General features: G+C 54.6%; 5 protein-coding genes across 7 annotated transcripts; 3 read left to right on the forward strand and 2 right to left on the reverse strand.

Annotated features, from left to right (window-relative positions):
• The first annotated feature begins 13,467 nt into the window (after nucleotides 1-13,467).
• On the forward strand, nucleotides 13,468-37,300 carry LOC135894258 (GRAM domain-containing protein 2A-like). The gene is made up of 12 exons (XM_065422322.1): nucleotides 13,468-13,520; nucleotides 27,382-27,519; nucleotides 29,153-29,234; nucleotides 29,914-29,983; nucleotides 30,064-30,167; nucleotides 31,620-31,736; nucleotides 32,045-32,116; nucleotides 33,300-33,371; nucleotides 35,136-35,199; nucleotides 35,650-35,712; nucleotides 36,510-36,606; nucleotides 37,192-37,300. Exons 1-12 carry the CDS (start codon nucleotides 13,468-13,470, stop codon nucleotides 37,298-37,300), a joined length of 1,041 nt encoding a protein of 346 aa, XP_065278394.1.
• Nucleotides 37,301-42,257: 4,957 nt separating this feature from the next.
• Nucleotides 42,258-47,470, reverse strand: TEKTIP1 (tektin bundle interacting protein 1). Its single transcript, XM_065421927.1, has 4 exons — nucleotides 47,397-47,470; nucleotides 46,342-46,574; nucleotides 42,979-43,104; nucleotides 42,258-42,400 (listed from the first exon to the last, which is right to left on the reverse strand). Exons 1-4 carry the CDS (start codon nucleotides 47,468-47,470, stop codon nucleotides 42,258-42,260), a joined length of 576 nt encoding a protein of 191 aa, XP_065277999.1.
• Nucleotides 47,471-57,222: 9,752 nt separating this feature from the next.
• On the reverse strand, nucleotides 57,223-87,746 carry FZR1 (fizzy and cell division cycle 20 related 1). Of its 3 annotated transcripts, XM_065421988.1 has the most exons (15): nucleotides 86,184-86,400; nucleotides 85,675-85,815; nucleotides 73,498-73,640; nucleotides 69,196-69,321; nucleotides 68,796-68,859; nucleotides 68,393-68,520; nucleotides 67,733-67,815; nucleotides 64,096-64,279; nucleotides 63,805-63,870; nucleotides 62,047-62,149; nucleotides 61,150-61,334; nucleotides 59,954-60,187; nucleotides 59,747-59,851; nucleotides 58,435-58,527; nucleotides 57,223-57,289 (listed from the first exon to the last, which is right to left on the reverse strand). In XM_065421988.1, exons 3-15 carry the CDS (start codon nucleotides 73,564-73,566, stop codon nucleotides 57,248-57,250), a joined length of 1,482 nt encoding a protein of 493 aa, XP_065278060.1. In that variant the 5' UTR covers nucleotides 73,567-73,640; nucleotides 85,675-85,815; nucleotides 86,184-86,400; the 3' UTR covers nucleotides 57,223-57,247. The 3 variants fall into 3 exon arrangements, with proteins under 3 accessions (XP_065278060.1, XP_065278059.1, XP_065278058.1); XM_065421987.1 differs by lacking the exons at nucleotides 85,675-85,815; nucleotides 86,184-86,400 and adding an exon at nucleotides 87,655-87,746; XM_065421986.1 differs by lacking the exons at nucleotides 85,675-85,815; nucleotides 86,184-86,400 and adding an exon at nucleotides 87,655-87,746 and having other exon boundaries at nucleotides 73,498-73,643.
• A 5,525-nt stretch (nucleotides 87,747-93,271) lies between these two features.
• On the forward strand, nucleotides 93,272-96,313 carry LOC135894259 (uncharacterized). The gene is made up of 2 exons (XM_065422323.1): nucleotides 93,272-93,352; nucleotides 95,195-96,313. The coding sequence occupies exons 1-2, from the start codon at nucleotides 93,272-93,274 to the stop codon at nucleotides 96,311-96,313; spliced, it is 1,200 nt and encodes a 399-aa protein (XP_065278395.1).
• A 20,929-nt stretch (nucleotides 96,314-117,242) lies between these two features.
• Nucleotides 117,243-121,031, forward strand: DOHH (deoxyhypusine hydroxylase). Its single transcript, XM_065422314.1, has 4 exons — nucleotides 117,243-117,516; nucleotides 118,168-118,244; nucleotides 118,893-119,130; nucleotides 120,715-121,031. Exons 1-4 carry the CDS (start codon nucleotides 117,243-117,245, stop codon nucleotides 121,029-121,031), a joined length of 906 nt encoding a protein of 301 aa, XP_065278386.1.
• The last annotated feature ends 18,466 nt before the right edge of the window (nucleotides 121,032-139,497 follow it).

Below are 139,497 nucleotides of genomic sequence, written 5' to 3' on the forward strand. Positions count from 1 at the left end.
AGATAAACCAGCAGCTGGTTTCCCAGCAGCCCCTGCTCTGAGCAGGCCCAGCATGGCTCTGAAATAGCACGAGGAACTGAGCACGGCTGAGTAAACAGAGGGCGGAAAAAACCTCAGCCGAGCGTCTGCCTTGAACTCCCAACCCACAGCCCTAATTGCACGGCTGGGCTCTGCTTCCTCGGAGCTGGAGGGGGACGGGCCCTCGCCCTGCTGGCTCCTTGCAGGGCTGCTCCCAGGCCCCCTCCCCAGCCTGCAGCAAGGCTGGGGGCCTGCACACCTGTCGTCTGTGCTGAAAGCCCCCGTCCTAGGCCACCTCTGTCTGCCTCACTCAGCAGCCAGGGGGGCAAGGCCTGAATCTCTCCTCTCTGTGCCCATTGCTAGCTGGGCTGAGCGCGTGAGCTCGGACAGTTTGGGCTAGTGTCTGGCCAGGGGCTGGTGGGCACCCCGGCTGCCCCAGAGATCAGCACTACCCTCCAGGGCTCTGGCATAGGGGTGCCAGGCGTCTGGTTTTTGACCGGAACACCTGGTCAGAAAGGGGCCAGGCGGCTCCGGTCAGCACGGCTGACCCGGCTGTTAAAAGTCCGGTTGGCAGCACAGTGGGGCTAAGGCAGGCTCCCTGTCCGGCTCCCTGGGGCTCCCAGGAAGCAGCCGGCATGTTCCTGTGACTCCTAGACACACGGGGGCCAAGCACGCTTCCCTGGCCTGAGTGCCAGCTCTGCAGCTCCCATTGGTCAGGAACCACCCCTGAACCCCCTCCTGCATTCTGGCCCCAACCTCTTTACCCCCCGAGTAAATACCCTGAACCCCTTTAACCAGCCTGCTTCAACCTGAACCCCTTGTTTCTGGCCCCACCCCAGAGCCCGCATCCCCAGCCCAGAACCCATACTCCGACCTCCTCGGACCCAGCCTGGAGCCCCCTCCTGTACCCCAAGTCCCTCATCCCTACCCCTACCCCAGAGCCCGCACCCCCAGGCAGAGCCCTCACCCCCTCCCGCACCCCAACTCCCAGCCCGGTGGAAATGACCAAGTGAGGGTGGGAGAGCATGATGGAGGATGGAGTGGGGGCGTGGCCTCAGCGAAGGGGCGGGGCAAGGGTGTCCAGTTTTCTGCAAATAGACAGTTGGCAACTCTAGCTCTCCTCTTGAGTGGGGAGAGACAGCCCCCTCGCCTCCCCCTTGCCTGCCCAGCCCAGGCAGGGAGAATGACTGGCTGACTCCCCTGTGGCCCACCCCCCAGCAGACACCAGGTCCTGCCTGGGCTGGGCTTTTTCAGGGCTAGTGCTGGGAACCATTGGGGGGGGGGGGGGCTGGGACCCTGCGGCGGCACAGGGACGAGGCTGGACAGTGGGGCCGTGGCCCCCAGGAGAGACTGAGCCCCGCTCGCTGAGCTGGACAGGTGGGTGCTCCCCGCTCGCCCACTGCCCATTCCCGCTGCCCGCTGAGGCCCAGAACTCGGGGGGGTAAGGAGGCTCTCTGGATGCTCGGGGGGTTGAAGCAGGCTGGTTAAAGGCGATTGGGGCGCAGTTTAAGCCAAAACAAGCAAAGTCTGAGCTTCCACATGGGTTTGCGCCATTTTTAACCACCTTGCTTCAAATGTGTTTATGTTCCACTAGCACGACTTGCAGACAAGGCCTTGGTCTCCCCCAGGCCTCCCTCCCTCACGGGGGGCTGTAAGGTCCCCCCCGCCCCGCCCCTGGGCTGCCAAGGGCCCTGGACAGAATCTACAACCTGGGCCTGGGCCCCTCCCTGGGGCTCTGCATGGGTGTGGGGTGCGGGGGGGGGGGGGAGGAACAGCAGGATGCACCTGAGAGCCCTACAGCCTCTCAAGGACCCCCGGAGCCACGGGCTGATCTGATCCGGTCTTGCCCAGAACGTGGCAGGCAGGAACTGCATCATTAGCTCCATTTGTAACCGTAGATTGTGAACATTTCGGGCAGGGGCTGTCTCCTTGTGGGATGTTTGTACAGCGCCTGGTACAACCGGGTCTGGGCTCCCAGGCAGTAACACACAATAAACTAGGACAGAGGCGGCAAGGGAATTGCCTAGACAAATCTGGGGCAGCGTTGGAAACAGAACCCAGGCATCCTGGCTCGTGAGCATGAAACTCTTTCCTCCCTGACATCTTGGCCCAAACAGGGTCGTTCACGCAGTCCCAGGCGTTTCCAACAAGGGCTGGATTTGAATTGGCAACTGGGGGAGAGGTTTCCTCGGGAGTAACAATTGCCTCAGCCAGGCTGCCAGGCCGCAGATCCCTGTCCCTATAACATCACCAGTGTTGGTGCATCCAGGGCCGGTGCTACCATTAAGGCAAACTAGGCGGTTGCCTAGGGCGCCAAGATTTGGGGGCGCCAAAAAGCAGTTCCCCCCCCAATTTTTTTTTTTTTTTTTTTTTTACAGCGTTCCTGGGCTGGGCTGCCGGCGGCGCGCTGACACGTGCGGCTCAGACTCCCTCTCCCAGCACAGCGGCCACTCCATGCAATTATTGTCATTGCTGGCAGGGGCGGTGTGCTCGGGGAGGGGGCGTAGCAGAGGTGAGGTGGGGTGGGGAGCCCTGCGGAAGCTCCCCCCTCCCCCCGCCCTGAGGCACCCCCCCCCCCCCGCAGCAGCTCCCCAACCCCCCCCGGCCCGGGGAGCCGTGCGGCAGCTCCCCACCCCAGCTCATCTCTGCTACGTCCCCTCCCCAAGCGTGCGGTCGCCGCTCCACTTCTCCCGCCTCCCAGGCTTGCGGCGCCAAACAGCTGTTTGGCGCCGCAAGCCTGGGAGGGGAGGAGAATTAGAGCGGGGGCGGCGTGCTCGGGGAGGAGGCGGAACAGAGGTGAGCTGGAGTGGGGAGCTGCCGCACGGCTCCCGGGGGGGGGGAGCTGCTGCGGGGCGGGGGGGGCGCCTCAGGGCGGAGGGAGGGGTGGGGGGGCACAAGGTGGAAGTTTCGCCTAGGGCGCAAACTTCCTTGCACCGGCCCTGGGTGCATCCCAGCTAGAGGAGAGGGCGATGGGGAGCCACGGGCTGAGGCCAAAATCCTGCCAGGTTGTTAGTGAAAGGTACGGTGAGTGGAGAATGCCAGGGAACTGTTGTATACAGGACTCCAGGGGGGTGTGTGTGTGTGTTTGTGTGTGTGTCCGTCCCTGCCATCCCCGCTGGAGGGGACGAGCCCTGCTCTGTGTGCTAGGGTTGCCAACTTTGCAATATTTAAAAACTGCACCATCCTCTTTCCCCTGAGTCCACACCCCTTCCCCCAAGGCCCGCCCCCCTTCACTCCTCTTCCCTCTCCCTCCCCCCACCCTTGCTGCTTTTCCCCCTCCCCCCACCCTTGCCACGGTCTGGAGGGACTCACCTGTGGAGCCGGGGCTGGGAGCTATGCAGGTAGGAGGTGGCCCTGGCTGAGTAGGAGCTGGCGCAGGTCATGACCCGGCGCCTCCCCACATCCCTCGCCTGCAGAACTCGGACTTTGGGTGTCCAGTCAGTAGTATTGTCAGGTCCCCTTTTTGACCGGACTTTCCGGTCCAAAACTGGCCACACTAGAATCATAGAATATCAGGGTTGGAAGGGATGTCAGGAGGTCATCTAGTCCAACCCCCTGCTCAAAGCAGGACCAATCCCCAACTAAATCATCCCAGCCAGGGCTTTGTCAAGCCTGACCTTAAAAACCTCTAAGGAAGGAGATTCCACCACCTCCCTAGGTAACCCATTCCAGTGCTTCACCATCCTCCTAGTGAAAAAGTTTTTCCTAATATCCAACCTAAACCTCCCCCACTGCAACTTGAGACCATTACTCCTTGTTTTGTCATCTGCCACCACTGAGAACAGCCGAGCTCCATCCTCTTTGGAACCCCCCTTCAGGTAGTTGAAAGCAGCTATCAAATCTCCCCCCCCCCCATTCTTCTCTTCTGCAGACTAAACAATCCCAGTTCCCTCAGCCTCTCCTCATAAGTCATGTGCTCCAGCCCCTTAATCATTTTTGTTGCCCTCCGCTGGACTCTTTCCAATTTTTTCACATCCTTCTTGTAGTGTGGAGCTCAAAACTGGACACAGTACTCCAGATGAGGCCTCACCAATGTCGAATAGAGGAGAACGATCACGTCCCTCGATCTGCTGGCAATGCCCCTACTTATACAGCCCAAAATGCCGTTAGCCTTCTTGGCAACACGGGCACACTGTTGACTCATATCCAGCTTCTCGTGCACTATAACCCCTAGGTCCTTTTCTGCAGAACCGCTTCCTAGCCATTCGGTCCCTAGTCTGTAACAGTGAATGGGATTCTTCCGTCCTAAGTGCAGGACTCTGCACTTGTCTTTGTTGAACCTCATCAGGTTTCTTTTGGCCCAATCCTCTAATTTGTCTAGGTCCCTCTGTATCCTATCCCTACCCTCCAGCGTATCTACCACTCCTCCCAGTTTAGTGTCATCTGCAAACTTGCTGAGAGTGCAGTTCACGCCATCCTCCAGATCATTAATGAAGATATTGAACAAAACCTGCCAGGACCGACCCTTGGGGCACTCCGCTTGAAACTGGCTGCCAACTAGACATGGAGCCATTGATCACTACCCGTTGAGCCTGACGATCTAGCCAGCTTTCTATCCACCTTATAGTCCATTCATCCAGCCCATACTTCTTTAACTTGCTGGCAAGAATACTGTGGGAGACCGTATCAAAAGCTTTGCTAAAGTCAAGGAATAACACATCCACTGCTTTCCCCTCATCCACAGACCCAGTTATCTCATCATAGAAGGCAATTAGGTTAGTCAGGCACGACTTCCCCTTGGTGAATCCATGCTGACTGTTCCTGATCACTTTCCTCTCCTCTAAGTGCTTCAGAATTGATTCCTTGAGGACCTGCTCCATGATTTTTCCAGGAATTGAGGTGAGGCTGACTGGCCTGTAGTTCACCGGATCCTCCTCCTTCCCTTTTTTTAAAGATGGGCACTACATTAGCCTTTTTCCAGTCATCTGGGACCTCCCCCGATCGTCATGAGTTTTCAAAGATAATGACCAATGGCTCTGCAATCACATCCGCCAACTCCTTTAGCACCCTCGGACTTGTGCTCGTCCAGCTTTTCTAAATAGTCCCGAACCACTTCTTTCTCCACAGAGGGCTGGTCACCTCCTCCCCAAACTGTGCTGCCCCGTGCAGCAGTCTGGGAGCTGACCTTGTTTGTGAAGACAGAGGCAAAAAAAGCATTGAGTACATTAGCTTTTTCCACATCCTCGGTCACTAGGTTGCCTCCCTCATTCAGTAAGGGGCCCACACTTTCCTTGACTTTCTTCTTGTTGCTAACATACCTGAAGAAACCCTTCTTGTTACTCTTAACATCTCTTGCTAGCTGCAACTCCAAGTGTGATTTGGCCTTCCTGATTTTACTCCTGCATGCCTGAGCGATATTTTTATACTCCTCCCTGGTCATTTGTCCAATCTTCCACTTCTTGTAAGCTTCTTTTTTGTGTGTAAGGTCAGCAAGGATTTCACTGTTAAGCCAAGCTGGTCGCCTGCCATTTTTACTATTCTTTCTACACATCGGGATGTTTTTTTCCTGCAACCTCAACAAGGATTCTTTAAAATGCAGCCGGCTCTCCTGGACTCCTTTCCCCCTCATGTTATTCTCCCAGGGGATCCTGCCCATCTGTTCCCTGAGGGAGTCAAAGTCTGCTTTTCTGAAGTCCAGGGTCTGTATTCTGCTGCTCTCCTTTCTTCCTTGTGTCAGGATCCTGAACTCGACCATCTCATGGTCACTGCCTCCCAGGTTCCCATCCACTTTTGTTCTCCTACTAATTCTTCCCGGTTTGTGAGCAGCAGGTCTAGAAGAGCTCTGGCCCTAGTTGGTTCCTCCAGCACTTGCACCAGGAAATTGTCCCCTACACTTTCCAAAAACTTCCTGGATTGTCTGTGCACCGCTGTATTGCTCTCCCAGCAGATATCAGGGTGATTGAAGTCTCCCATGAGAACCAGGGCCTGCGATCTAGTAACTTCTGCTAGTTGCCGGAAGAAAGCCTAGTCCACCTCATCCCCCTGGTCTGGTGGTCTATAGCAGACTCCCACCACGACATCACCCTTGTTGCTCTTGCCTCTAAACTTAACCCAAAGACACTCAGGTTTTTCTGCAGTTTCATACCGGAGCTCTGAGCAGTCATACTGCTCTCTTCTTACATACAATGCAACTCCCCCACCTTTTCTGCCCTGCCTGTCCTTCCTGAACAGTTTATATCCATCCATGACAGTGCTCCAGTCATGTGAGTTATTCCACCAAGTCTCTGTTATTCCAATCGCATCATAGTTCCTTGACTGTGCCAGGACTTCCAATTCTTCCTGCTTGTTTCCCAGGCTTCTCGCATTTGGGTATAGGCACTTAAGATAACTTTTGTGTGTGGGGGGGGTCAAAGGCCACGCGTAGTCCCACTTTCCAAACCTGTCACAAGCATTCACCATTCAGCGACTGTGGGGCTGGGCCACGTGCTGCCAGCAGAATTGCTCCTTTGCAGCGGTGGGGGGGTCCCCAGGTCTGGTGCCTTTAGGGTGACCAGATAGTCAGTGTAAAAAATCAGGACGGGGGTGGGGGGTGATAGGTGCCTATATAAGAAAAAGCCCCCAAAATCAGGACTGTCCCTATAAAATCGGGACAACTGGTCACCCTAGGTTCCTTTAGCAATGGATGCTGCAGCTCAGTGTCTCTAACCTGCCTGGCTATGCCCAGTCTCCAGCCGGGACCATTGGCTCATCTCAGCTCCATGCCGGCATAGCCCAGGCCAGGTACCCTGCAGCGAGACCCATCACCAGCGTTCGGCTGAAGCAGCTTCCAGAAGGGCAGCCAGCCTGGCTCTAGAGACGGGGAATCTACCACGTCCCTCGGGACTTTGCTCCAGCAGTTCATGACTGTGAAAAGTTTGTGCCTAATTTCTAATTTGACTGTGTCTGGCTCCAGCTCCCAGCTGTTGGTTCTTGCTGTAAAGAGCCCTTTAGGCTGGTGTTTTCTCCCCGTGAGGTGTTAGACACTCTACTCAACTCACCTCTTGATCTGCTTTTTGACAAGCTGAACAGCCTGAGCTCCTTACGTCGCTCGGTGTTGGGCTTTCTCTCCAGCCCTTGGATCAGTTCTGTGGCTCTTACCCGCACCCAGCCCCGTTTTTCACCATCCTCTTTAAAATGTGGACCCAGAGCTGGACGCAGTGTCCAGGATTGGTCTCACCTAGGCTGGACACAGAGGTAAAATCACCTCCCTGCTCCGGCTCACCACGGCCCCGTTTATCCAGCCAAGGATTGTGTCAGCCTTTTTTGCCCCAGTGTTGCACTGGGAGCTTGGGGTGAGGTGCTTGTCCACTCTGACCCCTAACTCCTTTCCAGAGTCCCTGCTTTCCAGAGCCGGCCCCAGCCTGCAGCTGTGCCCAGCATTCCTGGCTCCTAGCTGGATGTCCTTGCCATATTAAAACACATGTTGTTTGCTCTGTATGACAGCCCTGTTCTCATCCTTCATCACCACTCCAGTCCTTGAGCCAGCTGCAAATGTTAGAAGCAGCAGCCGAATTCGATGGTGCACTTTGCAAACAATAACTGATCCATTTCCCCCTCCCACACACTCTTCTGTGTGCAGTCAGCATGCGGGATCATTAGCCCCATATAACGGGGGAAACTGAGGCACTTGGCGTTGCTGTGACTTGCCCGAAGTGGCACAGCGAGTCCCTAGCTGCCAGTCTTGTGCTCAGAGCAGATCACACATGAATCCCCATTTCACCCAGAGCTCTCGCTCTCCCTGACGCATTTACAGTGCAGACAGGCTGGGAAGAGGTTAATAGTGCTCCAGGGCCCAAGTGTTTGGGAAGCTCTGTTTATTGCAGCCTGGCCTTCACCCAGTAAACTGGGCTACACAACTACCGCTCATAAAAGCATTAATCACCGGCTCAGGTGAGAGCTGTAAACTGTACAGGTGGCTGGCTCAGGCTCCCAGGCTGTGCTCAGCATTACACAGCTGCGCAGGGAAGCGGCCCAGCGTCCTTGTACCCGCTCTGAGCCTGCCGCAGCAAGAGCGGTGTAGGGCAATAACTGGCAAACACCTGCTTCCCTTCTCAGGCCTGCCCCAACCTGCGCACTCACACTCAGAGAATCATAGACGATCAGGTGGGAAGAGACCTCAGGAGGTCATCTAGTCCCACCCCCTGCTCAAAGCAGGACCAACCCCAACTAAATCATCCCAGCCAGGGCTTTGTCAAGCCGGGCCTTAAAAACCTCCAAGGATGGAGATTCCACCACCTCCCTAGGTAAAGCATTCCAGTGCTTCACCACCCTCCTAGTGAAATAGTGTTTCCTAATATCCAACCTAGACCTCCCCCACTGCAACTTGAGACCATTGCTCCTTGTTCTGTCATCTGCCACCACTGAGACCAGCCGAGCTCCATCCTCTTTGGAACCCCCCTTCACGTAGTTGAAGGCAGCTAGTCTGTAGCAGTGCATTGGATTCTTCCGTCTTAAGTGCAGGACTGCACTTGTCCTTGTTGAACCTCATCCAATTTCTTTTGGCCCAATCCTCCAATTTGTCTAGGTCCCCCTGGACCCTATCCCTACCCTCCAGAGTATCTACCACTCCTCCCAGCTCAGTGTCACTCCTCTTCAGACACACGCACCCGCTAAAGACTGGCATGAACCCGCAGCGCCCCACCTGCTCTGCATTCACATTGCCACGCACACATGTATGTGCAGCAACATTTGCACACTCGTGTGCACCTATGCACACCACAGCGTGCAGCTAGCCCCTCAGTGTGCAGCTCAGAGCGCACACCAACCTGTGGACACGCTCGCACACGCACTGACATGCCGATGAGACGTGCGACTGCTCCGCTGTGTGATGAGCTTGAGACGTCAGCAGCGTTTGAACACAGGCCCAAGTGGACGGCGTGACTCCTTCAGCTAGGGTGACCAGATGTCCCGATTTTATAGGGACAGTCCTGATTTTTGGGTCTTTTTCTTATATAGGCTCCTATTACCCCCCACCCCCTGTCCTGATTTTTCACACTTGCTGTCTGGTCACCCTACCTTCAGCTGGCGGCAGTAGCTGACTGTTATCCTCTAGCTGGGGGGATATAACACACCCTTGCACTGCACACATCAGGGACAGACCCAGGGTCACGCACTGGTGTCTATTTGAATTTGTATGTTTTGCAGCTTAACACCTCAGCCAGCCACGTACGGGCGTGAGCTAACAGGACTCTGGTATTTCACTTCTTGGATGATGGAACCACTGGGAGGAACCTGGCTGGTGGGGTATTTAGGGGCACCTCCCCCACCCTTGAAACCTTAGGAAATTCCATTGGAAAGAAAATCACGAACACAACCGCAGACACATTCAGGGCTTTTCAGGCCCCTGCCCAGCAGCTGTGGAAAGCAGTGCTAGAACCCAGGATGAACAGCAGGAGTCCAGGGCTCTGCTGAGGGATCTCAGGTGAGTTTGCCTCTGTTTCCCCATCTATATAACGTGGATAATAACACTCACCCGCCTCTGTGATGGGCTTGACGATCTACGGCTTGGAAGCGCTGCGTAGGTGGCAAGCAATTCTTATAACACGCACTGACACGATCCCACACAGACAGCAGGCAGAGGTTCGGGCCGCGGCGCTGGGTTCGAACGCTGCTGCTAACTCATGGAGACGATCACCATGGATAGAGCATGTGTGTATATCTTCAATGTGGCAATGCGTATGCGAGTGTGTCTGTCTGTGCGCGTGGTCACTGAGCTGCACGCTCTGTGTGTGCACTTGTCTGGATCTAGGGGGGAATGTCCCCCCTGCGTGTACACGTGCGCGTGTGGCTGTGAATTTGTGCACCGAGCTGCACCAGAGAGCCACGCCTCCCACAGCTGATCAAAGGGCTGCCTGGCTTCCTGCCTGGTGCTGTGACCTCTCTTTACAGGTAAGCGCTGTAGCGTTCCCACAGTCCGGGCGTCATGCACTGGGAATGCCCAGCCAGGCCAGATGCTAAAGGGGCACAGAATGGGGACCCAACGCTAAAGTTTCTAAGGCAAAAGAAGTCCAGCTGAGCCTGTGACAGAAAATTGGTGATAAAAGTCAGCAAAAGTTACAGCCAGAGACTGGCTCAGTCCAAAACAAAGGTCTGTTAGCAGCCAGTGGCTGTGTCAGATCCCGACTACCAAGCAAGAGAATGGAGTTGGCCATGAATGAACCAAAATTAGTGCTGAAAATTAAGCCTAGTTGGTGGACAAAGTAACGAGGGGATGGGCTGTTCCACCAGCACCTCCTTCTGTGGTCTGTATAAAAGCCTTTGTGGGGGGCAGCTGCCCAGGAATCGGGGAGCCCGGGCTGGCCAGAAACCTGGCAGGCCAGATGGCAGACCTGGTCTCCATCCAAAGCTTTGAGGCATCAGCCCGTTGCTGTGGAACGCTTTGAGTCCATGGAATCCATGTCTCCATGAGGAACGCGGCAGCGGGACGGTTTTGGAGTGTGTGGGAGGCCGGGGATCTCCAGCAGAAAGGCTGCAGGAAGAGGCAGACATGGCTGGGCTTTCCTCTCCCTGTTTGCATGTGTTTGACTTGCTCTGTCTCCGAGGCAACGGGATCCGAGGGTCACAACAGCAGGAACCACCACACGGACAGTTATTGCCATTGTTAACAGACTGTCAAACAGGGCTCCCTGCAAACGCTCTCCAGCTACAGGGAAAGGGAAGAAGGGAGGACGTTCAAATGAAACAACGTACACTTCCCAGGCGTGGACTGTGTTCGTTGCTTTTCTGAACAGGTTGATGGATGATGGGGCTGTTGCCATGGGACTGAGCAGGCGGAGAGCTCTGTTCTTGGGCCACGTTTCACCATCCATTGTTTTGCAGCGGCAGGGCCTTGTGAAGATCTTGGCCTGTCTGGGCCCATTTATTCCAGCAGCTCATCCCGTGCAGGTGCCGGGCGGGAGGGACAGGCGCTCAGGGGGCTGTGTGCGTGGCCCCACCGCACAGACATGCTGGATTGCCAGGGCTGGGCCCGAGGGGACGCACAGGCAATGGGCCCTCGGCAGTGATGACGCGCCCGTTGTTCTGGCCCTTGGCCTGGCCGGGCTGACAGAACTGGGGGGGAGGAGGTTGTGCCAGTAGCAATAAGGAAGCGGGGCAGAGCTGGAGTAAACCAATTTGCTGGACTGTGGCCTGGTGAATCATTCCCAGCCTGCCCTTGAGGCATTAGGAAATCCAGGCTCTGCCTCTCCCACGGCCTTCGGCCTGGCTGGGGGGGGACAGGCTGCTTTCGGTGACATGCGAACCGTGGGGCAGGGTGCTCCGTACGGGCTGTAGCTCTGCAGGGCCCGGTCCCAGAGGGGTGAGCTCAGCCAGTGAGCTGGAGAAGGTCAGGAAGGGATCTTACCGCCCCACAACGTGGGCAGGGATCCACCCCTGGCCAGGGGCTCTGGAACCATCAACTACCTGGACGCTGCCAGACGCAAAGTGTCCAGTGAATACAATGGCAACAGGTTTTACTCCACAGCACCCCTGCTGGGACTGGGGGAGCTGGGGGGTCCCCCACAGCCAGCGCTCCACCCCAGCATCCCTGCTGGGACTGGCTCCCCCACAGCCAGCACTCCTGCCCCATACCTCACAGCACCCTGGCTGGGACTGGCGGAGCTGGGGGGTCCCCCACAGCCAGCGCTCCTGCCCTGTCCCCCCAGCATCCCTGCTGGGACTGGCTCCCCCACAGCCAGCACTCCTGCCCCATACCTCACAGCACCCCGGCTGGGACTGGGGGAGCTGGGGGGTCCCCCACAGCCAGCGCTCCTGCCCTGTCCCCCCAGCATCCCTGCTGGGACTGGCTCCCCCACAGCCAGCACTCCTGCCCCATACCTCACAGCACCCTGGCTGGGACTGGGGGAGCTGGGGGGTCCCCCACAGCCAGCGCTCCTGCCCTGTCCCCCCAGCATCCCTGCTGGGACTGGCTCCCCCACAGCCAGCACTCCTGCCCCATACCTCACAGCACCCTGGCTGGGAGAGGAGAGGCTGGGACTGGGGGTGACCCTCCTGCTGGGAGCAGCTAGGGCTGCAGTACATGAGCTTCCCCACGGCCAGCCCCATTCCCGGGAGAGGCGTCCAGGTGCCAGCGACTGGCTGATGGGGGCACTGGTGGCAGGAGGCCCGGGGGCTTGTTGGACACAGCGTCTCCTGGCAATGGCTGGCGTCTACTTGCCGCCCTCTGGAAAGTGTGGAGCAAGCAGCTGTTATGTCCCTGTGGCTGGGGAAGGAGGGAGGGTGCCCCAGGCAGGGGGGAGCAGCCTGCGCTGGCGGGCACTGGGTGAGGGGGAAGGGGACCTCGGGGGGCCAGGCAGGGGGGCAACAACTAGGCAGGGAAAGTAGAACGGGAGGGGCCCTGAACTCAGGGTGAGGGGCTCTGTGGGTGAGGGGCCCCGGTTCCGCTCCACCCCCCCCCCCGCCCTTCCCTTCAAGGACAGGAGGTTTCACAGCTCCCCAGCCGCTCACGTGGGCATCACAACACTAGCACTGGGGTAACCGCCCTCCCGGGGCTGGGTCTGACGCCCCCGCACACCCCTTCAGGGACATGGTAACGATGGGTAACCGTGGGTGCTGCTGCCATGGTTACAGCGTATGGAGGAGTCAAGAGGAAGCGGGGGAAGGGAGGACAACACAAGTAACCTGGCACCTCCCAGATGGGGATCTCAAAGCACTTCCCAGACATCCACTAAGCCTCACACCCTAGGGAGGGAGCAAAGTATCATCCCCATAGGAGAAACTGAGGCACAGAGCAGGGCAGTGACTCGGCTGAGGTCACCCAGCGAGGCACTAGCTGCATCCCCCATCCGCCCAATTCCTGCCCCCTCCTGCCCTGCTCCTTCCCATTCCCAAGACCCCTCTGCCACTGCTACTGCCCCCTGCTGGCTGGAATCTGAGTGACTCAGCTGTGTGTCATAGGCCCAACTCTGCTAGCAGCGATTCTCCTTTCAATCCCTGCTTTTGTACACAGGGACTCTGGGTTCTGGCCCCAGCATGGCTGTGGGGTTCTGGGTGTGCAGTGGCTGTGCCGAGGGCTGTCAGGAATGTCTGGCAGCGCCTGGGATGGCAGGGGCGTGTGACTAGCAGCCTGGCTGTGGCGTGGGCCAGGCGTGTCTGTGCACGGCTGTGGGCGAGGGGAGGCAGGGATATAAAGATGAGCTCAGAGCCGGCGGCGGTGCAGAGGAATCCTTGCCATGCTTGGATTTCCTTGAAGGAGGAAAACACCTGCTGGCCGGTCGCCGGGGAAACCGTCACGAGGGAGAGTCCGGAGTCGCTGCGGCTAGAAACGAGCAGGCCTTGGTGCATCCGCATCAGCGCAGGCTCCCTGGGGCACGTCTCCCGGGCCGGCTCATCCCAGCAGGCACCGGAGTCTGAGCTTTGAACTCGCCCTCTGCCTGCCCTGCTGCCAGCTGATAAAGCAGCGGCTGGGAGCGCGCAGCGGAGTTGCAGCCGGACAGACAGGAGCGCGGCCGGGGGACCAGGGAAGCGTGTCAGATGGAGCCCCAGCTCAGCGGAGCGGACAATGCCCTGGGCGAGGCGGGGGAGCCGTAAGTGGATTTCTCCTTCCAGGCATTGAGGAGCGGGCTCTCCCCGGGGCCCTAGGTCTCGGTGATATTTGGGGCATTTTCTTCTATAGGCGCCTATTACCCCCCACCCCCGTCCCGATTTTTCACACTTGCTGTCTGGTCACCCTACCTAGGGCTGGCCCCAGCCCTTCCGTCAGCCTGCCCCTGTGGGACACCCCCCGCCCCACCCCCGGGCCCTGAGGAGCACCTTCGGGACGGGGGCTGCAGTGTCTCTCTGTGCCCAGACACCCACATGCCGGCACTGCTAGCATACTGGCACACGGCAGCCGGGGCTCAGCCCTGCCCAGCCCAGAGGTGCCAGGCTCTGAACTGCCAGGCCCAGAGGTGCCGGGGCTCAGCCCTACCCAGCCCAGAGGTGCCGGGCTCTGAACTGCCAGGCCCAGAGGTGCCGGGCTCTGAACTGCCAGGCCCAGAGGTGCCGGGCTCTGAACTGCCAACCAGAGGTGCCGGGCTCTGAACTGCCAGGCCCAGAGGTGCCGGGCTCTGAACTGCCAACCAGAGGTGCCGGGCTCTGAACTGCCAACCAGAGGTGCAAGGCTCTGAACTGCCAACCAGAGGTGCCGGGCTCTGAACTGCCAACCAGAGGTGCCGGGCTCTGAACTGCCAACCAGAGGTGCCGGGCTCAGCCCTTGCACGAATTAAGCACTGCACGGCAGGGGCGCTGGGACAGCGTTTGCAGTGAGGGAGCTGAATGCCACTGAACAAACCTGTGTCTGATGAAAAGCAGGCGTTCGGATGCTGTCACCTGTAGTTCCAGCGCCCCTGAACGCGCATGTGTGGAGAGACATCTTGGTCCAGTCTGTCCTCTCCAGGCTAAACTAATCCAGACTCCTGCCCTGGGGGTGTGTCCGGGAGTGTGTTGGGTGTGATTCCTCTGTGTTCATGTCCTGGGTTCAATTCCTGTCTTGGCTACAGCCTCCCTAGGTAACCTTGGGCAAATCTCTGACATGCTCCATGCCTGAGTTTCCTCCTGTGGGGGTGCTCGCAAGGCCAGTCCCCTGCCTGGGAAGGCTGTGCCATGCCATCTGCTAACGGCTGGAAAGCTCTTTGGAGCCCCTGGGGCGGCAGGGCAGGGGTGTGTGGCCTGGAGAATTTGTCTTGCTCTCAGGGCCTGGGGCCGGTGTCAGCTTCCACGGCTGTGGCTGCCTGGCTCTGCAGCAGGTGGGGGTGTCGGGAGAAAGGGGGGTGCATGGTTTGGGGGGGCAGGGTACAAGTGGGGCTGTGGTTTGTGGGAGCGGCGGTGGGAGGGGGTGTCTGAGAAGTGGAGTGTGGAGTGTCCTGGGGAGGGTGGGGAGTGTGCACTGGGTGTGTCCCCGGGCTATGCACGTCCTCCACATGTGCCTGGGCACTGCCCCCCTCTGTGTGCTGGGGCCGTGCGATGCAGAGGCATTTCGGGCCCAGGCTGCTAAGCTGTAACAGACACAGCACAGCTCTCTCCTCCCCAGACATTCAGCAGTGTCTGCCTGCCCCACCTGCCTCGCCACTGGCATCACCCCATTGTGCTGGGGGTATCTAGCCAGCTGCTGCACAGAGCCAGGAGGGGAGGGCACCAGACACGGCCAGCCAGTCCCTTCTGGCAGCATCAAAGGGCCTGGCCTGGCACATGGAGATCAGCGAGCCGGTCGGAGTAGGGACCCTGGTGGCCTGGAGACGTCGCCTGTGCCTGGATCACGCCTGCTCGGTCCTGGGCGTCGCTGTGGGTGAGGCCTGGGACCTGGGCCTGTTCTCAGCCCTGCCACATGCTCCCGGGATGACCCTGGGCAAGTGATGCCCCCACCCCGTGCCTCAGTTTCCCCATCTGTAAAGGAGGGAGAACGATATCTCCACCCCTGGGCACACTGTTGGGCTGCAGCCATTGACTCGTATCAGGGACCCGCTGCTGGAAGGGATGGTGTGTGTGCAAAGGAAAATCACTGCACTTACACAGCCCTGTCCCCTGTGTGATTTGCAATGGGGCAGGAGAATCATCTCCCTGTATCCTAGTTGGGGAGACTGAGGCATGGAAGAGGGCGTGACTTGCCCAAGGTCACCCACGGAGTCCTGGCCCCACTCCCTTGCTCTAGGCACTACACTGTAGAGTTTGGGGTCACACAAGGAAAAGTGCTGTCTAAGGACTCCCTTGCTGGGCCTTCCCGCTTTCGACCGCGTCCCCCCGGCCAAGGAAGCAGCCGCCAGGTAACCCTCGGAAAGGCCAGGCGGATTCAGGATTCAGGCCTTGGGCAGCGGCCAGCGTCCCCCAGGACAAGCAAAGCTCCCCATCCCCAGGAAAGGAACTGGCCAACACTGCCATGGCAGAGGGCAGATAATTCGTCAGCATCGGGGTCTGTGCGTCCCCTTGGTGCTCAGCAAAACTCCCAGCGGAAGCTTGGCAACTAAACGACCCTGGGATCAGACCCGCTCTTCCTCCCTCCGCTGGGGGGGGAGGGTTTCTCATCTGCTCCCCCCAGTCCACAGGTGCGGTTACCCAGGCAGGGTATCCAGGCCCCCAGAACACACTGATGGGCCCTGTGCTGAGCACACTCCCAGCAGGAAACTGCTTTTGCTGGAGCCTTGCCAGATAATCGCCTGCCCCTGCTGGGCAAATCCTTATCTCGGAGGGGCCGGAGAGTTAGGGAGCAAGGTGCAAACCACCATAAAAGCTCAAGGCTGAGCTGGGGAAAGAGAAACAACCTTGCGGCAAACGTGGGTGACCCCATGAAGGCCGGCTTGTTTTTCTTTTCCCTCGAACGCTGGGAGAAGTCGGACGTTTTGTCGGGCGTGAGACTGGCAGATGGATTCTGAATCACGGCTCAGCCCCAGCCCTGCGCTGTCCTTTCACCTCCCAGCCCCGCTGTCCTGGCCCGTTCTTACCCTACCTACATCCATAGACATGATCCCCGCCCCACACAGCAGGGGAGATGGGCCCCCCTCCCCGCCCCACACAAGCTGAAGAACTAGCTGCTATGCGTAGCAGGGCCCAGCCACTCGAAAGCAGCATCAGGCAGCCACAAAGCACGAGAAGGGGGCTCTGTCAGGGTGTCGTAGGCTCAAAGACACTGTGGTCCAGTGGGCTAGAGAACCCCTGGCCGGCCTAGGTGCTCCCTGGGCTCTAGTCTCGGCTCTGCCACTGGCCTGCAGGGTGCCTTTAAGCAAGCCATTTGGCCTCTTTGTGCCTCAGTTTCCCCGCTTGTACAATGGGGATAATGATCCTGACCCCCTTTGTGAAGCGTGTACAGATCGACTGGGGTCAGTAATATTCATCCATCCGGAATTCACAGCTGTGGGCTGCGTCAGTGAATTGTTCAGTGGAAGCCAACCAAACCCCTGCGCCAAAGACTATTCACCAAACCCCAGTTAAGAAGAGATTCTCTCTCGGTGTCTCTCTCGCCCTGCAGTGTCGCGGCATTGCGCCCTAGTATTCTTCATTATTTAACATGAATGTTGCAGCAACATCTAAAAGCCACAGCCAGGCGGAGCCCCGTTGTGCTGGGTGCTGTACGAATATAACAAAGGACAGTCGTGTTTCATGGGCCATGGGCTGGGTAATACCAGGAAAAGACTCCATGCCTGTAAAACGAAAGGGGCTCTTTCTAAGGAGGACCATGTATAGAGGAGTTGGAGCTGCAGCAGACATTCCAGCCCTGTGCACCCAGACTGAATCCGGGTGCCTCCCCCAAACTGCTTCCTCCAGCCTGTGCTCCTCCCTCCAAGTTCCATGCTGGTTGCTAGAAGCCCCTACCCCAAAGAACTCACGCCAGAAAACGAGAGGCCAGAGGTGGGTGAGAGAGGTGGGGTGAGACGCAGAAGCTGGGGTGATAAATAATGAAAGGGGATCATTCCTAGCCGGTCAGTAGAGAGATCCCAGCTCTCCCCGCGTAGCTATTCTCACGCTGAACTTCCCCCTCCATGTTACCAAGGAGGGAAGTTTTGAGGAGCGCCGTGCAGGACAAGGTGGTGGCTTTGTGGAGCTGTTCCCGCGTCCACTCGCAGGGGAAGCATGAGGGTGGGTTGGCAATAGGTGGATCTATAGGGCAGGGGTACGCTGGGGAGGGCTTTGAGCCTGTGACACACCAGCTGCTTTAAGGCTCTTCGCCATCCCTGAGCTCACGGCCCTGAGTGGTGCAGCCGTGGATCCGGCCTGCGCTCTCCTGGGGACAGCAGCCTTGCCTGCCCAAGTCTCCCACAGGGTCTCCCTGCCCGCCCCCATCCATGCATGGCAAAGCCCCCGCAGCAAAACACATAGAGCGGCCGATATCCCTTCTGAGCGCCTTCCAGCACTGCCAGTAACGCCCTCCTGCCAGGGGCACGCTGGGGCTTCTGCTTTGCTGCTTAACGCTGTCTGCCTGCTGGTGACCTCACCCTCCCGTGGCCTGTCTGAGTGTAGATTGCAAGCCCCCTGGGGCTGGGACCTCAAAGCTACTTAGGCACCTAATTCCCACTGATTCCAATAGGAATTAGGCATCTTAATACCTCTGAGGACCTGGGCTTGTCTGCTTTGTTACGTCTGTACAGCAACCAGCGCAGTGGGGCCTGGTCCTTGGCTGGGGCCAACAATAAATAACAATGGCACAGGCTGGCCAGCATGGGCCCAAACGGCTATTTCTAGCCCTTCCTGATCCCATTCGAGCTCTGCTGGAAGCCAGGAGATGAGCACGAGGCCCGGAGCAGTACAGGTTGTTCTCCTCTCTTCTCAGCAAGTTAAGATTTAAAAACCCAAAGCCCAGATCCGCCGTGCGTCCCACTCATACCACCAGAAATAGAAACTCCCCAGGGAAGGCAGGAGTCCAAATAGACCGCTGATGTCAGGAAAGGGACGTGACGCACAGAGAATGGGCCTGAATTCAGCTCCTACCCAGCAGATGCTACAAAAGCAAAAGTCATTCTGAGTGCAAATGAGCTGTCATTTCTGACTTGACGTGTGTAAAATACAAGGGGTATATTTAGCTGCTTGCCAGACATTGTTCCTGCTGTGACATCTAGCTGTGGTGACTATAGAAACAGCTCTGAATAAGCTCTATATGGCCACAGCTTTGCTACCATATATAGGGCTCTCCTCACACTGAAATGTGGCCGTCTCTGGGGTGGAACAGAGCAGTGCAGCTGGAATTCCAGCCACGGCTGCTTCCCCTGCATGAAGGATTTAACGTCACTGCCCTGGTGCCTTCGCCACCAGCCCCATGCTACAGTCTGTCGGACAGTGGCACTGATTTCCACAAATCAGGATAGCCCCCCCTTCCTGTGGGTGCTGGGCTGTATACCTCGGGCACTGAAAGCGCTAATCATCCTTGGCACAGTTGGCCAGCCTCATCTCTGTCCAGTGCATGAGGTGCACACAAGTAACTGGCATAGACCAGTGTCTTTTCCCAGCCCCTTCTGCCTGCCACCAGGGGTAGATGCAGCTTCTACTTGTGCATGAGAAATTGGAAAAGACTCCTAACCCTCCCCCCCCCCCACCTTCTAGTGTACACCAACCACACTCAGCAGACTGAAGAGCTTGGTGTATGTGTCTCCTTCTTTCACTCCATTGGCTCTTCTGCCTGTGCCGGGTGTCCCAGTAACCAGCACCACCAAATGGCTCACTCCCAGAGTCTGGCCGATGGAGGCAGAATCTTCAGCGCCCTGCTCAGATGAAGTGCTGTCCTCAGATAAGCATCTCTGAGGCTGCCTTCTCCCAGGGAGCCCATACAGTGGGTGGCATCTAATCAGTTACACCAGTGTGAATCCAGAGTCACTTCACTTGACTTCAGTGGAGTGACTCCGAATTTATGCCTGTGTCAATGAGAGACAAATCTGGCCTACTGGTTTGGTTCGGGGGTGTGGACACAATAATACCAGAATAAAGGTTTCTGTTACTGGTGTAGCTGATTTCCCTTCTCTTGTATTGGTGTAACTGGCCCCACATTAGGGTGTTGTATCACTTGAACTATACCAGTACAGCCCCAGAGAGCCGCGTTCGTGTGTAAACAAGGCTAAGGCCGGTTATGATGAGGCTGTCTCCCAACCTAGTGGGCCAGAGTCGGTGTCAGGCTAGCAGGCTGGCTGGACGGCTGGTGTGATCCTGTAGGGAAGGCCCGGTGCTCCCCTGTCCCCACAGGAACTGTCCAGCTCCCCGTAGGGTTGCCAACCCTCCAGGATGTCCGGGAGTCTCCAGGAATGAAAGATGAATCTTTAATTACAGGTGATGTCATGTGATGACACCTCCAGGAATACGTCCAACAAAACCGGCAACCCTAGCTCCCCGGGAGAGCGACACCCGCTCTGCTGGAGACACCCCGGGAAATGCCGCCCCCTCGGCCCCGGAGCCCCTCCCACAAGCGCTATGGGGCCTGGAGTTGGGAAACAGCGAGGCCTTTCTTTGCTGTGTCGGGGCCAGTCCAAACGTTCCCATCACAACCGCGGTTCGACCGGCGCTTGGGGGTTCGACTCAGGGCTTCTCTGCGTGACGGGAGTTCCCTTTCCCCGGGAAAGCGCCATTTTCACAGGCAAACCCCCAAATGCCTCCATGGTGCCTCGGTCGCTATTATCCTCTATGGGCTGGGCTCCCCAACTGGACTTCATCTCCCAGGATGCACTGGAGCCAGGGACTCCCAGGATGCCCTGCCTCCCTGCCCCAGAGAAAATGACATTTATTTTCAGGTTTCAGAGTGGTAGCCGTGTTAGTCTGTATCCGCAAAAAGAACAGGAGTCCTTGTGGCACCTTAGAGACTAACCAATTTATTTGAGCATAAGCTTTCGTAGAATGGAACATACATAGGGCTACCATACGTCCGGCTTTCCCCGGACATGTCCGGCTTTTCGCTCTTTAAATAGCCGTCTGGGGGGGGATTTCTAAAAATCTAAAAATGTCCGGGATTTCCCCCCGGTCGGCTATTTATCGACCGAAAAGCGGCTGACAGGGCGGCCGAGCGCCGCTCGCATTGGGGCCTCGGCAGCCAAAGCCCCTTCCCGGCTCCCCCCATCCCCTGCAGCCTTAGCACGCCGCCCGGCAGCGCTGGGGGTGGGGCTGTGTGCCTGTGAGGGAACGCGGCGGCAGGGCTGGCAGCGGCGGCCAGAGCCCCTTCCCCGTTTCCCCCCTCCTCCATAGCCTCAGCACGCCGCTCGGCAGCACTCGGGCGGGGCGGGGCGCTCCTTGGGGCGCGGAGCCAGACACCTGCTCTAAGCCGAGCGGCACGGTAAGGGGGCCGGGGAGTTGGAGAAGGGGGGCAGTCAGGGGACAGGGAGCAGGGGGGGTTGGATGGGTCGGGAGTTTGGGGGGGGCTGTCAGGGGGGCAGGGGTGTGGAGAGGGGTTGGGACAGTCAGGGACAGGGAGCGGGGGGGTTAGATGTGTCGGGGGTTCTGGGGGGCTGTCAGGGGGCGGGAAGTGGGAGGGAGTGGCTAGGGGGCGGGGCTACCCCCCAATGGAGTGTCCTCTTTTTTGAAAGTTCAGATATGGTAACCCTAACATACAGTAAGAAGATATTTATACATACAGAGAACATGAAAAGGTGGAAGTACCCGTACCAACTGTAAGAGGCTAATTAATTAAGGGAAGCTATTATCACCCGGGGAGAAAAACTTTTAAGTGATAATCAAAAGATGGCCCATTTCGGACAGTTGACACGAAAGTGTGAGAATACTTTAACATGGGGAAATAGATTCAATTAGTGTAATGACCGAGCCATTCCCAGTCTCTGTTCAAACCTAAGTTAATGGTATCTAGTTTGCATATTAATTCAAGTTCAGCAATTTCTCATTGGAGTCTGTTTTTGAAGCTTTTCTGTTGCAAAATTGCCACCTTAACTTCTGTCACTGAGTGATTAGAGAGGTTGAAGTGTTCTCCAACTGGTTTTTGAATGTTATGATTCCTGATGTCAGATTTGTGTCCATTTATTCTTTTGCGTAGAGACTGTCCGGTTTGGCCAATGTACATGGCAGAGGGGCATTGCTGGCACATGATGGCATAGATCACATTGGTAGATGTGCAGGTGAATGAGCCCCTGATGGTGTGGCTGATGTGGTTAGGTCCTATGATGGTGTCACCTGAATAGATAAGTGGACAGAGTTGGCAGCGGGGTTTGTTGCAAGGATAGGTTCCTGGGTTCGTGTTTTTGTTGTATGGTGTGTGGCAACATTTTCGGAGGGAAATCCCCCCGTTTCCCAGCAGCGCGGCTGTACCCAGCCCCGTTACACCCCAGGGGTGCTCCCTGTGGAGCACGGCCGTCACGTTCTCTCGGAGTCACTGCAGCACCGGAGAGGAGACGCGTATGCTCTGCTTGTGGCTCTTGCTTGTGATTTTTCCCTTGGTGGAGGGATAAAGCCACCGCAGACAGAGGCTGCACGTTTTGCTGGGAAAACACAGTACTCCCATAGAATCAATAATGCTTCACTGTCCTTTGCCATCTGTAAGGCTCTCGAACTGCTCTTTGGAGACGGGAATGAGTTAAGTATCAGGGAGGGAATCCCCATCAGGAAGAAAACCGAGGGGCACAAAAGGGACGTGAAATTAGGTAATGCAGTGAGGCAGTGAAAAAGAACCCAGGAGTCCTGCCTCCCAAGCCCCTCTCCCCCGTGTCCAGAGCTGTCAATCCAGCATGACTGAGCTGTCCCTGCGACCGAAGAACGCTGGTCAATCGGAGCAGGTTCAGAGAAGAGCCATGGGAATGATGAAAGGATTCGAATATCTTCCACTGTTGTAGGCAGCGTTGTCGTAGCCGTGTCAGTCCCAGGATATTGGAGGTAATAGCTTTTATTGGACCAGTATATGGCTTATTACCATAACCCACCCTCCTTTTTGTCCTATGGCTACAGGGGTGTTTACGGGCCACTTCACCTTGAGCGGGCCCTTGAAATATGTGTTAACTCCTTATGCTAAACAGTCTGTAGTTAGCTGGGCCAGTACATTTCCCAGCCCTGAAGAAGAGCTCTGGGTAACATTGAAAGCTTGTCTCTCTCACCAACAAAAGATATTACCTCACCCACCTTGTCTCTCTACAGGACTGGAAAACCTGCTCTATAGTGACAGACTCAAGGAGCGCAAGAAAGAGAAGGTTAAGGGGTGACTTGTTTGAAGTCTGGGGAACAAATATTTAATAATGGAGGCTTCAGTCTAGCAGGGAAAGGGCTATCACAGTCCAATGGCTGGAAGTTGAAGCTCGACAAATTCAGACTGGAAAGAAGACACATTTTTGACGATGAGGTTAATTAACCACTGGCACAATTGACCGAAGGTTGTGGTGGATTCTCCATCCCTGACCATTTTTAAATCCAGCTCAGATGTTTTTCTAAGCGATGTGTCTAGGAAATACGTTGAGGAAGTTCTCTGGCCCATGTCATGGGGGAGGTCAGGCTAGAGGATCACAGTGGTGCCTTTTGGCCTTGGAATCTCTGGATCTGTCAATAATCTGCCCAGGAGCTGGAGCTGAGACCTCACAGGATGAAGCTTTATCATGTGGAGGGTTTCGGGGTGCAGGGCCGGCTCCAGGCACCAGCTTACCAAGCAGGTGCTTGGGGTGGCCACTCCGGACAGGGGCGGCACGTCCAGCTATTCGGCGGCAATTCGGCGGACGGTCCCTCACTCCCGCTCGGAGCGAAGGACCTTCCGCCGAATTGCCGCCGCAGATCGCGATCGCGGCTTTTTTTTTTTTTTTGCACCACTTGGGGCGGCAAAAACCCTGGAGCCGGCCCTGTCGGGGTGTGTGTGTGTGTGTGTGTGTGAACAACCCAGGAATCGCTAGGTAAAGGGCTTGGTCCACATTTTTTCAACTAAATAATTTTTCATTGAAAAATGCCCTTTTGGGGACCATTTCCCCCAAAATAGGTGTTTTTCAAAATAGCACCACAGAATAAATATTTCCTAATTCTTTTTGATCGACAACGTTACCGATGGTTCCATTTTTTGAAATGAGACATTTTAAAATGTTGTTTTTTAAGTTTCAAAATAAAATTTGTGTTTCTGGGAGAAACAAAAACAACAACAACAACAAAACAAAAAAACATCCTGCCCTAAAATAACACCAAAACTCTTCCAAAAAAAAATCTTATTTTGAAACTAGATCAGTGATGAAAAATGTTGATTAAAACTGTCTGCTCATTCTGGAAAAACAACAATATTCTTTGGAAATATTGTGCAGGTAAATCAGAGCCACCAAGTCCAGATGTTCAAAAATCATGAGACTGGCTTAAAAATTGACTTTTAAAGAAATAGGTTTTTGACTTGCTTTCGAGCCATTGGGGCAGGGCCGGCTTCAGGCACCAGGGTTCCAAGCAGGTGCTTGGGGCGGCAATCTGCAAGGGGCGGCAGTCCGTGTGGTTTCCCCCCCCCCAAGCAGCGCGCCGAATTGCCGCGGATGGCGGGGGCAGTCCGTGTGCCGTTAGGGCGGCACGCGTGTTTCCGCGGCGGCAGCTTCTGTCTTCAGCTGCCTGCGGCAGCCGCCTCCAGCTTAAGACAGAAGCTGCCGCCGAATTGCCGCCACCGCGGAAACACACGTGCCGCCCTAACGGCACACGGACTGCCCCCGCCGTCTGCGGCGGCAATTCGGCGCGCTGCTTGGGGCGGCAAAAACAGTAGAGCCGGCCCTGATTAGGGGTTACCTTTCCAGTGTTTCTCTGCAACCACAAGGGCTAGAAATGACTGTTCTTTTTTTATTACAAGCTGTGATTCTCTCCTATTCACATGACTCCAGGAGCTGGGGCTTTAACCAAAACAACAGTTATGGCCAGTCTTGCAGGGCTGGCAACACTGCACCCCATGCTGTAGCCCTGGGCTGGGGAGTGTTTGATTCAGTGGTTGCTCACTAAAGGCACACCTGGTCTCTGCTTTCAGAGCAGGATCTGCTTGGGCAGAGACTGGGATGCGAGATCAACACTCAAGCAAGAGGAATGTGCTGGTGGCAAATGGGCCATGTGCTTGCAGTAAGTGTGTTCGTTCTCTGGGCCCGGCCCTTTAAGGAAATGGTATTTGGGAGCAACGCCTCTCTACAAACTCGACTGGGCTGGTCCCAGCAAGCTGGGCCAGCTGTATACAAGACATCCCTTCCCAGCCAGCTGGGAGGAGGCTGCAGGCTGAGGGGCAGGGACTGGAGGAGCATCGGCGCCAGGCAGAGGAGCGTGTGAGGCAGACAGGCTGGAGCGCAGCAGGGATCCGGAGCCCAGCAGAGCGAGTGGGAACCCAGGGGAGCCGGGGTGGGACGCAACCCCTGCTGTCTCAGTGATGAGGTACAGGGCACGTGTTGGCTCCGATGGGCTCTGATCTCAGCCGGGGTGGGGGTGCTTTGGCCCACGTGCAGGATCCGTACAGGGGGTGGGAAGGGGGTACTGGGGGCCCTAAGGCACAGCTCTGAGCCCCCCACACTGCAGCTCAGGCTCGTCTCCTGTTCTCCCCCCCCCCATGCTCCCAACTCCCACTCAGCAACAGAGACTCAAAATCCCTTTGCTCTTAGTAGAGCAGGGGTCGGCAACCTTTCAGAAGTGGTGTGCCGAGTTGTCATTTATTCACTCTGATTTAAGGTTTCGCGGGCCAGTCATACATTTTAACGTTTTCAGAGGGTCTCTTTCTATAAGTCTATAATATATAACTAAACTATTGTTGTATGTAAACTAAATAAGGTTTTTAAAATGTTTAAGAAGCTTCATTTAAAATGAAATTAAAATGCAGAGCCCCCCCAGACCGGCGGCCAGGACCCGGGCAGTGTGAGTGCCCCTGAAAATCAGCTCGTGTGCCTCCTTCGGCACACGTGCCATACGTTGCCTACCCCTGTAGTAGAGCATCTCGCGTGCCGTGGGATCGCACAGAGTGCTTGTTAGCGATGGGGGAAGCTGAGCCGTAGGCAGCCTGGCTATATGGCAAACCAGTGTCGCGGCTGGGAGTCCTCTCCCCCATGCCTCCCCGTTCGCTCTAACCACTAGGTAACCTGTCCTCCCAGAGCTGGCAATCTCCATCTCCCAAGTCTGCTCTCTAATTAACAGGCCGCCCTGCCAGAGCTGGGAACAGAACCCAGGAGTCCTGGCACGCCGTCCTCTGTTCTTCCCCACAAAATCCCACGCTGTCCAAAGAGGCCTGCGCTAACACACAGCTATAAATACTCCGCCGGCAGGGCCTTTGATTAGGAGAGTTCTGACTGGGACGGGAAACGGGCAGTTCTTTTCCTTTGCATGTTTGACGACACCGGGATGTTTCCATCAGGCCCCAACTGCTTTAGAGGAAGTTGCAAGAATCCCTGCAGTGATGGGATAACCTTCCCCCAGGGGATGTTCCCTCCTGACCCCCATGATTCAAGGTCAGGTCATGCCATGCCCTGAAGCATGAGGGTTTATCCCCCTTCTTTTGCCTTAGGAAGTGAAAATCAAAGGCTCCATAATCTAGCCCGTACTGAGCACCCTCCAGTTCCATTGCTCTGGGTCAGGGCTTTAGAATCTGCCTGGATGCTGTTACCATCTGCCATGCAGGATATTACACAAACTGAAACTGATCTTGCGCTGTAGCAACACAGTATTATCAACTTCCAGCTAATTACAGCCAAACCTCGTTAATTCCCCTAATGGGAGGGACGCTTGTTGTGAGTGATTAAATGTTGTGAGTTAGCAAGTAAATGAATAAACTCCTTTAAAAAAAATAATGAAAAGGCAGAAAAATGGACTTTGTGCTTTTGTTCTGCCAGTCGGCGGTGTGATCACCGCTGACACTAATTGGTGCTGTGCTGGGGGGGATGGATTCTGCTGATGCAGTGTGGTTGGGCTGATAGGGAAGTGGAGTCGGTGTCAGGACACCTGGGTTCTACTCCCAGCTCTGCCATTGGCCTGCTGGGTCACCACCTCTCCCTGTGCCTCAGTTTCCCCATCTGTAAAATGGGGATAATGATACTGCTCTCCTATGTAAAGCGCGTTGGGGTCTGCTGATGGGATGTGCTCTGTGAGATCTCACAACAGCCTCCCTCTGCGGAGAAGCAGGAGACGGGGGAGCCCGTACGGCTCTTGCGCAGACTGGCCAGGCGAGGCTCGGCTGGGCCGGGCCCAGCTATGCAGCAGCAGCACTGGGATTGGGGCCATTTGACGCTGCCCTCTCTTGGCTGTGGGATTTTCACACAGCTTGTCGGCCCTTTTGCTCTGTTCCCCTCACCCCTCTGCTGTGTCTGTGAATCCGGCTTTTCAGCAGGGGTGCGCCTCACCCCGCCTGTCCCCGGGGCCGTCTGATCGGCCTGTCTGGGAACAAGGGGTGGGTGGGGGAACATCAGAAACGGGACCAGGCCGCGTACTGCACCTGGCCGTGGATAGGCCTTGCCACAGTCCATGGCAGGACAGGTAAGACTCCTAGAGGAGGTGCAGCTGGGTACTGAAGAGCAGGTACCCACCCCCCTAGTGCAGCCCCCCAGGAGAGCCCTGCCCCCTCCCCATTAAGATCAGCCACAGAAACTCTTCCCCAGGATCTGAACTCTAAAGACCCCCCAGCCAGGCCCAGGGGGTGGTGGGCAGAGAGGGCAGGGAGCCCGCGGGCATCACTCAGCTGCGATGGGCGCCTGCGCGCCGATGCCCCACATGTTTCTCCATGGCCTGGGGTAGCTCCACCACTGCCCGTGGGGTAAAACAGCCTGTACATCCGAGCGGGGCTGGCTGAGGCGGGCGGGGACGGCCATTGCATGCGTGTGACAGCAGGGACCCCAGGAGTGATGGCAGGGGGTGGGCAGTCTGCACTGACGCCCCTTGCACAGGGCGCTCTGCGCTCACCTGGTAGCTGCCAGCCGGGGCACTAGGTGAGCAGGAAAATGAAATCCCCCCCCCCACCCCTCCACCTTGGGGAGATGGGGGGGCAGAGAGGAGGCTCCTTGCTGGGGGCGCCTGTCACCTCACCCTGCTCTCTGCCCTCCCCAGCTGCCTGGCTGACCCTGCCACCAGCTCCGGGAAACTCAAGAAGAGCAAGAAGAAGATGCTGGAGCCGAAGAAGTGGCAGAGCCTGGAGGAGACGGGGAGCGATGCCTCCCAGCCAAGGAGACGCCCCAGCCTCTCCAGGTGAGGCCCTGTCCCTCCCCCAGGGACCTTCCCCAGGAACAAGCCCCTCCCCCCCCCATTCCCTTCTCAGGCTCCTCACACCTGGGCCCAGGCGAGCTACACTGCCCTGGAAAGCCACACAGACACAATGCACCCCCCTCTCCCACCCAGACCCTCCTCAGCACCTCCCCGCGCTGCTAGGGCTCCCAACTTTCTAATGGCTCAAAACCAAACACCCTAGCCCCGCCCCTTCCCCGAGGCCCCGCCCCTGCCCTGCCCCACACACACTACATTCCCCCTCCCTCGGTGGCTCACTCTCCCCCACCCTCACTCACTTTCACTAGGCTGGGGCAGGGGCTTGGGGTGCGGGCTCTGGGCTGGGGGTGGGGATGAAGGGTTTGGGGTGCAGGACAGAGCCCCAGGCTGGGGATGAGGGATTCAGAGTGCGGGAGGGGGCTACGGGTTGAGGCAGGGGGTTGGGATGCGGGGTGGGGGGGGTGAGGGCTCTGGGCTGGGAGTGCTGGCTCTGGGGTAGGGCTGGGGATGAGGGGTTTGGGGTGCAGGAGGGGGCTGCGGGTTGAGGCAGGAGGTTGGGATGCAGGAGGGGGTGAGGGCTCTGGGGTGGGTCCAGGGATGATGGGTTCAGGATGAAGGAGGAGGCTCTGGGCTTGGGGTGCGGACTCTGGGCTGGGGGTGGGGCTGAGGGGTTTGGGGTGCAGGACGGGGCCCTAGGCTGGGGATGAGGGATTCGGAGTGTGGGAGGGGGCTGCGGGTTGAGGCAGGGGGTTGGGGTTCAGGGGGATGAGGGCTCTGGGCTGGGGTGCTGGCTCTGGGGTAGGGCTGGGGATGAGGGGTTTGGGGTGCAGGAGGGGGATCAGGGCTGGGGCAGGGGGTTGGGGTTCGGGGGGATGAGGGCTCTGGGCTGGGGCTGGGGATGAGGGGCTTGGGGTGCAGGAGGGGGATCAGGGCTGGGGCAGGGGGTTGGGGTTTGGGGGGATGAGGGCTCTGGGCTGGGGGTGCTGGCTCTGGGGTGGGGCTGGGGATGAGGGGCTTGGGGTGCAGGAGGGGGCTCTGGGTTTGGGGGGGCTGGGGATTAGAGCGCAGGCTAACCCCACGCGGATCCCGTTCAGCGGCAGTGCTGCAGGGCTAAGGCAGGCTAGTCCCTACCTGTCCTGGCCCCGCGCTGCACTCGCGCCGGAAGCGGCCAGTAGGTCCGGCACTAGTAGGTGGGAGAGGGGGGCAGGAGGCGCCACGCATGAGGCTCTCGCCCACAGGCACTGTCCCCCCAGCTCCCATTGGCTGGTTCCCAGCCAATGGGAGTGTGGAGCCGGTGCACGCAGAGCCCTGTGGTCCCCCTGCCTAGGAGCCGGACCTGCTGGCTGCTTCCGGGGCGTAGCATGGAGCCAGGGCAGGTAGGGACAAGCCTGCCTTAGCCCTGCAGCACCACCGACCGGACTTTTAATGGCCCAGTCGGCGGTGCTGATCAGAGCCGCCAGGGTCCCTTTTCGACCGGGCGTTCTGGTCCAAAACCGGACACCTGGTCACCCTACGTGCTGCCTGCCTGCCTGCCCCCCGAGGCCAGCCCTGCCCTGTGGGGACGCCGCCCCCACCTGCGGCTCTGCCTCTCTCACCTTTGGCCTCTGGTGCATTTCAGATCAAAGACCTATGACCCATCCTTCTCCAAAGAGACCGAACAGGAGCTGACGCTGGGCAGGCAGAGGGCCACCTCGTCCGCTGTAAGTCCCCCCCCAAACTGGGATGGGGAATGGGGGGTGGGGATGTACACTGGGGGTTGGGGGTTGGGATGAGCACCAGGGTTTAGGATGGATGCTGGAGGGGGTATCGGGGGGGTTGGGATGGGTACTGGGGGTGGGTTTGGGATACCTCGGGGAGTTGGGAGGGGGCGCTGGGGCAGGGGGTGGGGGTGCGTGCTGGGGGTGGGATACCTGCGGGGGGGGGGGTTGGGATGCCCGCAAGGGGGGTATTAGGATGGAGCGCTGGGTGGGGGGTTGGCACCATCCATTTGCCAGGGTACCTGGCATTAGCACTGGGCTGTGCCAGCTGCTGGAGGGACGGCTCTCCTGGAGCCGGGTTGGCAGCGCCAGGCAGGTCCCGGTGGATCCATACCCCCAGCCAGCCAGGGGGAGATCTGGGACAGCTCCCCGTGTGCCCACAGCCTCCATCAGGTCCCGCGGGTGCCTCCTCCCCTGCCCCCCCGCCGCCCCCATGGAATCCGGGGGGCCCGTCCTAGTGTCAAGGCACATCTCAAGCTTGGCTGATAGCCCTTGGGATGGGGCCCAGTGGGGGGGCTCTGAGCTGGCCCCAGGCTGATGGCAGCCCCAGCAGAGACCCCAGGGCCCGTCGGGGGGAGGGGCTCGTTCTCCAGGGCTGACCCTGCCCCTGCTCTCTCCCCAGTTAGCCAAGCGCCTGGCGAGCTACCACAAGGCCTTCAAGGAGATGCCCGAGGAGGAGTCCCTACTGGACAGTGAGTGCCGCTCCCCCCAGCCTCCCGCCTGCCCCCCCACGCCTTGCCCACTCACCCGCCCCTCTGCCCCTTGCCTGCAGGTGTCTCCTGTGCCTGGCAAAGGGAAGTCCCCTATCACGGGCGCCTCTACATCTCCCAGAACTACATCTGCTTCCACTGCAGCATGCTGCTCCGGGACGTCAAGGTAGGGCCCCTGCGCTGGGGCACACGCCGCGCCCCACGGCTGCTCACGTGGGCTGGTAGCATGCGTGTGGGGGGTGGGTGGGTTGTGCAGTGGGAAGGAGGTGGGGGGGACAGGTGTGGGTTGTGTGGGGGGAAGGGGATGGGGGGGTGTCACAATGCAATTCTGGCAGGACCCAACTGAGAGTGCCAATTCAGGATCAATTGCTTAAAACAGGACAGTTACAGCCCTAGGCTGGGGTTTTTCCACCTCTAAGGCAAACCAAACCAGCCAGACTAAGAGGACTTTGGTCTCACCCCACTGGCTAACCACAAGTCACAAGCAATTCCCTTAGACACTCCAGTTTCCCAGTATCACCACCAGGGCCACTCGTTATGGGGATAAATGGTTATGAAAACCAATACCCCAGTAAAAGAAAAAAGGTTCTCCTGATCCCAAAGGACCAAGCCCCAGATCCAGGTCAATATACAAATCAGATCTTACCCACGAATCACGCTGTTGCCAATCCTTTAGAATCTAAAATCTAAAGGTTTATTCGTAAAAGGATAAAGATAGAGATGAGAGCTAGAATTGGTTAAATGGAATCAATTACATACAGGAATGGCAAAGTTCTTGGTTCAGGCTTGCAGCAGTGATGGAATAAACTGCAGGTTCAAATCAAGTCTCTGGAGTCCATCCACAGCTGGGATGGGTCATCAGTCCTTTGTGTAGAGCTTCAGTTTGTAGCAAAGTCCCTCCAGAGGTAAGAAGCAGGATTGAAGACCAGATGGAGATGAGGCATCTGCCTTTTATAGTCTTTTCCAGGTGTAAGAACACCTCTTTGTCTTACTGTGGAAAATTACAGCAAAATGGAGTCTGGAGTCACATGGGCAGGTCCCTGCATACTTTGCTGAGTTGCAAGGCGTATTTGCCTTCTCTCCATGGGTCAATTGTATACCTGATGGTCCTGATGGGCCATCAAGTAGGCTAGGCAGAGCTGACACCAACCTGTCTGGGATGTCACCCAGAAGCATAGCATAAGTTTGAAATACAGACAGTATAGAGCCAATATTCATAACTTCAACTACAAAACTGATACACACATATAGACAGCATAATCATAACCAGCAAACCATAACCTTGTCTTAGACACCTCATTTGACCCGCTTTATACAAGATTTGGTGCCACTACAGGACTTTGGTTGCATCCGTGTTCTATATGGTCCCAGATTATGTCAATAACGTCACAGGGGGACAGGTGTGGGATGTGTGGGTTGTGTGGGGGAGGGGAGGTGGGCTGGGGGAGGGGTGGACGGGATGTGTGGTTGGTGTGGGGGGCACCCCCGCCCGCCCTCGGTCCTGGGGACCAAAGCGATCGGGGGGTGTCCCTGGCCTCGGGGTCCTCGCCCCTCCCCGAGCAGGAGTGATGCCGTGAGCGATGGGTCCATCACCCGCTGCACCCCTCTCGCCCCACAGGTGGTGATCCCCGTCTCCTCTGTCGCCATCCTCAAGAAGGCGAACACGGCGCTGCTGGTGCCCAACGCCCTCAGCATTCGGACCGCCGAGGGCGAGAAGGTGCGAGCAGAGGGCAAGGCACGTGGTGCGTCCACCCACCCGCAGAACCGGGAGCAGAGCGAGCCCGGGGCAGCCCAGGCGGTGCCCCCCCTTTGGCACCGGGAGCAGAGGGAGACCCACACTGGGGGCTGGGGGAGTGCAATGAAAGGCATCGGTAGTGGTGAGGGGCTGGAGGGATGAACTGATGGGCAGTGGATAGACGAGTGAGCCCCTCTGACCAGCGTGGGATGGAGGTGGGGTGGGCACGGGAGTGGTGGAGGGTGGAGGCTGCGGCTGGGGGTTCCCCGGGAATCAGGCCAATCCCTTCTCCCTCTCTCCTCCCGCAGTTTCTCTTTGTCTCCATGCGGACCCGGGAGGCCATGTACCAGCTGCTGCGATCGGTCTGCAAACACCTGCAGGTGGGGACTGTGCCAGGCGGGCTCGTGTGCCCGTTCTCCTGTGTCTCTGGCCGCATGGGCTGGGATGCTTCTGGGCAGGAGGGGCTGAAATACTAAGGCACATCTGCTAATGCACCCCCCTCCCGATCCCTGGCTAGTCCAGCCCTGGGCTCCCCTTACGCTCACAGCTCTGCCGATGCCCCTCAGTCCCCACGGCCATGCCAGCCCTGCCCCCCCTACACAGGCACTGGGCCGATGCCCCTCAGTCCCCACGGCCATGCCAGCCCTGCCCACCCTTTACACAGGCACTGGGCCGATGCCCCTCAGTCCCCACGGCCATGCCAGCCCTGGCCCCCCTACACAGCCACTGGGCCAATGCCCCTGAGTCCCCAGGGCCATGACAGTCCTGACCACCCCTTACACAGGCACTGGGCCGATGCCCCTCAGTCCCCAGGGCCATGCCAGCCCTGCCCCCCCACACACAGGCACTGGACCGATGCCCCTTAGTCCCCAGGGCCATGCCAGCCCTGGCCCCCCTACACAGCCACTGGGCCGATGCCCCTGAGTCCCCAGGGCCATGCCAGCCCTGCCCCCCCCACACAGGCACTGGGCCGATGCCCCTCAGTCCCCACGGCCATGCCAGCCCTGCCCACCCTTTACACAGGCACTGGGCCGATGCCCCTCAGTCCCCACGGCCATGCCAGCCCTGCCCCCCCCCACACAGGCACTGGGCCGATGCCCCTCAGTCCCCAGGGCCATGCCAGCACTGCCCCCCCCCACACAGGCACTGGGCCGATGCCCCTCAGTCCCCACGGCCATGACAGCCCTGGCCCCCCTTACACAGGCACTGGGCTGACGCCCCTCAGTCCCTACGGCCATGCCAGCCCTGCCCCCCCACACACAGGCACTGGGCCGACGCCCCTCAGTCCCTACGGCCATGCCAGCCCTGCCCCCCCTACACAGGCACTGGGCCGATGACCCTCGTTCCTGTCCTCGGCCCCGGTGTTCCAGACCAGAGGGAGTGGGTCAAGCTAACGTACTCGGTGAGAAAGAAGGTCCCAGAGGTGACCCATCCTGGGAGCCGTCCCCCAGGTCAGGGAAAGCCCCACCTCCTGTGCACTGCGCACCACAGGGCTGGGCTGGCCAGCGGCTCGAGGGCTCTGCCGCCGGTCCTGGGCTCACTCTCCTCGCTCTTGTTGTTCAGGACGGGAGCACGAGCAGCAGCCCCCCGGCCTCGCCCGCCAACACCAGCTCTGAGCTCCGCGAGAAGGCTCTGGTAAGGTCCCCGACCCCCTAGCTGGCGGCACAGGCTGTGGGCAGCAGGGCAGAGGGGCTGGCGCCACTGTTAGCAAACCATGGAGATTCCTGAGAGCTGGGCCAGCTGCTCCCTGGCAGGGCCAGCTCTAGGCACCAGCTAAGGAAGCAGGGGCCTGGGGCGGCAAATCTGAAGGGGCGGCAGTCCGTCTGCTCTTGGGGCGGCACGCCGACTTTTTTTTTCTTCCCCTTCTTCGGCGGCAGTTCGGCGGCAGTGTTTTCATTTTTTCCCCTTTGCTTCGTCGCTTGGGGAGGCAAAAAAGGGAGAGCCGGCCCTGCTCCCTGGCACCGACAGCGCCCGGCGCTCTGTGCGTTCCGAGGCTGGGCCTGTGCTGCCAGGCGGCTCAGTGCCCACTCGGCGCCCGGCTGCCAGGTCACGGGGCGGGGGGGGTGACTCTCTAAGCCCCGTGTGCGCAGGAACACACCTGTCTGGGCACCCTGGCGGCTTGGACGTGCCCTTGGTTGCCCGGCTGCTGCCCGGCTCCGGGGGCTTGGGCTTTCCCAGAACTGGTGTTGTCCGGTCCGGGTGGAGGTGGCTTGCCGGCCAGCAATCCTGGCTGTCTGGGGCTTCTCCGTGCCCCCTTCTGCCCCTCTCGGCTGGGCTGCCCCTGTCAGAGAGACCCTGTGGGGCAGCTGGAGCAGCCCGGCCTGTGAGCCCAGGGCAGAGCCCAACCCCCGTTCCAAACTCCCAGGAGTGGGAGGGGCTCCGAACCCAAGCCCCAGGCCGAGGCAGACCCCCGAGCTGGCCCCCTGCTCCTCGGTGGCCCCTCCCTCCTTTGCCACTTAAACCCGTTGGCACTGCCCGTGTCTTTGCAAAGCGCTTGGGGAGCCAGGCCCCCCTGGCCAGCACGCTGCACGGGGCATTGTTTTCAGCAGCCCCCTGCCCAGTGTAACCCAGGGCTTTGGCACCCCTGCCCTTCGCCACAAAGCCCTTGGCCATCCCAGCCCGATCGGATGGCACGAGGGAGCTTTGATTGCCCCGGAGCGGCCGAGCTGGCCTCATGCTTGTTATCGGACTAGCGCCCCCTGCCTGAGGGTACGGCAGGGCCCGGCTCAGACACGGGCGCCTGGAGCGGAGAGAGTGGCGCAGAAGCCACCCTGGGCTGGGAGGGAGCAGCTGGTAGAGCCCAGGACCCACGTCAGCCTGTCCCCTAGCTCAGTGGGTCGAGCGCCCTGCCGAGAGGTGGGAGACCCCTCCTCACATCCTGTGTCTGCCCCTCGGCCAGCTGAACCTGGGCTCCCCCGCATCCCAGCAGGGTGCTCTGAGCCCCGGGCTAACGGTTAAGGTGGGTGGCAGCAGCTCTGAGTGGGGCCTGGTCCGGTCAGTGGCTCCCCGAACATGCCACCGGCTGGGCCCTGCCAAGCGCCCGTCCCCCCGTGTTTGGGACTCGCTCTGGGGCGCAGGCAGGAGGGGGGTATCCAGGGGCCCACAGGGAGGCAGCAGTGCCCAGGCCCAGGAATTTAGGTGCAGAGGGAATTTTGTCCTGAAAGTTGAGGCGCTGAGGGAGGTTAGGCACCTGCAGGGAGAGGCAGGAGTTTTGTGCATCTCCGAGGGGCCAGAATTAGGACTGGATGTCGAGCTGCTCTGAGCAGCCGGCCCTGAGCGGTGCTGCGCCGCGGGAGGGGGAGGGAGAGCAGGGCGAGATGGCAGGAGGAGGCAGAGACCAGCGAGCGGTGGGGAGGGACACGGGGCCCCTTTTGTGACCTGCAGCTTTTCCCCTTCCAGACCTCGAGCCAGTCGGACCTGGAGCTGAACCCCCCCGAGTCTGACGGCCTCCTGGACCAGCAAGGTGAGCCAGGGCCCTCAGCCGCACCCCCTACCCAGAGCCTGCCCCCCCCCAGCCCTCGCACACTCAGCAGCCCACGTGCAAATGAGCGTGCAAGTGCAGCGAGGAGCTCCCTAGGGGCCTCCCTTCTCTTCCGTTCCGGGCCCTCGGCCTGTGTCTGAGCGTCGCAGCGTCCGGCCAGGAACCTGGCTCCACCGACAGTCACTCGCATTAGGTGGAATGAGTTTGACCAGCCTCCACTCAGCCCCTTCCAGCGCCATGGCAGGGTGGAGCTGGTGATGGCTGGATCTCCTGCCCTGCCTGGGACAGCAGGACCCCCAAAGGCAGGCAGAACACGCCATGCCCGGCCCACGAGCCACGGCCCCCTAACCTCCCTGGGGGCGGCACATGGGAGCCTGGCACCTGGCTGGGCACAGGCAGCGCCAGTGACTGGGTATCCCGTTGTGTGTGCAGACGGGCTGGGCCCGAAGCAGAGCAGAGAGGACGAGGGCGAGGAGACGGCAGCGCCGAGCACAGGTGAGTGGATCCCTCAGGCCCAGGCTCGCTGGCTTGGCTCAGGGTGGGGGTGCCCAGGCAGGACCCCCTGCGCCTGCTCTCCTGTGGGCACTGGCACAGGACACTGGGCACCCGCCTGCAGCAACTCGGGGCATTGTGACAGCTCCGGGCAGCTGGGCAGGGAGGTAGCTGGCATCCCCTGCTGCTGAGCCCCAGATGTGCCACCCAGCTACACGTCTGCCCATGGGGCAAAGAGCTGCTGTTGTGGTGTTTGCTGCCAGGCGTTGGCACATCACCCCCTCGCCAGCCCTCTGCAGGGTCAGGGCCAGTCTGAGCAGGCTGTGGGAGCCTGGCTGGCCTCAGTGCCGTCACCTCAGACTGACACTGGGGGCAGGCGCTTGGCATGGACCTTGGCTGCCACCTGGTACACACCCTGGGCACCAGGCAGGGGAGCCAGTCCCTGGAGGGGTCTCGCCGTGGCATCCCTATGGGACTCGGGTGATGTACGCCCTCTGGGCTCGGCAGCCCCCGCAGGGAGTCTTTCATCCTCGGAGCTGCCGAGGGTGGCTGCTATGCAGGCTCATGAGGGGCCTGGGCAGTGGGGGTTCTGGGGGGAGTGGGGCAGTGGGGGCTCTGGGGGGCAGGGTAGTGGGGGTTCTGGGGGGCAGTTGGGGCTCGGGGGGCAGGGCAGTGGGGGTTTAGGGGGGACTGTGCAGTCCTGGGGGGCTGGGCAGTGGCAGGTCCCCCCAATCCCTCCCAGGGTAGCTAAGGGCCACAGCCCTGCCTTCCCCCCATCAGTGACGTCCTTTTCCCAGCAGGGGTCACATGGCCAGGCAGGCAGATGAAGAAGAAGCCCAGGGGCTGGTGGGCGCAACTGAGCACCCTCAACGTCGTCATCCTCATCTACCTGCTGCTGTGAGTCCCGGGGCAGTTGGGCCAGCGAGCACCAACGGGGCTATTCGAGTGTGGCACCGGGCAGCGCTAATAGCAGGGCACCATGTGCCAGTGCCACCCCCCTTAGCTCCAGTGCCCGCGGACTCAGCCTGGTGCTCCTGGCACAGGGGCAGAACGTGCTGGTCTCCGGTCTGTGTGCCGAAGCCCCAGCCGGCTGGCGTCCTGGCTGCCGGCTCTTCCCCTGTGCTGGCTCCTGCCCGCGGTCCCTCCCCTGCTGTGCCTTGCGCCGTGCATAGACAGTCCCTCTCGCTGTGTGGGTGGCATCTGGGGGCAGCAGGCTGCTGCGTTCCCTAGCTCCCCGCCGGGCGGTGCCACTCCCAGAGGGAGCTCGGCGGCTCCCAACGCTGTGGGGCTAACCGCCGTCACACGAGAGCTTGGAGTTTGCGGTTCTGCTCCGGCTAAGCCCAGCTCCCGTGGGCACCCTGCCCTGGGCTCCGGGCACTAAGCAGCTATTCGTCAGCCCGGCTCCGCCGGGGTGAATGCCCCTGTCCGGCGTGCCAGGCCAGGCCAGGCCGGCTCTCTCTGCTCACACTGCCCTCCCCCCAGGGTGGTGGTGTTGCTGCTGTCCTCGGGGTACATCGGCCTGCGGATCGTGGCACTGGAGCAGCAGCTGATGTCAATGGGGGCCTGGCCGGAGCTCGACCTACACCAGTGAGTAGCAGGGCCCCGCGGGGGGAGCAGGGAACCAGTGAGCGGGAAGGGCCCCAGCCCCCGCTCCCAGCCATGGTCCGGGGTCAGGGCAGCAGCGGGACCCCAAACCCTGGGTCCCTTGGGCAGGTCACCTCCCCTCCTCGGGCTGCTGTCTCGTGTGTCTGTGCTGGGCCTGGCACAAGGGGAGATCGAGCAGCCAGCCAGCCCCTGCTGGCCGGGCGTGTTGGGGGACCCCCAGCCCCCCGATGGAAAATACAGGGCCCTTAACTCAATGACTCCCACCGAGAGCCACGGCAGCTGGACCCCAGCTTGGGGGCTTGGCCCTCCGGGGCGGCACCGCTCCGTTTGCAGGGTCTTTGCTGGGGGCCGGAGAAGGCAATGCCCAGCTCCTAGGGGCCGAAGGGCTCTTCGGTGAAAGCCCCCAGCAGGGCTGGGTGTCTGCCGGGGAGTGGCGTGCAGACGGAGCAGGCGAGGAACTGCCCGGCTCTCGCTGCAGTTTATTTTATCTGTTTGACATCGGGCCACGGGCCGGGAACGTCCGTCAGCCAAATCTCAATTCCCCGACAAGCCAAGTAAGCGGGACACAAAGGGGGGCACCAGCTAAAGGGGGGCACATGACCTCCCCATGTGACTTCTCCCTGCCCTGCCCCCAGCCTGGAGCCCCAGTGCTCTCCCCGTCCCCTCCTCAACCCATGTTACCGGCCGCCCCACGTTCTGCTCCTCTCACCGCTGCGGTTCCCTGCTGAATGTGCCCCCCACACTCACCTGGGGACTTGGATCTTCGGGCCCAGGGGAGGGGAGCAGCTGCCAGGGACAGGAGCCCCTTGCTGGAGTGGGGTGAGCTGGGGAAGACCCAGGGGAGCAGGGGGTGATTCCTCCCCCCGGCCCAGCCCGTCTCTGCCTCTCCTGCCTGTGCCTGGCTCCTGCTCCCAGCTGGGAGCTCAGCCCTGGCCCGGTCCCAGCTGCAGCGGCCCTGTGCTGACCCATCTCCGAGCGTGGCTTCCCCGCCCAGGCCAGCACCTGCCAGCCTAGAGACGCCCTGCAGCCAGCAAGGAAAAGGGGCCACCTGACAGGGGAGCACAGGGGCTGGAGCTGCCTCAGGATAAACCTCCAGAGCCTGCCAGACGTCCCACTCCGGGTGCCTCCAGCCCAGTCCCTGGCCCTGGCAGGGAACAGTGGTCACCCTGCGTGTCGGTCACCCTTCCTCCCCAGCACCCGCAGCCCCGAGCCCCGCCCAGGCACCACAAGGGAGGGGGGAATGAGGAAACTGAGGCCCAGAGGCGCTGGCTCCTTGCCAGCAGGCAGGATTTCCCTGGGCGCTAACCGCTGCCCTTGGCGGAGGCTCAGCAAAGGCAAACGGGCAGGGAGCTGCCCCCGGTCTCCGACCGCCCCTGGGCGCCGGGTACGAAGCGGGCAGGCCTCACTGGAGCCTGCAGCTGTTGGCCCTACGGAGGGCAGGCGCCGGGTGCACATCCAGGCATGGAACCCAGGAGTCCAGGCTCCCAGCCCCATGGCCCAGGGGCAGCAGGCAGCCACGCTCCTGCTCAGCGATCCCTCCTGCCAGGGCTGTGCAGGGCGGGTTATTCCTTTAACAGGCGGCAATGAGTGTAAATCCCCTGGCTCTGGGCCCATGGCTGCGAAGCCGCTTGGCCTTTTCCTGCTCTTCCCGTTACGCTCATTTCACATGGGGCGCGTGGGGGGCAGAGGAGGCCCCAGCCGCAGAGCAATTGGCTTTCTGCCTCCCCGTCCCCTCCTAGAGAGCCGCGGTCATTAAACCCCATTAGTCAAGTGCTTGCGCGCTTGTGAGCAGCACTAGCCCCAGGCTGGCAGGCTCGGCTGCGCCGGGAGCCCTGGCCCACGTGGGCTGCAGGCTGCTTCGTCTGCAGCCGGCCCTCGGGTTACTCCCCACGCCACAGCCCCAGGACCCGCCACACACCAGCCGGGGGCTTTGTTAGCTGGACGAAAGGCGGCGTTACCACCCCCTGCAGGGGGGAGTCAGCTGCGGCTTCACATCTTGGCCCCCCAGGAACTGGGGGGGGGGATTCCATTTACAGGGGAGGGGCTGAACCCATGCCAGGTGCCCAGCCCTGGACCCCTGAGCCAGCCTGTCTTCTCACGCTGCTGCTGCCCCCCGCAGCTGCAGTAATTTGCCCCACTCATTTGCTTAACCAGTTTTCTCTTGTTTATGTAAAGATACAAGACGACCTGAAACCAGGGAGGAGTCAGGCTGCACTCAGCACCGGAGCCTCGTGCCCGAAGGACCAGGCTTGTGGCTGGCAGATGCCACCCCTGCCAAATGGGCTGGAATCCCACGGCTCTCCCCCTCATCCTGAGCTGGGTCTTGCCCTCAGCAGAGCTGGGGCTGATTTTTAAGGAGACCAGGGGAGGGAAATGAACCGACAAGGCCTGGACCAGGAACAACTCCTCGCGGATGAAATGCAGACACAGCAGTGCTGGTGCTGATGCAGAGGACAAGTTGAACGTCTCCTTCTGAGCGGTCGGGCACTTAAACCGTGTGCCTTAAAGCCCCCCTGTGCTGGGTTCAATAGCGCACCAGCTTCCCCTTGGGAACCTGCACAAGCCCTGGTGCAACTGATTCCTGCCCAACTGCAGGGTTTGCAACCTCAGCTGTAACGGACGCAGGGCCTGACTGCCCGGAGCAAGCAACTTTCATGCAACCTTCAGCTGAGGCAGCAAAACCTCGATGGACTCGGTCCTTGTGCCAAAAAGGAAATGGGCGTTTTCGGCTTCCGCCGGGGGCCCTTGGCCACTGGAGAGCGTGAGAATATCCAGCCGCGGCAGCGCTGTGAAGCGCGAGTGTAGTCGTGCCACCAGCGCTGCGAGAGCTCTCTGGCAGCGCTGTATGTACTCCACCTCTCCAAGGGGAGTAGCTTGCAGCGCTGCGAGCGAGCGTGCAGCGCTGCAGGCGCTGATCACACTGGCACTTTACAGCGCTGCACTCGCTGCGCTCGGGGGCGGGGGGGGGCGTTTTCACACCCCTGAGCGCAGCAAGTTGCTGCGCTGTACAGCGCCAGTGTAGCCAAGGCCTGAGACACCCTGGGCTCGCGCGTGCTCAGGGCCCCTCCTGGGGAGACAGGGCTCCCTCCGGGCACGGGCTGCTGTGGGAGGCAGCTGCTGTCAGCCTCCAGGGGCCCCAGCCAGACCTGGAATTCACCTCTGTCCCACCTGCGGGAGATGGGGCTGCTAGGTCCCCTAGGGGGTTGCGGGTCCCCTGCAGCTGTTGGGAGGACCGTGGTAGAGCTTGGGCCGCGGGTTCTGGTCAGTTACAGGCAGGGGGCTGGGGGTCCGTGTCATAGCACTGAACCACTGGGTACGGCCCCCGCCCCATTCGTTCAGGAACCAAGCCCAGCGCCCCGGTGCCCAGCCGGCGCCTAGAGCAGAACAAGGGCCCGAACCAACCCACTGGCGCCAACCGCCCCAGGCTAGGGTGAGAATCCAGCTCGGCCTCGCGCCCTGTGCCCATGGGCCGGACCAGCCGGCCCCTCCCCTGCTCTCCATTCGGCTTGGCACAGGCCCTTCCTCCAGTGCCTGGTGCTGCAGGCCAGCGCTCAGGTGGTGCCAGGGGAGGGGCTGGGGTAAAGGGCTGGGTTCTGTTATTAATAAAGACAAGCCAGCCCCGCACTCCAGCTCCAGCTCATGTGTCTGCGGCAAAGCTCTAGTCCTGCAGGGGGCGCTGGGAGCCCGGGACAGAGGGGTCCCACTGGGTGGGGGTGGAGGGGGCCACTTGAGTCCCTACTATCCCCCGCCCTGCAGCAGGACCCTCCAGCCTGGACCCATCAGAGCCAGGTACTGGGGAGCTTGGACACTGGGAGAGGGATAGCTCAGGGGTTTGAGCATTGGCCTACTGAACCCAGGGTTGTGAGCTCAATCCTTGAGGGGGCCACTTAGGGATCTGGGGCAAAAATCTGTCTGGGGATTGGTCCTGCTTTGAGCGAGGGGTGGGACTAGATGACCTCCTGAGGTCCCCTCCAATCCTGATATTCTATGAGTCTCTGGGGTGCTGGTGAGCGAGTGGGTCCTGGAGAGATGGGGGGTGGGGATAGGGCCAGGTAAGCCCAGTTGCCCAGGCAGGAGAGTCCTAGGGCCTGGGAGATGGTCTCAGGAAGCTGCTGGCGCAGAACGGCTGCCAGCCCCTGGGGCTGCCGGCAGCGGGAACAAAGCAGTGGCGAGATGCTGGGTGGGCCCTGCCCCGGGCACGGCCAGCTCAGGGCAGCAGTGGTGCCGCCGAGGCAGAACAGAGCAGCGAACCCTGGGGGGCCAGTGTGGGGAGGAGCCCAGAGCAGGTTCTGCTGCCAGGGGAAGGGCGGACTCGGGGCGGTGGGTGAGCCCTAGAGGACCCCCAGTAAGTGCATGTCAAGGGGCACCGGGGCCCAGCCAGGCAGCTCCAGGCCAGGCCAGCGCAGGAGAGACGGGAGTCTGGGCAGGGAGCATCACACCAAGGAGCGAGCTGAGGGGCATGGAGCCGAGGGGCTGCTGGGTGCACAGCCTGCCAGGAGCCCCCTGCCCATGCGCAGCGCCAGTGCCTGCCCGGGCAGAAATGAACGGCTGGGGGGGCTGTTAACTCCTCTGGCTGCTGCCCACTCCGGCCCCAGGGCTCGACCGAGGGGCAGGGGTTGGGCAGAGCTGGGAAGGCAGCCGGGCAAGGCTGTGTGTTCCCCGGGGGGGAGCCCGCTGGGGGCGGCACAGCGGCTGAGGCAGGCGCATGGGTGGGAAGGGCCTGCTCAGCCTACACAGGCCTGCCGCGGGTACCCAGGGCCGCTGGCCACAACTCCAGCCAGCCACGGGCCCAGAGCCAGGCTCCTTGCAGCAGGACATCCAGGAGCCCCTGGCAGCCCAGCAACTCGGGCCACTGGGGGCGACCCAGCCCCGCTCACCTCCCCCCAACCCCGCTCGCCTCCCTCCCCCCAGCCCGACGGAGGCAGCCTGCGGCACAGCAGCGTTTACTGGTTGGTGGACGGCTGGTGGCTGAAGAGCGTCCAGGTGCGGAAGTCCCTGGTGGTGAAGGCGGGCGTGTGGGCGGCCAGGCAGGGGACGTAGCCAGCGTGGCCCTTCAGCTCACTGCTGGCGCGGTTACGGTTGACAACTGGAGGGGAGGAGAGAGCAGGTGAGTGGGGGACAGGGGAGAGACTCTGAGAACCACGTTGAGAGCAGCCAGGAGACCCAGGGGCCTGCCCAGCCAGACCTCGCCCCTGGTTTAACACTGCTGGCCCCTTCACACACCTTCCCCAGGGCGCTCGGGATGCTGCGGGTCTTGTCCCTGCTCCGCGGCTGGGGGACAGGAGAAGGGATGTGCCCCACGTGTGAGAGGCCGGGGGGGACAGGCCAGGTTGGCCAGGCTGCACCTGAACCCACCTCCCCCTTTACAAACATGTTCTCAGGCTAATGGCATGAGACTCGCCCCCAGCCCCCCAGGGCACCCGGCAAAGGAGGGGCCGGATCACTAGCCCTGCCCCGATTTGCCCAAGGTCTCGCGCCAGGAGTCCCCCAGCACACTGCCTCCGGGCCCCCTGCGTGTGTGTGTGTGTGGGGGGGGGGGACATGGCGAGGGGGGGAGAGGGAGGAGACTCAGAAGCAGCAAAAGGTCCCTCCGGGGTCAGAGTCAGTGACCTGCTCTGCCCACTCACTCCCCCAGCCCTCGAGATCAAAGCCACAAGCTCTTACCATACTCCTTCCCTAGGACGGGTTTGTCTTTCCACAGGAAGGCCCCCCACCTGGTGCTGGGCTCCAAGTACTGGGCAGGGACCACTGGGTCAAACCACGATCCCTCCCGCAGGTGCTGGGCATAGGCTGTTGGAGCAAAACAAGCACAGCAGAGTCACCGGGGAGGGAGCCCAGCCAGGCGCGGATCGAGGAGATGCCAGGCGTGCTCCAGGCGTGCTCCAGGCGTGCTCCAGCACCCGTGACAGACAGTGTGGGAGTAATCTTCATAGCAGGGAACGCTCCTGCTGAGCTCAGCCCGTTAGCCAGGGGCTAATGCCTTGAAACCTGCCGCTTCACCTGCCTTATAACTATTTACCAGCCTGCTTAACACAACTCTGGCCCTTTTTAATAACCACAGCTCTGAGCCTGTTCTTGTAACCGTGTAAACTCCGGGCCGCGTTCATGTCTTGTGGCAAGGGGTTCCACTGGCTGGTTAGCCAAGTGTGACATTTTACACCTCAGTCAAACCCATGTGCAAAAGACTGGGTTTAAACGCCTAGAAAATACATTTCCCTGCCCCCTCCCCCCACCGCCTCAGCTTGTCAGGTACTTGAAAACTGATTTCCCCAAAGCGTCACCTGGGGGTCAGGGCCTGGCACAGACAATTTCAGCCCCAACCGAGATTTTCCCAGGAGGTCACAAGCGAGCGACGTTGTGTCTCGCAACCTCACGTGAAGCGCAAGAGATTTCAAAGCTGAGCCGGCGTTCCCCGAAGAGGGAGGAGCGGGGCTCTGTGCGGGGCGTGGGCGAAGCCGCAGCCGGGCCCTGAGCCGGCGTTCCCCGAAGAGGGAGGAGCGGGGCTCTGTGCGGGGCGTGGGCGAAGCAGCAGCCAGGGCATGGGGGCAGAGGGAGTTCTCAGCCCCTGCATTGCAGAAACTCAGGCCCAGCTGATGCAATTTTGCATCACACCCAGTCAGCGTGGCGCCGTCCAGGCTGACTTGCCTAACGCCCTGATCCGTGGTGACCGGCCCCGGGGCCTCCCCCTGCAGTCCAGAGGAGAGCTCCTTCGCCACCTCCAAAACAGGTGCCAAAGCTCCTGCCACAGCTGTCCGGGTCCTACCAGCTGCTGTGCAAAGAACGGGAGCTCCCCCTGCTGGACTGTTGGTGCATCATACCAACCCCGAGTGCCCAGGGTGCAGCACGGCCCTGAGTCCCCGACATGCCCCCGAGGGCCCTGGCACGTTCCCACAAGGGGCAGATGCGCAGAAGCAGCGACGGGTGCGTGACTCATGCGGAACATCAGAGCCTCGCTCCCACTTCCCATAGCCTTGGAGCACCCTCGGCCCTGGACCTCCCTCCCCCGACCACTGCCTGCAGCGTCACTTGCATACGGCACGGCCTTGACGCTGCCCCTGTGGAAATCCTGCGTTTCCCCTGGCCTTGACTACAGCAGCTCTGGTGCAATCCCTGCCCCGGCTCCCCCGAGGGCCAGCTAGCCAGGCACCCGCGTACACGCACGGTTAGAGGGGGTCCCATCGGCCCTGCCTGGGAATCAAGGTCAGCTCAAGAAGTTCCTTTACAGAAAGCCTGACAGCGATTAGGCCGCTGGTCGTGCTGATCAGCGCCGTGTTTCCATGGGCTCACATGGCGGCCTGTATCCAGCCATTGTCTCGTCTTGGCCAGTCAGCTTTTCAGGGCAGGGAGCGTCTCCTTGGTCTGTGTTTGCCCAGCGCCCAGCACGGTGGGGTCCCAGGCATTAGGATAACACACACTGACTAAAAACTCATCATCTAGGCAGATTGACATTGCCACACTCGGCTCCCTCCCTAAAGGAGCCTGGCACGGAAAGACGCCCCATGCCATGAATTTGCATTGGATCCACATCACCTCCGCATTCATTGGAGAGATGAGACTCCCAGGGCCTATAAAACGACAGACGTGATTCCCCCGTCTGACCCCATCAGCACTCACGCCAGGGCAGAGCGAGCGCAGAACTGGGCTGATGCACCATTGCCCTGCAGCTGGTGTTGTGCAGACACAGGGCAGCAGGCAGTAGGCCCCAGTAGCTTTTAGGGCATTGGTTGGGGCTATTATTAAATGGCTGCTCCAATCACGTGTTTAACACGTATCTAGCCAAACAAAAGGAGGAGAATCTGCAAGGTAATCGGTCAGGTTTCTTTCAGCACGTCTTAGTCACATTCTTAGTAGTTTTTTTAATTAGCAAAGTGCCTTGGGGCACGTCTACACTGCAAGACCCCTGCCCCCCGGCAGTGAGTGTAAGAGGCCAGGGCTACAGCCCTGTTTCCCCAGGGTTTGCGCTCCCCGGCTGGAAACAGCTGTGCAGACGTTCCCGCTCCAGCTCCGGGACCCAGCGCAGGAGTGGGTCTCAGAAGGCAAACGGGAGCGTCTGTACAGCTGTTTCCAGCCCCGGAGCACGAGGCCGAGTTTGAAGCCCTGGACTCGGAGACTCACTGCTGCAAGGTTTTGTTGCCATGCCATTGGAGTCCTGGTCCGTGACTGCAGTTTCTGTGCGCTAGGGGCTGGACACACAGAATACGAGGCCGCCACAAGCCTCAGCAGAGATTTTTGAAAAGGACGATTAGTCGATGTTCTATTTCCCAGCATCCTACAAACGTGTCTTAAGGACAATACAGATGAGTAGCCAGCCAGCAAGCTGAGCTCAGTAGCCCGATGCCTCAGGGAATGCAGCACCAATGAGCGTCAGAGAGCAGAAAGCAGAGTGGTTAGGTGACGGCCCCACAGGTCACACAGCGAGTTGGGGGCAGAGCTAGGATGGAACCCAGGATTCCTGCCACAGCGCAAGACCCAGACGTGAGCAGCCACCCTGCACATTCGCCCCCAGTTACTGTGTCCTCACTGGTGCTGCATTCCCCCGGGCAAGGTGCTAGGAACGCTGGGGTCACCCCCACGGTTCTCGGCCCTGCACTGAGCTGTCCCATGTATTGTGGGAAAACTCGCCTGTCCTTGCTCAGCCCGGGCCCATCTGCAGAGCAAGGCCTTCCCCAGAACCGGTCTGGGCGATGCCAGGAGCCAGCTGTTGGTATCAACAGGATGAGTTTTGGAAAGAGGCGGCTGGTGCCCTGCCCCAGGGGAGGCATTTTGGCAGCAGCTTGTCGCCCTGTGCAGGCAGCGCAGGGGTTTGCAAGGGGCTCCCGCGGGCTGCAAGCGGACATGGCGCAGCGGCAATAGCAGCGGCAGGGTTTAGGGGCTCTTGGGTCCCCCTGTGCCGACCGGCTCTGGGAACGGTCTCGCTCTGCAGACGGGCATGGTGCAGGACAAGAGACGGAGGGCGGGTTTCAAGTTCCGTACACCGGTGCTCTCCGTCTCCGCACGTGGCCCCCACTCCCAGCCCCACCTCCTTACCAGGGGGCAAGGTCTTCCGCTCCCTCTCGGCAAGGGAGCGGGCCCAGCGGTGGTAGGCCTCGCGGCTCAGGCCGCTGGTGAGTGTGTACCAGACGTCTCGGTTGTCGCTGTTGGTCAGCCCCGTGTACCAGGTCTGGGGGATGGCGTCTCGGCCCATGGGGGTGCACTTCCAGCGCACGGCCTGCTTCAGGACGGGGGCGTTGCGGGGCCCGCGCAGCGTGAGGTACTCGTCACTGCGGGGGAAAGGAGCCGTCACTGCCCTAGCTCCCGCCGAAGGAGGGATTGCACGGCCGGCGGGACAGGGAGGAGACACGTGGGGCCAACCTGGCTCCTGCTCCAGGGAGCGCACGCCTCGGGCATGGCGGCTGAGCTCGGAGCCAGGCTGCTGGGGTCAGGCCTCAGCGAGCTGGGGTAGGAGCTCAGAGAAAGCTGTTCCCCACAGTGGAGAATGGGGGATCCCTAGGACACCCACATGGGCTCAGCCAGGGGTCAGAACACGCATGTGCACACACACACACACACACACGTGTATCCTTGCTTCACCCAGGGGTCAGAACACACACATACACACACACGTGTATCCTTGGTTCACCCAGGGGTCAGAACACACACGCACATGCTAGCGAGTAACCAATTGCTGTCTAAAGGCGGCAAAGGCTGCCTGCCAGCCACACGCAACATGCAGGAGCCTGAGATTTACATGGACTGGGGGCAGGGGGTCCCTTGAGAACCTGGTAATGAAGGAGAACAGCCGGCAGTGAGGGGTTGGTTTCAGGGTTGCTTCCCATCCCCGCTGAAGAGGTATTTCTGTTCCCTCTTGGCCACCACCTCGGCTGCCTGGCACAACCCCCCCCCCATGGCATTCTGGGAGCAGACCATCATCCCCACTCTACCACCGGGGAAACTGAGGCCCAGCGAGGCGTAGTGACAGAGCTGGGATTGGGACTCAGGAGGGCCTGGCTCCCAGCCCCGCTTCTCGCTGCCCCCAGCCGGCGAGGGATTCCGGGTATTAGAAGAGCCAGAGACCTGCAGGCGGACGCTAGTGAGCCTCTCACCTGTACAACGGGGTGGGGAAGTCTGTCTCCAGAGTCCCCTGAGGGACGTATGGTCGGTCTGCCTCCAAATCCATGCCCTCCGTGCCCGCCTCCTCCAGGCCACGCCGCCCCTGCCCGGGCTGCTGCCAGCTCACTGCCGCTGCCAGTCATCCTCCTGGGCTACTGTTGCCCAACACAAAGCCTGGCAACCATCCCCTAGCAACCAGGCAGGCTGGCTGGCAAAGCAGGAAGCAGCTAGACTCTGTCTCCCAGGGCAGGGAGTGGCAGGCTTAGGGCAGCAGGATACAGGACCATCGCCCCCGGGGGAACGGGAAGGTTTTCTTCTGGCTCCTCTCAATATGTCCTTGCAGTACAACGAGGCAGGGTGCCCTAGGATCTGATCTGGCCGGAATCTGCTTTAACACCCACCCACCCCGTGAAAAGGGTCGCAGCATGTGGCAGCAGCAACCACCAGCGCCGAGACCCTCGCTGGCTGCTTTGTCACCACTCCCTCGCTACAAGCAGCACTCCAGCCGCCCCAGCCTGGGCTGCCAGACCCTTGTCAGTTCGACTCGCTCAGTTCCCACCCCCAACATGTACACTTCTGGCCCGGCTGCAGGGAATTCAGTTTTCACCCCAATGTCCAGATTCTACCTCCAGCAGAGAAGCCTCCCGGCAGCACCCCACCCACCTAGACAGGACGCCCAGTATGGCATCGCGCCCACCAGAGATAGTGCACAGGAGAAAAGTGAGGTACAGGGGACTCCAACAGCAATCAGCTCCCTAAATTCTGCCTTGTGAGCACAAAGTATTTGAGCCAGTTACCAACTCACAAGGGAAGCTGAAACCTCCTTTAGCTCTGCCGCTTTAGCCAGCCATTTCAAACCTCCCTCCGCCACAAAGGGCATTCTAGCGCTCTCAACGGGCAAACGGAAATCTGCACTTCTTCCTTCAAAGGGAGACAACGGCCCGTCTACACACAGTGCCTTGCCTGGTGTGCCCAGTAGCACCTATGGCAGGGGTCAGCCACCTTTCAGAAGTGCTGGGCCGAGTCTTCATTGAGTCACTCTGATTTAAGGTTTCACGTGCCAGTCATACATTTTAAGGTTTTTAAAAGGTCTCTTTCTATAAGTCTAGAATATAGAACTAAACTATTGTATGTAAAGTAAATAAGGTTTTTAAAATGTTTAAGAAGCTTCATTTAAAATGAAATTAAAATGCAGAGCCCCCCGGACCGGTGGCCAGGACCTGGGCAGTGTGAGTGCCACTGAAAATCAGCTCGCGTACCGCGTTCGGCACACGTGCCATAGGTTGCCTACCCCTGACCTATGGGAAAACGATTCCTTCCTGACCCCTGTGATCTGTTTATGTCATGAAGCATGAGGATTTGGTTGTCCCTATCTTAGTGCACACAGCTGCATAGATTACGATTGTTTAGTGAGACAAGGTGTGATGAAGTGGGGATTTTCCCTTGTTATGTTGTATGAGAGTCTATGTGAGTCTTACTGTTTTGCATGAATGCTGTGTGTGACTTTTGCGGAGACTGCTCCAGCTGCCTGCATGGGGGTAGTCAATAGGTGGCCCGCGGTTCAAATCCAGACTGCGAGAGCCTTTTCAGCGGACCGCAGGGCTCACGGGGGCTCAGGGCTTCAGCCCTGCAAGGGTGCGTCAGTCCAGAGGTGCTTCCCACAGGGCTGCAGCTCGGATTCCTGGCGGCTGAAGCCCCAAGTCCAGGCGCACTTCCCACGGGGCTGCAGCCCCATGGGAGGCGCACTGGGACTTGGAACTTCAGCCCCGGCAGGACTCAGGCCTCCAGTCCCGCCTGAGGCATGTGGGGACTTCAGCCGCGCCGGGAAACACACTGGGACTGCAGGCCAGCCTGAGGTGCGCTGTGACAGGGGCCAGCCTGAGGCGCGCTGTGACCGGGGGCCAGCCTGAGGCGCGCTGTGACAGGGGCCAGCCTGAGGCGCGCTGTGACAGGGGCCAGCCTGAGGCGCGCTGTGACCGGGGGCAGCCCTACTGGAAGCGTGTAGGACTCCAGGCTTCAGCCCCACTGGAGGCTCTCAGGGACTTGCGCTTCAGCCCGGCAGGAGACACAGGGGGGTTCCCAAACATTCATCCAGCTCCAATCCGTGCACCTGAATTTAAGGCCTGACAGCGGGAGTCCGGCTGCCTCGGGCTGACAGCCAAGCAGCCCCTGGAATGCTACCCACCGCCCCAATCAAAATCTAAAATGGCACCCCTGGGTTACAGACCCTGCAATTAAAATGTCTGAGGCTGCACATTTCCTGTCTGTCTTGGAGAAACCTCTTCTGAGTGTCTGTTTGTTCCCTTGCTGCTATCCGGGGCTGCTGCAGGAAGCAGGCGGTGCCCTCCGCCTCGTCCCTCACAGGTGCCATTTTTACAGGAGGAAAGAGTTCAGTGGCTTGCAGCAGCTCTGCTCTTCCCTTCCCTCTACGCTTGGGCCAAGGAGAGGGCTCCTGTGCCTCTCCCTCTTCTCCTCTTCCTCCCTGCACCCCTTCGGCCCCGCTGGGAATCGCGGCTTCAGAGCAGTGAAGAGCCCCAAGAACTGCAGGAGGAGCAAAGGGGACCCAAGGGAATCCCACCACCGGTGCTTTCGAGGATGTGTAACGGCACCGTGTTTAAAAATGGCAGCAAAAAAAGGAAAGTTGACACTGAAAACTGTTCATTTAAAGCAGAGGGGACTGACGCTGACGGTTTTATTTTCCCACAACCCCCAAAGGGTCGACCAGTGTGTTTAATTTGTACAGAGACTGGCTGGTGTTAAAACCAGGTGCATCAAATGACACTACAAAACAAAGCACGTGGATTTTGACCACAAATACCCACTGACTTCCCATTTAAGATGAGACAAGATTGCTTCATTAAAGGATGCATTTTTTCAGAGCACAAATATTATTTCAAAGGCTACTTGTGCTCGGGAAAAGGCAACTGAAACTTCATTGAGGTGTGTGGGGGTAACGGCAAAACCCTTTGACAGATGTGGACATTATTAAGCAGTGTATGGTTCCTACAGCTGAAACCCTTTTTACAGAGAAGAAAGACAGTGTTGTCACCTTCAGAAAGCTGCCAATCTCAGACAACTGGGGAGATGCTGCATTTCCCAATGTTGCTAAGCTGCCGGGACACTGCAGATGTGAATCAGATGGCATCATCTCTGGCCAGGCTTCTTCAAAACTTCCAGCTGAGATTCCAAGAATTTGAAAATGTTAAAAGACATCGTCCTGTGTGTAAGGAACCCATTTGCGGTACAAGCAAATGGTATTTGGTGTGATCAAGCAAAAGCATCCTTTCCAGATTTGAAAAAGCAGAACTACAGCTGGAACTTACTGATTTACAAGTGGATGACGTGATTAAGATGCAGCACACTGAAACTACATCTGAAACTTTCTGGACAACCCTTGTGCTGGACTCCACGTATCCACACTCGAGGAAGGTGGCATTTACCATTCTGGCTATGTTTGGCACGTGTGTGTGAGTCGCATTCGCGACACTGAACAACATTAAATCTCGTAATCGCTCTGTTCTGACTGATCATCATCTGTGCAGTCACCTCCGTTGTGCCTGGACTGAACTCACTCCAAACTTCAAGGCCCTTGGCCAGCAGAGGACCTACCACTTTTCCCACTGCTGGCGAGCACTGGAGTCGTTATACATTATTCACACCTATTTCATTTTAAATGTGTGTTGCCGTATAAAATTACATTTTCAGTAGTGATACTACAGTTTTAACAGGGATTTTGCAGTAATTCATTATTCTTTTGCTTAATAAACATGTAGGTGGGTGTGTATTTGTTATTGGAAAGACCTGAATCATAAAAGATAAAGAGTTCATGTGTACTAAGTGTTATTTTCTTTCAAATAAAACTCTGATACTTGTGTTAAATAAACCACAAAAGGCCTGAAAAGTTTTGAATATGTTTATCTATATGTAGATATGCCTACATTACAATAATTGTATTTGACAAAACTCATTCAAAACTTGAAACAGTTGTCTGAAAGAGTTTTTAATGCTAATATTTGCATGTTTGACATTTTATTTAAGTACTTTCTCAAAGTCTCAGCTAAATTACATCTTTCTTGGAGGTTATTTTTAGGTTATACAGTGGTTTGATTTTATTTTACACTTAATGCAGTAAAAATATAAGCAATATAGGCCCTGGGTATATTTCACAGAATTGTATGTGTTGAACAGGGGCACTTGTGTTTCTCTGGGAGTCCAGAACTTGACTACATCTTGACCAAGAAATTTGGACCTTGACAAAAAAGAATTGACTACCCCGCTCTACGGAGATCACAGGCAATTGCAGGAGCTCAATCAGGCCCAAGGGCTGGCCCCAGCACACCTTCCAATAGACATGGTGCTTGGGGATGCACACTGTGACGAAGTGGGGGGTTTTCTTGTTTTCTGTGGAGTTTCAATGGTTTGCATGCGGAGGGGGTGGGACTCAGTTTCCCTGGGTATTACTGGTTTAACAAGGTGAGAGGAGAGGGAGTGTGTTTTACAGAGGACCGGAGAAAGGATTTGGGGACCCAGCCGATGGCCGGGAGGATGGATACACAAGCGACCGGTGACCTGGCGACCCGGAGGCCCAGCTGAGGAGACGCAGCCGGTTCTGGCCAGTGGGCGGACAATGGGCTGCAGAGTGAGGACCTAGTGACCTAACCAGCCGGTTCCAGCCAGAGGACAGAAGCGAGGAGAGGAGGCCCCGGTTTACGACCGTTTACCTGGAGAGAAGACAATGGACAGAGGTGGGGCCTGGGGCCGGTAATCTCAGATGCCCAACTGGGAGCAGGGGGTCTCCGGGCTCTGGGAGGGGAGCAGGCAGAGCCCACCTGGATGCAGAGAGACTGGGATGTGCTGGGCTGAGGGAGGCCAGGCCTGAGGCCCTGAGAGTTTCCTGTGCTGTGTTCAACTCTCAATAAATCCTCCTGTTTTATGCTGGCTGAGAGTCACTCCGGTCTAGAGAACAGGGTGGCATCAACCCCTTTAGGGGTGGAGGCCCGGGGGGTCCAGAGCGAGTGGACTCCCTGAGGTGGCCCACAGCGAGAAACAGGTGTGCTAGGGCTCCGAGAGGTGCGGCTCCAGGAGGTGGAGGGGCCTGACCCCGAGAGAGAGCGGACCCCTGAGAAGGGCTGTCTCACTGAAAGGGGCACCCCCCACGGACCGCACGGGGCCAAGAGTGGGCACGGTCTGTGAGTCCGTGACACACACTCAGGGATCCAATTGCAGAACATGCTCCTTGCCATCCTGGCCCCCATTTTTTATTCAAAAACGTGTTGCTGTTTAAGATGATTTAGGGGAGGGGGGAGGAGAGAAGAACAGACATGACCCATCCTGCGTCTTTAGCCTCTGACCCCTGCTGTAGATTCTCCAGGAGAATAAAACATGGGAGCCAGAAGTCACCAGGCCAGAAGTGCGTCCAGTGGAAGGAGTGGCCCAGGCAACGTTCAGGGTATCATTACTGACATCATTTAGTCAGTAAAACAGCTTCCGCTGTCCCAGCCACTCATTTAGTGGCTGGGACGATAACGTCTCATGTTCTGTTCTAGCATCCCAAAGCCATGCTTTTGTGAGAAACGGGTTTAATCTTCAGCGATAGCCAACAATCTGGGATTTGTATAAGTCTGTACAATAAGAGTCCAGTTCATTAGCAGTGTAGTTAGCTGTCAGATCGGAGAGGCAAGGTTTGTATCTGCTTAACAGTGCTGACAAATGCTAAATGGATGGGTCCCAGGTCTACATGCGTAAGAGCATTCACAGTAAGAACAAGAGACTAAGACTGGCAGGCTAGTCAACATACCAGTTCCCTCCACGTAACTTGCATCAGCTGGCTTTACTGGCTCAATCAAACCCAATGCTCTGAGAAATCTGATTAGGGCAATAGAAGCCATCACAGCCATGGGAGAAGGGAATGGAGCAAGACAGATTCTATCCTGGTTTGCACATCATTAAAAACTGTCAGCCAGCTCCAGAATCCTTAGCCGGATTTTCAGATCACAGCATTGGGAGGTCCTTTTGTTATTTGTTTGGGGTGGGGTTTTTTTTGGGGGGGGGGGGAAGAGGATGAAACATCACTTGATTTGTAAACTAATGAAAATGGTTTGGAATAGAACAGTTTGAAAAGTGACCTGGAGCTTCATATTTACACAGTCACTTTCCCTCTGGCCCTGCTTCTCCAAATCAGACCCTCGCCCCAGTGAAGTCAACGCGGCTGTGTGGGCGAAGGGCACGCTCATGTACTTGAGCACAGGATCCACACAGCACTTTAAAGCACATCACTCACGAGTTTCATGTGAAGCTTTAAACAAAGTGACACCAGGCTTAAATTCACAATGTATTTAATGCCAGTTACATTGCTTTACATGAAAAGTTACAATGGTCTCTCTATTTTTCCCCCCCCCACCATATGATGCTTTATATGTAACAATGCCACAAGTTCTTAGAATTTACCTGCATAAACTCTGGGGAGACCTTGCAAACTGCCTGAACTGTACAAGTCAGAAATGTTATGGTTCACACATTGAAATAAGTGTACGCAAGTTTTTCTTTTTCCATTTACAATACTATTGAGCACACTCCAGACAGCCAATCGCTTCACACGAGTTGCATACATGAGATTCTAGACACAAACACCCCCAGCACCCCCTCCCCCCCGAAAGATACCTTTTGAGGACACTCCACTAGCCCCAGCAAACTACCTCCTTTGGCAACTGCACAGGAAACAAGGAATTTGTGCTGGTATTTTTTTTATATCCACTAAAGACGGTTTTTAACATTGCTCTCCCACCGCCCCTCCAGCCAGGTAGCCAATACACTCAACCATAAACCAGCTATGGGATCGGGAATCAACTACTCATCCCTGCTAAGCAGAACAGTAGGAACACAAAGTAACCTGTCCTGCCCAGCCTTCCGAGCAGAGGGAGGATTAGGAACGGGATCGTTCTGAAACAGTGCGACAGAAATAATGCTGTTAGAAGCAGAGAATGACAAACTGAGTGTATAGAAGGATGCTCCCTCTTGACTGAGAGCTCTGCCGAATGCAATTCTCTGCTTGAGATTTCAGTGCGACACACAAGAAAGCTCCCATGCATAACTGCAGCACAGACTCCAGAGCGTCTAGATTTCTCTGTGGTATTTCCTCCCTCCACTCTGGGGATTACTTCAAAACCAAACCCAACACTGCAGGCCTAAAGGAAGAGGACTGCCTGCTCCCCTCTCCTTTCCAAAGCAAACCCTCCCCAAGAAAAAGCAAAGCTTGTCTTACCCTGAGTTCGAATGTTCCTTTTACCAGTTGTCTCAGCAAGGGTGGCTCTCTGATGTAGGGCGCACACGCCTAGGCTGATCACACGCCTGACAAACAGGAAAGCTTGCTCCTCTCCAGTGTGTGGTATTGGGGCGGGCAGAGGGGATTACTGTCAGGATAGTTACCAGGACCACTGCACAACCTAGCCTGTACCGCTCCTTCCCGGCCCCCAGCCATCCCTGCACACACCATCAGACTTTCCACCTTTCTTCCGCACAAGACACTTTCCGCGTTTTCCTCCTCATTAGGTGGACACTTACACAACTTGAGCAGAGCCAAATTTACTCCCCTTTCAGGGATGGTTTCCTTGTTTCCCTCCATTTACAGATTTTTCTCCAGGAGGAAAATGTTTTGTGGGTGGTTTGGACATTGAGCTAGGGGACTGGGGAACAGTTATCCCAAAGCACAGATCGCAAATGAGAAACTAAGCCACAGAAGTAACTTGCAGCCATATTCCTCCTCCTTCCAGTCTCTGACTTAAGACATGCATTACTTTCCTCTGGTCCTTTCTCCATCATAATTGCCCCAGGGGGTGGAACAGGCACCCGTTACAGACCATGTTTCACTACAAGTGATGCCTTTAATTCAGACATGCTTGCCTGACTTAATGATCTGACAGGTTACCAATTCCTCAGTGCTTTAGTGAGGTGACGGATCAGGATGCCAAACATGGACAGGAGACCATTGCAGACCATGTTTAAAGTGCCTTGGAATTTTGTGGAGAGAACCAGAGTAAAGCAGATCTGTGCTGAAATGGTTTTTTGGAGGAGCGTGGGAAGGGGGCGGCGGGACTATTCAGGTCCCATTTTTGGCTTCAAGAGCTCCAATGCCGTCAGCGTTGCTACGGAACACCATGTTGAGAAGCACTCCTAGTACCCAGAGACCAACATCCACGCGTTAGCTGTAAATGGCACACTTGGTCAAGGCTGTAGTGAAATGGAATCACAGTTCATAGCAATTCTCTTTGCCAGACTTGCTACCTGAAATTTGCCCTTTCTAAAGGGGTCGCTGCTGCTCTAGAGAAGCAGCTGTCTCCCACACCTTCCCTCCCCCCTCCTCCCCCCCAACCTGGGCAGGCTGGTTTCGCAAGAAGGTATCTGCCTACACACTATGTACAACAGGACAAGGTCTATATACACAATAGCCAAGAGAAGAGACAGAACTTACATCCAAACATTTTACAAAAGGAGGCGAGGGGCCAGCTGCACAGCAGGCGAGCATTGGCACATGTACAAAGTAGACCGGAACTTGCTGCTGCAAGCGTAACAGCTTCTCTTTAAATTAAAAGCAAGACACACACACACACACACAAGTGCTTAGCATCACACCTCACTGCATTATTCCAACAAACTGGCAGGATCTCTCTCTTCCTGAAACTTAAAAATGGGCCTCTGGCTCGGACCTAATTGAAGTTTAAAAAAAAAAAAAAGCAACACTTCGCCCTTGCCTAAAATACCTTGCACACAACTTACAAACACATGATGTTTCTTCCGTCCCATGTGGAAGACCGGCAACAATCTTAAAGAACCTTTGTCTTTGAAAACCGATCCACAAGAGTCTTTCTTTCTAAATCCATCTCAACTGCTTTTGTCCTCATAAAGACACTGCAGCAATCAGTCTGCAATAATTGGCACAGCATAAAGCTCTAAATAAATACTCCTGGGTCTTTAAAAAAAGCCATTGTTTCCCCATTAAACTAAAAGTCTTAGACCAGCTTTGAATGTGTAATATCAATAATTCTTTAAAAAAAATAATCATCTCTTTGGATTGTGCAGTAATCTTTCCTTCAGAAGAGGCAGCTGCTGTTAAAATCTTTTAAAAAAATTCTCAGCTCCATTATTTTAGCCAGATACTAAGTGTGCTGAAAATTAAACTCTTAGGTGAATGTCCATGTCAAATATTAGTCACAGTTTTAAACGGAAGAGAAAACTGTGTGTCTGAGGAAAATAAGCAGTTCTCCTTTTTTCTACTTGGAATATTAGTCCCAAGCAAACAATACCCATTCTACATGCGAGAGGCTTCTTCCCAGCTCTAACTTTTGTCCTCTCCCACCAGTAAAATTTGATCAAGTCCGGCTAACTCTGGCTTCCGAAGAAGTGTGTCAAATCAGAGAATGATGAAGAACCCAGAGCAGCATTCCAAACCCCTCCTCACAAACAAATCCACTCATCTCTCACAGAGGTTACAAAGCAGCAGTTGGGATGCCCTTGGCCTAGTCTTCCTTATCATGGTCCATATCACACAAGTTCTACCCAATATATAAAATTAGATACTTTAGTTTTTCCCTCTTGCACCTGTTCCCCTTTATGAAGAATGAATTCTTAACCCTTTGATAGTTGCATCACCCTCCCAGCCCCACCCCAAATACTGTCCAATATGGTTCGCAATCATGTATTTAAGAAGAATCTTGAAAGTCCATCCTCCAAACCCACTGGCACTCCCCTTCCCCTCTTCTGGTTGATAGTGAGAGGGTCCATGCACGCCAAGTTTGTGGTTTTCTCCTGGCACTTTGTACCGGGGTCTCCTGGTGTGTAAGTACGGGGTTTACCGTATCCTGGTGAAGAGATTCAGAACAGACACAGACTCCTGAAAAAAAATGAAGAGAAAAGTTTTGAACCCAAGATCCCCACTCTAAATATTCACTGAGAAAATGAGTTGAGCGCAGACCGCTTCACACTCCCTCAGCCCTATCCCACACACATTCATTTCTGCCATGAAGCCAGGGCTCGAAGCAAACCATGCCTATGGAAATGGTCTGGGGCTTGCGTGACATTAAAGGGCAAAGCTTCATAAGCATCCCAGAGTTTGATGTTGGTCAGAGATCAACCTTCCTGTGCCCATGCATGTATACGGGGTCCATGGGGAGTGTGAGCATGGCAGAAGATGGTATGGGCTAGTTTTGCAGTACAAGTTTCTGTGAAACAGGGACTGCTGCGTATGTCCTACAGTAGAGCCACCAGAAACCAGATGAAGAGACTGCCAATCAATCCATTAACAGCTGGTCTCTGTCTCTCCGTGGTCCCTCCGCATGATATCTTGGTTCCTGGCCACCTCTGCTGTCTCTCCACATCTGCTCAAGATGCCTTGAGACTACTTTTCAAAAAGAGCCCCGCAGAAACTTTTTGCTGACCCCTACTGTGAAGTCAACTCTAGAATGGTGACAGTTCTCAGGGACTTAAGGGAGTTTGATCCTGTCTCCTAAAGCCATTGTGCCAGAACTGAAGAATATGTATACAAATGACACCGCAACAGTGTATTAAAATGCTAGGAAGGAACAGGCAAAGGTGGACACCCTACACCACTGCTACTTAAAACGAGTGGTGTGGTGTGGCATGGCACCAGCGTAACTACCAATGGTTCAATCTTAAGAATGCGACACCCAGCCTTAAATGGAGACCGATGGCCTTTAGTTGTACTAGTTACTTTACTTATTCTGTGCACAGAGAAAGCCTCATAAACCACTACTTTCAAGTGAGGATCACAAACCCCTTAGCCTTTGATCAAGACTCAATCCCCCCAGCTGCTAAGAGAGAAGTATTGGGTGTATGATCATTGTACACATAGGTAAGTGGAGGAATACAAAAGCAGTGAAGTGACTGTCCAAGGTCACACAGCAAGTGACTAGAGCTGGATAGAAGATCCACAGCCTCCCTCCTAGAGGCCTCTCCCGCACTGGGCAGCGCCTGCCGCAGAAAGAGGAACTAACTATCCACATACACGAGCGAGTTTACCTTTGTTGAGCGGGTTTTGCTGAAGACATTCCAGAACCTCAGGGTTTCATCTCCTGCTCCTGTAACTATGGCCTCCCCATCAGGAGACATTGCCTAAGGCAAGAGAGAAAACAAAAGCACAAGCAGGCTTCAAAATACATGTTCCAATGTTGCTAAATGGTAGTTTAAAATGGAGGCCTCCCCCCCAGCAGAATACAAATGTTCAATTCCCTTCACCTTCTCTATAATGGAGGTAAACCAGGCCCAGCTGCCTTGTCACCACTGCCACAGGTAAGATGCAGAATTTTGGAAACAAGTCTTAGTTTATGCTGCTACAGATACATAAGGGTCCTTCACATTATCTCTGGAATCGCACCTCTCTTTATAAAGCCAGAAGTAAGCTGTTAAGATGCCAACATCACCCTACACATTGTTAACAAATGAACTAGCCACAGTGTCTAGAACAGTATGAGACAGGCTCAGCTGATCCCATTCTGTGCGGAAGCTTCCCCACCAGATAAGCGACGCAGCGATCAAGAGATGGAACTGGATTAAAACAGGACTGGATGTTTTAATGCACAACCATGAAGAGGAAAAACAGCAGGTGGAATAAGGGGGAGGATTAAAAACTTTCTAACTCTGAAGAAACTTTCGGCTTTTACAAATTTCCCTTGAGCTCGGTTTGCTGTACCAGGTAGCTGTGCTCCTCAGAAGTGAGAGGAGTTGGAGTCTGACAACCTGGGGCTTGTCCAAAGGTTAATTTGTGTCACTTTTTGTCACATGGTGCAGAAGAATCCTCACGCCAGTGTCAGCAAGCAGGGACAGCCAGATCCCAATGCTCCTGTTGAGTGTAGTGATGCTTAGTCTTGTTTGTTTCACTGACCAAACCCTGGATAGCTAGGAACCAGGGGATCCCGGTACTAGCCAGTTTGGGTTCTGTCTCCGTGCACAGCCCAGTCGCAGCAGAACCAGAAGCAATAGGAGATCACTAAGCAAAGGGCATGGGTTATAGCAGGGGTCGGCAACCTTTCAGAAGTGGTGTGCCGAGTCTTCATTTATTCACTCTAATTTAAGGTTTTGCGTGCCAGTAATACATTTTAACGTTTTTAGAAGATCTCTTTCTATAAGTCTATAATATATAACTAAACTATTGTATGTAAAGTAAATAAGGTTTTTAAAATGTTTAAGAAACTTCATTTAAAATTAAATTAAAATGCCAAGCTCCCTGGACCGGTGGCCAGGACCCAGGCAGTGTGAGTGCCACTGAAAATCAGCTCGCGTGCCGCCTTCGGCACGCGTGCCATAGGTTGCCTACCCCTGGGTTATAGCTTACCAGGTATAAGACTCTGTACGAATGCCCTGTTAGTTTTGCTACTTGGGTTAATGAGGGATATTTCCAGACGAGAATCTGGTTCTGCGAGTATCCATGGGTACTCACCTGTAGGGGGAAGACACAAGAATTACAAGAAAGAGTCAGTGCTGACAGTTCCTGATCCATGAAAGCTCAGCAGCAGGACTCCAACCCCCTGGTTCAACTTACTAGTTCATTGGCATGTTTAGACCAAGCCAGATTGCACACTTGTGACCCAGTATCAATGCACTGCAAGGGCTGCCCGGTTAGAGTGTTCCAGAACCGAATGCAGCGGTCAGCTGTCCCACCACCCGAGGCCAACAGACCATGCTGATGTGGAGACCACGCAATAGCTTTCACTGCTGCTAGGTGCTCTGTATATTGCTGGACAGGACTCAAGCTGGAGTGATTCCACACAAGGAGCTGGTGGAGAGAAGAAACAAGACTAATTAACACAACTCCAACCTCTGCTCCCCAAACCGAGGAGACAGCACCAGCTAAAGCCCAGCCTGGTGAAGCTTGCCCTGCACGGCTCAGCCAATGCACCTCCATTTTAGCGATTCCTGTACTGGGGCCTCTCCTTCAGGGACAGCCAAACCTGCTCAACTCAGGGGTCCTTTTGCAATTTGGGGCTAGAGTAAGCTCTACAAACTCGTGTCACTTGGGCTATGTGCAGTGCTTGAACTCTGGTCTCTTGACATGATAGACTTTGTGAATAATCCAGCCATAATAAAAATTTTTGGAAATCTGCCCCCCCCCCGTGAATGAGAGTAGAAGTTGCAAGAGCTTGGGACACTATCTTCCATCACACCAATATCTGGGGAGTTAATTGTGCAGGAATCTATCCCAAGGTGCTCTCAGAATTGTTCTTGGTACCTATGTAACCATTCTTTGTTCTCTGGTAAATAGCAAACCTGAGCTGTGCCTGTTAAAACAAAACAAACGCGCAGAAGGGAATTTCAGTGTCAACTAAGTTATTTAAAACTGAAAACTTCCTTCACTGCACACTGCCTAACTTCATGTTTAAGTGGAGACTGTTTAAACCAGCTTCACTGAAATCTAACACCCTTCAGGCCAAACATACAGGTGTAGATACCCAAGCACATTAGGAACAACAAAGCATAGTTAAGCTGCCCTATTAATTTTTACCTAAGACGGACACTAGAAAGTTGTAGGATAGTCTAGTTTAGCCAAATTTGTGGGGGCGGGGGGGGGGGGGGGGCAAGAGAATGGTCTGTCAATCGCCTCGTTAGTAACAAAAAGGCATCTTCAGAAAGGCTGGAATTAAAAGTTGACATATCTTTGAAAGAAGGCAGCTTTTAAGATTGGGAGTGCAGGTTCAGAGATGAGGCCAAGGCCCACACCCACAGCAATCAGTACTATACCTTGTTATCATTGCCACCCGACGCTAGGAGTTGGTGGTCTGTGGACCACTTCAGCCCACACACCTCCTGCCTGTGGCCCTGAAGCCGTCGCTCAGACTGTAGTGGGGGGGTCCGGATGTCTCTCTGAAGGATCATTCTGTCCCGACTGCCGGAAGAAAGCTGGTCTGCATTCCATGCCAAAGCACCTGTAATGCAGGCAAAGGAACAGAGTGAGAATTCCAGGCAGCTGTCAGTGCAGGATTCCTGGGGGTAAGTATCAAGCCACTATAACCAGAGGAGGACTAAACAAATCTCGTCTTGAGCAACTTTTGTTGGAAGATCAAAAAGCTTTTTACATACACAAACCCTATGGGAGTTCATATTACACCCACTTTACAGCTGGGTAAACTGAGGCACAAGTGGTGTAACAACTTGCGTGAGGTCATCAGAACTCATGAGGTGTCCCGACTCCCAACCCCTGACACGGTCACCAATTCACACTGCCTACTTGTAAAAGCTAGTCCCTGAAAAGCAGGATGAACTGGAATCCTCAAGCAGCCAGCCTGGAAGGCTGAATGTCATTGGTTTCAACAAGGTGCATTAACAGGACACACCTAGGATGCCTCATCACACAACACCCTCCACAACTGTATGTGGCGATGATGATTCATAGTATCACCACCCCCAAGAACAGCCCAGTGCAATTTAAAAGGACTCTCAAAAAAAAGCTATTTCATAGAAGGCTTGGGGAAGGAGTGGTGTGTGGGGGTGGAGTGACCATTCCCACACTCCCTTTTGGATCATAAATGATAGCAATACTGCACTATTAACATGGCCTTAAGGGATCCCTCTTCTACGTTAGCAAATGCCATTTTCAAATGGTAAACTTCAGCCCTCTTGCTTCCTGTTCTTCCTTACCCACTCTGGCTGTGTGACCCTCAAGCATGGATAATTTCTTCCCTGCAGCTGCGTCCCAGATCTGTACAAAGCCCTTGTGAGTTCCAACTGCTACCAGGTTCCCCTAAATACACAAAAAGAAAACTTGCAATCAATAAAGTCAGTAAGTAAACGTACAAAGAGATCCAAGAGCCGCACAACAGATTCTGAGGGCTTGTCTTCACTACAGGGGTAAGTTGACCTAAGTAACGCTACTCCAGCTATGTGAATAATGTAGCTGGAGTTGATGTACCTTAGGTCGACTTACCCCGGTGTCTTCACTGTGCTGTGTCGACAGGAGACGCTCTCCGGTTGACTTCCCTTACTCCCGGGATCGACTGGAGAGCGCTCTGCCGTCGATTTAGCAGGTCTTCGCTAGACCCTCTAAATCGATCCCTGCTGCATCAATTGCAGCAGTGTCAATCTCCCCATAGTGAAGACCAGCCCTCAGTCCCTAAAAGGCAAAGGGAGGGGGAGGAGTATCATCTCTGGAGATTGCACATCTTGTAAGATCTGGCCTGCTCAAAGGAACTCCATCTGTTAATCAGCAATGAGTTGAATAAGGTATTGCAGAAATTGCATCTTCAACACACAACTATTAAAAGAAGATCTACTGTAGAAATGAAAACTGAAAAGTATCAATAGATCCTTTTAAAGATAGATAATATTGGCACTTCTTTATAGAGCACCTTTTTCCCAAGGCCCTCTAAGATTTTTATAATCATTACCTAATTACATCTTTTTTACACACCCCCAGACCCCAACATGTTTTAACAGATAGGGTAAACTGAGGCACATGCATTAAGTGACTTGCCCAACATCATACAGTGAAGCTATTGGCAGAGTTGGAAACAGAACCCAGGAGGCAGTCTTGACTCCTTGTCTTCCACTCAACTCCATGTGAGTGCTTGCTAAAGGGACAGCGAATACCTGTCCACAAGCTATTGGTTTAAACAGGATGGGGGATGTTGCTGAATTCCTTTGCAATGGGATACATCACTTTGGCCTCAACCAACCAGCCAGGCAGGATTTCATGGCACTACACAGAACATCAAACAGAGCACCTGGGGGTTCTGCCTCACAAAAGGCTTTTTTAGCAGGATGCTGGGCTCTTTTACCCCAAGCCTTCCCTGGAACGAGGAAGACAAAACTGGCATGATAGGAATACGGAGAGTAATTAGAGCAAAGACACTAAGCACATGAGTTCATGCAGAGCATCTCTCCAGAACAAGCAGTAGCCCGTAACCTCGTTCTAAGAGCACTGCCAGGGAGCTGCACTGCAGCAGTGGCACAGGGAGTACAAGAGCACGGCTCGCTCACAGACAGATATTTGTGGTCAACGTCGGAGGCAGTTCTACACTCACAGACCAGTCCACGTCCATCCCCGCTATCCTGCTATGTAGGCAAGGTGCTTTTTTTTTTTTTGGAGGGGGTGGGGGGTCTGGAGGAACACACCTCAAATGCATACATCATAGGCTTTAACAAAAAAGTAGAGAGAAATGCTCTTCGGTATCTCGACTGAGGTCATGTGTTGCTCACTGAACTTAATCTAGGTGGTTCTCACTCCAGCGTGAGACGTGTATTCCTATCAGCTAAGGAGTGTCTCTAGTGACATACGGAGGATCAGATGTTCTGAAATGTTGAGTTCTTACAAATGCAACTGAAGTTAACAGGAGCTTTGGTTGCTCAGCATCTCTGAAAAGAATGTCCTAACGGTCTGTGTGGTAGTATTATACTGACCCGTTCTGACCAGCCCACTGATGTCACAGAATCGCCTTCCACAGACAGATCACACAACCGGGTCACCTTGAAAATTAGGAAATGAGATGGAAATTAGGACTAAAGAGGCATACTAGGAGATTAGTTGCCTAGCAGATTAGGTATTTGGAACTAAGAGCACTAGTACATTGCACCGCACAGATGGTACATTCCAGGGTACTGCAGCAGAATATGAAACACAAAGGCTGATCCAACTGACCCGCAGTCCATTTTACTTTCTCCCATAGCACCAAAGAAAGGGCCATGCCTTACCTGGCTAGTACAAGCACTCCATAGGTAAACACAGGTACCGAGGCCAACACTGAGAACATTGAGAGAAGACCAGTCCACTAGGTTCAGGTAGAAGTCATCCTGCAGCTCGGGAGCATCCAGCACTTTGAAAGGAATCTTGGAGATTTTTCTTGTTGGTTTTCGAGGTGATCTTAGCAATTTCTGACTGTTCACACAAATCGAGACGTGATTGTTTTATGAGGCTTTGAAGGTACAAAGAGATTTAGAGAAATTCCTACTGTTTTGATCACTGCCTTTCTACAGAAATGTAGAGATTGAAAGAGATAGCACTGTTCCTTCAGTGCTGCCACCCTCCTGAGGCGGGCAGCTAGAGGGAAGTAATGGGCACAAAATGAAAAAGAGGAAAGCTACCCTGTGACACTGAGCCAGTGAGGGTTAAGCAATCAGCAGGCTAAGTGACCCAAAATCAATCTTTAATAATACATTAGAGGAGTATTGAAATGGTAAACAGGGCTATTTCTTGTAGATCGTTATCAAAGCCATGTTAAGTAGACGCAGGCTTTGTCTACACTAGCACTTTTGTCGGTCAGGAGTGTGGAAATAGCCTTAATTTTTTGAAATGTAAACCTATATTGTCCGAGAATTAGAAGTAGATACTAACTGTATTTGTCTGTGTTTACCTATATCTGTTAACTTTATCAATGTGATCTAATTAGCTTGTAGATAATAAACTTCTGTTCTGGTTGTTACTATATTCTATTGATTCAGAGATCAAAAAGGAATGTTAACATTTAGAGGAAAATTGCGGTGTACTAATATCATTACTACAAACTTCAAAGAGAAAGGTAGACAGACTGTCTATGAACTGCTTGAATGGTTAATTACCTTATGCTAATGAATGCAGCTAGTTACTAGTGTGTGACTAAGGAATGGAGATTTACTTCAAAGCAACAATAGGTATTGCCTATCCTTCATCCAAGAATGCCTGCTGTGATGTTTGCTGTCAAGATGCTACCGTAGCCTGCTAGAAAACTATAAAAGAACTCTAGGGCCTGAAACTTTTTATCTCAGATCTGCTCAAACTTCGTCAGGGGAGGTTCAAGTCACAAGTCTGAGGTCTCCAGGTGTGCCCTGGACTATCCTTACAAATTCTCATGGAAGAATTTGAACAAATTCTACACATGGACTAAACTATTGAACTGATTCTAAAAGGACTTTTACAAATGAGCAGCTCGCCATCTCTGCTATGAAACTGACCTGAGAACTTTATTCATATCTTACTCTGGGGGAATCCTGTGCTACTCCGCATGTGCATAATTAATGAGCCACATGTTTCTAATGGTTTTAGCAGAAAAAAGCTTCTGCTGAAATGTTGCTGCAGTTCCACCTTTTTCCCCACCAGAGGGCACTGTGGCAATAGACCAAAGCAGCAGCTCCTGGCTAGCTATGGAAGAGAAAGAGCCTGCCTTCTTCGCAGTGTCTGTCAGGTCAGGAGACAGGGACTATGGGGAGACAGACAGCATGGGTGCTGGGGGTGGTCTGACAGGGGCTCATAAGGGCTAGTGGGAGAGGACAGACTGGGGCAGGGGCTGAATGGGAGTGGAGGCACAGGGCCACTGGGGAGGGAGGTGCAGGGGGATGGGGGGAGGTGTTGTCTGAGTGGGGGTGGAGGGACACGTGGACAAGAGGTGCAGGAACACATGGGACGGGGCAGATGTGCCTGACTGAATGGGAGAGGCTAGGAGTCAGCCAGGGTCTAACATGGGGGAAGCTCCCTAACAATCCCTCCTTGCCCCCCAACAAAAAACCTGTTCCATACTTTTCCCACCCATACCAAACAACCCTCCAAGTTCACACCCAGGCTCCTTCCCAGCAATTTACTTCCCTCTCTCTTAGCTACTCCGTTATCCCTAACTCCCCTAAGCCTTTGCACTGCTTCTGAGGGGTGCGGGAAATACAGTTCTGTATTGTAGTTTAAATGAATTACTACTCAGAGTTCTGTATTAATATGCCTAGTAAGGAATCTATTTTTCAAAAAACATTTCCTGACTCTCTTTTGTTGTCTGTATTGTTACACACATACTTGCTGACAGGTATTTTGAAATAAATGACCAAAAATAATTGAAACTGGTGTGATTATATTGTGTTATTTTGACAAATAAAATATGCAGAATTTTAAAATATTGTGCGCATAATTTTTAATTTGGGGGAGCAGAATTCCCCCAGGAGTAATATCTGTACATATAATGATCTTTTAACCATAGCAACTCTGTCTCTTCTTTTTTTAAATAAAACTTAAATTAATTAACAAGAATTGGCTGTAAGAATGTATTTGGGTAAGATCTGAAGTATTAACTAACCTGGTGGGTAATGTGTCTGGTCTCTTGGGATTGGTAGAACTTTATATTTAGTGAATAAGATTTTAAGTAATCCTCACTATATTAGATTTGGCTGTCCAGGTGGGAGCCCAGGGCTGGATTGCTTAAGGGGAACTGTGTTTCAGCTTCTGGGTAACCAGTGTGGTATTACAGAAGCTATTTTGTTACTGGCTTGGAGAATCTAATTATAAGAATAAACCATCAGTTTTGGGCATCGTCTGCCCCATCCTTTGCAGTTTGTCCTGACTGAGGCGATCTCCGTGTGGCCCCTCCAGCGACCATAGTCACATGCCCAAAAAGGGGAGGCCACTTAATAACACGCCTGATATTAACAACTTCTGGTTAATAGCAACATTTTGCTGGGAACCAATCCTGTCTCATTAGACTACAATGTTAATGGGATTCAGATACTAACAGGCATGCTGCTTTTTGACAGCCTTTTGACATGCTTTTCTGTTTGCAGCCCTGCCAATCTGCCTGCTGTTTGGGAGGAGGATGCCGGGCTTTTCATGGGAGCAGGAGCGTGGGGGTCCAAGGGGCTGCACGGTACCACTGTGCTCTCCAGGCTGTGCCCTGCCCTGGTACCAGAGGCCCAGGCTTGGCATGTCCCAGTGCTTCCTTCCCTGGCTATAGCCCTGCAAACCTCTCCCCCCCAATTCCCTGCCCACAGCCTCCCCTCCCAGCACTGCCTTCCCTGGCATTGCCTTTCGCTTACCGGCAGCCTCTGGATAATAACAGCAGTTGCTGGGAACTGAGAGATTGCTAACAAGTGGAATCTACTGTATTTCTAGGGCTGTTTGCACAGAGACAAGATCCTTGCTCCTTAGGTGTCCGAGTACTCCTGCTGCCTACTTCCCCTCCTGAAATCCCATAGCTGTACAGCAGGGGTCAGCAACCTTTCAGAAGTGCTGGGCCGAGTCTTCATTTAGTCACTCTGATTTAAGGTTTCGCGTGCCAGTCATACATTTTAACGTTTTTAGAAGGTTTCTTTCTCTGTCTATAATATAGAACTAAACTATTGTTGTATGTAAAGTAAATAAGGTTTTTAAAATGTTTAAGAAGTTTCATTTAAAATTAAATTAAAATGCAGAGCCCCCCGGACTGGTGGCCAGAACCCGGGCAGTGTGAGTGCCACTGAAAATCAGCTCGCGTGCCGCCTTCGGCACACGTGCCATAGGTTGCCTACCCCTGCCGTACAGCAACCAATTATAACATTAGTCAGAGAGCTCCTTAAGAACCCCAGCCCCCATTTTTCCCCACCCATAGGTAGCCAGCATTACCTTTTGTTGCTGACAGGTGACAGGGAATATGGGGAGACCTCATTGCCATCATCTGGACTGGAGCGTTTGGTGCTGAGCGAGTACTGCACAAAGAAGAAAGCATTGGATACAAAAACCCCACACAGTACAGGTCCTGACGTGCCAGAGGTTTACAAGATCACCTACAATGTAATTAACATACATTACCTAGGCAGAGGTCCCTCCAAACCCTGCATTGTGGTGGCCCCACTGTGTTTTACTTTACAGTTCCTTCCCTTAAAGATTCCTTTAAATCTTGCTCTACAGCAATACTGAGAAACTAATTTCTGTTGAATCTCAAAACCTCTCCTTCATTTAGGGAACACATCAAGACCATGTGTTAACTTGCCCACATCCTTTCCAAAACAGTCTTTCAAACCCTCTGTCATAACTCAGGAAAGAAGGATTTCTGCAGCAAGCAGCAGTTCCTCATGCTGTCTGTGGAGTCAGTGGACAGTGTCCACTGGATTTTGTTACTAATACAACCCACACCAGTCATTCCATACTATTGACGACTCACTTTAAACCTTGGCTAGACTTCTTAATATAGCTACTACACTATGCACCTGCTAGCATATTTGAGGAGTGTCCAACTCCTCTCGCATGAGCAATGCAGACCGATGCGTTGCTAGCCAAACTTACCGTGAAGAGGCTCTTCTTCTCTGGCGTGGATGGCTGCAGTCTCCTGTCCTCGGTCTGCGGGTCCTGCACTTTCTCAATCCCTGCTCCCAGCAGTTCGTTCTTTAGCAAGGCTGAGTAAGCAAGGCCATCTGTACGAACATACAAACGAGCTCTTGAGCAGAGTCTCCTATGCTAGTGGTTCTCAACCGGGGTACGCAGTGGTCTTGCAGGGGGGTACGTCAACTCATCTGAATGGGCTGTGAAGACCAAGTTATATTCCCTGTGATGGTGCCTCCAGGTCAGGGCTGTGGCCCAATAGCTAGGGCAGCAAGCGAGATGCTTGCACTGCTGTTGCCCATGCTATGACTTCAGTGTCAAATCAAAAGCTAGACAAAAAGGAACAAGTGGGACAAAACACATCTACCTTTGCCATTGTCTGAGGTAGCATCCTTTGCTTTTCTGTTTTGACTTGGTGACTTTTCGTTTTCCTAGAGGGGGGAAAATATATGCTAACAAACACTCCAGTCACTGCAAACAAAGATCTCACAAAATTCACTTTTCTTCCCCCCCCACAGTAATGGGAAAAGCACCACCATCTTGAAAAATCTGCAGCAATCGATTGTGATGCTGAGGCATCAAATAGTGAAGCAGCAAAAGAGATGGAGAGCAGAAGGTGAAACAGTGGGGAGGGGAGGGGGAAGGTAATACTCTACTAGTCCTCTGAAGTAGTTTTCCTGCCAAACAAACTTCTTTAACTCTGTGCAAACTCCCCCGTCCTGCTAAGAAAAATACCTTGTGCTATGTAACTCTGGGGTAATACTCACATTTATTCTGTGGAAGTTAATGCTCCAGTTGGCCCCAGCTCTTGAGGGAATGAAACGGTCTCCATGTTTACTGGGGGAGGACATTGGAGAGTTGGAAGGTGTCAGTGTTCGTCTCATCTCAACTACCTGAAGTTTAAAAAGTTACATATGGAGAAACACTGCAAGAACCAGGCAGGAAAAATGTTGGATCACAGTGAGCTCTGAAAGGCAGACTCCAGAAATCTGCTTTCATTAGGGCCAAATAAACCTGGAATGACAGAACACACGGTTTGTCACCTTACAACCCTAGTAAGCACTCCTTACACAGGCACAATTCCCACCGACGAGTGCTAACAGGAGCACTTAAAGAACCTCTCTCTCCACATGCTCCCTCTCAACAGTGGAGATCAGCTGGTATGCTCTTGCCAATGGTCCTGAGGTTTGAAATCTGGGCAGCTGGAGGCAGGGCACTGTGAGGTATTGGCATGACTGGAATCCCTTCCCCTGTTGGTCTGAAAGACCCAAATATTAGCAATTCAGGCCTCACATAAACATACAGTGTATTGTACCTTATAAGAATATCGCACACACAAAACATGTGCTAGTTAAGGTTGCAGGCACTCAGCCCGATCTTTTTTCTGTCCTTCCAGAACGGGAGGGTGTTGACCCCTGAGAGTCCCGCAGGGAGAGCTCAGTACCTTGCTCCTCCCTAAGCCTTTTGGCCAGTGTGATCTCTGCCATACCCAGGCTGCTGCCGTGTATGCCAAGGGCACCGCAGCGTACGAACAGGAGTTTGGAGTGGGTGTGTGCGCACTGAAGACAGCAGGTTTTATTAAGGTCAGATAAGTACAGCAATGCTTCCAAGTCCTCTTGGCATTCCTATGGGAGCAGAGTCATGGCTGCCGTGTTGTGTGGGAACATGTCACCTTAACACTACTTCCTAATTTTCTAACATTTGTTTGTTTTCTCCGTAATGCTAATGTTCTTGTAGGGGGTGAATAAAGGGACCTCCGTTATATTTCTTGGTTTTGCTAGAGATATTGTGTGTAACCCAGAAGTATCCCTTCCGTGTGCATTCAGCATCAACTGTCATTTAAATTCAGCATTGAACCTAAATCAATTACATCAAGTAGAATCTCTGCAGGACTACAGTTAAGTGTGTATTTTAAGATCTTAGTAATGGCAAAAGATATTATGGAGTTCGTAGCAGATATGACCAGAACTAATATACGAATCCTCCTGTGGGAATTTTATTTCAGTTAAAAGCCATTTACATGCATCATGTCAGCTGAGGACGCGTTCCAAGATTCAGTAAGATATGGAGATCAGAGACCACGGTCTTTAGACTATTTACACACTTTACCTAAGGCAAAGAAAGCAAGAACAGTGAAATACCAACATAAGTGGATGACATGGATTAGACCAGGGATTGGCAACCTTTGGCACGTGGCTCGCCAGGGTAAGCACCCTGGCGGGCTGGGCCGGTCTGTTTACCTGCCACATCCGCAGGTTCGGCCGATCGCGGCTCCACTGGCCGCGGTTCATCGCTCCAGGCCAATGGGAGCTGCGGGAAGCTTCAGCTAGCACATCCCTCGTCCCGCACTGCTTCCCGCAGCCCCCATTGGCCTGGAGCGATGAACCGCGGCCAGTGAAGCCGCGATCGGCCGAACCTGCGGATGTGGCAGGTAAACAGACCGGCCCAGCCCGCCAGGGTGCTTACCCTGGCGAGCAGAGGGCCAAAGGTTGCCGATCCCTGGATTAGACTGTGTCACAGGCTTGTAACGATTTGAAGGCCTAGCCACATAGAGATAGGGGGTGCAATTTGGGGCCATGTCACAGCATACAAGGACCTTAACACACTAGGGGCTAGCTGGAGGACAATTCTCTCAGCACAGGTGTTGTGTAAGGAAGCTACAGGCCTCCCTATAAGACCCACCACAGGGGGAAGTATTGCCAACCCCAACTGTCCAAAAGACATGAGATTGGTTTAAAAATCTGATAAAATTAAAATTTGTGCTTCTGGGTGCATTTGAGACACGTGTTCAAGCTTTTCTCTGCAAACATGAGAGTGAGAAACTTACTTTTTAAAAACATGAGCCAAGATTAATGTAATCACTTGTCTCCAGGATCAGGGGTGTTAAGTAATGCATCAAATATCACAAGTCTCACAATAAAATTACAAGAACTGGCAATACTGGGCACCATGGCATAGCACTATGGCGATTCAGGGTGGCACCACAGCGTACAATGCCCCTTGGGTCCAGCTGCTGAGCCTAACTTACCCCAGCTGCCATTTTAGGCCCCAAAGGCACCCCAAATCTGGGAGGCACAAAGGTGGATGAAAGTAACCTTTGACCCCCTTCCACTGGAATGCAATGCTTGGGCCATGCCTCTAAGGGGTACAACACAGTCTCTCCCAAAGGATTTCAGAAGAATATTTTACTTGCCTCACCAATCTATTAGAATTGTTTGAGGGGGTCAACAAACATGTGGACATGGGTGAACCAATGGATATAGTGGACTTGGACTTTCAGAAAGCCTTTGACACGGTCCCTCACCAAAAGCTCTTAAGCAAAGTAAGCTGTCATGGGACAAGAGGGAAGGTCCTCTCATGGCTCAGTAACTGGTTAAAAGATAGGAAACGGAGGGCAGGAATAAATGGTCACTTTTCAGAGTGGAGAGAGGTAAACAGAGGGGTCACCCAAGGAACCGTACTGGGATCAGTGCTGATCACCATATTCATAAAAAATCTTAACAAAACAGTGAGGTGGCCAAGTTTTCAGATTATAAAAAATTACACAAGATAGTAATTCTTCACAGTTTTCTTTGGATTTAACTAAGGGACCTCACAAAACTGGGTGACGGGGCAACAAAATGGCAGATGAAATTCAATGTTGATAAATGAGAAGTAATGCACACTGGAAAACATAATCCCAACTATACATACAAAATGATGGGGTCTAAATTAGCTGTTACCAATCAAGAAAGATCTTGGAGTAATCAAATCATTGATAGTTCTCTGAAAACACCTGCTCAGTTTGCAGTGGCAGTCAAAAAAGATAACAATGTTCGGAACCATTAAGGAAAGGGATCGATAATATCATAATGCCACTATATAAATCCATGGTACGCCCCCACCTTGAATACTGAGTGTAGTTCTAGTTGGCCTAGCTCAAAGATATATTACAATTGGAAAATGTACAGAGAAGAGCAATAAAAATGATTAAGGATATGGATCAGCTTCCATATGAGGAGAGATTAAGAAGACTGGGACTGTTTATCTTCGAAAAGATGAATAAAGAGGGATAGGATAGAGGTCTATAAAATCATGAATGGTGTGGAGAAAGTGAATACGGAAGTGTTATTTACCCCTTCACATAACTCAAGAACTAGGGGTCACCCGACAAAAATTAATAGGCAGCAGGTTTGTTTTTTTTGTTTTTTTTTTAAAAAAGGGAATTACTTCACATAACACACAGTTAACGTGTGGAAGTCATTGTCATGAGATGCTGTGAAGCCCAAAACTATAACTGTGTTCAATTAGATACGTTGATGGAAGATAGCCAAGAATGGACCTATTAGCCAAGCTGGTCAGGGATGCAACCCTATATTCTACATGGCTTTAAGCCTCTGACTGCCAGATACTGGGACTGGATGACTGGGGATGGATCACTAATTGCCCTGTTCGGATTATTCCCTCTGAAGCATCTGGCCTTAGCCAGCATCAGAAGACAGGATATTGGGCTAGAGGGACCATTGATCTGACCAAGTATGGCCATTATTATGCTCTTATGACGTAAAACACCGCAGAAAAGCTGGAAGATCGGTGTGCATCTAAAGTCCACCTATCGTATACCCCCAGCATTCAGAAGATTTGCTAGCTTAAAAAAATTCAACTGTCTATATTCCAGTAGTACCTAATGAGATTATATAGTTTCCTGATGTCAAGTACTGAATAATAAAGTTGTTATAACACCCTTAGGCTTCTGAGTATTACATACATACAGAGATTTAACAAATTTTAGCTGATAAAAACTGGCCAAGTTAAGAAGTTGTTTGAGTAATTGTTTCCCAGGACAATTCAGAAACTTAGACAGTAGAGCATTTCAGTCAAAGGTTTGGTTTAGTTTATAACTAAAGGCCTCTATGCTAGTAAGTAGCTCATATAGGAAGCTAGATAGCCTGTCTGAAGGACAGTAGAGAAAGCACATTACAGCTCACAGAATAAAGTCTGTTCTTTGTTGGGGGATGCGGGGAGGGGCAGGGGCACCTGGGTAAGTCACTAGGAGAATCATTAGGCACAGTGGAAATGTGCTGACTTACACAAGGCATTGTGTTTTCATTCTGGATGTTGATCTGGCGCAGGAGACGTCTCTCATAATCCTGGTCCATGGTGGAAAGGGCGGGGGCTGGGGAGTCTAACAGTCCCAGGACCTTCTATTCATGAAGTCTAGCCAGTAATCAGTCTGCTGCAACAAAACAGGAAGAAAGTCAACAAATGGTGCACTGCCCCATATACAAACCCACTGGCACCACCAAATTTCATTTCTATACCACTGCCCACGGGAGATGCTCAAAGCACTTTACAGACATTAATGAATTAAGCCACCCAACCAGCATGAGAAGTACACAAAATTTCTGCCACAATCTGTGAAGGGAAGCACAGAGAGGCTAAGCGAGTAGCAGGATCACAAATGGAAGAAGTCCCAACTCAAATCTTGTGCTTTAGCCACAAGACCATTTTGCCTCTCTGTCGCACAGTATTCAAATTTCAATTGGTAAAGCATAGCACAGAGTCAGTGCACTAGCTGGTTAGGAATTTTATTCAAGTTAATGTTTAAAATTAAATATACACAAGTTAAGAGGGAAGGTACTGTACATCTGGAGTCAGGCTTGAGTTATGAGGGATTATAGGTATCGGTTACAAAGATCACGAGATACATACAGATCACATAACCAGCATAGACCCAGATTGGGGTGTGGGAGTTTTAAAGCATCAGTGGATAAGTGGGCTCAGGTACGCCACCCATGGAATGTATTATATTACACCACACTATTACCCTCGTGGCTGCTGATACCACCTAGCTCTACAATTCTGGGTGGACGGTTGGTCCTAGTCTCCACTGAGACCTGGTTTATGCTTAAAAATTCGATCTACCTAGCTATGTTGTTCAGTGCTGTGAAAAATTTCACACCCTGAAAACCAGTTAGGTTACCCTTATCCCCAGTATAGACACAGCTAGGTCAGTGGAATAACTTCTCTGTCGATCTAGCTACCGCCTCTCAGAGAAATGGATTAAACTACATTGATGGAAAAACCTCAACTGTCAATGAGGGAGTATCTACACTACAGTGCTACAGCTGTAGCTGCAGTAGAGTAGCCATGCCCTGATTATCTTTCAGTTATAAGATCCAGGATGATGTGATTTCACAACAGATATTCATTTATATTTGGTTGGTAAGATTTTATTAACATAATTAAACATTATCTTTCAAGTTCTATTCTCAGTCTTACAGCTTTTCAGCTACTTACAAAACTTATACCATTAGATTACCAGATCACACTTTAAACAGAACTCCCTTTTCTTTCAGGCATGAGAAAGGACAACTAAAGACATCATTCATCTAACAAACTTTTCTCATCTACTGCATTGTCACTCTAATGTAGCTTCCTAAATGGACCAGTGAATAAAGGATGCATTTTAGGACTCTGTGGCTACAATATACAGAAAATGGCAACAGCAGTTTGTTGGGAATATACAGGGTGTCTCGTTTTAGGTTAAATCCTGACCAAAGCAAAAACTGGAAATCCTGTTTGTACACGATATACACTGACAAATCTCATCACATACAGATTTTGAGATGTTGACGTTTTGCAGAAAACATGATTTCTGTTAATCACGGAAAGATGAAGGTTTTCATTTGGGAATGTTAACACACTTCCTATCCTTTGCTTAAAACAGACCAAAAATAACTGCTAGATTGGTGTCAAGTGAATGTCATATAAATGAGAATGGTCTGAGAATATAAACCCATGTTTCCTCATGCATGTGCATCAATATGGTTAATTTAAAACTTTAAACCAATCACTGCTGTTGAAATCAGCGATGCCCCAATTTACAGTGCTCAACTTGTAACATATATAAACAAAAGCTATTCAAGGGAAGATGGATACACATCGTTTATTTCTAAAAACAAGAGAGTTTGCCTAACAGAACACACCAAAACCTTTAAACATATAGCCGGATTTTTGAGTTCACTCAGCAGTATGTATTGTAACTCTCTGAGCACATAACTAAGCATTGCATTAGATTCATAACATTATAGTAATCTTTCATTTCAAGATTGTGTGATCCCAGAAACTAATGCCAGAAAACATTAGCCCCGTAAAATGCGTTGCTACTTTCAGTAGCAATAAGACGTTTGTGTATTTCTTTTTAACCTTCCAGAAATTTAAGGAATTTTTATTTTAGTAAAAGCAGGTAAAATGGTACATTGTTCTCAGTGGCAGCAACTTGGGGCTGAACTCTTGAAAATATGGCCCTCAGGACCTGATTCAAAACCCTTTGAAGTCAGTGGAAAGACTCCAATGGACTTCACAAAACTTTGGAAGAGGCCCCACATTTTGCAAAATTAAGAGTCACTAACAACTTCTGAAAGCTTTAAAAAAATAAAACCCCAACATCTTACTGCTACTGAAGTACCAACATTTCACTAGGATAGCCATGTGACACCCATGACAGTCACTAGTCTCAAAACCAGAATTTCAGGAAAAACATTCACTTTTCACACTACTTAGTAGGCGACCATCATCTGTATATGGATCAATAAAATTAGAGTAATCCAACATAAGAACACTGCATCTACTTTTAATCATGCTACTAAAACTGTTCAGTATTTTAATCCAAATCACTGTTACACTCAAGATGTGTCAGTTGTATAACAAGTTAAATACAAAAAGTAAACTTAAGTTTGCAAGACCTCAGTGAAGAAGTTCACAAAATTAAGGTTGTGTGACAACAGTACCTCAGCCACACTTCGCATCTTGTATATTTTATGATACTCTTTAATAACAAAAAGAGTAGCTTTAACACATTTAACAAGGAAGGGAGAAGAGAAAATACTGCACAGGAGCATCAGGGCAAAAAGTGCTAATGGTGCTCAATCAGCTATATAACTTGCCAGCTTGTGTGTGCTTGAAACCAAAACCAGAACGTTATTTTAACACTAGATGTTTGCATTTAATTGTCTAGAATTTGTTTTAATTATGAAGAGAACAATAAATAGAGGTAGACTACTTGTGCAGTTTATGAATTCCACTGGCTTTGATAGTCCTACTGTCAAGTATAGCAGAACTATAACCTGGGTTTGGAACCTACATAAACAGGTTAGCACCCATTTTAGAAGGATCACCGCCAACTTCTATATGAATGAAATGGATAGGCAGGGTTTGTTAAAGCCAAATGTTCAACCCTCTTGCCCTGCTGGTGTGATCAGGGTCAAGAGAGTTCAACTGTGGTTGAGGGGGTGGAGAAACCTGTGTTTGATACCCAATGTCAACGTTGCTAAAGAGTTACTCCTGAGGGAATTCTGCGCCAAAAAATTAAAAATTCTACACAATATTTTAAAATTCTACAAGTTTTATTTGTCAGTAAATAAATGCAGAGGCTGCAGCATGACAGTGGGGAGCACAGGCCAATGGCTGCACAAAAGTGGGAGATCTCCCTGCAGCCCCTCCACCCTGGGACAAAGACTCTGTGATGAGGTTGCACCCAACCCTGACACAGCACAAGGCCTGGGCCTGCCCCAGAAACACCCTGGGGCCCGGCCCCTCTGCACCAGGCACACCAGGTGTGGGGCAAGCAGACTCAACCAGACAGGATCCAAGTGTGAGGGCTCTAGGTGTAGGGCAATCTGGATGCACAGAGGCTCGTTGGGCGGGAAGTTCCAGGTGCAATGGGACTCCACAGGGGCTTCCAGGTGAAGGTGGCTGGGGCTCAGCTGAGGGGTCTGGGTGCAGCTAGTTGGGGGTCAGTGGCGTGGGGGTCTGTATGTGGGTGCTCAGGGTGGTGCAGGGGGTGGGAGGCAGTCTGGGTGCAGGAGTGGGAGTCCAGAGGAAGGTGAGCCTGGGTGCAGGGGGGCTCCAGATGCAGGGGTTGAGGGTGACTGGCTGGGGTTCAGGTGTAGAGGGCATGGGGAGTTCTGGATGTACCGGGTGAGGCTTGGCAGGGGTGTCTGGGTATGGAAGGTCCGGATGCACGGGGGTTGGGTGGATGGGGGAGCAGCTCCCCGTATAGTGACCCCACCCCCCACAGCTAAGGAGCAATAGGGACAGGAAACAGGAGGATCTGAGCTTCCTGCAGCTGGAGGAGGTTTCTGGGGGTGGATCTGACATAGCCCCAGCAACTTCTTGCAGGAGAAGAGAAAGTCCCATCCTCTCCTGCCTCCAGCCCAGATGAGACTAGCAGGTGATCTTGGCTCAGGGTAGGAACCACTGGCTGGGCTGTCCCCAGCCACACGGTGATTTACCTCTCCGCTGGATGCTCCAGGTGCCTTAAACAATGTCCCTGCACTGCTTGGGAGTGGTGCGTGACTGCTCTTGCAGCTTCCCTTTGCTTCCGTCAGAAAGTCATTTTTCTGCAGGGAAGCAAAGAAATCAGTGGGGGGGACATGAATTCTGCGCACATGCAGTGGCACATGCAGTGGCGCAGAATTCCCCCAGGAGTAAAGAGTCCAGGGTAGATATAGCCCATGTGTCAGGATATATATTCCACAAGGCAGCAAGGCATGTACAGTGGATACAAACACCAGAGTTACGAACTAACTAGTCAACCACACATCCCATTTGGAACCGCAACTACACAATCAGACAGCAGTAGAGAGAGAGAGAGAGAAAATAAATACAGTACTCTGTTAAAAGTAAGCTACTAAAAATATAAAGGGAAAGCAGCGTTTTTCTTCTGCATAGTAAAGTTTAAAAGCTATATTAAGTCAATGTTCAGTTGCAAACTTTTGAAAAAAACACCATAATGTTTTGTTCAGAATTATGAACCACCTCCATTCCCAAGGTGTTCGTAACGCTGAAGTTCTACTATAATTAATTATAGTTCTACTATAATTAAAACAGCATTCAAACAAATCCAGTTATTTTGTCAACTAGTTAAACCGGCATTCAGAATACCATTGGAAAAAGTTTTAAATGCATGGATATGCTCTTTCCTGATCTATAATTTTTTAAGTGATCTTCATACTAATGAAAAAGGATCATAATTCAATGTCTTTGACTATAGAACATATTATTACACATTATATTTCTTGCTGAAGAAAGTGAAGATGAAATTGCAGTCAGATTTTAAGTTAAGAAAGAGCCTTTTCAAATAGTTGAAGCTGTCTGTTTTAACTTCAGTTTATGCTTTTTTTTGCCACTAGAGAAAAAAGTTATAATAATGCCACCAGTGAATTCAATACTTATTTTTCATATGCAGCGCTGGTCAGCCTGGGTACAAGTTAACAGTTGCTTAATTAGTAAAAATAAATACTCCAGCCCATTAGAGTATATACCAACATGCACTGTTCTTCAGATTACACTTTTATATCTTCAAGAGAAACATGTTTTACAATTTACATCCTAAGAATTTTTATAACAAAATCAAGTTTAAAACAGGGTTTTTAAAAGTTAAAAAAAATCAGAAAAGCTGCTCTTGGCTTGGATTAGTGTGTTTAATTATATTTTAGTATAAATCTTGAATAATAGTAAGAAATTCAAAATATCATCTGAAGCTCTCAAAGAACTTTACAACAAAATAGGTTTCCCATATTTTACTGAGAGGAAAACGGAGTAAGAAAGAGGTTAAGTGATTTGCCCAAGGTCACGCAAAGCAGAGTTCAACTCAAGTCTCTAGGCTCCCAATCCTAGGTTTTAAATCACTAGACAATGCTATTACAATCAAGACTATTACCAGACAACAAAATGAAAGAAGGTGTAGCAAGGTAACTGGAATAATTAGGCTAAACTGCACACTTTAGTAAGAGTGGTGTTAGATTGTATCGGGTCATTATTGACTCCTGTCTTATATTTTTAGAAACTGGACATAAAAAGTCAGCATAGGCTAAATACAGCCAACAAGATCTCAACCAGTAAGTGATTTAATAAAATATTATTAATAATAAAGGTACAAAATTATGTTTAACTGAAAACTGGCTCCAAATTGTTTAAACCAAGTTTTATAAAAAAAAGAGACATTCTGCTAATAAAATATATTGGATTTACACTAGTCAATGGAGATCTTCTTCTTTTATCATTCTGGCTTAAATCTGAAATTGGCTCATTACACTTATGTGTCTTAATAATTAATACTCTAAAGCAGTGGTTTTAAAACTTTTTTTCTGGGGACCCAGTTGAAGAAAATTGTTGATGCCTGCGACCCAACGGAGCTGGGGATGAGGGGATCAGGGTGTGGGAGGGGGCTCTGGGCTGGGGGAGGGCAGGAGTCAAGGCTCTGGGCTGGGGGTACAGGCTCTGGGGTGGGGCTGGGGATGAGGGGTTTGGGGAGCAGGAGGGGCTCCAGGTTTGGGGGGCAGGGGCTTAGGGCTACGGTGCGGGAGGGAGTCAGGGCTCTGGGCTGGGGATGAAGGGTTTGGGGTGCAGGAAGGGGTTCCAGGTTTGGGGGGCTCAGGACTGAGGCAGGGGATTGGGGCACAGACTTACCTCCGGCAGCTCCTGGTCAGTGGCGCAGCCGGGGTGCAGAGGCAGGCTTCCCGCCTGGCCTGGTGCCACGGACTGCGCTGCGCCCTGGAAGCGGCGAGCAGCAGGTCCAGCTCCTGGGCAGAGGTGCACAAGCGGCTTCGCGTGACTCTCGCCCACAGGCCCCATGGCCCCCCTGCCTAGAAGCCGGACCCGCTGCTGGCTGCTTTCGGAGTGCAGCGCGGTGGCGGAACAGGTAGGCACTAGCCTGCCTTAGCTGGGCAGCACCACCAACAGGACTTTTAACGTCTGACATGCCGCAACCCAACCCAAAGTTTGAAAAACGCTGCTCTAAAGAAATACCCCAGACTTCAGCATAAATTAAATGATCTATAACAGCATATTTGAAAAGAGAAGTAATAACAACAAGCTTCAGCCACACGTGACATCAGCTAACATCCTGGATGCCTCACAACCAGGGCACAGCACAGAGACAGCTCTAGTGGTGCAGAAGAGACAGTCTTTTTATGGCCATGGGCACAGGCAATATTTCCATGCCCACAGTGCTGGACCTCTCTGTAGCCTCTGACACACTGCACCAAAAGGTACAGCTACCCCACCTACAGAACACAACAGGAGTAGGTGGTCCTGCACTACCATGATTCCAATCATCACTCTCCAGCAGAGCTCAGCATGGATAGGTAACTGCTCCTCCTCTCCAAAGGCCCTCACCTGCCGAGTCCCACAAGTAGAGCCCTGCATGGATACAAAAATCTGTATCCGCATCCAATCTACGATCTGCAAACATGGTCCATGGATATAAAGTGGATATCTGCAGATTTTCAGGGCTCTACCCACAAGATCCATGAGCGAGATGCCATGGGCTCAGGTGTCAACAGTACACAGATGACACTCAACTACACATCTCATTCTCAACTGAGGAATGAACCACCACTAAAACATTGCAGTGTCTACAAGAAGTCAGCTCTTACATGATGAGCTGCTGGCTCAAGCTGAACTCAGCAAAGATCAAAGCAATGCTGGTCTGAAAGGGGAAACACCTTGAAGAACTAGCCAAGCGTCTCCACTTGCCGTTGACGTCTCACAGCCCCCATTCATCGAAGTGGCATAGAGCCTCAGGGTCCTGTCTGACTCCTCACTAAGCTCAGCTAAGTAGCATCAGTACCTAAAAATGCCTCTCCACCCATGTCATAAGTAAATGCAACTAGACTGGTAAGTCCTATAAAAGAGATACAACATGGGCAACGACAATCCATGCATCTCTTGTGCTGCTCCACCACTGTACCTCTATAGTGCAGTTTCTATGTCCCTTCAATCCTTGGCCTTGTTGAGACTGCCAGCATAGGAAGTGAGGTGCCAAACGTGACAGCAATGTTTTTTACGGATATTGACACCTATCCACTAGGAAATGGACTTAAATACCTCCCACACAAACACATTTTGCATAAGCCACTGGACAGAAAAAAGGAAATGAAAGTTTTGTGAGTAATGACACAAGGTAAGTAAAAACAAACTGATGATGTGGTTCTTTTTTGGTCATAGACCACCGAACTCCACAGAATTTGTGTTTGTTGTACAGTAGAAACTCAGAGTTACGAACACCAGACTTACAAACTGACTGGTTAACCACACACCTCATTTGGAACTGGAAGTACTCAGGCAGCAGAGACAAAAAAAAACAAAAAAAACCAAACAAACCTACAAATACCGTACAGTCTTAAACGTAAACTACTAAAAAAATAAAGGGAAAATTTAAAAAAAGATTTGACAAGGTAAGAAAACTGTTTCTGTATTTCTTTCATTTAAATTAAGATGGTTAAAAGCAGCATTTTTCTTCTGCATAGTAAAGTTTCAAAGCTGTATTAAGTCAATGTTCAGTGCAGCAGCAGTCAAAAAAGCAAACAGAATGTTGGGAATCATTAAGAAAGGGATGGATAATAAGACAAAAAATATCATATTGCCTCTATATAAATCCATGGTTCGCCCACATCTTGAATACTGCATGCAGATGTGGTCGCCCCATCTCAAAAAAGATATATTGGACTTGGAAAAGATTCAGAAGAGGGCAACAAAAATTATTAGGGGTATGGAATGGCTTCCGTATGAGGAGAGATTAATAAGACTGGGACGTTTCAGCTTGGAAAAGGGACGACTAAGGGGGGATATGATAGAGGTCTATAAAATCATGACTGGTGTGGAGAAAGTAAATAAGGAAATGTTATTTACTCCTTCTCATAACACCAAATGAAACTAAAAGGCAGCAGATTTAAAACAAACAAAACGAAGTATTTTTTCACACAACGCACAGTCAACCTGTGGAACTCCTTGCCAGAGGATGTTGTGAAGGCCAAAACTATGACAGGGTTCAAAAAAGAACTAGATAAATTCATGGAGGACAGGATGGGCAGATGGTGTCCTTAGTCTCTGTTTGCCAGAAGCTGGGAATGGGCGACAGGGGATGGATCACTTGATGATTACCTGTTCTGTTCATTCCCTCTGGGGCACCTGGCATTGGCCACTGTCGGAATACAGGATACTCTGCTAGATGGACCTTTGCTCTGACCCAGTATGGCCGTTCTTATGTTCTAAACTTTTAAAAGACCATAACATTTTGTTCAGAGTTACAAACGACCTCCATTCCTGATGTGTTCATAACTCTGAGGTTCTACTGTATACAGTAGAATCCCATTTATCCAAGGGGATTTGGCTGATTGTGTGTACTAATACTCAAGTAGCACTTTGACAGAGGTTGCGGGGGAAAAACAGTTACTGCATGGATAACCATGCATCCTAGAGATGCCATGTTTTGAAGGAAACATTATCTCCTGGCCTGTACATTCCAGGACTACATTATCTTGCTTTATTGGAATCTCCCCTGATCTATGTTTCTTTTACGCCACAGCTCCCACATGCAGTCTTATGTACAAACCCCATGTGTCTAATAGTACTGTTATCCCAAATACTCACATGCATATACTATAAAAGATGAGCTCCATGAAGGCGCTACAAGAGTTTTTACTCAGACAATTCTATTTTGTACTTATTGTTTTCTAATGCCTCATGAGAAAAAGTACATGGAACTGTTAACAGTGCTAACCTAAGAAACCAGGTCTGCTGGATTGTAATTGAGTCTTACCAGACACCTGAAAATCTAAACCAAAATTCTTGTAGTATTTTGCTGAAAAGCAAGCCATTAAACAAAACAAAAAACAAAAAACAGAACACACCTGATGTTTTAACTACTTAGAATACAATCGAGTCCCAGCCATAAAGAAAAACAATAAATCACAGCATTTATATAAATGCACCAGCCCCAGCCCACAACTTCACGAAATTCTATTTATACATAAAACACAATTTTTAAATATGAGAAACTTATCGGCATGGGAATTACTATTAGTGATGAACTCTTAAGCATGAAGCACTGTGCTAGCATCAAACACACTATTTCAATAAGATTCAGCACTTCTCCCCAGGAAAGTGAGCACAGTGCCTTCAGAGAGCTACAGATCAAGTAAAATTCATTTAAATAATAAAATGTTAAGATTGGGGCTTTGTCAAATTCCTCCAAAACTATCTAAGAGGTTTCATTTAGTTTTAATGACTATTCCAAAGGAAGATTCTTCATCTACTGTAAAAGAAAAGAAGCTGGGTTTAGGATTTCTAGACCCATGAATTACAGAACTTGTGCACAACCTCCTTTAAAAAAAGGACATTCTAATCTTAAAACAAATGAAAAGGGGGAAAATGGTTAGTAAGGAGACTGACAATAAGCTAGAGAGACCAGGTGGGTGAAGCTGGTGAAAGAGGCAAGCTGTCAAGCTTACACAGAGCTCTTCTTCAGGTCTGGAAAAGCTCTAGAGCCTTTTACCTCTAGGTTGCTTGTTTATATACAGCCTAGGGGCTAATGACACCGTGTTGTTGTCTTCTGATGGCTGTCTAGTGGTTTATGGGAACTGAATTTGGGTCTAGTCCCCAGCTGACAAGTGTTCACCTCACGAAAACCACCATCACAATTACCACCATTGTTAGCAGTTTTGGCAATGAAACCAAGGCCACAGAAACTGAATTACCCTTTTCGCTTCTAACAGTGACTCTTTCCAAGTCAGGTTGAGGTACATTGGCTGGGTAGGGAGGCCTCAAAATAGAAGTCTATCAGCTTTGTTTTGGTTTAGATGTACATATACCACACTTCATTCCCTTAGTAACATGGATGCGCCATACATCTGCTCAAGGATCTGTCTGGATTCTTGTAGTACGTTTCAAGATCATCACCATTGTTCACAAGGACTGATTAGGGTAGAAATGAGAACAGCAGAAGACACATGCATGCAGTCAAGCAAATCCAACACACTAAGGCCTCGTCTACACTGCCACTTTCCAGCGCTGAAACTTTCTCGCTCAGGGGTGTGAAAAAAAAAAAGAAACCCTGCGCGCTGCAAATTTCAGCGCTGTAAAGTAGTAGTGTAGACAGTGCAGCAGTGCTGGGAGCCGCGCTCCCAGTGCTGGGAGCTATTCCCCTCATGGGAGTGGGTTTTTTACAGCGCTGGGAGAGCTCTCTCCCAGCACTGGTGCCGCAACTACACAGCCACGTTAAAATGCTGCCGCAGCAGCGCTTTAACGTTGCTAGTGAAGACATACCCTAAGTGTGCTGCCCTTGTTATGGAGACTAATAGATATTCAAGTGACAATTTTTAACAGCTGTTTTTAAGCAAGATTAAAATTTTGAGCCTATCTGTCCACTTTGACAGCATCCCTATAAAAAAGGAAATAGTTTTGTGTTACTGAATGGTGCTGGCTTGATACTCTTGGAGAGTAGAATCCTCTATTTGTAGAATTGATACAGTACAGGCAGCAGTAGCACAAGTTTCCCCTCACACTGCCCCATCTCTAGGTCTAAGGAGCAAATTCAGTCCCCAATGGCCCAGTCCAGTCTTGGTCTTTCTGCCAAGATGGCCAACTGAACTGACAGCCGGTGCCAAATGTGTTGATATTTTTCATAACAGGGACACTTGTCACACCAGCACCTGGACAAATTCATTTCACAAAGGATGCTGAAAATGCAAGAAAGCGATTTTTGGCTCCCAGGCTCAATACAGAAGGATCCGTGTTTGAAAAGTGTTGACACACTAGTCAAAATCACCTCCTTCTTAAACTCGGTTTGACTACCATTGACACCAAACCACTTCCAAAAACACATTCACAAGCAGTTGATGTGTATAGGAAATAAGCGCAGTTAAAGAAAACATTCAGATACATCCTGCAACGTTATAGCCAAAAGTCTTGTTGATTACCTTAAAGTAGGGCTGTCAATTAATTGCAGTTAACTCATGCGATTAACTCAAAAAAATTAATGGTGATTACAAAAATTGAGTGCAATTAATCGCAGTTTGAATCGCACTGTTAAACAATAGAATACCAATTGAAATTTATTAAATATTTTGGATGTTTTTCTACATTTTCAAATATATTGATTTAAATTACAACACAGAATACAAAGTGTACAGTGCTCACTTTATATTATTTTTATTACAAATATTTGCGCTGTAAAAATGACAAACAAAAGAAATAGTATATTCACCTCATACAAGTACTGTAGTGCAATCTCATTATGGTGAAAGTACAACTTACAAATGTAGATTTTTTTTGTTACATAACTGCACTCAAAACAATGTACAACTTCAGAGCCTACAAGTCCACTCAGTCCTACTTCTTATTCAGCCAATCACTAAGACAAACAAGTTTGTTTACATTTACGGGAGATAATGCTGCCCGCTTCTTATTTACAATGTCACCTGAAAGTGAGAACAGGTATTTGGCATGGCACTTTTGTAGCCGGTATTGCAAGGTATTTATGTGCCAAATATGATAAACATTCATATGCCCCTTCATCCTTCGGCCACCATTCCACAGGACATGCTTCCATGCTGATGAGGCTTGTTAAAAAAAATAAATAAAGCGTTAATTAAATTTTGACTGAACTCCTCGGGGGAGAATAGTACGTCTCCTGCTCTGTTTTACACGCATTCTGCCATATATTTCACGTTATAGCAGTCTCGGATGATGACCCAGCACATGCTGTTCGTTTTAAGAACACTTTCACACAGATTTGACAAAACGCAAAGAAGGTACCAATGTGAGATTTCTAAAGATAGCTATAGCACTCGACCCAAGGTTTAAGAATCTGAAGTGCCTTCCAAAATCTGAGAGGGATGAGGTGTGGAGCATACTTTCAGGAGTCTTAAAAGAGCAACACTGTGATACAGAAACTACAGAACCCAAACCGCCAAAAAAGAAAATCAACCTTCTGCTGGTGGCATCAGACTCAAGATGATGAAAGTGAACATGCGTCAGTCTGCACTGCTTTGAATCGTTATCGAGCAGAACCTGTCATCAGCATGGACGCATGGCCTCTGGAATGGTGACTGAAGATGAAGGGACATATGAAGCTTTAGCACATCTGGCACGTAATTATCTTGCAATGCCGGCTAAAACAGTGCCATGCGAATGCCTGTTCTCACTTTCAGGTGACATTGTAAACAAGAAGTGGGCAGCATTATCTCCTGCAAATGTAAACAAACTTGTTTGTCTGAGTGACTGGCTGAACAAGAAGTAGGACTGAGTGGACTTGTAGACTCTAAAGTTTTATATTGTTTTATTTTTGAATGCAGTTTTTTTGTACATAATTCTACATTTGTAAGTTCAACTTTCATGATAAAGAGATTGCACTACAGTACTTGTATGAAGTGAATTGAAAAATACTATTTCTTTTGTTTTTTACAGCACAAATATTTGTAATCAAAAATAAATATAAAGTGAATACTGTACACTTTATATTCTGTGTTGTAATAGAAATCAATATTTGAAAATGTAGAAAACAGCCAAAAATATTTTAAATAATGGTATTCTATTATTAACAATACCATTAATCGCAATTAATTTTTTTAATCGCTTGACAGGCCTACCTTAAAGAGATGAGAACTGCTTCTGTAAATTTTAAATCTTAAATAAAATATCCCCAAAGTACTACAGGGCACTGCATTAGCTCCACTGGAGCAGATTTGTGCAAAGCCAACCTGAATGAGGAGGCCCTGTGCACATCTGCCAGCCAAACAGTGCCCAGAGTCAGCTCGAGGGGAGGGTTGGCTAGGCCCCTTAAAAGAAATGTGTGGGCCCCCTACATCATGTTTGCTGGGGCCCCACTCCATCCATTTCACCTCCCTTACAGACATTCCTGGGGCCCCTGAGCTCAGGGCACTGGCTCAAGTGACCCCCTTCGCTCCCCCCAGGCTGAACCGTGATTTAAGTGGGGAGAGGGGCTAACCTGGATCTTACCCCCCCCCAGCACTCAGATCAAAGAGCCCTGCAGCCTCCGCCCCCCAAGGCCTGAGCCCCTCGCCCCCACGGTAACGGGGCCCGGGCCCCTCCGCCCCCCAAGGCCTGAGCCCCTCGCCCCCACGGTAACGGGGCCCGGGCCCCTCCGCCCCCCAAGGCCTGAGCCCCTCGCCCCCACGGTAACGGGGCCCGGGCCCCTCCGCCCCCCAAGGCCTGAGCCCCTCGCCCCCACGGTAACGGGGCCCGGGCCCCTCCGCCCCCCAAGGCCTGAGCCCCTCGCCCCCACGGTAACGGGGCCCGGGCCCCTCCGCCCCCCAAGGCCTGAGCCCCTCGCCCCCACGGTAACGGGGCCCGGGCCCCTCCGCCCCGCAAGGCCTGAGCCCCCCACCCTGGGAGAGAGACCTCCCCCCGGAGACAGCCGGACGCAGCCCCTCACCTACCCAGCCAGCCCGGCTCCTGCTCCGCCTCCTCCTGTCACTCTCCGCCGGACTCAGCCCTCAGCGCTCCCCAATATGGCGGCCGCTCCTGCCCGGCCCCTGCGCTCCCCGCGGCTCCGCCCCCTCCCCGCGCGGTGCATCACGGGAGCCTCCTCCCCCTCGCCCCATTCGAATCAATACAGGAAGGAGGAGATACGCTCGTTGCCCATAGCAACCACTGAGGCCTAGCGGCGCCGGGCTGAGACAGGGGCAGGGCCTCCATTTAAAGACTTTCCGTCCGGGGGCAGGAGGAGAGGGAAGAGATTCTGGGGGATGGGTTCGGGCCTGGGCTGGAGTTTGGGAGTCGGCCGGGCCTGGGTTTGAGGCCTGGCGGGAAGTTGGGGGGCTGTCGGAGGTTATGGGGCCGGATGTGGGTTTGGGGGGCTGTCGGGGCGTTGTGGGCCCCAGGGTGGGTTTGGGGGGTTGTAGGGCCGGGGGTGGGTTCAGGGGGCTGGGGGGTTGTTTGGGGGGCTGGCGGGGAGTTCTTGGGCCCTGGGGTGGGTTTGGGGGGCTGGGGTATCATTGTGGGTTCAGGGGGTTGGGGTGTTGTGGGACTGGGGGGTGGGTTCAGCGGGGTGGGGGATAGGGGGTTTGGGGCCTGGCGGGGGGTTGTGGGCCCATGACTGGATTTGGGGCCTGGCAGGGATGGGGGGTGTCCCATTGAGAACTATTACACAATTCATCATCATCTCCATGGCACTGTTGCCATAGTGCCCGCGAGGCAGTAATGAGTACCGCCAGGTGATGGCCTCTGGTCACGTTGCTGGCTGGGCCCAATTTATAAAAGCAGAGCCAGGCCTCGTGTGGACATAGTAGAGGTCTGAGAGCAGGGGTTGTATTCTACCACCCAGTCTCCCTCCCTGGCATTGTCAACTGGCCTTTCACAGCGGCTGGCACTGGTGGATGCACGGCTCCCTGGGGGTAGTGGTTACTCTACAGCCCAGCCATGGCATATAACAGTACCTGATGTATCTGTGCAGGGAGGCACCAGAAGATCTAGCTTTGCATGGTAGACCCAGTGTTATCAGCTCTTATGATTTAATTGCAACTCACCAATATTTGATTTGTTTCCTAAAGGGCCCGCTTCTGCAGTCACATGATTACATGAAAATCTCAGCTGTGTTTATTTATTTTTTTGCAGTAAGTTTATAGTGATCAGGGTTATAGAGGAAAAAGTGGGAAATGTGACCTGAGTGAACCGTAAAGACTCAGAAACCTGAAAACAAATAAAAAGAACCCAATATTTATTATTAAAATCTCATGAATTTTGAGCCAATCTCATGATGGTTTGGGACATGACTCATGATTTTTGAATGCTTGGGATTGGCAATTCTGCAAGATGCTGCCATCTTCTTTGGCTGTATGCGATCTGTGGGGAAACCCCATGTTGGTGCTCAGTGCAATGTAGCAAAAAGTCCCTCCAGTCACAGCTACATGACATCCATGATGCTGTGACACTGAAAACCTCTGTCTCTCTTTAAGTATCGTATGGTGAATGCCTATCTAATGATCTAAAATGAGAGGGATGGTGCATGCCTCTTCATGCCCTGTGCTCTGAAAGTTCATATTGGCACGGTTTTGGCTTCTGGTGTCAAAGCAAGTTTTCCTGAGGGCTCAGAATCCGATAAGAATTTCAGGACTGCCAACACTGGCAATTTTATAGTGAATTTAAGAGATTATTAGCTGCTTTCCCGTGATGCTCCCAGTCATACCTGGAATAGCCTGCAGCTCAGGAATTTGGGCTTAGCTTTCTGTCATACATTCTGTAGCCAGCAGAGGCTGCTGGTCTGATCCCAGAGCAGGGTGGCAGCTAGGGAAGCTCAATTACTTGTCTCCACCTCCCCCATCAAGAGGTGCTGTATGGGGATGGAGTTGGTGTGAAGGCAGTGAGGGACAGCTACTGGACCACTATCCTTTTCCTGCAGGAGGCCTCATAGGGAATGCGGTAAAAGTGCTGCCTGTGAGGGAACTCACAGCAGTGGTTTGCAGACATTGCCAGCAGTGGGTGCTAAAAGGGAGGGTATAAGAGTAGTGACTGTAGTGGAAGCTCTTAGCTCCTCAAGTATCAGCCTCTTCCAGCAGGAGTCAATGCACAAGGTCCAGGCTGAGCTCAGCCAGGATTCCTCACAGTTCCCAGCTGTGAGCCAGGTGATGAATTTCAGGATCAAAATAGCCAGTGACCTGTTGTGTCAAGATGGCTCTGGCTGGATTTGGAAAATGTATGTGGGTGAAAAGAGGTGAAATGTTTTATATGCACAAACAATGTATATCTGTAACACCTACATTCTTTTATAGCAGAGTAGCTGTTGTTGGCCAATAGTCTCTGCCATATGCTAGCATTACACTGACTACAGAAGATGCATTGGAAATCATTTTGGTTTTGCTTGAGTTCTTTTTATTGCTCTGATCAATAAACTGAACCATTATGGTTTCCATATTTAATAAAGGACTGACACCCAAGCTCTAGCAGTTACTCAAATTCAAATCCTTACTCAAGACCCAAAAGCCAGCCAATGCCTCAGCCTTGATGATTAATAAATCAGAGAAAACTATGTTTATTCATTTAAAATAATTCATGTGACTTAGAACCACCATGATGTCCCAGTCCCTAATATGTACAGCTTCATGATCTGATGCTGTCGCACTCAACCCTACTCTTTCCCAAATTCTGGGTGCATTAGAGAGAGGAGTGGAGAGGGTTGATATCCAAATTCTGAGTGGGGATTAGGGTCTGGGTTCTGTGCAAGCCATGAGGTGGGAGGTAATTTGGATCTGGGTTCTGCATGTACGTTTCAGGGGAGGATCTGCAAGCCAGTTGGGAGGAATCAAAATCCAAGTTCTGGGTGCAGGCCGAAGGGGATTTGGGATATGAATTCTCGGTGCAGATCAGGAGGAAATGTAGGGTGTGCATTCTGTGTGCAGGTCAGGGGAGGGAAAGGGATCACTATCTGAGTTCTGGTTGATGAGGTGGGGGGAAATCAGGATCCAAGTTCCAGTTGCAGTGTGTTCTCATCTCCTTCTATCCTGGGTAGCACTGCAGGGCCCATTTGGCTGCCTAGGCACCCTGAGGCCAGCTGAAAACAAAGGTGAATGAGCTTAGCAGCAAGGGCCAGAAGATCAAAAATCAGACAGGCATTCCTTCCTCCTCTTTGCGTGGCCCAGCCCAGTCCCTTGAAGGAGTAGGCGGCAAGGAAGCCCTGACTTCCACTGATTCCACAGGAGCCTTAGGTGCACAGGACAGACATTCTCAAACATGATGGGAGAAGTCCTGCTGAAATCAGCTGGGTTCTGCATAAGCGTGGTGGGGATCCAAGTGCAGAATTGGGGCCTTTGTCAGATTCTCCTTTTATTTGTGTGGGGTTTTCACAAAGCAGCTGGGGACAGAAAAACGTGAAGCGAATGGGGGGAGGAAAATATATGTCAAAGCCACACACATTGGGAGGGATGAGACCAGAAACTACTTTTACTCACATTTTAAAAAAATTGACTGTTTTGCTTTAATCTTTGTAAACCCCCTGGAAGATGAAAGACATGATAAAAGTATGTGTAGTTTACAACATACCCTGAAGCACTTGGGAAGGACACTATGTCCATGGACACTGCATTATATTACACTGCACTGGGGAAAAAATTGGGACTGGAACTTGCTCTTCTGGTCATCCAGAAATACGCGCTTCCAAGGCACTTGATCTTGTTCATTTGTTAGAATTCAGAATTGGCTGGCGAGGAAAAGTTCATTGTCCAAACTAATATTAATGAAAAACGTGCCGTGTTCTCTTTTACATAGGATCCTTCACAATTCTCTCAGGCTGTGCTGCAAATTAAACCCTTCCGTTAATCAGGATTCAGTCAATGACCAGTTTTTAGCATTTCACAGTTTATCCAGATGCTGGTTGTGCAGATGTGAAGTAAAACAGAAATATACAAGACAGGCATCTTAAGCCCCAATCCTGTAAAGACCCTTGTTATTAACTTTAAGCACATGAGTAGACCCACGAAGTTCAGAACAGATCCACTGAGTTTAATGGGATCGTCACAGTTCAGGGCAACTGCACTTGTATTCCCAATCCGTGGTCCAGCAAGGGCACCCACTCGAGGCTCCTGGCTCCTCAGCCATCATCTCTCTTGGGCAGAAACCTGCCACTCTCTCCTGACCTGGGTTTTTCCAGGCTGCACAGTTCCTGCGTACACTGTGAGTTCCCCAGCAAGCCACGCTGCTTAGTCAGGCAGTTTGCACTTTGCTTTCTCCTCAGAGTCTGTGAACAGTTCTAATTGCCCACGGTTAGTTATAAGGTTCACTCAGCCCTTTCTAAGCAAGCACATTTATTCTTAAGGTGAAAGCATTACAAAGAAAACATATTAAAACAATAGACGAACCCCCAAACCTGCTAATAAGTTTCCCAGACATCACCAATGGAAGGCCTTCCAACCCTTTCTAGGAAGGATTAGGGCCCCCCATGTACAGAAGGTCCTGTCCTGAGTCAGTTTAAACTCAGGCTGTTTATCCAAAAGTCCTTTCTTTGTCTGTTGGTCTCTGGAGAATCCAGTTTGGACCAGTCCATGCAGCCTCTCCAGGTGATGGGACCTCTCTGGAGGTGTTACAACCTGAGTGAATTTGGCTAATCAATACCCCCCCACACTCACACACACACACACACAAACTGTTCTTAGTTCCTGGAGGGATCTGGTCACCCTTCCCCATGAAATTACATACTGTCTCCGGGCATCCATGGTACATATACTCAATACAGTGAGATCTCCCAAAGATATTTCAGGCAACCGCCATAGTTGTCAGGATTACTTGCATGCTTAAAATTAAGCACATGCATAAACCTTTGCAGGAGCGCTGCCTAAGACTGAGGCTGTAGTGTTGTCAGCCATCCATTCCATTAATCCTTCGTTCAGGCCAGGATTTAGGTAAATCCTGTCCAATGCCTATAAGCAGCACTGGCTGTATGAGTCAGTTTGGAAGCTAGAGAGTCAGAGAGAACCACAGGGTCTGTCTGCATCTAGCTGCTCCAGGAGCAAACCCCCGGTGTGCTTTACAACTGAGCTCTCTCTTCTGTGCTGGGAGAGGCCTTGCAAAGTCCATCTCTCCAGCCCTTCGATTTTTAAAAACAAATCGCCTCAATGTGAAAATGGGAGCCGTCAGAGAGCTCAAGCCTCCATTTAGGTTTTGTAAATATATATTTACCAAGGAGCATCCGGAGAAATACTTGTATGTACATGGGGGGGAATCAACTTCCCTGCAGCCTTTGCAACCCAAACATTGCAAGTGTCTGAAAACCAGAAGGGGGAACTGACGAGGGGCCCAGACAAGGAAAGTCCTTGTGTCTGAACAGCGTCCCTTGACTTTCTGCCGGCGCTGCCCGGGTCCCGGGGAGGTGGCTGTGACAGAGAACCAGCAGATGGAGCTCCGCTTGCGAGACACCTTTTCCTTCCCTCGCCTGCGCTGTGACCCCGCAAGCGGCTCCGCCAGTTTACTTCCTGCGGAGGTCGGGCTCTGGATTTGAAAATGCAGGAGTCGTTGGTGCTGCTGTTGTACCTGGGGAGGAAAAGGAGGGCCGGCCCCCAGCGGGAGATGGCTGCCCGGGGGGACGAGGCGCAGCGGGCAGCCTGGCTCCGGCAGTACTACACGCAGCGACAGAAGAGGCTGATGACGGTAACCCCCTTGGCGGAGGGAGGGGACGGGGACGGAGTGTCTGGGCGCAGAGCCCCGGGGCAACAGGGAGAATCCAGGTGTGGAACATCTGGCGCGGGGGCGGGGCTCGCACTGAGTTCTGGACCGATCACGCTGACCGGCCCTTGTGTGCTCAGACTGGGGGGTGGGAGGAGAACAGGCCAGGGGCTGGCCAAGGATTGGGGGTGGAAGTGGGGGGCCAGGGAGTACAAAGCGATGAGCAAGGAAATGGGGGTGCAGAGCGGGCACAAGGAGAATGGAGGAAAAGCTGGGAGGGGGGTAATAATTTAACACTTTTAAACCCCACCCCACCCCCAGCTAGAAAACTTGGGTTGAGGGGACCAACCACTGCAGACAAAATTGTTATAGTCTACTTTAATTCTCCTTTCATTCCCAGCCATAAACTCAGCTAGGACCATGGGGCTGAATAAAAACTTTCCACCACTTTCTGTCTCCTTTGTTACTAATCACCAAACCAGCTGTCAGTTGGAAAGGCCAGGTCTAACGCCGGTTACCGTCAACGAGCAAACCAACCCAACCGGAATACCAATCACCACTTAGGGTGACCAGATGTCCCAATTTTATAGGGACAGTCCCAATTTTGGGGTCTTTTTCTTATATAGGCTCCTATTACCCCCCACCCCCTGTCCCGATTTTTCACACTTGCTGTCTGGTCACCCTATGGCCAGTGATTGTTTTGTTTTGTTTTATCATCCAATTTAAAAATAATGATTAAACCTGAATGTTAAAACAAAAATAAAATGTACAAAATGTGGGAAAAGTTGAAATTGGAACATTGCAATTGACCCGAAATGGGCTTTTGCCCCAGAAAGTTCATTTTGTGGGCCACTTTGACTTTTCAGTCCCATTCGGAATGAAATGTTTTCGAATTTTCTGCAGAAGAGAAATTCCAAGCGTCACCCAGCTGTAGGGTGACCAGATGTCCCGATTTTATAGGGACAGTCCCGATTTTTGGGTCTTTTTCTTATATAGGCACCTATTACCCCCCACCTCCTGTCCCGATTTTCCACATTTGCTGTCTGGTCACCCTACCCAGCTGTAGCGATGCCATTCTGCCCGCCTAGAGCTCTCAGTTGGCTGCAGTGTTGTGTTTCACACCCTGGCCTCGCCTGTGTGTATTATTGCTGTGTGCTGGTAAACAGCGGCTGTGGTGCATCCCAAAGGGGGCGGGGCTAAGGGAATTACTCAAGAGGCAGGGTATGTATAATATCTCATAGGCTTTTGACACTCATTGGGTGAAAGTTGGTATAGGCTGTAATAATACCCCACTCTTATCTAGCACTTCTCATCCATAGATCTCAAAGTGCTTTACAAAGAAGATCAGTATCATTGGCCTCATTTTACAGGTGGGGAAACTGAGGCACCAATCGGCAAAATGACTTGCTCAAAGTCACCCAGTAGGTCAGTGGTAGACCCAGGAAGAGAACCCAGGTGTCCTGAGTCCCAGACCAGTGCACCACCCACTAGGCCAGACACTCATTCCATTCAGTATTAGCTTGGCATTCATGTAGACAGCCTGATATAGGGGGCTGGGCTGAGTGCCAGGGATGACTGAGCTCCAAAGCCAACTCAGTGACTAACTGGGTGGCCCTGGGCAAGTCACTTAACACCTTTTTGTGTCAGTTTTCCCCCTGTGTCCAATAGGGATGATGCTGACCCAATACCCAGGGATGCTGAGAGGATGAATTGATTGTCTGTGCAGCACGTTGGTTGTTTGTAGATGCAGTGCTGTAAAAGTGCTGAGCATTGTCATACATGTCTAGAAGGAAATGCTGCCTCATGCCTGTAATTGTCAAATTTCAGCTGCTGATTGCTCGTCGGAGGAGATCCAGCTGTTACTTCCACCCACGCGCATGGCCCAGCTTCCGGAACGCTGACTGGTGGGAACGGGTGGTCCTGAAAGACTTCCAGCCTCGGGACTGGCTGGAGAAATTCCGAATGTCCAAGGAGACCTTCTTCTATGTCTGCAACCAGCTGCGACCCAAGCTGTCCCACCCGAGTACCCAGCCCCACCCAGTGCTGCCTCTGGAGCAGCGGGTAGCCGTGGCCGTTTGGCACCTGGCCACCAATGTAGAGTACCAGACAATCAGCCCCCTCTTTGGGGTGGGTCCCTCCACAGTGCAGAACTGCGTCAAGGAGGTCAGCTACGCCATTGTGCTGCTACTGAAGCCGCTCTACCTCCGGCTGCCCAGCGAGCAGGAGCTGGAGAACATGGTGCGGATCTTCAGTGCCCGCTGGGGATTCCCACACTGCATCGGTGCCTTGGACAGCCTCCATGTCCCCATCCACGCCCCTGCGCACCTCGGTGCCGACTACTGCAACAGCCAGGGCTGGCATTCTGTCCTCACGCAGGCGACGGTGGATGGGCTGGGTCAGTTCTGGGACATCTGCGCCGGCTTCCCTGGCAGCATGGAGAACAGCACCGTCCTGGAAAACTCCAGCTTGTGGGTGTTAGCCAGGGAGGGCCGCCTCTTCCCAACCCCCCTGAAACATTTCATGGGGAGGGCACAAAAGTACGTCCTGTTGGGAGATGCCTCTTACCCGCTGCGGGACTGGATCCTCAAGCCTTACCCAGAAGACGGCACCCTCACCCCACAGCAGCTCCAGTTCAACTATCGCCTGAAGCGAGCCCACAGCGTGATCGAGAATGCCTTCCTGCGCCTCAAGGCCCGGTGGCAGTTCCTCCTGAAATGTGACGACTGCAGCCTGGACCTGCTGCCCACGGTCATACTCGCCTGTTGCACCCTGCACAACGTGTGCGAGGCCCACGACAGCCCCTTCAATGAGGAGTGGCTAGAGGTGATCGAGCCCGCCGAGCTCTCAAAGCCCTGCCAGCCTGCGCCCATGTCCATGGACGACAGCAGCGCCGAGGCAGTGCGAGAGCTGATGTGCGAATACTTTGAAAGCTACGGAGAAGGCTGATTGCTACAACGCAATGCCGCATGCTCTCCAGCTCTCAAACTTTCAGTAACTCTAGTACACCTAACGTTGCCCCAGCAATCAAAGGCTACTGAATGGGGACTGTGCGCTGTCACGTACTGCAAAGCCTTTTCCGCGGAATAAAGGTGGCTTGGGGGATTGGTAAGGAGTCAGCCCTTCCCAGCTTAGTCACCAGTTCCAGGCCAGAGGAGGTCGGCCGTGTTGTGCTAAAGCAGTCTTTGCCTCGGTGCTGCCGGGCAATGGGATGGATTTCATGCCTTTGTAATCGGCCAGGGTTCAGACGATCTTGTGTCGTGGTCTGTGAGATGTAAATAAAACAGGGGGTCTAGGTTTGGACAAAAAGAGCAGGGCGTATTTTTTTTGCTTTCTTTATGAATAAATCGGGCTCAGGGCGATTGGAAAAGGGACACAGAGCCTGTCATGTCTTGGTCCCTGGTATGAAACCAGCCTAGGCTGCAGGCTGGCAGTCCGTGAAAGTTACCAGATGATGAGTTCTCAGTGGCCTGTGGGAAAAGGTGGGTGGATCTCAGTTCAGCAGACTGGTGTCCTTCACCCAGTGCTACTGTTACTGTTGGCACAGTGTCACCTGCATGGACAGCCTCAGCAGCAAGTGCCTAGATGCCATGGTGATGGGTGCTCCAGAAACACATCAGCAGAAAGGCCAAAGGATGGAATAGGTACTATTGTCTGAATCACAATAGCATCTGGAGGGCCCAGCCGAGGACAGGGCCCCATTGTGCTGGGTCCTGACCCAGAGATGCCAGTCCCTGCCCTGATGAGCTCACTGTCTGAACAGGCAAGATGCACACAAGGTGGGAGGGGAAGTGACTTGCCTGAGGCCAGCAGCAGAGCTGGGATAAGAATCCAGGAGTCAAGGATTCCCAGCTAGCACCCTACCCACTAGACTGCACTACCTCCACGTCCCTCAGGGTGGCTGAATTACCTTTCCAGCCTGAGGCTGAAGTTCCTGGCTAATGCTGAGGAACGTCGGCAGAGCTGCACTGGGGCTGCCTGTGCACGTGGTGTCTCGGTGAGTCACTGCAGCTCTCCAGGCTGGCCCCTTTGAGGAGCACAGAAGCTGAGACAGCGGCGGGTGGGAAAAGCCCTGGGGTCACTTTAGGACAGGGGTCGGCAGCCTTTCAGAAGTGGTGTGCCGAGTCTTCATTTATTCACTCTGATTTAAGGTTTCGCGGGCCAGTCATACATTTGAACGTTTTTAGAAGGTCACTTTCTCTAAGTCTATAATATATAACTAAACTATTGATGTATGTAAAATAAGTAAGGTTTTTGAAATGTTTAAGAAGCTTCATTGAAAATTAAATTAAAATGCAGAGCCCCCCGGACCGGTGGCCAGGACCCGGGCAGTGTGAGTGCCACTGAAAATCAGCTCGTGTGCCACCTTCGGCACATGTGCCAGAGGTTGCCTACCCCTGCTTTAGGAGGTATGTGGTTTTCCACAAAGGTATCTGCCTGGCATGGCGGAACCTCTTCAGAGATGCTGCCTCCAGGTGAAATCACGTGATGAAGGAAATAACAACAAACTCAACATCATGGGCCAGATTCAACTGGGGCTCCAGCGAGTACAACTACATTGCCTTCAGCGGAGTGACTCCCATTTGCAACAGGGCTGAGTTTAGCCGCACACATCTGTGGTTCTGCTTCTGCTGACACCCCTCTCCCGTTTTGCCAGTCATGCTGCCTAGCATCATCATTCCTGGGGACACACTAATAGAATCAGTCGTTTCCATACCCCCACGCTTGTGCTGCTGTCCAGAACTCACTTGTTTTGTGGAAATCTAGTGTTTTACTCCTACAATCTGAAAACAAGAATTTGGGACTTTAGCAATATCTGTGTCTGAAGGGCTGTGGATGTAGCAGGGGCGTTAACCTGAGTATCCAGACAAATTCCAATGTAGGTAACTACATTCTGCCTATCTGTGGCCCTGAGTCTGCAAAGAGTTACACATATGCTTAACCCTACCTGCATGGACAGACCCACTGAGTCCAAGCCTTAAGCCTCCAGGATTGGAGCCTTTGGGTACGTCTTCACTTACATCCGGGTCCGGATGTAAGCAATCGGTTTTCTGAGTTCGATTTATCGCGTCTGGTTAAGACGCGATAAATCGATCCCGGATCGATCCCGGAAGTGCCCCGGATCGATCCCGGAAGTGCTCGCCGTCGACGCTGGTACTCCAGCTCGGCGAGCGGAGTACGCAGCATCGACGGGGGAGCCTTCCTGCCGCGTCTGGACCGCGGTAACTTCGGACTAAGGTACTTCGAATTCAGCTACGTTATTAACGTAGCTGAATTTGTGTACCTTAGTCCGAAGTGGGGGGGTTAGTGTAGACCAGGCCTTTGATTTTTAAAACATGGCCGGATATTTGTCTGCTCATAGACTTGAAGGTCAGAAAGAACCATCATGATCATCTAGTCCGATGTCCTGCCCATTGCAGGCCACAGAACCTCACCCGCCCACTCCTGAAATAGGCCCCTAAGCTCTGGCTGAGTTACTGAAGTGCACGCTATTAGAGTGGCAGGTGATGTGGTTAGCAAAGTCTGGCCCTTGCATTACGTAGGGTGGAAGAATCCAGGAGTCTGACCGGTTCTTTATGAACCTGGGAACTTACTGCCTTTGAGTCAAAGAAGCCTTAACTGGATGCCTCTCTGGAAGAGATGCTTTAGCTTAATACACATGAGTGGGTTCAATGTAGGGGTAACAGGGAATTCCACGGCCTGTGACGTATAGGAGGTCAGATGAGCTAATGGTCCCTTTGGGCCTTTAACTCTACGAATCTCTGGAATGTTCAGTTTGGGGAAAACTCCAGCACTCCCTCCACACTTTACTTCCTTCCCCAGGCTCCTGGCTGTCGCACAGCAGCGATGGTTCAGCGGCTTTCACCCTCCACCTAAACCTGCCAGCCCTGCGTCAGCAAGTGAGAGGACTTCTCTTGGGGCTGGGTGAATGGCTCCCTAAAGTCTCCTCAAAGCCCTGCCTGTCCCATGAGTGCTTTAGATACACTGTGTGACGGGTTCCCCCTGGGGTGCCACCTGGAATTGGGATACCACTGAGCTCCCTGACCCACCAGCCTGGGCTCCCTCTCACACTGTACTGCTGTGACAAGCTGCAAAGCCTTCCAGCCTGCACTTTCACCAGCATTCACACAGGTAGGGACACACCCAGCTGTAGTTACACACAGGCTCTCTAACCACCAGCTCTGCACCCCAGAGCAGTACCATCCTGCCCTGGTCAAACCTGGCTATTATATGGCTTTGATACCCGATCTGCCTCTCCCTCAATGTGAAGAGAACAATGCACACTTGTGGTAACCAAGCTGAGATTTCCCCAAGCACTCCAGTCAAAGCTCACTGGTTTAGATTAAAACAAAAACAAGTTTAACTACAAAAGATAGGTTTTAAGTGATTATACGGGATAGCAAACAGAGCAAAGCAGATTACCTAGCAGATAAACAAAAAATGCAAACTAAGCTTAATATACTAGATAGATTGGACATGAATTAGTAGATTCTCACCCTAAGAGATGATACAAACAGGTTGCTGATTCTTAAGGGGCAAGCTGCACTTACTTTACAGCTTGCAATCCCCAGGTATCTCATTCACAGGCTAGAAATCCCTTTAGCCTCGGTCCAGCACTTCACCCAGTTCAGTCTTTGTTCCTCAGGTGTTTCCCAGAGTCTTCTTGTGTGAGGAGTGAAGAACCACAGATGACGTCACTTCCTGCCTTATATAGCTTTAGCGTAGGGCGGGAACCCTTTGTTCCAAAGCTTGGTGAAAAAATACTGACATCCCAAGATGGAGTCCAGCATTATGTGGTCTGGTCACATGTCCTTGTAGAGTCATAGCAGCCGTCACTCACAGGCTGTCTGTAACATTCTCAGGAAGACTCACCAGGTGGGAGATAAGCTTGTGAAGGGCAACAAGAAGGGTTTCTACAGGTATGTCAGCAACAAGAAGAAGGTCAGGGAACGCGTGGGCCCCTTACTGAATGGGGGAGGCAACCTAGTGACAGATGATGTGGAAAAAGCTGAAGTACTCAATGCTTTTTTTGCCTCAGTCTAAAGAGACAAGGTCAGCTCCCAGACTGCTGCACTGGGCAGCACAGTATGGGGAGGAAGTGAGCAGCCCTCAGTGGTGAAAGAACAAGTTAAGGACCGTTTAGAAAAGCTGGATATGTACAAGTCCATGGGGCTGGATGCAATGCTCCGAGGGTGCTGAGGGAGTTGGCTGATGTGATTGCAGAGCCATTGGCCATTATCTTTGAAAACTCATGGCAATCGGGGGAGGTCCCAGACGATTGAAAAAAGGCAAATATAGTGCCCATCTTTAAGAAAGGGAAGAAGGAGAAGCCAGGGAACTACAAACCAGTCAGCCTCACCTCTGTCCCCAGAAAAACCATGCAGCAGGGCCTCAAGAATCCATTTTGAAGCACTTGGAGGAGGGGAAAAACAACGAGGAGTCCTTGTGGCACCTTAGACACTAACAAATTTATTTGGGCATAAGCTTTCGTGGGCTAGAACCCACTTCATCAGATGAATGAAGTGAAAAATACAGGAGCAGGTATAAATACATGAAAAGATGGGGGTTGCTTTACCAAGTGTGGGTTCAGTCTAACGAGATAAATCAATTAACAGCAGGATACCAAGGGAGGAAAAACAACTTTTGAAATGGTAAGAGAGTGGCCCATTACAGATAGTTGACAAGAAGGTGTGAATAACAGTAGGGAGAAATTAGTATTGGGGAAATTAAGTTTAGGTTTTGTAATGACTCAACCACTCCCAGTCTTTATTCAGGCCTAATCTGATGGTGTCCAGTTTGCAAATTAATTCCAGTTCTGCAGCTTCATGTTGGAGTCTGTTTTTGAAGTTTTGTTGTTGAAGAATTGCCATTTTGAGGTCTGTTATTGAGTGACCAGAGAGATTGAAGTGTTCTCCGACTGGTTTTTGAATGTTATGATTCCTGATGTCAGATTTGTGTCCATTTATTCTTTTGCGTAGAGACTGTCTGGTTTGGCCAAAGTACACGGCAGAGGGGCATTGCTGGCACATGATGGCATATATCACATTAGTAGATGTGCAGGTGAACGAGCCCTGAATAGTGTGGCTGATGTGGTTAGGTCCTATGATGGTGTCCCTTGAATAGATATGTGGACAGACATGGCACCAGGGTTTGTAGCAGGGTTTGGTTCCTGGGTTGATGTTTTTGTTGTGTGGTGTGTAGTTGCTGGTGAGTATTTGCTTCAGGTTGGGGGGGCCGTCTGTAGGCGAGGACTGGCCTGTTCCCCAAGATCTGTGAGAGTGAGGGATCATCCTTCAGGATAGGTTGTAGATCCCTGATGATGCGCTGGAGAGGTTTTAGTTGGGGGCTGTAGGTGACAGCTAGTGGCGTTCTGTTATTTTCTTTGTTGGGCCTGTCTTGTAATAGGTGACTTCTGGGTACTCTTCTGGCTCTGTCAATCTGTTTCTTCACTTCACCATGTGGGTATTGCAGATTTAAGAACGCTTGATAGAGATTCTGTAGGTGTTTGTCTCTGTCTGAGGGATCGGAGGAAATGCGGTTGTATCTTAGAGCTTGGCTGTAAACAATGGATCGTGTGATGTGGTCTGGATGGAAGCTGGAGGCATGTAGGTAAGTACAGTGGTCAGTAGGTTTCTGGTATAGAGTGGTGTTTATGTGACCATCACTTATTAGCACTGTAGTGTCTAGGAAGTGGATCTCTTGTGTGGACTGGTCCAGGCTGAGGTTGATGGTAGGGTGGAAATCGTTGAAATCTTGGTGGAATTCCTCAAGGCCCTCCTTTCCGTGGGTCCAGATGATGAAGATGTCATCAATGTAGCGCAAGTAGAGTAGGGGCGTAAGGGGACGAGAGCTGAGGAAGCGTTGTTCTAAGTCATCCATAAAGATGTTGGCATACTGTGGGGCTATGCGGATACCCATAGCAGTGCCACTGACTTGAAGGTATAAATTGTCCCCAAATCTGAAATAGTTGTGGGTGAGGACAATGTCACAAAGTTCAGCCACCAGGTTTGCCGTGATGGTATCAGGGATCCTATTCCTGATGGCTTGTAGTCCATCTTTGTGTGGAATGTTGGTGTAGAGGGATTCTACATCCATAGTGGCCAGGATGGTGTTTTCTAGAAGATCACCAAAGGATTGTAGTTTTCTCAGGAAGTCAGAGGTGTCTCGAAGATAGCTGGGAGTGCTGGTAGCGCAGGCCTGAGGAGAGAGTCTACATAGCCAGATAATCCTCTGTCAGGGTGCCAATGCCTGAGATGATGGGGCATCCAGGATTCCTAGGTTTATAGATTTTGGGTAGCAGGTAGAATACCCCGGGTCGGGGCTCTAGGGGTGTGTCAGTGTAGAACAGTCAACATGGATTCACCAAGGGCAAGTCATGCCTTACCAACCTGATTGCCTTCTATGATGAGATAACTGGCTGTGTGGATATGGGGAAAGCGGTGGACATGATATACTTTGACTTCAGCAAAGCTTTTGATACGGTCTCCCACAGTATTCTTGCCAGCAAGTTAAAGAAGTATGGATTGGATGAATGGACTATAAGGTGGACAGAAACCTGGCTAGATCATTGGGCTCAACGGGTAATGATCAATGGTTCGATGTCTAGTTGGCAGCCGGTATCAAGCGGAGTGCCCTAGGGGTCGGTCCTGGGGCCGGTTTTGTTCAACATCTTCATTAATGATCTGGATGATGGAATGGATTACACCCTCAGCAAGTCTGCGGATGAGACTAAGCTGTGGGGAGGGATAGGGTCCAGTCAGTGACCTAGACAAATTGGAGGATTGGGCCAATAGAAATCTGATGAGGTTCAACAAGGACAAGTGCAGAGTCCTGCACTTAGGAAGGAAGAATCCCATTGTAGCGGGGCAGTAACCCCGCTCCTGTGAAAAGGTTAAAAGCCAGACCTTGGAGAGGGCTGGGGCTGAAAGCTGAGAAGAAAAGGCTGATTGGGAAGGCAGCCATAGGTGGGGCCACGCCCAATTAGAAGACAGCTGGCCCTACAAAAGGGCTGTGAGCCGGGAGCTGGGTCAGTCTCTCTCTAGTTGTGGAGAGAGAAGGACCTGGCTGCCTGGGAGCTGAGCACGGTACCTGAGGCAGTGCACTGCTGGGGAAAGGCAAGAGGAGCTGGGGAGCTCCAGCCTGGCAACTCCCCAGGCTGAGGCCTTGTTCAAGGCCCAAAGCAGGTACCGGGGTTGCAGAGGTGCAGCCTAAGGTTAGGCAGAGGCAGCAGGTCCAAACCCCACCTTGCCAATGGTGAGTGGTTTAGAGACTGCCGTCTGCCCCAGTGAGCAGGGGCTGGATGATGACTGGCAGTAGCCACTGAGACAAGATGGGAATACTGGGTTGGGGTTCCCCTGGGAGGGGAGACCCAGAGCATGGGGACTGCCAGGGGGCAGAACCCCAGGGTAGGAGGCACCGGGGTCCGGGAGGGACACTGGGGCCAGCGGCAGGCGAGACACTGGCCAGTAGGGGCGCTCCGTATGCTGGAGAGCTAATTCCCAGGATGACCAGCAGGAGGCGCCGCACCGGTAAGTTGTCTCCTTGCTACACCCATGCACTGCTACAGGCTGGGGACCAACTGGCTAAGCAGCAGTTCTGCAGAAAAGGACCCGGGGATTGCAATGGATGAGAAGCTGGATATGAGCCAGCAGTGTGCCCTCGTTGTCAAGAAGGCTAACGGCATATTGGGCTGGATTAGTAGGAGCATTGCCAGCAGATCAAGGGAAGTGATTATTCCCCTCTATCCAGAACTGGTGAGGCCACATCTGGAGTATTGAGTCCAGTTTTGGGACCCCCACTACAGAAAGGATGTGGACAAATTGGAGAGAGTCCAGCGGAAGGCTACAAAAATGATCAGGGGGCTGGGGCACACGACTTACGAGGAGAGGCTGAGGGAATGGGGGTTATTTAGTCTGCAGAAGAGAAGAGTGAGGGGGGGATTTGATAGCAGCCTTCAACTACCTGAAGGGGGGTTCCAAAGAGGATGGAGCTCGGCTGTTCTCAGTGGTGGCAGATGACAGAACAAGGAGCAATGGTCTCAAGTTGCAGTGGGGGAGGTTTAGGTTGGATATTAGGAAACACTATTTCCCTAGGAGGGTGATGAAGCACTGGAATGAGTTACCTAGGGAGGTGGTGGAATCTCCATCCTTAGAGGTTTTGAAGGCCCGGCTTGACAAAGCCCTGGCTGGGATGATTTAGTTGGGGATTGGTCCTGCTTTGAGCAGGGGGTTGGACTAGATGACCTCCTGAGGTTTCTTCCAACCCTAATCTTCTATGATTCTCCTAAGGCCTATTGTTTTCCCTAATGGCTCATTGCCCTGAAGAGGCCCTTCCCAACCAGCTATCTCGACTGAAAGCATCTTGTCTAGTGGGCTGTGACAGACCCAGACCAGTGGGGTACAGGAGTCTGGTAGAGGGCAAATATACTGGTCACTGGATGAGTAGTTTTCTGTTCCCTGAGTGACCAGAGAAGGGGCTGCACTAGAGTAATCAGGAACCTGCTAGAACCAGTTAAGGCAGGCAGGCTAATTAGGACACCTGGAGCCAATTAAGAAGAAGCTGCTAGAATCAATTAAGGCAGGCTAATCAAGGCACATGGGTTTTAAAAGGAGCTCACTTCAGTTTGTGGGGGGAGTGTGAGGAGCTGGGAGCAAGAGGTGCAAGGAGCGGAGAGTGAGAGGGTGTGCTGCTGGAGGACTGAGGAGCACAAGCATTATCAGACACCAGGAGGAAGGTCCTGTGGTGAGAATAAGGAAGGTGTTTGGAGGAGGCCATGGGGAAGTAGCCCAGGGAGTTGTAGCTGTCATGCAGCTGTTACAGGAAGCACTATAGACAGCTGCAGTCCACAGGGCCCTGGGCTGGAACCCGGAGTAGAGGGCGGGCCTGGGTTCCCCCCAAACCTCCCAATTGACCTGGACTGTGGGTTCTTCCAGGGCATTACCCAGGTGTAACTACATTTGAAATATATATATACATAGTCAATATTCATAACTTCAGATACAAAAATGATACATGCATACAAATAGGATAATCATATTCAGCAAATCATAACTTTTCCAATGACCCCTCACATGACTTATCTTGTACAAAATGCACCATAATTATGCCATAAACCTATCACAATAATATCACTGTGAAGAATATGGGGTGCAGTGTCACGCTGTACAGCAGCACTTTCAGGGAGCAGCTTCTGGGGCGGTGGGGGAAGGGTAGCAGCCCACCAGGGCACAACACAATGGGTCTGGGGTGTGATTTTAGCCAAGGACTTTAGACAAACCTGTTAATTTTGCAAATGGTGCCAGGGGATCTCCAACGCCCAAACAGAGCAGATAGGACCTAATTTTTTAAGGTCTCTGAAAGACACAGACATGTACAGTAAATTGTGTAGAAACAGATGTGACTGCCTCGGGAGGGATAAAGGGCTGAGTCAAAACAGCAGGGATTTGAAGCTATGGTTGCAGATAGGTTAGGTACCAGTACGGTATTTCCACCTTAAGGCTAAGACTATTAGAGCATCCCCTTTACATACCGCCCATATCAGAGCATGCCACATGGATTGCAATATGTTACTGTAGTTCACAGAGCTGGAGTCTGATCTCCATTACGCTGGTGGGCATCGGGACTAATTCTACTAAAGTCAATTGCATCAATGTAAAATCAGGGTCACTGAGACCAGAATTGGGGCCCTAATGCACAATTGGATTGTTTCCCCTCATTTTAAGCAGCTGAAGAATTCATCGTATCAGTAGGGCTCTGGCCCTGATCCAGCAAATATGTCTGTACACATTTAAGTAGGTGAGTAGGTCAGTTAACTTCAGTGGAACAATTTGTGCTTAAAGTTACGTATGTGCATAACAATTTGGGGTCTACAGCTGCTCCTTTCTTCACTTCCTGTCTTAAACTGCTGTGCGGTAAACTGCAGTGGCAGATGCTGTATGTAGCTTTGGGATCCTCCAGGAGCAACTTTAATAAGATTGTTATTCTTTTGTTACATTGCCTTTGTTTCACAAATGCCATTGAGTTAAACATTATAATGAAAATACATTTATTTTCCTGTATTAGTAACAACAGCTCAGAGTATTAAATCTGAACATTAAACAATTTACTTTGCACTGCTTGCTGTTTATTTCCTTTTCTCTTGGCTTGGGCAGTGAAAACAGATTAGTCAGTTTCACTTGGGTCTGTGGCCAGTTTTCACTTTCAGGCTCTCAGGCAATAGTATGAGGCTGCCTTTGGGAACCTCTAGAGCTGTGGTTTATAACCTGTGGTCTGTGGACCCCTTGGACCCCCAGTCTATGTCTAAGCCATCTGTCTTGGATGGTTTAGGGCACGTCTACACTTGCAAAGTTACAGCGCCGTTCAGAGAGCGCCGAAGGAAAACCGCTGTTGTGTGTTCACGCTGACAGCTGCCTGTGCAATAGCGTGTTCACACTTGCGGCACTCACGGCGATATTCGGAGCGGTGCACTCTGGGCAGCTATCTCACAGAGCACCTCTTTCTCTGTTGCCGCTAAGACTTGTGGGAAGGCGGAAGGGGTCCTGGGGCATCCTGGGTCCTGTCCCAATGCCCCGTGATGCATTGCTTCGCATCCCAGCAGTCCCTGTGCTTCCGTCCGCATTTGGCGCCATCTTTCAATGGTTTGTGTACAGTGCACCCTGCCCTGCCTCTTTCTGGCTGCAGGAATGGCTCCCGAACTGCTGACCAGTATGCTGCTCACACTGACCAACACGTCACGAGTGGCAGTGGATTTATTTCTTAAACTACAAAGGCAAGAGGAGTTCGACATTGATCTCGCCACACATAGTAGCTACGACATGAGATGGCTTGTGGCATTCACGGAGGTGCTGACCATAGTGGAATGCCGCTTTTGGGCTCGGGAAACAAGCACTGAGTGCTGGGATCACACCGTCATGCACGTCTGGGATGACGAGCACTGGCTGCAGAACTTTCGGATGAGGAAAGCCACATTCATGGGACTGTGTGATGAGCTTGCCCCAGCCCTGCGGCGCAAGGACATGAGAATGAGAGCTGCCCTGTCGCTGGAGAAGCGCGTGGCGATTGCACTGTGGAAGCTGGCTCCTCCAGACTGCTACCGATCGGTCGCTAACCGGTTTGGAGTGGGAAAGTCGACCGTTGGACTCGTGTTGACGGAAGTGTGCAGGGCCATTAATTGCATCCTGCTCTGAAAGACCGTGACTCTGGGCAACGTGCATGACATTGTGGCTGGCTTTGCACAAATGGGCTTCCCTAACTGCGGAGGGGCGATAGATGGCGCACACATTCCAATTCTGGCACCAGACCACCTAGACACTGAGTACATTAATCACAAGGGGTATTTCTCAATGGTTCTCCAGGCGCTTGTGGATCACTGTGGGTGTTTCACAGACATTAACGCAGGCTGCTCCGGAAAGGTGCATGACGCACGCATCTTTCGGAACATTGGCCTGTTCAAGAAGCTGCAAACCAGGACTTTCTTCCCAGACCAGAAGATCACCGTAGGGGAAGTCAAAATGCCCATTGTGATCCTGGGAGGCCCCGTCTACCCCTTAATGCCGTGGCCCATGAAGCCATACAGGGGGCAACTTGACAGCGGCAAGAAGCGGTTCAACAACAGGCTGAGGAAGTGCAGAATGACTGTGGAGTGTGCATTTGGCCGTTTAAAAGCCTGCTGGTGATGCCTGTATGGGAAGCTGGACCTGGCTGATGACAATATTCCTATGCTTATAGCCGCATGCTGTACGCTCCATAATATATGTGAAGGGAAGGGTGAAAGCTTCACTCAGGGCTGGACCACAGAGGCTCAGTGCCAAGAGGCTGAGTTTGAACAGCCAGAGACCAGGGCTATTAGAGGGGCACAGCGCAGGGCCATAAGGATCAGGGATGCCTTGGGGCAGCAATTTGAAGCTGAAAGCCACTAATATTTGTTGTTATGCTCGGGATTGCAGTGCTTGTAATGCTAGGAGGTGACTGGTGCACATGATGCAAGAAGGGGCCTTAATATAGTTGTATGTTGCTTTGCAGTGCTCTTTTTGCTTTCACTTAATAGAATAAAGATTGATTTCAAACAAACAATTCTTTTATTGAAAGACAACAACCAGAGGAAAGAGTCAAATGAAAAAAATCCTCAGCAGGGAGGGGGATGGCGGAATGGAAGGTCTCAAGAGGAGGAGGAGGGGTCCTGGGACGGTTACAGATTTGTGTATGTCCAGGGATCATCCCCAACCTTCTCCTTTGCTGTACTTCAGCAGGGCCAAACTGCAGAGGGATGGGTGTTGAGTGCAGTGGGTAGTGGGAGTCCACACTGCTGGACTGTGAGGAGGGAGGAGTGGAATGCTGCGGGTAGAGAATGGAGCCAGGAGGTTGATAAGAGTGTGTTGGCGGTGTGTGTGTGTGTGTGGTGCATGGGAAAGAATTTTATGACAGCGGCTGCAGGGGAGGCAGGCGTGGAGCTGCTCGGTTTGAAGAGCTAGTATTGCCTGGAGTGTGTCCGCTTGGCGCTCCATAACTGTTAAGAGCCACTCCATGGCTTCTTTCTGATGTGTTGCGTTCTCCTTTTGTTTCCTCTTTTTGCTGTCCCGCCACTCCTTTGATTCCTTTTTCTCGGCGGCGGAGTGCATCATAACCTCACGCAGAAAGTCCTCCTTAGTTCTTCGTGGCCACTTTCTAATTCTTCGCAACCGTTCTGCTGCCGATAACAAAGAGGGAGGCTGGGCTCCCAAGGTCATCTCAGTGAAGTTTAAATGCAACATTCTACAGACGAAGTATTGTTTGCAACACAGAGAACACTGATTGAGTGATTTAATACACAGCCAGTACTCACACCTGTCACTAACTGGCAGACCCCAGGAAAGCACACATGAGCCACAAGACCCCCAAAATGGTGAGTAGCCGCAGGGGCAGGGTAAATCACTCTTCCCGGACCCTGCTGTACTCTGGGCACGTGGCTCTTGGGGAGAGCCAGCACTGTAGGGGGGCCTGATAATCATTCCTGTCCCCACACGGGATGTGATCATTATGGAAGATATCTCGCTGCTGAGGGTGAGCAGGGAATCAAGGGAGGGTCTTCTCCCAGCCTGCAGCTTCTGCCCTGGCCCCTATGCGGCTCGCCTGTGTGCAGCAATGGTTCCCCCACCCGTGACAGCAAAGTGGTGCGGGGAAGTTACCCTTAATGGGTCAAGAAACAAAGCAGCTCTGCCGAGGAACCTGCAGCAGCGGATTGCCCAGTATTTCCAGGTGAGTTTCCTGGAGATCTCTGAGGGAGATTCCCGTGAAGCGAGGGAGTGTATCAACAGCCTGTTCCACCGCTCAGGCTAGGCATGAGGTGGGAGACAAGCCTGCTTTCTGCAACCCTTCTGCCCCAACAACTCGCTTCAGCAATTTCCAAAATCAGATCCACTTACCAGGGGCCTGCTCTCCTGTTTGCACTTCGCCAAGATCCAACTGCTGTGACTGGCTGGGCTCCTCTGGGGTAGAAAAGAGCTCCTGCCCGCATGCATCTCTGGCCTCTCAGTCATCCTCTGCCTCTGGTTCCCCCTCCCCCTCTTCATCCAAGATTGCCTTCTCCTGGCTCGTTCCACTCTCGACTGGCACGCGAGCCAACGAAGTATCCACAGGGGCCTTCGCAGTGGAGGTGGGGTCGCCACCGAGTATCGCGTCCAGCTCTTTGTAAAACCGACAACTTGTGGGCGCAGCACCAGAGCGGCAATTTACCTCCCACGCCTTGTGGTAGGCGTTCCGCAGCTCCTTCACTTTGACCCTGCACTGCAGTGTGTCCTGGTCGTGGCCCCTTTCTGTCATGCATCGTAAAATCTGTCCAGAGGTATCATAATTCCTATGGCTGGAGCGCAGTGGGGACTGGACAGCCTCCTCTCCCCAAATGCCGATGAGGTCCAGCAGCTCGGCATTGCTCCAAGCGGGGGATCGCCTGGTGCATGGAACAGGCATGGCCACTTGGAAAGATGCGCCGAGACCACTGCACGCATCACCTAGCAAACAGGAAGGGGACTTTCAAATTTGCAAAGGAATCTACGGGGTGGGGCTGCTGGTTGGTCACCTGAGGGCAGGGCAGTAGAGCTCAAACCGATGGCCAGAGAGGCGAGAACAGGCATTGTGGGACATGTCCCGGAGTCCAATGGCAGCGCTGTAATCACCACGGTGTCTACACTGGCACTCCAGCGCAGTAGCCCCGGCGCAGAAAGCTCTACGCCTCTCGTCGGGGTGGGTTTTTTAGAGCGCTGCATCTGCACAGTTTCCGTGCACTAAGTGGCTGGGCAGTGTGAAACCTCGGAAGTTACAGCGCTCAAAGCTGCTTTACTGTGCACAAACTTGCCAGCGTAGCTGGGGCTTTAGACACAACAAATCCTGCCTCTTGGCAGGGGGTTAGACTAGATGATCCTTGCGGTACCTTCTAATGCTATGATTCTGTGATTCTAAGATTTCCAAAGGGGTACGCATGCCCATTCAAACATTTTTAGGGGTCCACAAATGAAATGAGGTTGAAAACCACTGGTGAATGGGGTGGAGGGGGGTCAAGTGCTCCCCCCAGATTGGACTGCCGGGGGTGGGGAGGAAGAGGGGTTCTACCTTCTCTCCCTGCGCCCCCCCCCCCCCGGTACCTCTGACTAAATTGGCTGCTCTCCCTGGCCGCTGGGCGGGGAGGGAGCAGGACAGAGCCTCATCTGCCTGAGAGAGGTTGGCTGGGAGGCAGGGCGGCCTGCTCCCTGCCTGGGCTCAGCGGCCGCGGGAGGGGAGACAAGGCCTCTGTCTCTCTCAGGCAGAGCGGCTCTGTCCCGCTCCCTGCCTGGCTGCTAGGGAGAGTGGGTCGAATTTGCTTGGGGGAGGGAGGAGGCACAGGGAGAGAAGGACAGAACCCCCAGGTCCCTCCCCGCAGGTAACGTGGGGCGGCAGCCCCGGGCTTGGCGGGGTGTGCGTGTGTCACTCCGCGTCTGCCTGAGAACCTGAGCGAGCCCGAGTCTCCTCTCTCCACCCCCAGCATGTTTCTGGCTCGCTCAGCCCGTCCCTGGCAGCTAGGGCGGCAGCAGGCTGCCCTCTCGCCCGGGACAGCGGCTGAGTGAGCTGGAGTCCCCTCTCCCCCTGCAGCCGAGCCCAGGCAGGGAGCAGGGCCGCTACTGCCTCCCAGCCAGGCTCTCTCAGGCAGATGGAGCTCGGTCCTCCTCCCCGCCCGGCTGCCCCGGAGAGCAGCCAATTTAGCCAAAGGTAGGGGGTAGGCAGGCGCAGGGAGAGAAGGTAGCGCTCCTCCCCGCCACCGGCAGGCCAATCTGGGGGACACTTGACCCCCCCCATTTCCTCCCCACGCATCGCCTCAGAAGGGGCCACAGTTGGGATACGGTTGCCAACTTTCTAATCGCACAAAACCGAACACCCCTGCTCCGCCCTTTCCCCAAGGCCCCATCCCCTGCTCGCTCCATCCCCCCTCCGTCGCTCGCTCTCCCACACCCTCACTCCCTTTCACTGGGCTGAGGCAGGGGGTTGGGGTGCAGGAGGGGGGTGAGGGCTCCGGCTGGGGGTGTGGGCTCTGGAGAGGGGCCCGGGATGAGGGGTTTGGAGTGCAGGAGGGAGTTCAGGGCAGGGGGTTCAGGGTGCGGAGGCCCAGCGGCACTTACCGCAGCACCGAGGAAGCGGCCGCCAGGTCCCTGCAGCCCGTAGGCACATGGGCGGCCAGGGAGACTCCAAGCGCTGCCCTCGCGCCTGCAGGCTCCGCCCCTGCAGCTCCCATTGGGCACAGTTCCTGGCCAATGGGAGCTGCAGGGCTGGCACTCAGGGCAGGGGCAGCGTGCGGCGCTTCCCTGGCTGCCCACGCGCCTAGGGGCTGCAGGGACCTGGCGGCCACTTCTGGGAGCCACATGGAGCCAGGGCAGGCAGGGAACCTGCCTTAGCCCTGGGCCCCGCTGTGCCGCTGATCGGACTTTTAACAGCCCAGTCGGCGGTGCTGACAGGAGCCACCAGGGTCCCTTTTCGACTGGGTGTTCGAAAACCGGACGCTTGGCAACCCTAGCTGGGGGTAGGACTGGGGCCAGGTGCGGAGCCGTGGTCAGGGGCCAAGACTTGGAGCAGGGCTGGGTGGAGCTCCCTCCCTGCCCCGCTCCCGCGAATGTTCCTCCAGGCCCCCCTGGGGGGGGTACGCCCCATGGTTTGGGGACCTTTGCACTACCCCATTAACCTTAACTCTGAAACTGGCTGCTATGGCAGTATGCACAGGGGCTACGCTACGCGGAGTATGCCTAGAGCCCTGGATCGTCTACCTTGGGCTTGATCCAGCAGTGTTCACAGGCCCCGATCCGGATCAGGGATTGTTGTGCTGAGTGGTGTACAGACAGAGTAACAGAGAAGTCCTGCCCCACAGAGCTCACAGGCTACTTCTTATTGGTTATTTGTTTGTAATAAAACTGTTTCTATTGGGATTACAGACGAAAAATCAGGACGTATTTCTACAGACCATAGGTTTGGCCAACAGTTTACAGATGTGCCGAGGGCACAGAAATCACCCAGACGAGCTCAGAGCTACCAGCTCCCGCAATATCACTGTGAGGGTCGGAATATTTTAAGTTTCTTGTGATCCCCTGATTTCCTCTGTCAAACTCCATGAATTATGCATTTAGTCAAAGTGGCCAGTTCCCTTTACTTAGGGTTACCATTCGTCCGGATTTACCCGGACATGTCCTCCTTTTTGTGTTAAAAATAGCGTCCGGGGGGGAATTTGTAAATCACTAAAAATGTCCGGGATTTCCCCCCCATGCAGAGCGAGGCGCGGCTGGGAGGGCTGCAGGAAATTCAGCCGCTCGCGTGGGGCTCCGGCAGCCAGAGCCCTTCCCCCGCAGCTTGCCGGGCTGGACTCCGGAGCAGCTGTAGAGCCCCCCCTCCCCCACACTCTGAGCCTGCCGGGCCGTTTGCATCGGGCCTCGGCAGCTCCTCCTCCCCCCACTTCTCCTTCTCCCCCGCGCCCCGCTCCGGCAGCACTGGGTGGGGTGGGACTGGGTTGTGTGTTGCGCTGGGGAGCGCAGCCACGTGTCCGGCTCCGCACAGAGCCCAACACCATGTTCTGAGCGGCAGGGTAAGGGGGCCAGGGGGCAGGAGAAGGGGCAGGGAGATTTTGGAGGGGGCAGTCAAGAGACGGGGGGGGGGTCGGGAGTTCGGGGGGGGCTTTTTTGGGGGGTGGAGAAGGTTTTGGGCAGTCAGGGTACAGGTAGGGGGTAGGGTCCTGGGGGGCAGTTAGAGGGGGGTCTCAGGAGGGGGCAGGTAGGGGACAAGGAACAGGGAGGCTTAGGTAGGGGGTGGGGTTCTGGAGGGCAGTTAGGAGCAGGGGTCCCAGGAGGGGGCAGTCAGGGGACAAGGAGCGGGGGTGGGGGGTTGGGAGTTCTGGGGGGGGGCTGTCAGGGGGCAGGGGTGGGGAGAGGGATCGGAGCAGTCAATGGGACAGGGAGCAGAGGGGTTTAGATGGGTCAGGAGTTGTGGGGGGGCTGTCAGGGGGTGGGGAGTGGTTGGATGGGACGTGGGAGTCCCAGGGGTCTGTCTGGGGGTGGGGTGTGGATAAGGGTTGGGGCAATCAGGGTACAGGTAGGGGGTAGGGTCCTAGGGGGCCAGTTAGGATGGGGGGAGGGTCTCAGGAGGGGGCAGTCAGGGGACAAGGAACGGGGGGAGGGTTGGGGGTTCTGAGGGGGGCGGGAAGTGGGAGGGGCAGGGGCGGGGCTCCTCCCGTCCTCTTTTTTGCTTGCTGAAATATGGTAACCCTACTTTACTTTCAGTAGGCCCAAAGCCACAGCCTGCCCTCAGTTAAGATGGCTGCCATTTCCCTGTTCCAATTGCAGGAAACTTCCATCATTTCCAATGGGACTGAAGCCAGGCTGCCCTTAGGGAAGATGGCCATCCTCTGCCCTCCATGGTTAGGGAGCTGGGCAGGAAAATGGGGGGGAGCATTGACAGGAGATTGCTGAAGGCAGAAGGGAATGTGAGGGTGCAGTGGGATATGGGGGTGCGGAGGGAATGTGAGGATGCAGGAGGGACACAAACATACAGGGGTGCAGTGGGATATGAAGGTGCAGGGGGAATGTAAGGGTGCAGGGGGAATGTGAGTGCAGGAGGGAATGTGAGGGTGCAGGGGGATATGGGGGTGCAAGGGGGACACAAATATACAGGGGTGCAGGGGGAATGTGAGGGATATGGGGGTGCAGGAGGGACACAAACATACAGGGGTGCAGGGGGAATGTGAGGGTGCAGGGGGATATGGGGGTGCAGGAGGGACACAAACATACAGGGGTGCAGGGGGAATGTGAGGGTGCAGGGGGGACACAAACATACAGGGGTCCAGTGGGATATGAAGGTGCAGAGAGGGTGGCTAAAGGAGACGGGGGTGCAGGAGCAGGGCTAAGGGAGGGGTTGGGGAGGGATGGAGTGACAGCTCCCCCCATGATAAGAGCGACCCCCCGCAGTTGGCAGGGAGACCCACGTTGTTTTCTGCGTGCGTTTAAAGCTGAATTTCCTCCTTCGGCGTTGCCAGCTCCAGTGACTTGCCCGGGATATTGGGGGCCCATCGGACACCCCCAGCTCCTGGAGTCCTGGGATCAGCTGGCCGAGCCGAGGCGGGTGGCGGCCCAGGCCCAGGGAGTGGAGAGCCCAGCTGCTCTCTATATCAGGCGTGGCTGGCCGGGGGCTAGGGGGAGCTGGGGCACCGGCCCCCGCCAGTCTCACGGTCCGGGCAGGCTGGAGCCTGCTCCGCACACAGGCCACGTGCGGCCGCCCGGCTCCTCCACTGCAGCGGCGGGGGGGGGGGGAGGCGGGCCCTGCTGCCCCCCTCCTGCTCGTGGCGGGGAGCTGGGCCGCCCCCCCGCAGCCGGTGTCCCGGGGGTCAGGGCCGCCTCCTGCAAAGCGCCGCCCGGGGCGCTGCTGGGAAGAGGCGGCTCCCCCCGCACGAGTCGGGAGTGGTACGATCCGCCCGGGCGGGGCCCGTCGCGCGGTGGGGGCGGGGCCGTGGAGCGATGGCTGCGCCCTGAGCCGGCGGGTGAGTGCGGGGTCGGGCCCGGCTGCGCCCTGCGGGGACCTGAGCCTGCCCGGCGCCCCTGTCCCGCGCCGCTGCGGGGCCGGCTCCACCCCAGAGGCGGCTGCATGGCGGGGCCGGGAGCGGGGCACGGGGAGGAGCGAGGAGCCCGTCGGTGCATGTAGCTCCGGAGGTGGCTGGTTCGGTCCCCGGACCGTGGGGCAGCCGGGACGGGGGCTGGGCCGCGCCGCGCTAGTGTCCGGCGTTGGGACCTGTGAGCGGCAGGGCCACGCTGAGGGTCCCCCCCCCCGTTTGACCCGCTTGATTGCCAGTGAACGCCAGGAGCTTCCCACGTGTGCGTTTGGCCCGAGCTGTCGGTGTCTCGTGTTTGTGTGTTAGCTGGTTCCTGGCCCTGCTGGGAACACGTGGGGGTGTGGGTGGGGCAAAACAGGTTCCTGCCTGGACCCAGCATGTGGCCCCACCCCAGTGTCCCATCCCCCGGGGGATGCGATGCTGGGCAGGAGCTCCCCAACTTCTGCAAGGGGCAGTAAGGGCTGGGCTACAGCTGTAAGCCCTTGGGCACTGCACCTCCTTCCCGCAGCCCTTCCCCACAGAGGAGTTGTCCCCTTCCTGGGGTGGGAAAAGCGAGGAGAGATGGCACGGACTGTTTGCTAGTGAACATTGGGGGGCTTTCGTTGGGCTCCTGCTGCTAACCGAATCCCAAAGCAGGCCACTGTGACAGCCCAGCCTGTATCTTGGCTTACCCACCATCTGGGAATGGAGCCAGTGAACCCTGGAGTAAAGGCATCAGCTCCCTAGCTGGGCTACAAGGGGCTCAGCTCTTTGTCCTGGGGAGGGTGCTAATAAGGCGGTTGTAAAGCGCTTTGAGATGCTTGGCTGAAAGGTGCCGTAGGGGGCAAGGTGGCATTCACAGATACAGAGAGCATCTTTCCTCTCCAGGGACTTCCCATGCGGGCCCTCGGACTGCTCGGTCCAGGCCAGCACTAATGGCTACGTGTGCGCTTCCCTTTTCAGTCGTGTTTAACACACTCACTAGCAGGATTGTAAATTCGAGTGTGGACGCTCAGGGCCAGGATCTCTAAAGGGCTCCACATGCTGGGGGCCTAAATGGGAGCTGAAAATCGGGCTCCAGAGATGGACAGGGAGCGCTAGAATAACTGGCCCTGACTTCTTTGGAAATTCTGGCCCCCTGTCGCCAGCAGAGGCCAGGTTTTTAAAAATGCGTCGTTGGTAGGGAAGACGAGGCCCAAAAGTCCGTGTAATCCTGAGCCTTTGTGGTTGTGGCTGGAGCAGTGCTGAGCCGTGCCTGGTGCTCGGCCTGGGTATGAAAAAAATCTCTCTCACCCGAGCTGTGTAATAAGTTCCCCTTCTGATTTCCCTGCAGACCTCCCCATGAACCAAACTGTGAATCTCACATGCGGAGATGAAGACCACAGCTACCTTGTATTTATACTTGCTGCGGGTCTACACCTTTGCTTTCTACCTTAGTTCCCAGACTGGCACCTGCTGTCAGGTGTCTCCAAACGGCCTACGTCTGCTCTTGAATTTGTGGTTGGGCTTTAACACATGTTAACTAACGTGATTGTAAATTGCAGAGGATGCTACAGAAAGGCCCCCGGACACAAACTAGGGTTAAACATGACTAGCAACAAGCGGTTGTGTCCTGTCCACACCAGAATTTTCAATCCTGTTAGTGAACGTGTTAAAACGTGACTGTGGAGTTTGATCTACCCCGGAGTATCGGAGACCTGACCTCTCTTTCTCATGCCCAGGTTCTTGCGGTGCCTGGTTTGTGGGAGCTGCTGGCTGTAGAGTAAGAGAAGCTGCCTCTAGCTGGAGACCCCCGGCTCTCTCCACCCAGGCGCCATGGTGACTGAGGAGGAAGTGGAGGCCATCGGCCGGACGCTGGTGGACACCATGCAGCCCCTGAAGGCTCGTTTCCGAGCCCTCTTCACCCTGCGCAACGTGGGCGGCCAGGCCGCCATCGACTGGATCAGCCGGGCGTTCGGGGATGAGTCTGCCCTTCTGAAACACGAGCTGGCGTACTGCCTGGGGCAGATGCAGGATGAGCGTGCCATCCCCTGCCTGGTCCGGGTACTGCAGGACACCAGCCAGGAGCCCATGGTGCGCCATGAAGCAGGTACGAGAGCTCAGTGCTTGAGCGGGGGTCTGTCCTGGTCCCACTGGCACAGAGACCCTTGCCAATCCAGCCCGAGCCAGGGACTGACGTAGCCGGGCAGGGCAGGGATGGATGGAATTGTGGCTTGTTCCGGGGGGGCAGGAACATGTGCCAACCTTTTCCTGGTGTGTCTTATTTCCAGCTCTGTGCTGGCTGGCACCTCAGGAGGCAGAGCCAGTGCTCCACTCCACATTGCTGGCTCCCCCCGAGCAGTGGCTGGCGATGTGAGGAGCAAGGTGGCTCCTAACTCCCCTCGACAGCCCCCCCCCCCCCCCCGACGGAGCTCCCGGGCTGCTGGAGCAGACCCCACGTGGTGCTGCATGTACAGTGAATCCAAGCTCACTGGGGTGTGATGTTGCGGACATCTCTCAACGCCAGGCCGAAGCTGCTTCCCGTCCCCACAAAATGCCAGCTCGTCCCTGCCCTCTGCCCCGGTGCCACTTGCTGCGTTTCCCTCCCGCTTTCCGTAGCTCGGCTGTTGCAGCCAGGCGTGTGGCAGGGCTGTGTCCCCCCGGCCCCAGGGGAGGGGCAAGGCCTCATTAAAGGTGACGGCAGCAGTATGGGAGCTTCCAGCTTGTTCACTGGCACCGGTGCCTTCGGTCTGTGTTCCAGGGGAAGCTTTGGGAGCGATTGGGAACCCCCAGGTGCTGGATGTTCTGAGACGTTATTCGGAAGACCCGGTGATTGAGGTAAAGCTTTCCCTGCGTTCCCCTGCCAAGGGCAGCCATCAGCACTGATCATGGCAGTGAGTAGGGCAGTCGTTGGGGGTATTATGCTGATGGGCGGACACACCTCTTGTCTGTGAGTTTTTTCTCATGCAGATAACAGCCCTAGTCCTGCTGGCAGTGCCACTTTTCCCCATGCTGCCCCCTGTCTGGGGGAGTCAGTCTGTGCAGCCCCATTTGATACCTGCTGCCATTGGGATTCCTGCTGACCAGGAGCTGAACTGGTCCCAGTAAGGGGGTTATTTATACCCCAGAAGGCCCAGTCACCCTGCACAGAAAGTTTCCTGCCCTTGTAAACCTCACTGGACAGCCAGACCCCAAGAAGTGGAATGTCAGAGCTGCATGTCTGACTATTGGCCGGTCCATCGCTCCTTTCGGGTGAGGCGTGACAGAACTGGGTACGAGCCCTGTTGTGCCAATGGGGAAACTGAGTCGCAGAGGTGGACGTGACTTGGTGGTGTCGCAGTGTGTCGGTGGCAGAGCTGGGACTGGAGCCAGGAGCTGGGACTCCCAGTCCCATGTTCTGACCGCTAGACGCTGCTGCCTGGCTGGTGGGACTCTGCTCTCCCCAAGGGATCCCAGTGAAGGTGTCTCTGTCCCGTTCTGCTGCAGGTAGCCGAGACCTGCCAGCTGGCGGTCAAGAGGCTCGAATGGCTGCAGAAGAACAAGGAAGCACCTGGCGCCGGCCCCTATCTGTCTGTGGACCCGGCTCCCCCTGACGAGGAGAAGGACGTCGCCAAGCTGCGGGAGACCCTGCTGGATGAGTCGCGCCCGCTATTCGATCGGTACCGCGCCATGTTCGCCCTGAGGAACGTGGGGGGCGAGGCCGCGGCGCTGGCGCTGGCTGACGGTGAGAGAGCCCCGGATGGCCGATGCTGTGGCTTCTCCTCGCCCTCTCCCCTGGCCCAAGCTGAGTCCAGAGATCCCCGGTGGGGGGCCCCACTGCTGTGCTGTCCCTGGGACCCATCCCTGTCTGAGCAGCTGGGCTTCCTGGCTGGGTTGTATCCCTGCTATTCCCAGCACCCTCCACCAGGGGTCACCCTAGGGCGTGCCTCACCTACCTGGTCACAGGGCACGGTCTCAGCAGCACCCTCCCCCCCCAGCCTGAGCCAGGGATGGGACGAGCAAATGTGGCCCCCTGTGTCCCCCCCATGTTTTGTAATCCACTTACCCCGGGACGTGGCTCCACTGGAGCCTTTGCCCCTTGCATGCCCCGTCCCATGCCTGCTGGGTGGGAGAGCCCACAGCATGTGTCCCCCCCGCCCCCTCCGGGAACCCTCTAGGGCGTCATGCCTGAGTTCAGGATCCTCCATGGCAACGGGCTGGCCCTGTGCCGCTGGAATCCAGAGCCGCAGAGCGGGGGGCGGGCAGACAGCAGAGCCTCTGCCCTCAGCAGGGCCAAGCCCCCACCCCCTCCCCAGGAATCGCCTGGAATCTCGGCTCCCTGAAAGGGGACCAGCCGCTCGTGCTCTGCCCCCTCTGATGGGCATGAGAATTCCCTGGGGCAGGCCAGAGCAGGGGCTCCCAGTGTGTGTGTGGGGACCCCGTGCCCTTCCCGTGTTGGGGCGGTCCTTACTAAGAACCACTGCTCTAGAGGGAGGGTCCCCCCAGCCCCCCAGCTGAGCGCGGAGCCACCTGGCCCAGCCCCTGTCCCGGAGTGGGAGGGGGGAGGTGCAATTGGAGACGTTCAGAGCGTTTCCATCTGCGCTCTCTGGGCATCCTGCTGCCCCCACCAGAGGGGGCCGGTCACCCCAGTCTGGCTGCAGGCGAGCAATGGCTCCAGTGCTGTGGGTGGTTCTGCAGATCCAGCCCCTTGGGAGGGACCGACCCGCGGAGCCTGAGAACCCCATGGGGCCAGGCCGGTTCTGGCCCCCAGGCAGGTCTGACCCAGTTAGGGATGAGCAGAGCTGTGTGGGCCCTTCTGGAGTGAAATCCAGCCCCACTGCAAAGTCCGTCAGGGCTCACAGTCACTTTCCCTACCCCCATACATTCCTCTGCCTCCCTGCTGGATGGGTGCTGCTCAGTGCAGAGGGCCCAGGCCTGTGTCAGGCAGACAGCTACGGAGCAGGGCAAGCGCCTCCTCCCACCCCCACCCCTGGTGCCTCAGCCCTGCCCGGAGGGACCCTTACGGGGCCGCCGAGTCTCCGTGGCCGACAGGGCGTCTGGTGGGTCGGGTGCAGGCGGACCCTGGCTGACCCCACTCATTTCCCCCAGGCTGCCGCCGAGGGGCCAGGCTGCACCTGCTGCTATTAAACCCCCAAGCGTCTGAGCCCCCAGCAACTCGCTCCCAGCCGGCCCAAGAGCAGTCGCAGCAGAGCAGTGGGGGTCCCTCCCTTCAGATCTGTGGGGAGGGTGAGGCCCAACATCCCAGAGTGCTTAGGATCACCTCCTCGCTCTGCCTGTTCCAACCCTTCTCTCCCCCTGCTCCCCCCAGGCCTGGTGTGCGGCAGCGCCCTCTTCCGCCACGAGATTGGCTTCGTCCTAGGCCAGATGCAGCACGAGGCCTGCGTGCCCCAGCTGACAGCAGCACTGGAGAGCGTGGCGGAGAACCCCATGGTGCGGCACGAGTGTGCGGAGGCGCTGGGCTCCATTGCCAAGGAGTCCTGCCTGGAGACGCTGCGGGCGTTCGCCCAGGATGGGGAGCGGGTGGTGAGGGAGAGCTGCGAGGTGGCCCTGGACATGTACGACTACGCCAACGGCCCCGAATTCCAGTATGCCGACGGACTGAGCAAGCTGCAGGCCTCAGGCTGAGCAGGGAGCCTGCCCCAGCCTCTGCGGGGAGCTGGGTGGCTGCCGGAGGCAGCCCCAAGGTAGGGGAGCCAGGGCTGGATTCACCCCTGCCCTGCATGACTGCTTGCACCAGGACAGAGTGGGTGGGAAGCCGGATCTGCATAGTCCTGTGCGCTCTGTGTCCCGTGGGGGTGGCAGCACGCCTCTAGCGCTAGCTTGTTTCTTTGAGTCCCCGGGATGGGCGAGCACCCTAGATCCAGCCCCTGTGAGGTTGGGGGTCAGGCTCCGTGCTGGGGTCCCAGGGCAGAGGTTTCAAACAGCTGCTCTGCTGACTGGCTGAACTGCTGGATCCTGACCCAGCAGCTCTCTGTGGGGGAGCCTGCCGGGGATCCAGGGTCTGAGCCCGTCGGGAGAGCAGGGCTCGTCTCTCAAGTCACGGGCTGTGGGTGGGCACAAGGTTCTGTCACTTAGCTGCTCGGGCTGTGCCCACAGGGGCTCCCTTGTCCACGTCTGTGCTCCAGCTTCACTGCTGCTGCGGGGCCTGATGCGTTGGGCAAAGCCCTGTGCTGCGCCGTGGGCAGGCGTTTCAGGAGGCGACGCGCTGCTCAGCGCGGCCGGGTGGTGCCTCGTGGCGGGGGCTGCAGCAGCCCGGCGGAGCCTGCGCCGCGCACCAGGAGCAAACACCAGCCAAAGCCTCTGCCCGTTCGCCCACAGCACCGTTGGCAGAGCCTCTGTCCCAGGGGTGCGGCTCAGACAGCCGGAGAGCACCTGGGTTTTCAACCTGTCCCCGGGTCTTTGCAGCCTGGCTTTGTACTCCCAGTGACGCGTGCTGTCCGGGGGTGGCTGCTGTGCAGTGAGGCTGGGTGCCCGCTCTGAAAATCTACCCTTCGATTTCCCTCTTGCCCGGGCCATGGCAGAGAGGGAAGCCACATTGCCCCAGAGCTCCCCTCCGGTGCCAGCCAGGGAGCAGACCTCCCAGGGCAACACAAACCCTGGCCACAGCTGCCTTCTCTGAGCGCTGGCTGGTGGGCAGAGGAGAGGGGGGGCTCCCTCCCCGCGGGTCACAGCCGGCCTGTAGCACTGTGGGCATGTCGGAGGGCAGGGCTGTAGGGGCTGGAGGTGGGAGCTTTGTAGCCGTGTGCCAGCGAGTTCCCAACAGGAATGCGATCCAATGGGGCTGGAGTAGGGGGAGCTCTCACAGCGGGCAGGGCGCAATGCCAAAGGCAGAGCTGGGCTAGTCTCTCCGCGCAGATGGGGCCGTCTTGCAGCAGATGGAGCCTGTGGGGGCCTGTCGGGTACAGCCGTTCACTTGTACTGGGGCTGGGAAGGGCTCGCGGGGAATAAATGGAATGGTAGAACGTCTGGCCTCGACCTGCCTCTTTTCAGCACTGGACCGGGGGTGCCTCTGCCTCTGCTGGGCCTGAGCCCCCGGCCAGCAGCCCCGCAGCCGGGGTTCCTGGTGCCTCACCCGCTGGGCCTGAGCCCCCGGCCAGCAGCCCCGCAGCCGGGGTTCCTGCTGCCTCACCCGCTGGGCCTTAGCCCCCTGCCAGCAGCCCCGCGCCCGGGGTTCCCGCTGGGCCTGACCCCCCCGCCCGCGGCTGGGTTCCCGCGGTCTCACCCACTAGGCCTTAGCCCCTGGCTAGCAGCCCCGCGCCCGGGGTTCCCGCTGGGCCTTAGCCCCCTGCCAGCAGCCCCGCGCCCGGGGTTCCCGCTGGGCCTGAGCCCCCCGCCCGCGGCTGGGTTCCCGTGGTCTCACCCACTGGGCCTTAGCCCCTGGCTAGCAGCCCCTCGCCCGGGGTTCCCGCTGGGCCTTAGCCCCCTGCCAGCAGCCCCGCGCCCGGGGTTCCCGCTGGGCCTGAGCCCCCCGCCCGCGGCTGGGTTCCTGTGGTCTCACCCACTGGGCCTTAGCCCCTGGCTAGCAGCCCTGCGCCCGGGGTTCCCGCTGGGCCTTAGCCCCCTGCCAGCAGCCCCGCGCCCGGGGTTCTCGCTGTCTCACCCGCTGGGCCTGAGCCCCCGGCCAGCAGCCGTGCGGTCAAGGTTCACGAAGCTGTCTCACCCCCTGGCCCAAAGGACCATGTGGCTTTTGGAAAGAAGGAGGTGCGAACACTACTCTGGTGTGGTGAGGGCTCACCCTGGGCCCGGGAGCCGTGCCAGTCAGCTCTGGGCTGGTATAACAATAGCACCTAGCAGCCCCAGCTGAGATCCGGGCTCTGCTGTGCTGGGCACTGATCAGCGTGAGCGAGGGTCCCTGCCTTGATTTACCGGGGGGGGGGGGGGGGAGAGGTGTTATAAGGCACAAGCAGAGTGAACAGCACCAAGGGGGCAAAGGGCAGGTTACTGCCATGGGGGCTTGGGGGAGGGACACCAGGAAGGAGAGTGTTGGGTTAAGCTAAATGGGTTGTGCTCTGAGTCTCGCTACAGGGCAGGTTTTCTAACATCCTCACGGCTCCCCTCTGACCCTCTCCAATTATCAACGCCCTCAAACTGGGGGCACCAGGCCGGGCCAGCGGCTCCACAGGGCACTCTGCTTTCAGGGGCTGAAGGGGCGCTGGGCTGTGACGCCAGGTCACTGGGGTCACCAGCCACTCGTGGACACGTGAGCCTGGTGGTTTGTGTGGCAGCAGGGCCCAGTGGCCGGGGTGGCTTCGGCCTTGCTTTCCACTTGTTCTTTCCCGGCTGCTCCCAGCCGGGGCCGGAGGCCAGCAGCTGTGTCCGGTTTGTTCACAGATGCTTTTTCCTCAGCAAAAGCCCTTTCTGAGTCACTCTCCCTCAATCCTCTTATTTCCTAAACCCTCTTATGCGGCTGCAGCTCTTCGCTGGGGCGGGAGGGGGGCAAAGACCCGCAGCCAGCCCAGCTCCTGTCTATGCTCCTGGGAGGTGACGTGTGGCCCCCAGGGGCCAATGCACTGGGTGGAAAGAGGGGGGCTGGGAGAGCCATGCCAGTACCGTGCATCGGATGGGCAAGAGACTGGCAAAGGAATGTGGTGTGGCCATGGAGGTTGCTGGGTATTGGGGGTGGGAGGGCATATATTGGGGGTGGGCTGGATGGAGCTGGTGTCCAGTAGGGCCGGGGGTCCTGGGGCGGTCGGGGGCCAGCTGAAGGGGACAGTTCTGTTATGACCATTTCCAAGTTTGGCTCCGTGGTGTTGTTCAGCAGGGGGATGGGGCCGAAACCCTTTGACTGTTTCTGTGACCCAGACTGTGTCGCTGAGCATTTTGGCTTCCGGGGGCGAGGGGAGATTCTGACCCTCTCTTGCCCTGGGAGCCGGGTCCCTGCCTGGCTAGGGAAGGCCTGGGGACTTGAACCTGGGTCTCCCACATCTGGGAAAACAACACGTCTCCACGATGGTTTGGGCTTCGACACAGAGCACGTGTTGACAACGTCACTTTGCTGGCAATGTTCGGCACGGCCCTTGAGCTGGGCTGGTAGCTCCCCGCGTTAGTGCCGGAGGCTGATACGACTCGCATGGTTTAGCTGTTAGAGCTCTCAGTATCGACTCATACAGCTGGGGGAAACTGAGGCACAAAGAGGCAGTGACTCACTCAAGGTCACGGGGTGAGGCAAGGGCAGAGCTGGGACTAGAACCCAGGAGTCCTGGCCCTCTGAACTTTTTGTGGGGGGAGGGAAGTGGTGAGTCCACTGCTGCCGGAAGTCCCAGGGCAGAGACACTGAAGCCCTAGAAGAGAACCTGGGAGAGCCACCCACCCCCTATTATCTGCCCGGCTGGGTCCTGGCCTTTGGCAAATGCTGCCTCCCAAACACCCTGAGTTAGTGTCATTTCAGCTGAGCTGTAAAGCTGCCACCCCCGGAAGACAGGGCAAGAGCTGGCCCCGTGCCCCAGCCAAATTCCAACCTGGGGAACCCCTGCCTGGCTCCCTAAACTCCAGTGGTTTCCATGGGGGGAGTGTTGAGGTCTGCGGCAGTGTAGCTCCTTACCGTACAGCTGCCATGCTCTGCCCCAGAGGTGGCTGCACTGTTGTACTAGCTAGGCTGACTCCCAGGCATCCACCTCGCAGCAGGCTTGTGGGGCGATTTCTCCCAGTGGGACGGGCAGGGAGGACAGTGGGCAAAGCCTTTCCTGTGGCCCATGCCATATTAATATGCATATGCAAATTAGATCATTAATGGCTAGCCAATGATATTGGAGATCATGGATCCCCCTGCCCTGCTGTGAGTGTCCTGAGCCAGCCTTGGACATGAAACTAGCATCTGCGCTGGGAACAGGCCCCAGCTCCTTTGACTGGGGGGTGGGGGGGTGGGTGTGGGTGGGTGTGTGTGTGTGTGTGTGTGTGTGTGTTCTCAACAGCAGGACATCAGCTGGTTCCAGGGCCCCAAACCTGGTGGGCTGGCCCCAGAGCTGCCTCCCCAACCCCCCCAAAGGAGCCCCCTGTGCCCCCCCACCAGCCCAGTGCCAGGAACAGAGCTGCAGGCTCCTGTGTGGGGACGTCCCTTGCTGGTCTCAGACCATCTGTCCAGGAAATTCCAGCCTGGGAGGGATTAGCTCCGCCTGCGGGGAGCTGTCCCTCCCCAAAGCTGTGGGCACTTGGCTTTCACCCGCCAGCCCAGGGCCAGTCTGCCCACCCCAGCCGCTAGGCGCTCGTCGCCGGCTGTGTGAGCTCCCGCAGGGCAGCAGCAGAGCCCCCATCCAGCCTGCTGCAGCCGCCCCCCGAGGGAACGGGGCAGATGTGCCTGGCACCTGGGAGCCCTGCAGCATCTCGGCCGCTCCCAGGGGTAAGATTTCCAGCGGTTCCTAGCCTGGCACAGCCAGAGGCGGACTAAGGGGTCGGGGACGTGGCTCCATCCTGCCCAGCTGCTCTCGGTGCACCCAAGGCAAAGCCATCCTCCTCTTCCTGCCCCGACTGGGTGCTGGGAGCCACTGGGGGAGCTCATCCCCTCCAGAGCATCGTCCCCTTATCCTAAGAGAGGCCTGTGGGCTGGGGGGTGTTGAGACACGCCTGGCACCCAGGAGGGAAGGGTCGGTACAATCTGGACAGCGCCCCTGACTACCTCCCCCGTATGGCCACACTCAGCTTAGCCTGCTGGGTCCCGGCTGTCCGGTCCCTCCGGACCCTGTGGGGGGCAGAGAAAGGCCTGGGAGGGCCCTGGAGCCGGCCTGGGCTCCCCCTGCCTGGGCACAACTTGCAGATCCTGTCTGAGAGGGGAGTTTGCACCCCCAGCTTTGTTCTTCCTCCATGCCTGGGGCTTGCTGAGCAGAAGTTGGGGTGCCGGGGGCAGATGGGACCCCTTCCTTCCACAACACTGGGGCCCCCGAATCTGAGTCACCACTGACCTAGCAGGGGTCGTGCCCCACGCTCCAGCTGCACCCCGTGGCTCTTCGCCTGCCTGCCCCGTCGCAAGAACTGTGAGTCCCGTTGGGTCCAGTGACGGGGCCGGGGAGTCGGGCGTAGGCTGTTCACGGACGCTCATCTCCACCTGGCAAGATCTCACGGGCAGCAGCACCTGGGAACCGAGTGCGGAGCCGCTGCCTGGCACTGCCTCTGGAACTGGGCCCAGGGGCCAGCCAGCAGGAGCTGGGGTGGCAGCATTGGGCAGTGCGGGACGTCTCGGAGGGCTGCACAGACTCAGAGGGCAGATGGGGGCTGACATGGCTCGCCAGGCTCTTCTGGAGAAGGCCTTTTCGGGCAGCAGCGGGAGCGCGGCTGATGGCACGCTGGGGATGCGGCACTTGCTGCAGGACACCCCGGAGCGGGAGGAGGCCCTGTACACGGACTACAAGCCTCCAGCCCTGGATGCCATCCGCCTGCCCTGCTACGTCCTGTACCTGCTGATGGCAGCGCTGATCGTGGGGCTCGTTGCCTATGCCATCGTGGGCCACTTGATCAAGGACCTGGTGCACGACTTCGCTGGTGAGTGTCCCTGGGCCGTGCCGGCAGAGCCCATGGGGCGGGTGGGTGTGAGCAATCAGAGGGCAGGAATGCGCAGGGCTCGCTGAGCAGTGCCCACGGGGCAGGTAGGTGTGAACTGTCAGCAGGCAGAGATGCGCAGTTGCTCGCCGGGCAGCAGTCAGTGGGCAGGAATGCCTTGGGCAGTGCCCACAGGGCAGATGGGTGTGAGCAGTCAGTGGCAGGGACGCACAGGGCTCGCCAGGCACTGCCCATGGAATGGGTGGGTGTGAGCAGTCAGTGGCAGGGACATGCAGGGTTCACCGGGAAGTGCCCATGGAACAGATGGGTGTGAGCAGTCAGTGGCAGGGTGTCAGGGAGTGTGGGGGGACACAGGGCCCTGCACCCCTGACTTCCTGCGATTCACCATGACTCTCAGCCAGCCAGTAAAGCAGAAGGTTTATTTAGACGACAGGAACACAGTCCAAGACAGGTCTTGCAGGCACAGACAACAGGACCCCCCTCAGTTAGGTCCATCTTGGAGTCCCAGGGGCACCACAGCCCCATTGGGGGGGGGGGCAGAGCCCCATCTGGGCTCTCTCCATTACCAGCCAGCTCCTGAAACCTCCCACTCCCTCCAGCGTCTCTCAGCCAGCCTCCCCCGGCTCCTCCCCCAGCCTTTGTCCAGTTTCCCGGGCAGAGGTGTCACCTGGCTCCAACCCCCTTCCTGGGTTCTCACGTTACATGCTCCGGTATCTTCCCTCAAGGCCAGTCTCCCATCCCCCAATGCAGACCGTCCCAGCCAACCCCCCTGCCTTCCCAGCCAAACTCCCCACTCAGCATTCAAAGACCACATTAAGAACAGTGCCAGTTCGGCACACAGGGACATGCAGGGTTCACTGGGAAGTGCCCACGGGGCGGGTGGGTGTGAGCAGTCAGTGGCAGGGATGCGCAGGGCTCGCCAGGCACTGCCCATGGAATGGGTGGGTGTGAGCAGTCAGTGGCAGGGACATGCAGGGTTCACTGGGAAGTGCCCACGGGGCGGGTGGGTGTGAGCAGTCAGTGGCAGAGATGTACTGGGCAGTGCCCACCAGGTGGGTGGGTGTGAGCAGTCAGTGGCAGGGACGCGTAGGGCTCTCTGGGCAGTGCCCACGGCGGGGCGGGTGGGTGTGAATAGTCAGCGGGCAGGGATGCGCAGGGCTCGCCGGGCAATGCCCACGGGGCAGGTGGGTGTGAGCATTCAGTGGCAGGGACCCGGGCCTGGGGCATGGATCGGGTGGCTCAGAGATGGTGAATGAGACATGGACCATCTCAGCTCGAGATCAGCTGCTCCAGCCACCCTGCGTCAGCGCTGGCTGGACATTGTTCCTGTCTTGTGGCTGCCAGGCAGCCTCTGCCCAGGGAATTGGGGGCCTTGGGGGATGAGGCTGGCATTCACTGATCCCTGTGCTTGTAGCCTCAGTGCCAATGCCAGGCTTGCTGTGGTTGAGGAGGGGGTGCCAGGGGTAGCTGATCTCAACCCACCGTGGTTGGCTCCCAGCCCGTCTCCCCTTGGCTGACGCCCCAGCTCTGAACGGACAGCACCCAGCGCCAATGCGGTGCAGCCCACTCTGAGGTGGGACAGAGCTGCTGTTAGCGGTGCAGAGCTACGAAGAGCAGCAGTTTGGGGCAGGGCAGAGCGAGGCTGCCCGGGCTGGCTGAAGAAAGGTGGCGTCTGTCTGGGCTGTTGGGGAAATTTAGGCAGGACGCTGCGGTTACCAGACCCGCTGCTAGGAAAAGCCCCAGGGATCCTTCATGAGAACAAGTGTCAGGGCAGCCCAGTGACCCCTCAGCCTCCGCTGCCCAGGACCCCGGGCTGGGCCCAGCCACAAGGCGGCCTAGCGCGCAGGCTATTTCCAGGTCAGGCCCTTGGGCTGCCCCGGGGGTTATTTCAGGGCAGGGGGAGGACGATGCCCCATCTCATCTCTCTGTCTCTGTGTTTAGACTGGGCCTTTGGGCCGAAACCAGAGGAGCAGCTGGAGGCCGGCGGGGGGGCTGCTGTGGGGAAAGCGATGGGGGTGCAGGAGAGGCGAGAGGAGGAGACCGCCATGGAGGGACAGGGCTGCCAAGCTCCCTGCACTCTGCCTGGGATGGAAGCCTCCCTGGCACTGCCCCCCATCGCCCCCCACAGTTCCATCACCTCCATAGACTCTCACCAGAAGAAGTTCTTCTAAGGCGCAGCTCAAAGCAGGCACTGGGGGCGCTGGGGGCAGTGGGGCCGGCGGAGCGGGCGCTGGGGGTAGTGGGGCCGGCAGAGCGAGCACTGGAGCTGGCAAAGGGGGTGCTGGGGGCAGTGGGGGCAGAAGGGCTGGTGGAGTGGGTGCTGGGGTTGGCAGAGCAGGCACTGGGGCTGGCGGAGCGGGCGCTGGGGGCAGTGGGGCCGGCAGAACGAGCACTGGGGCTGGTAGAGTGGGTGCTGGGGGCAGTGGGGGCAGAAGGGCTGGTGGAGTGGGTGCTGGGGGGATGCGAGGCTGGGGGTATTGGTGTCTCTAAAGCACTTAGCATCCGTCTCGCCTCCTCAGAGGGGTAGAGGGGCCTCCACTGTCCACTAGGGGGCAGTGGCTCCATGGGGCTGGCAGGGCAACTTGGCCCCTCAGCTCCAGCTGCCAGCGTGGGCCTGTGGGGCTGAGCAGATTCAGACTTCCCGGCAGAGGGGCCTGCTCAGGCCAGGTCCCAGCCCACCAGGGCCCAAAGCCAGGATCAAGACTGTCCAGCAGGCAGAGAAGGAGCCACTCGACCTGCGCTTCACTGCCCGCGCTGGGCTGCCGGTGCCAGGGCAGAAGGGTTCACTGCTCTCGACAAGCGGCTCCCGTCTCAGGCCGGACAAACTCGTTACACCAAACCCCTACAGGGGAGCGGGGGAGCGCTCTCTCGAAAGCTGGCGCCCTAGTGCTGGTCAGACTCCCGGCGTGGGAATAATGTAACCACACTGGAGCTTATGCCCATATGGGTTAAGGTTAAAAGCAACGCCCGGCAGCGATACAGGATCCAGTGATGCCGGAGCGGCCAGCCCTCCCCGGTTAGCCAGCGCTGTAATGCACGGCTCAGTTCTCCCCCATTGCACCAGCCCAGAACAGTCAATGGAAACCCACCCCAAACAGCCGCAAACCATCGAAACCGCTGGGGTAAACCGGGACCAGTGTAACAGCCAGGGGGTCGCCCTGCCTGGGACCTGGAGGACACAGTGTGGGGAGAAACTCCACATCCACTCGCTGAGGAGATGGCGTGTTCGGCGGAAGGTTCGTGGATGGGTGGCTCCCGGTTCCTGTGACGCCGGCTCTGCAGCGGCAGGAGCTTGGGGGGACACCTACTGTGTTAAGTAGGACAGGGAGCAGGTCACAAGTGCAGGCCCTGGTTCTCCTTATGTGATTCTGCTTTGTGTGTTAACCATTTGTGTCCAACACGCTCTCTGGCTTCTAGTGGTCCCTCTGCTCTTTCCTAGATACACCTGCTTTGGTTTCGTGCCAGGTGCTGGGCGTTGTACAGGAGCAGGGGGGTTACAGGGACACTAGAAAACTGGGGCAAACTGCTCCCTTTGTGGGCAGAGGCTCTGGACATCCATGAGTAGCCAGTGTCAGGGGGATCACAGGGGAATGCTACAGAAGGCCTTGGGGATGAGGGTGCACCCAGCGTTAACCTGCAAGGAAAGGCAGGTGGCACAGCCCGCAGGAGAGGGCAAGCGGCTGAAAGGCTGGTGGCGTTAACTCCCACCTGCTTACCCCTGGCAAGACTCCTTCATGCTGGGGGTAGCAAGGTGGCTCCCAAGCCCAGGCACCCCCGAGAACTGCCACACACTCCCCATGGCTCTGGGGAGGGGAGGCCAGGGCCAGTTAGTCAGCTGCTCTCTGCGGTGGGCTCCCCTGCAATCAGAGCAGCCCAGCGAATGCTGTGCATTTCCCGCCAAAAGGGAAAAGAAACAAATACAAAAGGGGGGGTTGGAAATCTTTGTGGATTTTTCCAATGTTTAGATCAGGGGTTCTCAAATGGGGGGTCAGGACCCCTCAGGGGGTCGCGAGGTTATTACATGGGGGGTCACAAGCTGTCAACCTCCACCCCAAATCCCGCTTTGCCTCCAGCATTTACAATGGTGTTAAATATATTAAAAAGTGTTTTTAATGGATAAGGGGGGTCGCACTCAGAGGCTTGCTACGTGAAAGGGGTCACCAGGACAAAAGTTTGAGAGCCACTGGTTTAGATCAAACGAAAGCTAAACATTCCCAGCCCCCCCTCCATTCTCCCGCTTTCGTTAGTTTTATGGTTTTAATTTAAAAGAATCAGCAAATGTAAGTGACGTGTCACCCAATTCTCGGTGACCGTGTTGGGTTCGGGGGAACAAAATCCGCTCTTGGGGAGAACATTTTGGTCAATAAAGCTTGGCACAAGGCCGTTGGATTCCCAGGCCTCAAAACAACAAGGCTCCATCTGGGGCACTTGAGGGGGTGGTTGGGGACTCTTCCTGGGATTAGCCAGGCCAACCTGAGCAGGGTACCCCTCCCATTCCCCTGCCTGCCCCACGCTGGAGCACCGTGTATGGGGTTATGCTGCCCAGTTCTGCCCTGGCTGCCTAGTGGACAGCTGGGCAAGGAGGCCAGGTTTGGGGAGAGCAGAGCACAGCTGAGCCAGATGCAGGTTTGGGTTTAGTTCTCAGCCAGGGCTGTGGGAGTCGGCCCCCACCATGCCTCCACCATCCAGTCAGGCCGGAAATGGGGTGAGCTCCTCAGCTGCACCTGAACCAGCGCTGGGAAACGGGACCGCTTCGGTTTGGGTTTCGGTTTGAATCCTGAGAACACTGTCTGGGCCCCAGAGCTGTCATCTTTCCCGTGCGCTGCTTCCCTCCTGGCGTCCCCCGGGCTGCGCTGGTCAGCCACTGGCGGGCACCGAAACCAACTCGGTGCTTCTCTGCCGCAGAGTGAGGGAGGCCCCTTGAAACAGCTGCTTAGATTCCAGCCGCTGGCCCCGGCACGGCCGGGCCGGAATCAGTTGGCTGAGGCGTTGGAAGAAATGTGCACGCTCATGCTCTGCCACACAGCTCTCTGCTGCCGACGCTCACCCCACGCACGCGCGTGCAATGTCACAGGACTTCCCACACAGCACTGTCACGGAGTCCCTGAGCAATGCTCTGGAACTGCTCCCCACAAAGCCAGTCAGGACTCTGGGGAGCCTCCTCTCCCTCGGAGCAGACTGTCTTCAGGGCAAGAAACTCACATGGCTTCACCTTCCTGGGTCTCTCCTTGGAGCATTCAGCATCCTCTACCCCTCCGTGCGCTTCCCACAGCGAGTCCGCCCAGGCGGGGAAGCCAGAGGGTCCTGCACCCCCACTTTGCAGTCAGACATGACTCTTAGCCAGCCAGTAAAACAGAGGTTTATTAGATGACAGGAACACGGTCTAAAACAGAGCTTGTAGGTACAAAGAACAGGATCCCTCAGCCGGGTCCATTCTGGGGCCCAGCGAGCCAGACAACCCTGTCTGCACTCACTTCCCATCCCCAGCCAGCTCCAAACTGAAACCCCCTCCAGCCCCTCCTTTCTGGTCTTTGTCTCTTTCCCGGGACAGGAGGTCACCTGATCTCTTTGTTCACCTTTAGCTATTCCCTTGCAGGGGGGAAGGGCCCTGGCCATTTGTTGCTAGGAGACTTAAGAAATGCATAGGGGAACCTGAGGCACCCACACAGTATTCAGAGGAAACATTAAGACCAGTCCCACTTTGTCACAAGCACATACCCAGATGTGTGCACACACACTCTGCAGATACATACACATGTGCACACACTACAGACGTGTGTTCACACACATGCATGTGCAGTGCCATGGGCCTTCCCACACAGCACACACCCAGACATGCACACACACACACACACACACACACTCTGCAGATACATACACATGTCCACACACTACGGATGTGTGTTCACACACATGTGTGTGTAGTGCCACGGGCCTTCCCACACAGCACACACACACATGTGCACACATGCACACACACTCTGCAGCTACAAACACACGTGCACACACTACAGATGTGTGTTCACACACATGCATGTGCAGTGCTACAGGCCGTCCCACACAGCACACACTAGGGTTCCCAATTTGCCAAAACCGGACATTACAGCCCCTCCCCCACAGCTCCATCACTCGCTGCCCTCTCCCCCAGGGACTCACCTGCTGCCTGAAGAGTCAGGCTGGGAGAAGCTGACACGGAGCCCGCCTGCCCAATTGGGGCACGGTGGGGAGCAGGGGGGGGGGTCGGGGTCGATCCCTGGAGCAAGGGGCTGGAGGGAGTCGGGGCCCTTGGGAGGCTGAGAAGCCCTGGCAGGCTATCACGGGCAGCGAGCCCGGCTGCCAGCCCTGCTCCTCAAAAGCTGCGTGTGTCAGGGTCCGTCCCCCTGGCAGCACCGGTACCTATCTCTTCGCCAGAGCCCGGAGCCAGTCCCTCAGTTTAAGCTTCTCTCCATCAGCTGAGCTCCTCCAGCCGCAGCTGCTCTTTACGCCCTCCTGCAGCAGAGGCCGGTTACTGCGGTAACTAGACTTTTGGTGTCCGGTCAGTAGTACTGACCGGACACCGACTTTCCGGTTGAAAACCGGACACCTGGCAACCCTAGCACACCCAGACGTGTGCACGCACACACACACACACACTCTGCAGACACGTACACACGTGCACACACTGCAGACGCATGCACGCATGTGCACACAAACAGTGCAGTCACGTCTGTACACACACACACACACACACACACACACACACACACACACACACACTGCAGACGCATGCACACACTCCCACTGTCCTTCACACACATACACACACACACACTTTCATTTTGTGTTCCAAGCAACTGTGGAGCTGAGCTTGCTGCTGACTCAGCCTGTCGAGAGGATTTTAATGTCAGTTCTCTGCCCCCTGCATCTCATCTTATCCCAGGCACTAGCCCCCCGGGGAGGGGCAGGCCCAGAATTTGGATGCAGCTCTGGAGAGCTCGATGAGGCCTGGCCGCTGGATCAGCCTCCCTCCCCCTCAGGGCAGCACAGAAGTTAGGGGGGACAAGACGTGGGGGGGGGGGGGGGGAGTTAGGGGTTGGGGCTGGGTTGTCTCTGACAGCCTTGTCCTGCAATGCTGCTTGGGGTGTCTGAGCTGCGGGGATCTGACTGGAATTTACCCCAGCTGCTGGGGCCTGCGTTCCCTGGGCTAGGGTCCCTCTTGTTTCCCAAACACACTGCGAGCTGCTGGGACGGCCGTTCCAGGGCCGTCTGAAGGCCCCCCCAATCCATTTCTTCCTCCTGGTTGCCCGGCTGGCACCTCGTGCAGGTGTCCAGGAAGGGAAGAGAGCCTGCAGCAGGCCTGTCTGCCTGTCTGCTAGGGGTGCCACACGCCCACTCAAAAAAGGACCCTGGTGGCTCCAGTCAGCATCACCAACCGGGCCGTTAAAAGTCCGAGTAGCAGTGCAGTGGGGGCCTATGCGGCTCCCAGAAGCAGCCGCCAGGTCCCTGCGGCCCCTAGTTGCATGGGGTGGCCAGGGAGGCTCCGCACACTGCCCTTTCCCCCAACGCTGGCTCCGCAGCTCCCATTGGCCAGGAACTGCAGCCAATGGGGGCAGCGCCTGTGGGTGCGAAGGCAGCATGCACCAGGTCGAGCTGCCTGCCCGTGCCCATCCATGCGCCTAGAGGCTGCAGGGACCTGGCAGCTGCTTCCTCGGAGTCGTGGTAAGCGCCGTCGGGACCCTGCACCCCACCCCAACCCCCTGCCCTAGCCCAGAGCCCCCTCCTGCACCCCAAACCCCTCATCCCCAGCCCCACCCCAGAGCCTGCACCCCCAGCCGGAGCCCTCACCCCCTTCCGCACTCCGAACCCCTCAGCCCCAGCCCCCAGCCCAGAGCCCCCTCCTGCAGTGGTTTCCCCAGGAACTGAAATTAGGGGGGTGTTCGAATTTACAGGGGGGGCGTGTCAGGGCCGATGAGGGGTTTGACTGTGAGGGTGAAGCGGGGCTGTATGGCACCATAGTAAAAACTGAAAAATGTTTCATGACCATTTTATTAGATTTAACTCAGGGGTCTCAAACACGCGGCCGGCCCGCAGGGTGATTTTCTGCGCCCGCGAGCCCCTCGCAGCCCCCCCGCCCTCCCCCAGTATTTACCAGAGCGGCTCCGGCCGGACGTGCACCGGGAGCAGGGCATGCTCCCTGCCTGCCTGCCCTGCCCTGCGCCGCTCCGGGAAGAGGCTGGAACGTGGGGAAGGGGGGGCGGAAGGGCTGTGTGGCTGTTGCTTCAGGCAGCGCCCCCAGCAGCTCCAATTGGCCGGGAACGGGGAACCGTGGCCAATGGGAGCTGCTGGGGGCGGTGCCTCAAGCAACAGAAACACACAGCCCCTCCCCCTCCCCTTCCCCACGTTCCAGCCTCTTGCAGGGGCAGGGCAGACAGGCAGGCGGGCAGGGAGTCTGTCCTGCCCCCAGTACGCGCCGGGCCAGATCCTGCCCCCCGAAGCCCTCCTGCAGCCGAACCCCCTGCCCTGAGCCCCCTGCCATACCCTGCACCATTCCTGCATGCCAACCCACTGCCCTGAGCCCCATGCCGCACCCCTCCTGCACCCCGACCCCCTGCCGTACCCTGCACCCCAACCCACTGCCATACCCTGCACCCCTCCTGCACCCCGACCCCCTGCTGTACCCTGCACCCCAACCCACTGCCCTGATCCCCCTGCTGCACCCCGCACCCCTCCTGCACCCCGACCCCCTGCTGTACCCTGCACCCTGAGCCCTGCCCTGAGCTCCCTGCCGCACCCTGCACCCCAACCCCCTGCCCTGAACCCCCTGCCACACCCCGCACCCCTCCTGCATCCCAACCCACTGCCCTGAGCCCCCTGCTGCACCCCGCACCCCTCCTGCACCCCGACCCCCTGCTGTACCCTGCACCCTGAGCCCTGCCCTGAGCCCCCTGCCGCACCCTGCACCCCAACCCCCTGCCCTGAACCCCCTGCCACACCCCGCACCCCTCCTGCATCCCAACCCACTGCCCTGAGCCCCATGCCGCACCCCTCCTGCACCCCGACCCCCTGCCGTACCCTGCACCCCAACCCACTGCCATACCCTGCACCCCTCCTGCACCCCGACCCCCTGCTGTACCCTGCACCCCAACCCACTGCCCTGATCCCCCTGCTGCACCCCGCACCCCTCCTGCACCCCGACCCCCTGCTGTACCCTGCACCCTGAGCCCTGCCCTGAGCCCCCTGCCGCACCCTGCACCCCAACCCCCTGCCCTGAACCCCCTGCCACACCCCGCACCCCTCCTGCATCCCAACCCACTGCCCTGAGCCCCCTGCTGCACCCCGCACCCCAACCCCCTGCCCTGAACCCCCTGCCACACCCCGCACCCCTCCTGCATCCCAACCCACTGCCCTGAGCCCCATGCCGCACCCCTCCTGCACCCCGACCCCCTGCCGTACCCTGCACCCCAACCCACTGCCATACCCTGCACCCCTCCTGCACCCCGACCCCCTGCTGTACCCTGCACCCCAACCCACTGCCCTGATCCCCCTGCTGCACCCCGCACCCCTCCTGCACCCCGACCCCCTGCTGTACCCTGCACCCTGAGCCCTGCCCTGAGCCCCCTGCCGCACCCTGCACCCCAACCCCCTGCCCTGAACCCCCTGCCACACCCCGCACCCCTCCTGCATCCCAACCCACTGCCCTGAGCCCCCTGCTGCACCCCGCACTCCTCTTGCACCCCAACCCACTGCCCTGATCCCCCTGCCGCACCCTGCACCCCTCTTGCATCCCAACCCCCTGCCCTGAGCCCCCTGCTGCACCCTGACCCCTACCCCTCATCCCTCCTGCACCCCACACCCCAACTCCCTGCCCTGAGCCCCCACCACACCCCACTCCCCTCCTGCACCCCCTGGGGACAGGGAGGGGGCAGAGTTGGGGTGGGGATTTCGGGGAAGGGTTGGAATGGGGGCAGGGAAGGGGTGGGAAGAGGTGGGGCAGGGGAGGGGCCTCATGGAAGGGGTGGAGTGGGGACAGGGCCGAGGGCGGCAGGGGGGGAGGTGTCAGTAATGTGGCCCTCGGGCCAATGTACTAGTCCTCATGTGGCCCTCATGGTCATTTGAGTTTGAGACCCCTGATTTAACTCATGTTTTAAAATCATCACACAAATTAAAGTTGGCTACTCAAGTCTTCTATGAAGCACTACGTCTACATCCTTCTTGGTTTCTTATTATAATTTTGCACTACTCTGTTAATGAACTTCTTGAATGCAGTGCGTTCATCTTTGGTGGCTTCCCATGTGTCCGGTTCTTCCATTCCTTCAATTGATATGCTCATTAGTTCATTCATATGATCAGGCAGAAGGCGACTTCTTTCAGAACACAAAATTCTATTCAATGATGAAAAAGAACACTCAACTGTAGCTGTTGTGACTGGGAGTAGCAAGAGATGAATTCCTACTTCTTTCATCCCAGGAAACAGAACACAAAGATCAGGTCGAGCCACTAGTGATGATAAAAAAAGAAGTTGAAATCAAATTTTCATTCATTCGTCATATGATATTCCACTCTGTGTTCAAATTCTCTATTCTGTCCTGAGCACATGGCAGCCCCATTGCTGGTAGTGCCGCACTCCACTCAACTGTTGGTGTTTTATAGGACAGGGATCTGTAAAAGCTACGTAGAGGTTGAGTAGAATCTAGAAGTCGCTGTTATAGATTTTTAAGAATCAAGTCTGTGTACTTTTTCAGTTGTCTTAACAAACACTTCTTGTCTTCTTCACTTAAGGATTCAATATAAATGCCTTCATTAGTCAACTTCTGGACTGAAGTCTTTGCTTCTTCCAGTACTTTTTCAATGGACAGCTCTCTGATTGATCCAAACGTAGCTCCTGTTGCTGGACAAAGATCTACTACTGTTGTAGCAGATGTCTGGATGGCATTGTTTAATGACCCAAGTGGTTTCAGCAGTAGACTTACGAGAGAGAGAGAGAGAGAGAGAGAGAGAGAGAGAGTGGCAAAAGTCTTCTCTGAACATAGTAGCAAAAGTAATCCATCCCATCTTGGTAGATACTTTCCAAAGCCAGTAATAACAGCTGGAGTAATTTTAAGACAACAGCCAAGGATCGCTCATGAGAAAGCCAGCGGGTTTTCCCAGGTTGGACTAATTTGAACTTCCGTCCCAGTGTACTTCTATATTTTCCAAGATATTCAGTCTTTTTGGACTCTTGCTGAAAAAAGAATATAATGAAGACATTAAATTTATAGCTTTTTTTAATGACTTTTGAAGATTCTGCAGCTCGTACTAGCCCTAGTTGGAGTAGATGGCCTCTGGAGTGCGTATAGGAGAGATGAGGGTTACACTTTTCTCTGAGCAAAGCTTGTACTCCATCATGTCTTCCAGAGAAGTTTGCAGCTCCATCAAATGCACAAGCAGCCATCTGTTTGGGGTTCAATTGACAAGCATTTAACTCTTCTAAGATGTGGGTTGTCACAGATGCAGCCGATGTGTCTTCTATCTAGAAATGCATCTACTGGCCTACCCCTGACATCAAGATAACATACACAGTGACTTAATACTTGATGCCCATTTGCATCGGTGCATTCATCAGCCATGTATGCACATTTTTTGAATGTGGTGAGAGAGTTCTTCATTTTTTCAACTGTTGAGTCTTTCACTGTTGCACCGCATGCTTCTAGCCAGTCAGTTGCGTTTCTTGCAGAAAGATAGTGAGCATTTGCTGGTCTTGTTTGGAACCAGTGTTCCACTTCAGGATGAACAAGTGACAATGCACTTAACATTGGCCTCCAGTTTGTAGTGTGTGGTATCTCTTGCTTAAATAGAAAGTAGGATGCCACAGCCATGTTTGTTCGCATGAAATGTGTTGTGTCTCCAGCATTCTTAACAGCCTCATTAAGTACTTCTAAAATTGGCTTTGAAAGTGGGCTTATAAGGCTTTCTGCATGTTGATACACTCCAGAGGCCAGGTGTTTTGCAGCCTTTTCACGTAGTTTGTCAGCATCGGCTTTGCTGATCGGTTTGACAAACCAAGCTCCTCCACTTTTACCAATTATAGCTTTGGGAAGCTTTCCTTCTTCGTAAGCTTTTTTGCAAGAGGTGCACAAGTAGCCATCTTTTGTAACTTCAATAAATGGGAACACTTTGACCGACAAACATCGGGAACTGCCTTTAGTTTTGGAGACACTGTTTCTTCAGTAGGTAGCTGTATTTGTGCTTCAGGCTGGTCGGATGTAGATATACCACTTGAACCTTCAGATGACATGTTGATATATTCTTGGTTCTTGATGCGTTCTTCACGTTGGTTAGTTTTTGAGGCTGTTGAGTCTGAACTTTTGATGAGCTTAAACTTAACCCAGACTTGATGTCTCTGTCTGAAACTTTTAATCAAAGCTCTGACCTGCTAACTACTCATGACACCCCCCTCCCCTTAAGTAGCCATCTCCCCTTTTGTCTTTTTAAGTTTACATTTTAACCTGTTTTATCCTGTAGAATCTTGATTGATTATGCATGACCATTATGATCTGTTAATCACTTTGTTTACTTCTGTGTATAAATATTGATGCTCACCCCTAATAAACTTGCCACACTTACTCCGAAGCCTTTTAAGCTA

This window comes from Emys orbicularis, chromosome 24, assembly GCF_028017835.1.
Source record: "Emys orbicularis isolate rEmyOrb1 chromosome 24, rEmyOrb1.hap1, whole genome shotgun sequence".
In the NCBI taxonomy this organism is placed as follows: Eukaryota; Metazoa; Chordata; order Testudines; family Emydidae; genus Emys; species Emys orbicularis.

Coding starts and splice junctions, on each gene's coding strand:
- LOC135894258 (XM_065422322.1), top strand. CDS start 13,468: ATGGAGCCCCAGCTCAGCGGAGCGGACAATGCCCTGGGCGAGGCGGGG. Junction 13,521..27,381: donor CTGGGCGAGGCGGGGGAGCC/GTAAGTGGATTT, acceptor TGCCCTCCCCAG/CTGCCTGGCTGACCCTGCCA. Junction 30,168..31,619: donor TGCTGCTCCGGGACGTCAAG/GTAGGGCCCCTG, acceptor CTCGCCCCACAG/GTGGTGATCCCCGTCTCCTC.
- FZR1 (XM_065421987.1), bottom strand. CDS start 73,566: ATGGACCAGGATTATGAGAGACGTCTCCTGCGCCAGATCAACATCCAG. Junction 68,521..68,795: donor TACCTCAGACAATGGCAAAG/GTAGATGTGTTT, acceptor ATGTTCGTACAG/ATGGCCTTGCTTACTCAGCC. Junction 61,335..62,046: donor GGGTCACACAGCCAGAGTGG/GTAAGGAAGAAC, acceptor CCTGCATTACAG/GTGCTTTGGCATGGAATGCA.
- DOHH (XM_065422314.1), top strand. CDS start 117,243: ATGGTGACTGAGGAGGAAGTGGAGGCCATCGGCCGGACGCTGGTGGAC. Junction 117,517..118,167: donor CATGGTGCGCCATGAAGCAG/GTACGAGAGCTC, acceptor TCTGTGTTCCAG/GGGAAGCTTTGGGAGCGATT. Junction 119,131..120,714: donor GGCGCTGGCGCTGGCTGACG/GTGAGAGAGCCC, acceptor TGCTCCCCCCAG/GCCTGGTGTGCGGCAGCGCC.
- LOC135894259 (XM_065422323.1), top strand. CDS start 93,272: ATGGCTGCCCGGGGGGACGAGGCGCAGCGGGCAGCCTGGCTCCGGCAG. Junction 93,353..95,194: donor GACAGAAGAGGCTGATGACG/GTAACCCCCTTG, acceptor GTCAAATTTCAG/CTGCTGATTGCTCGTCGGAG.
- TEKTIP1 (XM_065421927.1), bottom strand. CDS start 47,470: ATGGATTTGGAGGCAGACCGACCATACGTCCCTCAGGGGACTCTGGAG. Junction 43,105..46,341: donor GCGGAAGACCTTGCCCCCTG/GTAAGGAGGTGG, acceptor TTGCTCCAACAG/CCTATGCCCAGCACCTGCGG. Junction 42,401..42,978: donor CGTCCTAGGGAAGGAGTATG/GTAAGAGCTTGT, acceptor CCTCCCCTCCAG/TTGTCAACCGTAACCGCGCC.